This window comes from Engystomops pustulosus, chromosome 6 (assembly GCF_040894005.1).
Source record: "Engystomops pustulosus chromosome 6, aEngPut4.maternal, whole genome shotgun sequence".
NCBI classification, from domain to species: Eukaryota; Metazoa; Chordata; class Amphibia; order Anura; family Leptodactylidae; genus Engystomops; species Engystomops pustulosus.
In genome coordinates, this window is record NC_092416.1 from 139817727 (window position 1) to 139961905 (window position 144179).

The 144179-nt window shown below is 43.6% G+C and overlaps 4 protein-coding genes and 1 long non-coding RNA gene across 11 annotated transcripts; 3 read left to right on the forward strand and 2 right to left on the reverse strand.

Annotated features, from left to right (window-relative positions):
- The first annotated feature begins 6235 nt into the window (after positions 1-6235).
- HAP1 (huntingtin associated protein 1) lies at positions 6236-51894 on the forward strand. 5 transcript variants are annotated; one of them, XM_072111375.1, is made up of 18 exons: positions 6237-6383; positions 14102-14379; positions 21113-21307; positions 41186-41262; positions 42513-42629; positions 42874-42971; positions 43103-43211; positions 43468-43546; positions 44803-44933; positions 45285-45359; positions 45694-45831; positions 45911-45975; positions 46153-46386; positions 46471-46769; positions 46864-47082; positions 47534-47636; positions 48623-48714; positions 50543-50679. In XM_072111375.1, exons 1-17 carry the CDS (start codon positions 6364-6366, stop codon positions 48669-48671), a joined length of 2286 nt encoding a protein of 761 aa, XP_071967476.1. In that variant the 5' UTR covers positions 6237-6363; the 3' UTR covers positions 48672-48714; positions 50543-50679. The 5 variants fall into 5 exon arrangements, 4 of the variants coding, with proteins under 4 accessions (XP_071967477.1, XP_071967476.1, XP_071967474.1 ...); XR_011847764.1 differs by lacking the exon at positions 47534-47636 and having other exon boundaries at positions 6236-6383; XM_072111373.1 differs by lacking the exon at positions 48623-48714 and having other exon boundaries at positions 50543-51894.
- Positions 51895-52764: 870 nt separating this feature from the next.
- GAST (gastrin) lies at positions 52765-65639 on the reverse strand. Of its 2 annotated transcripts, XM_072111378.1 has the most exons (4): positions 64565-65639; positions 57013-64488; positions 54208-54417; positions 52765-53035 (listed from the first exon to the last, which is right to left on the reverse strand). In XM_072111378.1, exons 2-4 carry the CDS (start codon positions 57119-57121, stop codon positions 52929-52931), a joined length of 426 nt encoding a protein of 141 aa, XP_071967479.1. In that variant the 5' UTR covers positions 57122-64488; positions 64565-65639; the 3' UTR covers positions 52765-52928. The 2 variants fall into 2 exon arrangements, with proteins under 2 accessions (XP_071967479.1, XP_071967478.1); XM_072111377.1 differs by having other exon boundaries at positions 57013-65639.
- A 20325-nt stretch (positions 65640-85964) lies between these two features.
- On the reverse strand, positions 85965-100184 carry LOC140066095 (gastrin/cholecystokinin-like peptide). 2 transcript variants are annotated; one of them, XM_072113642.1, is made up of 3 exons: positions 100055-100184; positions 86579-86788; positions 85965-86242 (listed from the first exon to the last, which is right to left on the reverse strand). In XM_072113642.1, exons 1-3 carry the CDS (start codon positions 100179-100181, stop codon positions 86136-86138), a joined length of 444 nt encoding a protein of 147 aa, XP_071969743.1. In that variant the 5' UTR covers positions 100182-100184; the 3' UTR covers positions 85965-86135. The 2 variants fall into 2 exon arrangements, with proteins under 2 accessions (XP_071969743.1, XP_071969744.1); XM_072113643.1 differs by lacking the exon at positions 100055-100184 and adding an exon at positions 89537-89674.
- A 1245-nt stretch (positions 100185-101429) lies between these two features.
- On the forward strand, positions 101430-103720 carry LOC140066093 (uncharacterized). Its single transcript, XM_072113641.1, has 4 exons — positions 101430-101492; positions 101579-101629; positions 101731-102491; positions 103433-103720. The coding sequence occupies exons 3-4, from the start codon at positions 101759-101761 to the stop codon at positions 103624-103626; spliced, it is 927 nt and encodes a 308-aa protein (XP_071969742.1). The 5' UTR covers positions 101430-101492; positions 101579-101629; positions 101731-101758; the 3' UTR covers positions 103627-103720.
- Positions 103721-104182: 462 nt separating this feature from the next.
- On the forward strand, positions 104183-105582 carry LOC140066094 (uncharacterized). Its single transcript, XR_011848111.1, has 3 exons — positions 104183-104776; positions 104858-104995; positions 105367-105582. It is a non-coding gene; the product is annotated as an uncharacterized lncRNA (long non-coding RNA).
- The last annotated feature ends 38597 nt before the right edge of the window (positions 105583-144179 follow it).

A 144179-nucleotide genomic window follows, 5' to 3' on the forward strand; every position in this document is an offset into this window, starting at 1 on the left:
GCTGAATGGAGCAGATGGCCGCGCGTGTCTGCTCTGCTCCATTCATCTCGTGGAGCGACGAGGGGTCTGACGGAGGTACCTCGGACCCCTCCCCCTTCTTGTCATCTGTGGGGGTCTCATCACTGAGACCCCCACCGAGCAGTAAAATAGGTAGCTTGTTTGATGGGAAAACCCCTTTAATTTGCTTCTCTGCCAATGGAGACTTCTGTCTAGACTAGATACCCCTATACACATGGGATAGTTACTCTGGGTTTATGTAAGTCTTTCGTACTCCAGTGCAAATGTAAGACTGTATAAAACTTTTCTCTTTTCCCCAGATTGGGAATGGTCACTTGTGATGAAATGTAATTTATGTTGCAAAAGTGACCCCAATACCCTGCAAAATCTGGTGATCACCTGTCTGTGTAGACACATAATACTACAGATTGGATTTTCGGAGGGTAAAGTCCTTTTTGAAGCCGAGCCAGGGGTTGTAAGCCTCTCAGAGCTGTGGTACAAAGGGGCTCATTCTTCTTCCCTAATCCCTCCTTTGTTTCCCGGTTTGCCGGGGACTCTCTTTCCTCCATAACTACGGCTGAGTCTTTCACTTGCTCTTCAATGATTCTTTATGCTCTGATGAGCCAATGATAGGACGGAGAATCTTATTTTTAAAAAAAAGAGATGCCTCAACTAAGGAACTAAAGGTAGACTAATAAGGAGGGAGGAGGGGGAAGCAATACTTTTCCAAAAGTGCTGGGATACACCTATCACCCAAGTACTAACTTTTGGAGTACAACTTCACCCAGGGAATTGGGATAATTTGATTGTGAGTCAGTTTTCACTGTAGACCTACTATTGTATTTATGAACCAGGAATGTCAGTGCATACAGTAATGTAGGTCCTTCTTTGGTATAAAAGACTTGCTGCAGGGTCTCTTGTATGGGAAGACTGATAAAATGCTGGAAAATGACTAGATACAGAATGACATAGACATGCAGTGACATGACCATGGTGTCCACAGTATATAGGGCAGAGCCGTGAGTGTTGGTTGATAGGCTTACTGGTTACTAGCAGGTATCCGGCAAACCCTTTCCCATTATACAGTCGTGTTCAGGGATGAGTAGTGGTGATAGAAACCCCCAGTGTACATCAGGATTTTGCAGGGTCTTGTGTCTGCTGTTTGCTAATAAATCTGGGAACCATTGATCTTAGAAAAGGGCCGGGTGACAAAAGAGCAGTTCATGGTGCAAATTAGTTGGGTACTTGTCTGTTTTTTTTTTTTCTATTAAGAAGTTTTTCTAAGTTTTATATACACCATAGAAGTGCACTATACTTGTAGGATCATAGTCCTTCAAGCCCTTCATACTATGTGCTCCAGTGCTAGCTTAGCTACCCTTAACATATCATGACCTGCAATGTTGCTTCTGCCAAAATCCAATACCTTCTGGGATCACCTCTTGTATCATGTTCTGGACAGTGCAGTGCGGGTGCAATACAACTGTAGACACACACTGTCTGAACCTGCTAGGCCTAGGGTGGTTTGTCCAAAAATAGGGTCCTCTTTGTTTCTAGAACTTATGGAGAGCGACCACCTCATGTTAGGTCATCAATATCAGATTGGTGGTGTCTGTGATCAAAGACTCCATAGTAAAAAGAAGAAAAGGGAGGATGATAAAAGTGAGTAAAGAAGGAACTTGTGCTGGTATGCCCATGTAATATTCACTTATGCAAAGTTTAAAAAGTTACTGCCCATTGATGTCATTAGTGCATTATTGTAATTCCCTCCACAGCCTCTTTTACATAGATAATGACAATGTAAATATGGAAAGAGGATGGAAAAAAAGAGATAAAACTTGCTGCAAGTTTTGTGTATTAAAGAAAATCTACCAATAGGAGAAGCGCTAGAGCTGCCACAGGACAGAGACTCATTATCATAAATTTATAATTCTTATTTTTTTTTTAATTTTTTTTTTAGCAAAACCACTCAGATCAGGGATTAATCAAGATATATTTCTACATCAGTGTAGCTACAGCATTCTCCATGTATGTTTAGTTTACAATGCATAAAAACAAATGGTAGATTTCCTTTAAGCCACGTACCCTTTACACCTCCATAGTGCCCCCATACACTAAGATGCTTCATTTAATGTACGGAGACCCATGAGGCCCTTTCATATTATAGTGTTCGCTTAGAGCCCCTCACATATGTATAACATTGTATAATGCCTCCTCCTTGTTGTTTTCATGCTGTATTATTCCACTAGGTATGTGGAAACTTACTCTTCTTGGTGGACAATCCATTGATAAATCAACTAAAACAAGTATGAATGAAGTGCACTCTATGGGCAATGACAATTTCTGGGCTTCCACTTTAATTTAAAGAACAAAATGTGACCACTAGAGGGAGCTCTCTGCATGAGCTCTACAAACCTAATATATATACTGTGGGATAGAAACCTACAGAAATGGCCTATCCCTGGGATATAAGCGGTCTGCCTTTGGCTACAATGTCCAGACACTACTGGTATGAGGATTGCTTTCTAGTGATGCAAGTTACTGTAGGCGTTACCTAATAGATCTACTTGGATTTTTCCAGCCTGTTCCCAAGGTCTTCTCCTATGGAGTCCTTACAATGAGAGTGGCGGGCCTGGCTTATTTATAGCTTTGGCACAACATTACCCAGAATATAACAATGCTGTATAAATTAATGTTTTTTTTTCAGCCTGACTTGTGCACATAACATACGTGTGGAGCCGCACGGAGACAACTTGCTCTGGGCAACCAGAGGCCCTTCAGAAAGGAGAAGAAAGGGGAGGGCAGCGCTTGCACTCGCTGGCTTCATAGCAACACAAAAGCCACAGAGGCAGAGTTTCCATCCATGTGTTTACTAGTCAAATATCACATGAAGATGGACGTTATATCTACCAGTTGCGGCAGCACATTGTCAATGTTTGTGGGAGGCAATGATGTGGCATTGTACGCTGTATAGCATCACCTGATGCATGTTCTCTATGGCATTAGTATAAATGACTTACTACAGTGTTAGTGACCTAATCACCTAGCTATAGGGGTCACAGTTGTGACCGAGCCCCACAGTTACATCCGTGTCGCTGAATGCTGCACAGCACTGGGTCACTAAGGCAAAGTTCACACATTGACGAATATACATTGATTTTGGCGTGGATCCTGTGTTCAGTCTTAGACCTTGTATACACATAAGATGGCAGCTGAACTAATATACGAGTATGTGTGACTGACAGCTACCTCTTCCGACTCCCATGAACACATACAAGATTGGCTCCGGCAGAAGAACATGTTTGTTCAATGGCGAAATGGCTTATTTCCTAAAACCTTTGATAACCGTGGTCAAACTTCTAGTTTGGGCGGTCGTCAGTGTAGCACGTCAGCGCCAGGGGGAGGGGTTGAACGCTGCTCACCCCGCCCCTCTCCATAGAGGAACATAGAGCATGGTGCTGTATTCCAGGAAAATATAGGACATGTCCTATCTTTTCACGGGGTTACGGTGCGGTAATGCACTTGTGTTGCACCGTACCGCTCCTGTAGAGCGCCGTGCGCCCATTGCTGGCTATGGGGAACGTATATACGCCCCCCATACGTGTGTGTGAATGCAGCCTAAGACTGTTCATATGTAACGTTCTCCATTCAACCATTCGTAAACTATCCTTTATTACCAACATCTTACACCCAACCAACGCCTGGCTAACATGTAGGGACAGGGCATTAGCATCATGTGCTGGGACCATTGCTGGGTCTGGAACAAGAGCTTGTAAAACGTTGTTTTATGTTGTTGTTATTGGTCGTGGGTGGAAGACAAAGCTTTATACTAGGTCCCTCCTCATAGATTGTAAGCTCTTGTAAGCAGGGCCCCCATTGCTGTTGGTGCATCTGACCATGTTATTGCTCTGTGATCTTTTCATTTGTATATATTCCACATGGTCTATAAAGTGCTGCAGAATATCATAATGCTTTGTAAATAAAGATTTATTATTATTCATATTATAATTAGGAACCATGAGCTATTAAAACCTGGGCAGATCTTTGTTGTATCTTATTGTGTAAAGCGTTGGCAGAACTGCTTGTCGGTGGATGACTTCTTGGTGGATCTTACTTCAGCCTTCATGAATTTCTCTTTCTGGCTTTAGTGAATCACATTCTCTGAGCTGTACATAGATCAAATTTTACCATGTAATAATAATACAATAATAATATCTATATATTTGGAGGATATCTTCCCAAGTGGTTCTTCCTTTAGTGTCATTGGATCAGTCTGTGATATCACCGGATGCCCACGTTTTTGATGTTCACAGACCACAGGTAGATCCCATACTGTACAATGTTAGGAAATATTTGGTGAATGTCACCCTCTGTAGTATTGGTGTATCTCATGATTCAGCATTGCTGTCTCAGGGTCTGGAGTTGGTCACGTACTGTGAATAGACGTTCTCCTGGGTCACACGCACCTGATCCTTTTTCCCACTGTCATTTCTCAATGACGGTGTAGTAGGAGCACACAATGGAAAGTCCTGGGCAGAGTGTCCGGATTGTGTTCTTCTACCTATCACATCTTAAGGAATATCATTCTTGAGGCTGAGGAGGCCTGTGTGCTTTGGATGCCGGTATATTACAAGAAGATGAGTAAAATGTGAGGAGCATAACCTTCATTGCTCCACTAGGTCATTATTTAGAAAGTTTTCTGGTGTAAAAGCACTAAAATAATCGCAAAGCAAGAAATTGCAATTAATTGACTATTCCACGGCTTTGTGAGCTAGGAGGGGGCTTGAAGGGGCGCAACTGCTGGCGGAGTGGACCGACACAGTGGGTTCCTATCACAGGCCTGTGCTTTTTTATTTTTATTTTTTTTACCACATTCTGTAGTGAATGTTCACAGATTTTTATACAAAGCTATGCCAGGTCGGGCCTGGCATAGTTATGTTCGCCAGCGCAGCACGGCCGGCAAATACATGATGCCTCAGGATGCATCTGTTATGGCAGCAGAGGATGGGGCTTTATCATATTCCGACGCACGGAGCTCCAGCATATCATAGATCTCCCCTATGTGTCAGTGTGACATCCGCAAAAAAACATGGATGGCACACGGACAAAACAATGTTCATGTGCTTGTATCCTAAATATTTTTTCATACTGCAGTCATCCCTTCCTGGGGTTTCAATCTCTTACTGTTCACTTTATACTAATAGGTCACCATCTTATACGGTTTACTTAATATACTTGATATATACACTCGTAATATACACCTTCGATACATTTGTTGAAAATGGTTTAAAGGGCTTGCCCACTTTACGCAAATAATTGATATTGTTTGTGTAATTTAAAGTTATACAATTTTCCAATACACTTTCTGTATCCATTCCTTGTGGTTTTCTGGATCTCTGCTTGCTGCCATTCATCTGGAAGCTTCATTGTTTGCTTCCTGTGGATAAACACCAATCCATGGTCATGTGATGTCACACAGGTGCAAGGCTCGTTATATGACAGTTCTGATTACTCTGTGATAAGAAGCCATGCACCTGTGTGACATCACATGACCAGGGATTTGTGTTTATCCTCAGGGAGTCAACAATGAATCTTCCTATAGAATGAAAGCAAGCAGAGATCTAGAAAACTGTGAGGAATTAGTACAGAAAGTATATTGGAATATTGTATAACGTTATATGCTGAATGTGGACAACCCCTTTAAACAAACTTCAGAACAAACTTCCCTTCTGATTCTTTTAAACTTTCCTATGGGACAGAATAACATTGTGGACTTTATTAACCTGTCGGGTTGGATGGATGAAGTAGGGGGGTCTTGGTGATATGTATTAAGTAGCTGTGTGATAAAAGGAAGTGACATGGGCAAGGGTCCTAGTCCCTGCATCTTAAATGATAAAAACTTGTATAACCAGTGGAGAAGTCGTAGAACCTTTCTATTAGTTGGGATGTTAGAATATAATCCTGTCACCTGTGTATTAGTAATAAGTGAGTAGGGTTCCCGTGAAATCCAAGTACCCAACCTTTTTATTATAAGGAGGTAAAAGTAGGGGGTTTGGTAGTTGTTCATAAGTAATTATGGAATTACCAAACCTATTCCAGACCCGACATTAGACTTGGTGTCGGTGGGCAGTGTGACAGAGCCTTTTGGTTGTGGAGGATGAGTCATTGACTCCCATTGTGTGCTCAGTGTCCGCTCCTCCTCCTCACATTAGGTTGCTAGATAGCAGCCGGCTCTTTCCTCTTCAGTCTCTGTGGCTCGGCTTGCACTCTCTAGGTGCAGGTTGTAGCTGCTCCAAAGCCAAGATGTAAAGGGCTAATGAAGTCGCCTCCTTGGGGTATCTGCAGCAGAAGCCATCTCCTCGTACAAACATGCACTACAAGCCTGCGAGGTGAGTGGAAGTTCTCTAAAATTACCTTATATACTCGAGTATAAGCCTAGTTTTTCAGCACAAAAAATGTGTTGAAAACCCAAACTCCGCTTATACTCGAGTAAAAAAAATATAGGTTTTACCAGGTTTTTCTGGTAAAATTAGAGGCCTCGGCTTATACTTGGGTTGGCTTATACTCGAGTATATACGGTAATATCCACAGCAGTGTGACTTTATAGCTACCATTCCCATAGGAGATGCTAGGAGTTGTGCTATTGCTGTAGAGTAGCATCTCTAAAAAGACTTTTACCAATACAGTTCTGTATTACATACTTAGCACTCTCGCTTCTATTTGCATAACAATTTAATTAGATTGTATTAATCTTCATTTTCGTTACAATAATTTTGGGTTCTCTGGAATTTTTACCTCGATTTAAACGTATGACAGTAGATCATATAATAAACTGCCTTACCACCTGTAGGGGGTGCTCTTTTATATTTATTATTATTACTTATTATTTGGACAGTTGTGGTCCTGAAATTTCCAGATTTAGTTTTTTTTTGTGGGTTATTAAATATCTTTCTATGTATGTCAGGGTCATTAAACTTGTGAGGTAAGATGTCTGCATAGACAGACTAGTTGTGTGGTGGGGGTGGGGGACAGCCCCTCTATAGGGGACAAAGTCCATATTTGCTAACTAAGTTCTTTATCTGGAGTGGGGAGTCAGTCTGTAGATCCTGTTTTAAGTGATTCTTAATGAGTTAATGATTAGACCTCCTTTCATCATGTGGTGGACCTTAGAGACCCACAGGCCGCGTTCATACGTAGCATTTTGAGACGCAATCCAAGGGCTTCCCTTGTGAACACTTTTCCAGGTAACATTGTGTTTACATCACATTTAGCAAACACAAAGTTTCTATTAAAAGAGTCTCAATAGGTTCTTTCCATTATCCACAAAATGGGTTGTACAGATGAACACTGATGACAAAAAGCGCAACGGACTGTCATCCCCTATAAACATGCATGCTCGAAGGAACAGTTCATGTGTAATAAATATAAAGAAGAGATATTTGCTGCCAGAGAATCAAGAGATTGGTAGGCTGAAATGCATATAAGATGTTACCCCAATCCTGTTAAAATAGTAGGTTTAGCTAATTGACATATGTATTTAATTGCTTAAGTCCAAGAATGGGGACCCACAGTCACATGCACCGGGCATGCACACCCCCGCGTTACTTACATCAGTGGGCTTATAAGATCCAGTAGATGTCTGAGAAGTCTCACAGAAGTGAAAGGAGCGCTAGTTGGGCCCGTGCACTAGTCCGAGCACACAGTCACCTGGGGTCCCCTTTTGTTCATGATTGCAGGGGTTCCTTTACTCAATCTCCCAGTGATCTGACACTTAAACTTTTATCCTTACTGTTGCCCAGACTTCCATAGGGTTTTCCATGGTGTCCTTTCTATTATCGCAAATTCTACTTCTAATCAATGGAAGGTCCTCATCTACGTTGACCTTGCAGTTAGTTTATGGTCTATAGACTCCTACTTAGAAAGTTCTGCCCGTGTACAGGCTGGATATTTAACATGTTACTGAAGTCACTTGCTTAAACCAGTTTCTGGTACCAGTAGAAACTAGCAGTATTCTAGAAGTCTTGAGATTGCATCTTAGTTTTATGGGGATTGAGATCTGTGGGGAAAATATGAGTCCACTGATAATCCTATACAGCTCAGAAGAAGTGTGACTGACATGCATGCAAGTGCCATCTCTTCTGACGTCTAAGGGACTTTCTCCAAAACCCCCTTTAACTGCTACAGTACAGAGTTGGATGCTATATTGTAGGGTGCATCCTTCACTTACCACTAACCTTAGAGGGTTATAAAGGACTAAAAATATTGCTATCAGATTATCATTATCAGATTGGTGGGGTATAACACCATGGACCCCACGGATTAGCTATCCTTAGAGAATAGAACAAGAAACTGACAGTCCCAGTTTCTGTTGAGTAATTGTAATTTAGTTTCCAAGAATTGGAGCTGATTTGCAGTAACCTGTTCTGACCACTAGAAAGATGATGGAGCTTCCTGTTCCCTTCACTGTTTGTCAGCTGCTGTTAGAAGATGATTGTTACAGGTGCTGGGTGTTTGCCCCCATTTAATCTGATACTGAGACCCTATTCTAAAGGTGTATTATCTGTATGCATAACCCATAACACCCCTTTAGTCCGGGTATGTGTACTTATGTTAATCAATGATCCTTTATACCTGTACATCTATTGTGTGGTGCTAAGTCTACCACCTTTATAGGTAGCTATGATACCTTCAGGATAATGGAGACCCACCTATACAATAGCCCCATCATTACAACCTCCCAAGATTGTTCACCACTTGGTAAACAGTCACTTTCTGGTCCATAGCAGTCTGAGCACACCCTATGTAACGAGAGATCCTTAAAGAACCCTTAATGAAATCACCCTGCCCCTATCCTACGTTACTCAGGAGAGCAGCATAGGTGCTAGAGTACTAGGCTACTCGCCTTTACCCTCTCCCCAAAGCTACAGCAGTCTTCTTCTTTACTCCTGTTTATGTGGCACAGCCTCGGGGGAGCGGGGAACGGTGCCTAAATGTTTATTTCCTCACAGTTGGGCATCGACAGAGGGACAGGAGATTCTACACACAGGGTGGTATTTGACCATTGGCTGCCGGCGTGGGGGCGCCCTGACTATTGGCTGCCGGCGTGGGGGCGCCCTGACTATTGGCTGCCGGCGTGGGGGCGCCCTGACTATTGGCTGCCGGCTGGGGGCACATATTGGTTATGCCGGTGTCTCTGGATATTCAATAATATGTTCAGCTTTCAGTACAAAAATCTGATATTCATGTCATAGGTGGCCATGGACTTCATCTGTGGTGACTGGTAGATCCTTCCATCTACCCTAAAGACCCCTAAGAAGCTTGGCACTGCTTTTCTTGTGTATCATGTGTGCCTACAGTTCAGTGACAGCTTTTTTCATGGTCTGTATAAAGTAAATAGCTGCATATTACACAGTTGTGTGAATGACCTGACCTTTCCCCACTGGATTATGGCCCCGAGATAATTACTTCACCAGACACTAAAGTTTCCCATGTGTCTTCTCCATTATGTTAAAGCGATAAAAGGATTGTTCAGAATTAGTAAAACATAGCTGCTGTCCTGCAGAAACAGCGCCCCACCTGCCTGTGGGCTGTGTGTGGTATTACAGTCAGAGTTTTTTGAGATAAATTGCGGCTGAGCTGCGACACTGCAACCAACTTACAGCGTACACATATGTGGTAATATTTTAAAGATAAATATATTGTCTAAAATTTGATACACAAAATCTTTGTCAAATTTTTCAAAAGATCCTAATCAAATGGCTCCAGTTGTCCTGGAAAGGGGCTATAACCCCTCTAGTCCTGTAAAATACAGATTTTTCATAACAGGAATTTACATTTTTTTCCTCAATTCTCAATTACCCCCCAAGCTGTGGGTCTTAGCAGTGCTGGAGTTTCCTCCAGTGGGCCCTGGTTCAAGCCAATACTGAACCCCAAAGGTCCAGCAGAAAATAACCCAATTTGGAGGCTGATAAATTCTATTTCCTGGGGGATGATGAAGAGCGGGCCCACAGATTAATTTCCTCTGGTGGGCCTAAGGATCCCCAGTCCAGTACTGGGTATTAGTATTAGTTACTCGCCATTTTTGAAAGATTTGGATTTGATGCCTGAAAAATGACAGATACGTATTGAATCTACAAAGCAATGGATGGAGTCGCTCATCGCTGTCATTTTCCTTGTTCTTCTCCTATGAAAGTGAACAAAGCCTTAGGAGCAAATGTTCCCAAATGTTGGTTTTCCTCATGGGTCAGTGACGTTCTACACAAGGTGAAGCCATCAGGAAGCTTTGGGGGCTCCCAGTCTTTTATCTGAGGATTACTTGGGTAAACAGCTCAGTACATCCTTCTAAGACAATAGTTTGTGAAGTTCTGGAGCTGGAGGCTTTGTTCTTGTGTTTTCTCACTGGATAAACATTAACTTAAGCTCAGCAGTAAACCGACGGGGTGGGGGGGGGGGGGGGCGATTGTCCTCCCTTGTTTTGAAGGTTTCCACTGCCCTCTGACCCCACTCCTGCAAACCCACCCCCCAAATGTCTCCAAATTTGTAAGCAGGTTAATCGATTGATAATTCATCATTAGTTGTGGATAGAGTTTTTGGGAAAACATAATAAAAATTAAACTTACTATGTATAAGATGAGTAAAAATATTCGCTTTATTACCGAGACAGAAACTTAAGGCTACTATGATGTCATAGTACAGATATAATAGTACAATGATGTCACAGTATTATAATCAGGGATGTCACAGTACAGGGATATTGCACACAGTGATGTCACAGTACAGGGATGAACAAAATCAATAAAATGAATAATCTTTATTTGTAAACACTTGTTAAAAAATGTAGCAAACGTGCTATCAATCAGCATATATATATATATATATATATATATATATATATATATATATATATATATATATATATATATACACACAGCCCCATACCTAGTTGGCAGAGTGGCTGCTTTCATGATTTTCAACTGTAGCAATAGATAGTGAGTGTAGTGTATTGTTAGGTTGCCCGTAACAAGTGTTTACAAATAAAGATTATTCATTTTATTGACTTACCGGTAGTTCATATGAGTTTTTGTAGTCTAATCGAAGTAACCCATTCTGACATATAATATGGATGGGACCTATCCTTTCAACTAACAGTACAGGGATAATGCACGCAGTGATGTCACAGTACAGGGACGATGCACGCAGGGATGTCACAGTACAGGGACGATGCACGCAGGGATGTCACAGTACAGGGACGATGCACGCAGGGATGTCACAGTACAGGGACGATGCACGCAGGGATGTCACAGTACAGGGACGATGCACGCAGGGATGTCACAGTACAGGGACGATGCGCGCAGGGATGTCACAGTACAGGGACGATGCGCGCAGTGATGTCACAGTACAGGGACGATGCGCGCAGTGATGTCACAGTACAGGGACGATGCGCGCAGTGATGTCACAGTACAGGGACGATGCGCGCAGTGATGTCACAGTACAGGGACGATGCGCGCAGTGATGTCACAGTACAGGGACGATGCGCGCAGTGATGTCACAGTACAGGGACGATGCGCGCAGTGATGTCACAGTACAGGGACGATGCGCGCAGTGATGTCACAGTACAGGGACGATGCGCGCAGTGATGTCACAGTACAGGGACGATGCGCGCAGTGATGTCACAGTACAGGGACGATGCGCGCAGTGATGTCACAGTACAGGGACGATGCGCGCAGTGATGTCACAGTACAGGGACGATGCGCGCAGTGATGTCACAGTACAGGGACGATGCGCGCAGTGATGTCACAGTACAGGGACGATGCGCGCAGTGATGTCACAGTACAGGGACGATGCGCGCAGTGATGTCACAGTACAGGGACGATGCGCGCAGTGATGTCACAGTACAGGGACGATGCGCGCAGTGATGTCACAGTACAGGGACGATGCGCGCAGTGATGTCACAGTACAGGGACGATGCGCGCAGTGATGTCACAGTACAGGGACGATGCGCGCAGGGATGTCACAGTACAGGGACGATGCGCGCAGGGATGTCACAGTACAGGGACGATGCGCGCAGGGATGTCACAGTACAGGGACGATGCGCGCAGGGATGTCACAGTACAGGGACGATGCGCGCAGGGATGTCACAGTACAGGGACGATGCGCGCAGGGATGTCACAGTACAGGGACGATGCGCGCAGGGATGTCACAGTACAGGGACGATGCGCGCAGGGATGTCACAGTACAGGGACGATGCGCGCAGGGATGTCACAGTACAGGGACGATGCGCGCAGGGATGTCACAGTACAGGGACGATGCGCGCAGGGATGTCACAGTACAGGGACGATGCGCGCAGGGATGTCACAGTACAGGGACGATGCGCGCAGGGATGTCACAGTACAGGGACGATGCGCGCAGGGATGTCACAGTACAGGGACGATGCGCGCAGGGATGTCACAGTACAGGGACGATGCGCGCAGGGATGTCACAGTACAGGGACGATGCGCGCAGGGATGTCACAGTACAGGGACGATGCGCGCAGGGATGTCACAGTACAGGGACGATGCGCGCAGGGATGTCACAGTACAGGGACGATGCGCGCAGGGATGGCACAGTACAGGGACGATGCGCGCAGGGATGGCACAGTACAGGGACGATGCACGCAAGAATGGCAGGGATGGCACAGTACAGGGATGATGCACGCAGGGGTGGCACAGTACAGGGATGATGCACGCAGGGGTGTAACTGAGGTTTGAAAAGGTGTAATACAACAGTGCTCCCTATTATCTACATTCACGTTTTCATCTTGCAGCCTAATATGGTCACGTGATATTGCTGTGAGTCCAAGTGATTCCCAAATTATTGAATTTGTAATATCTGCAGTAGATAAGTTCTTAGAGTTTTTTGGCCTAGGCTCATGATGGAGTCTGGTACTGCCACAGAAACCTATTGGCCCACATTTACTAAAAAACGTGCACACTGTACTATGTACTGTGTAGTGTGCAGCGGTTCAGGAATTGTGGCGCACGTTGTCCATGAATCTGGCGCCCCTGCACAGCTTTGGCAGAGTGCACCACTTTGGAGCGCCTTTAACATGGGGCATGCAAGACATTTGTGTCAGACTTTGCATGTTAAAGGGGTTATCCGGGTTTTAAAAATAACTGAGGCCCGGGCTGGGGAGGGCTATTTAAAAATAATAAACATGTACTTACCTCGTCTGGCGCCACCGATGTCCCGCGCCGCGGCCGGTCTTCTCTGTGCGCCGGTTTCATTACAAGGGTGCACAGGGAGCTTCCGGACGGCCGGAAGCTCCCATCCGACACCATCTCCCAGCGCTTACAATGCTGAGAGATAGGGACGGATGGGAGGAGCCGGCCACATCCCGGACCGGAAGCTCCTTGGGCGCGGCTTCCGTGCAACAAACAGGGGAACGGATCGAAGGGACCTCGGCACGGGACATCGCCGGCGCCTGAGGAGGTAAGTACAAGTTTATTACTAGCCTGTTTAACTAGCCTGCCCCAGCCCGGCCCTCAGTAATTTTTAAAACCCGGATAACCCCTTTAAACCTCCGACTGAGCACCGGAACGCCCCCCTGCAGTGCAGAAATTTGTGTCGCATCGGGTATAGTGCAGCGTGCTTCACAAATGTGTTTCGGACACTTCTTACATACATGTGCAGGCAGTTTGCAGTGACAAGAACCTGCAAAGTCCCCCAGAAAACTGGCGCTCCACCCTTGATAAATGTGGCCCATTGTGTAGTGTGGACAAGTGTGGGGCTGCTCCCATTTTTTCTGGTGTATGCTGTCTGTGACTACGCAGTTTTGCTGCCCTCTGCTGGTGGCATGGCTTAATTGTAAGATTTGTAAGCTCTTATCTGTCATTCAGAGTAAAAAAGTTTGATACCTTTTTCAAACGTATAATTTTTTTTTGTTACACAGCTTTCCCAGGATAAGACAACTTGTTACATAGTGATGTACCTCCTTATTACTTTCTGATTGTGGGTTTTATGTTTTATAATATATTTTATATTACATAAAAGTTGTGAATGATGTGAAATGCTATTGCTCTCTGTAATCAGTTAATTTACTGACCTGTGTATGCGTTTTGTCTCCACACAGGGCTATCAGCGGTAGCCTGGCCCAGGACAGGCCTGGTTATCTATTTTGTCTACCAGACCAGGGGTTCTTCAAATCCTCAGTGCATGGCAGCTTGCATCTCCCGCTGACTCCTGCCAAGCTGGACGCCTCCGAAATCTGTGAGGAGGCTGCCAGATACCCCCCAGCATGCTCCGGTGATATCCAAGTGCCTGACACCAGAACCACAACCAAGGAAGATGCCAAACACACTACAAGAGTGGAGAACAGCTGCCATGTCAAAGATGCTTCTACAATCACAGGTGAGGGGTATACAGTCACCTACCACCACCAACCTCACTATGTCTATTTTTATCCATTTCTCCCTCTCCGAAATTTATATAACACTGACCTCCAAGTACTATCTACTATTGAGCCCCTGTTCCATAGACGGCTGATGTCGTGAACCGTCATATGGGGAACATGCGATCCTTTTTTTTTTTTTTTTTTTTTTTTTTATAAATATGAATGGTTCCTAGTAGGCTGCTTTCACACGTGGCTTTGAATTGTGTTTTGAAACGCAATTCGAACGCAACAGGGAGGACTTGGCCTGATCTCATATACATTTCCACTGAAATCTAAAACACGTGGTGCTCGTTCAGTGGAAACACATATGCGATTGTCCCTCCCTGTTGCGTTTAAAAGTTGACTTTAGAAGGAAAGATGGATAACAAATAGAAGGTAATTACTACAGTCACACTGCCTGTATCTATGAGCACGTGTCCCTGGCTTATCATTCATTTTATTGTAGATTTCATTTAAGGAAGAGTTGAAAAGTCGGCTTTGAATGTGCGTAAGGCTCCATGCAGAAAAACACTAGGGGGAATTTATCACGGCTTGTATGGCCTGCTGTAGAGTAAACATCCCATAACCTTTTAGTATATTTGGCACATTGTGCGCTGCTGGGGGAGTATCTGGACTGCCACTCAATGTGCCCAGTTGTGATGAATTCCACTCTTATGTTTGTCTTTGAACTACCCCTTAATTGAACAGATAACTGCATAAAATGTCACCTCTCCCTTTACTAATCCATCCAATGTCCTCCTCCCGTCTGTTATTTGGCAACCAGCAGATATTTACCAAGCTCCAGGCTTCTCTGCAGTCTTTTTCACCTAGGACCCTGGGTAAAATTATTAAATAAAATTTTTATTTAATAAATTATTTATTAAATTATTTTATATTGCTCCCTTATAAAGAATGGCTGGACCATTATACAACCTCTTGTGTCAACACCCTCATCCTCATAGACTGTAGGCTCTTGTGTCACCCCCTCACCTCATAGACTGTAAGCTCTTGTGTCACCCCTCATCCTCAAAGACTGTAAGCTCTTGTGAGCAGGGCCATCACTCCTATTGTTCCATATGACTGTTTGTTCTTTGTAATGTAATGTAGTTGTATATGTCCCCTATGATTTGTAAAGCGCTACGGAATTTGATGGCGCTATATAAATAAAGATTATTATTGTTATTATTAACAGATAGCCCAAGGACAATTAGATTTCTTTGGGCTCATACACACCTATGTGGTTTCAGCAACCCCATGTTTGTGCCGACTACCCGAGCCGCAAAAAAAGAAGCTGGTCCTATCCCTGCCTGTGTTTGCCACTTTCTTCATTGTGTTCATCGACACATCAGTGGACCTCACACACACACACACACACACATAACACACGGGCTGCAAACAATATTAACCTGTTGGTGCAGAGCAGCTAATGCTGTTTCAGATGTGTATACAGATATGGGATTTGCTGCATATTGCAGCAAACATCCACCGCTAACACCCGCTAGCACTGATCATGGGTGGTAACCCCTTTATTGCTGTCGGCAGCATTTAAAAGACAGCGGCGTGTGGGTGCCATCATCTTGGTAGTGACATCATCGGGGAGCGGCAATCGGTTGCCATTACAGCCTCGGGTCTTAAAAACACGTATGTTCTCTGCAGATTTGTTACAATGTGCAAGCAGCACCTTGTAATGAATCCTGTGTAAAAAGCCATATACTATTATACAGTAGTATTGCAGTATATGGTAGGAGTGATCAGACTATCTACGGATATAGTATCCTAGAGGGTCTAAAAAATTTTAAAAATTTTTAACAAAAGTAAAAAAAACTAAAAATTCTAATCTCCCCCCTTTATACCCAAACATGTTGGGTATAAAATAGACATATAATTTGTCGCTCACAGTGAAAGTCATAAAAACTGAGCTCATAAGAAAGTGACACAAGTGCTTTTTTGCCAGTTTTGCCACAATTCGATTGTACACGGCGTGGAAAAATAAATAATGTAATTGAGAAGTAAAATTTGTTACGCAGAAAATAAGCCCTCACACAGCTCTGTACACAGAAAAGTTAAAGTTCTAGATCTTTGAAGGCGGGGAGCACAAAACGAATAAAAAACACTGCAACATTAAGGGGTTAATTACAAGGCCCAAAGCCACGTTACATATAATGCTTACATATAAAATTAAAAAACCGAAAATCACCATAAAACCCTTCATAAATAATATCGCCACGTCCGTAATGACAATAAAACAAAATGTTGTTTAATGTGGAAAAAAACACCAAAAATTATGATTGTTATCGAGATTTTCAGCACAAAAAATGTGGTAAAAAAACACACCTCGGCTTGTACACTAGTCTTTAAAAAAATATACGTACATACTGGTGCTCTGGCGCCCCCGATGGGCGGGCAGCTCATACGCTGTGGGGGGCTGGCTGTATACTACCGGGGGTTGGCAGACTATATACTGGAAGGCTGTGACCAATGCACATCCTACCCTTGGCTTATACTCAAGTCAATAGGTTTTCACAGTTTTTGGTGGTAAAATTAGGGGCCTCGGCTTATACTCGAGTATATACTGTAAAAGTGATTAAAAATAGTATCCGTACAAAAATGGTACTGACCGGTAGAACAAGTTTTACCTGGGGTATATGTAAACACCAAAAAGAAAGTAAAAAATCGTTACCAAGCCACCCCAAAATCATACCACTGAAAAATGCATCTTACTACGCAACCCTCACATGGCCACATTAACATAAAAACCCTCACTCGTTTTGTTCCATATGACTGTTTGTACTCTGTAATGTAATATTATATTTGTATATGTCCCCTATGATTTGTAAAGCGCTATGGAATTTGATGGCGCTATATAAATAAAGGTTATTATTATTTTTATAAAAACAAATATTTTATAGATCACAAAAGTGTGTCCAGAAAAAAATTAAAAAACCACTAAGGTAAATGCACGGCCTCTCTGCGCCTCGCTGTGCGCCCATACAAGTGACGTCCGCATGTGAGGTGTCTCTATATTCGGGAGAAATTGCATAACAAAAGATGGGTTTTCTCATTTTATCCATTTTAGGGCTAAATGAACGTATTGCTGACAAAATCAAACCTTTCTAAATTTCACATCCACAGCAAGATCTCAAGCTGTACTATAGTGTGCATGTCCCTGTACATGGCTGTTCCAATTTCTTTTTCTCTGACAGTCTCATAGCTTGACATTAGAGGGCAGTATTTTCCCTTCTTATGTATGTTAGGCTTTGTTTACACCTGTGTTAGATGTTTTTGCTGAGGAATGGAAAAATGGAGAACCAGATGCCTAAAATATCTTGCACTAGCTGAACCCAAAAGTTCTCTTGGCTGTCATGTGGAGTGTCCTTCATTTTATCCGATGCAAATGTGGGACTTTTACATCCAGGATTTGGGTGAATTTGGGAAAATGCAACTTAGGTTTGTAATGAAGCATGATAATACCCTTATATTGTAGTTTGTTGTTTTTTTTTTTTTTTTTTTACAAACAATATTTTACACACAAATTTCCAACACTGAATACATATATTTGTGGGCCTACAAATAAATAGAAGTGCTGGTGATAACCCTTTGCTATGGCAGTATCAGGATGTGAACAGTAGAGGGCAGTGCTGTGTTTCAAATCTCTTGGCCCCCTAGTGGTCATAGTCTGTAACAGTCATTAGTTGTCATCCATTACTGCTCCCATAGGGGTAGTCAGCTTTTCCCCAATTGAAAAACCTTTCAGTTCTGTTCCAAATGTTCAGTTTTTTTTATAAGGCGCACAAAAAATCCTAAGATTTTCTCAGAAATCAAAAGTGCACCTTATATTCCGATGCGCCTTATATATGCACCAACAAATGGATTAAGCATTACGGACACTGTAGTCAGGAGCCTCACTGAGCGCAGTCATGTGCGTTGGAGCCCCATGGAATATCTGCGTTTTGGCATTAATATGAGTTCATTTAACAATTTTTTTTTTTAATACCCACTACCCTCAAAATCCCTCCTGTTTAGAGACAAAGAGACATGCTTATGATGCAGATTTTAAGCTTAAAGCTACAAGTCATGCATAGAGCATGTCAATAGGGCAGCTGCGAGAGAATTTAACATTAGTGGTGCATAAGTGGAGGAAACAAAACAAGATGGCCACATTCGGAGTACAAGATAGAACAGTGGGTTATGGAACAGAGAACTGCAGATAGAAGCATCTCCATTGTTTCTGTCCGACTCAAAACCACAACGTTGGCACGTGACGTGGAGATCAAAGCCTTTCGAGGAGGTCCTTTATGGTGCTTTCGTTTTATGAAAAGGTGTAATTTCTTCATCCGCACCGGTACTACTGTCCGGCACAACTGCCAAAGGATTATGAAGAGAAGCTGCCCATTTTCCACACCTACTGCATAATTAAAATAAATGAAAAGAATATCAAATCAGAATACCACACTAACAAGGTTGAGGTCGCCCTTACTTTTGACATCCCTGTAACATGTACTGTTGAGAAATGAGGGACCAGCACAGTATCTATACATACCACAGGAAACTAGAAGTCATCTTTCACTGTAGTTCTCGCGTGTCAGTCTAATGGCCAGAAATTGCCACCCATGGTCATTTTCAAGAGGAAGACTTTGCCAAAAGAAAAGTTTCCTGCTGGTGTCCTCATCAAGGATAACCCAAAGGGCTGGATGGACAAGGAGAAGGTGAGTGAGTGGCTGAGGGAGGTCTACATCTAGAGACCGGATGGCTTTTTTCACAGATATCCATCCCTATTGGTCTGTGACTCTATGCGTGCCCATGTGACCGACACTGTCAAAGCCCAAGTGAAGAAAACTAATTCGGAGCTTGCTGTCATTCTGGGTGGATTAACCAAAGAGCTCCAGCCACTAGATATCGGTGTCAAAAGGTCATTTAGAGTTAAATTGCGATCTGAATGGGAGCAATGGATGAGAGTGGTGACCACATATTCACCAACTATGTGCTAGTGGATCCTGGATGCCTGGAAGAAGGTATCAGTCTCCAGTGTCATCCCAGCTTTCAGAAAGGCTGAAATCATCACTGAAGAGCTAAGCATCAGCAACCAGACCGACTCGGATGATGATGGTGAGGGGGACCCGAGCATGCTTGATGCCGAAATCGTCCAATCGTGAACTGAAAAAGTAAATGTGTTGATTTACAATTACAACTGAACAAGTTGAGAGTAATTTTGAAAGTGTTAAATAAAGTTTGTCTTACGGTCTGAGTTTTCTTTCATTTAAGGCGCTGCACCCTACGATCCGGTGCGCCTTATATATGAACCTAGACAACTTGGCAGGCCTTTATTGATAATGCACCTTATAGTCTGAAAAATACGGTACATGTGAAGCCACCTTAAAGAGGCAAAAGGTTATAAAACATGAGAAAATCTCAAGTGGAATTGCTGTGATTGTACTTACCTATACAATTAAGGTAATATTTAATGTTTACTGAATTGTAAACTCTGTAAAAATGTTAGAAAAAACCCTGTTAGAAAAAACACAACCACATATATTTCCTTATTTACAATTCAAGGCTATTCTGAATTTTCCAGCTTCCCTCTACGTTGCTTGTAATATTCAGCGTTGCCATTAGGAAGTACAATTAGTCCCACAAAAAACAATCCCTCATGCTCTTGTTTTGGTTTTGTACTATGCTATGTAGGCTACATTCACATAACTTTTTTGCACACATTCAGCATAAATACCATGTAGCAATGTTTATGCTCAGCAGAGGTCATGGGAGCCGCTGGGGGATGGATGCCACTGTATAGCATCCATCCCCGGCCCTCTGTGTACACTCGTCACAATAAGGAAACGCCCTTAAACACCCTTACATCTGCAGCAGCCAATCACTGCTAGCTGCAGATGTTGACTTTTCCTACTTTCCTTCCTGTGGAAGGAGAGGAACAAGGAAATGTATTCCATTTTATGTACATATAGTGGGATACGTTCTAGGGACACATGGGTAATCTTCTTATTCTTACAACCAAGGGATAAAACTATATATGTCTGTAGCCAAAACACATTGACTGTTCCTTTGTGTACGCTTTGTTTTGTTTATCCAACTTTTATTAAAGGGGCATTCCCATTTCAGCAAATTAATGTTATTGTATGTATTATTAAAAGTTATACAACTTTCCAATATGCTTTCTGTATAAATTCTTAATGGCTTTCTAGATCTCTGCTTGCTGTCATTCTATAGAAAGCTTCTATGTTTACTTTGAGTGGACAGAAATTTGCCCATGGTCACACAGATGCAAGGCTTGTTATATCACACGACTCTGATTACTCTGTGATACTAATGATCTGTGCAGCTGTGTGACCATGGTCAGATTTCTGCTCAAAGTAAACATAGAAGCTTTCTATAGAATGACAGCAAGCAGAGATCTAGAGAGCCGTGAAGAATTGATACAGATAGTATATTGGAAAGTTGTATAACTTTTTATAATACATACAATAACTTTAATTTGCTGAAATGGGAATACCCCTTTAAAAGTTTAAAAGTGAAGTTGGAGTAAAAGAAAACCTAAAAGTGGTTGAAGATGTTGGAGCCATGGAGGTTAACTACAATCCCCATTATATAGTACATTAGAATATTGCAGAATATATAATGATAATATATATAGGTTTGTATAAAATGGGGGAAAACCTTGATAAAATCTTTTCTTAACCCATTTCTTTTGCCCTGCAGATGTGTGCACCAGTGGGGATGTCCCAGAGGTGGAGATCATCAGTCTGCTACAAGAGCAGCTCCCGCACTACACCCTACGGGCCGACTCCATGTTTGGATATGAGCATGACGACTGGCTGCACACCCCTCTGCTCCCTCCGGATTTGCCTCTGCGCCTCACCCCTGAACAGATAGAAGAAACATTAAAGTATTTCCGTAAGTTCATTGTGGAGATGTTACTTTTATTGCCTGATACATACAGTATAGTATGACCTATTTCCTTCAGGATTTGAATAGTTTGGGTATGATGAACGTGCAGACTCAAGATATGAGAGAATATACAACCAATTCCAGATTTCTCCTCTCAGGTATGAATTTATCAGTAGGGAAAACCTCCACCAGAACAGAAGCTGTGGCATAACACCCCATCATGTCCTGTACAGGCCTTAAAAGCATTAGGTAGGCATCAGTTCCCACCAAAGTTGTTGGGTTTGACTGACCTAGGTCTGATGTGTCTATCCTCCTCTCCTGGCTAACACTGGAGATGGATGGAAGTATTGTGTATGCTGCCAGCTGCCATTTTAGCTGACATATTGGAGATGTTTCCCAGTGATGGGAGCTGCAAATGTAACGCATTAAAGGCAACCTCCTATACCATATGGATTTTTACCTACTATTTCACACAACCATATTCCTGTCTTCCTCAGAGACTGCGCCTCTCCGAGTCTGGCATTACGTTTCACTACTATTACATTTTAATGAGGCTGTACCACTACACAAGACAAAAAGCATTAACAAGGATGAAATAAAGCAGACTATAATAAATATGCCTATAAATGTATTCTTGGCATTAGATAAGGTTCCCCCTATTATAACTTCCATATTTCCAAAATATCCAAATTTCTCACAAGTAAGCATGGGACATGTCGGCAGGTTGTGATCAGCTTTGCACAGTGTGTCCCACAACACGTAGAAAAAAAAAAATCACCAAATTAACAAATAATTCAAAACAACTAGTCAAGTGACTATCTTGGATCTGCTTCTTTTTCTTACACCATTCTTGTCAGTGGCTGTGTCTAGTATTACAATCATGTTAAAGGGAACCTGTCATGAGGATTTAGGCCCATAAAACTGCCAGAATGGTTAGAGAATTATAAACATATCATTCTATATTCTGGAAGATTTAGCATTGATTAGAAAAAGAACTTTGAGCACTGTATTCAAATGACCTAAAGTAGTCAAGGAGGTGGAGAAGAGTCACAAGGAGGTTCAGTTTTGACCTAATTGAGGTCTGATACAACATTAAAGGACAACTGCTAGCTGGCAGCTGCTGATGGTAGCCTATGATGATGTAAAGTGCTAGTCCTAATTCAAGCCGGAGTGGTAATGCCTGTGTGAGTCTACTCCACCCCCATGACTCCTTACAGGCCGTTTATGTACACAGTTTAATGAACTTCCCAGTATATAGTTGGACATCATTGTAATTGTGTGACTCTTCTGGAAAACCGGTTGGTAGCTGTTTATGTGTCTAAGACATCCTGAAAGTTTCACGGTGGCTCAGTGGTTAGCACTACAGCCTTGCGGTGCTGGAGTCCTGGGTTCAAGTCCCTTCCAAATCATACTGGTAGGTTGATTAGATTGTGAGCCCTATTGGGGACAGGGACTGATTTGGCAAGTTCTGTGCAGCGCCGCGAAATCGGTGTGCGCTATATAAATAATGGAATTATTATTATCCAGGTAAATACAGACACCTAAATGTGGCCTTTATGTGCAGCATATATCCTCCCTATTACTCACTCGGCCTGTGTATGCCATGTATGAGAAGTGCAGATAGTCAGCTCAGTTGTGATTTTGTGGCCATAGGTGAAGTCTTGTTATGTCCGAGTTAGATGAACAATTGTCGTGTGCCTCAGGTTCTGGGGGATTGGGTGTTCAGGTGTTTACAACCGCTGAAAGGTTATGACCGTATCATAGGAGCTCTACACTCCTTGCTCCTTATCTCAGTAAAGAGGGTGTAGGAAGTGTCTCTTCAGATGAGTGAACCTTGTACTTGTTGTTATCGGAGGCACAAAGGGAACATGAGTGCGGTGCAGGTGTGAATTCTGGGTAGATAAATAACAGATTAGATATGAAAGCACGTGTATACATAACATGGGAGTATCAGGCATGCAGGATTGTTTTCCACATCTGAAAATCTTAGGCTACTTTCACACTTGCGTTTTTCACGCGCGTGTTCTGCGCGTGCTTTTGACGTGCAAAACTTGCATTGCACTCTGACCCAGTGTAATCAATGGGCTTTTTCAGACTTGCATATTTTTTTCATTTAATGCATGTTTAAATCTCAGCATGCTCTACTTTTGCAAGTCACGCGTGTGAAAAACGCAACATACAAGTCTATGGAGACGCATCAAAAACGCATTGCACACATGCAAGTCCAATGCAAGTGCAATGCGTTTTTCACGCATCAATTGCCATAGAAAAGATAGAGCTCAGTTCTTCTGAGACACTGAACAAACTCTGACTGAAAACTGACTGAACTCAGATTAAAAATGTCAGTTTTTCACTGACCAAACCCTGATCGCACCCTGATCCGACGCTGACGTGATCTGAAAACGCAAGTGTGGAAGGGATCTTACTGATTCTATGGGAATCTCCCCATGATAAATAGACCCTCTTGGCAAGTGATCTACTCCGGAGTGTAAATTAGGTTGTGTTCTGCAGGACATTTGGGAAAGTAATGACAGACATAGATGAGGGCACAACAGATTAGATATGTTTATCGGTGCTGGTTAGTGCCATGATACCATGTTCTTTTTTCGGGGTGGTGGGTGAATGGGCTCTCTTCTCCTTCCATTTATAAGAAGACCAGAGAATTGGAGTAAACATCTCCTGCCCTGAAGTAATAAAAATTGAAAAATGTTGACATAAAGCAATTTATCACTATAAAGTGTCAGTCGTGTTCCTCCCTTATATTTACACACATATAATATGTTACTTACAGTACTTTACCCTGTGTGCACATATCAGACGGAGGAGTGGTCCGGGTAATGTTTATTTCCAAGACCAATAACTTTCCGAGCCATCCAGCAGCGCAGAATCCAGCAGCGTACTAAAGTTACCTGCCTCAAGGATTTAGTGCAGATGTCGTATTTATCTTTGTAATCCAGATGATTGTTCAACTTGTGAGCCTTTAAGGCTCGGAAATTGTCTCATTCTTGCGCCTAATAAGTCCCAAAGCAGAGCATGCTAGACCCACACTTACTTTTGGGGGCTGCTATTTGGGACCAAAAAGTCGCACACCACAAAAAGTCTCAAAACTGAGACTAAACAGGCAACTCATTACATGTATAACAAAGGGGAAAAAAACTAAAGATACGTTGCAATGATTAAATAGGCCAACTTCAGGAAATTTGAAAAAGTGGCAGCCGAAATACTATGATACGTGTGCCTCATTATGTTCCTTTCCTATGTACTGAAAAGGAGGCGGCCATAAAGGAACGGCCCTTTCTGCATTCATATTTCCTTTTACATGTTACGTGTACTGCTACATATATGCCGGTGCATGGAAGCGCTTGGAACTCCACCGTTCATATTCATAACATATCCTACAAAAATACCAATAATATCTAAGATTGGACAACTCCATTAACTTTTTTCCTGTATCTCGTATAAAAAGTGTTAAAAAAGGGGTGATACAAAGGGGTTGCTCAAATTATCATACATGTTTTTCTTTCTTCCAAAAAAAGCACCACATCCATCATGTCTTGTGTGAGGTATTGCAGCTCAATCACTTTTCACTTTGTGTCTTGTTTAGCAGTAAAAGTAATCTATGGATAAGTGCACTATAATAATCTTTATATATAGCGCCATTTTATGGAGAAAGCAGAACTGATTTTAACAACTTTGTATGTGGAGTGTGATCCTCACTCGGTCTGGGAATCTCAGACCATTTGGTGACCCAAACACTATGCCTCATAGTGATATATGATGCAAGGAGCCGCCACAAAACCTCCCAACGGAAAACACTGCTAAACTGAAATCATGATTACAATTCAGAGCTATTGTTCCACATGGGAAAAAGCAACTACATGCATCATATATCACTATAATGATCTGAAGCCCCTCCTCAGCCAGCCCACCGGCCATGATTCACAGACCACCAGCGGTTGCGCGTCTCAGGCCTTAGGGTATCTGCAGGAAGATCAGATGTAAATTTGCGCAAAATATGCACAATTTGTATGTGTGGATTTGCAAGCAGATTTTACACTTCCACTTTTTAGTTCTAATATTTGGCTATGATCCTTTTTTTTAAAAAAAAATATACATGAGATCTCATTAATTAAAATTTTTGTTTGCAGATTCTTAAACAACAACACATAAAAACATACGAAGCTATGACCCATGAATCTAAAACTGAATCAGTTTTTATAATACAAAAAAATATATATAAGTGAACTATGAAAAACTGCATGGAGGAAAAGGGGCTAAAACCTTAGCCAGATGTAATGATATTCAGGAAAAAATAACGTAAACATAAGCGTGACCACAATACTCATCCAATCACAGCATACACTATCATTCAACATATGACGGATAATACCAGTTATAACATATCCGTTGTTATGATTCTATGCACACCCTGAGAGAACCAAATGTCTCTCATATTAACAATATAGGACTAATGATGACGCCATATAATATGTAAAACTAATATAGCTAGTAGTCATGTCAAGATTAACATGACCAATATAATTAATTACCACTAGCCCTGAAAAGTGATGTGAGTGCAATAACATAAGTAGTAAGGTTTTATAACATCCAATACATTATATACCTTGTTTGCAGGTTCTCACTTGCCCATAGACTTCCATGTTAGCACGGTGGCTCGGTGGTTAGCATTACAGCCTTGCAGTGCTGGGGTCCTGGGTTCAAGTCCCAGGGTCAATATCTGCAAAAAGTTTGTATGTTCTCTCCGTGTTTGCGTGGGTTTCCTCAGGGTCCTCCAGTTTCCTCCCACACTCCAAAACTTACTGGTAGGTTGATTAGATTGTGAGCCCCATTGGGGACAGGGACCGATTTGGCAAACTCTGTGCAGCGCTGTGTAATCTGTGTGTGGTATATAAATAAAGGAAATATTATTATGATGATGTTAGAAACCCTGAATATTTTTCAGTTTGTGCCATTTACCTTAGACCTTGCACTTGATTTAACACTATTGGCCAGATTTATCAAGCTGTCTGAAAGTCGGAATATTTCTAGTTGTCCATGGCAACCAATCACAGCTCCTCTTTAAAATATTCATGAGCACTGTTAAAATGAAAGCTGAGCTGTGATTGGATGCCATGGGCAACTAGAAATATTCTGACTTTCAGACAACTTGATAAATCTGCCCCACCTTATCGGTCATGTCTAGAAATGGGTGGGGGGCTGACTTTTGAAAAAGGGGTCCCTTGAAAGGTCCTTGTAGCGTATGTATAGCTGTTCTTTTCGTTTCTAAAGGGTCACCAGAATTAGTGGTATGCTAGCAATGGATTCATTTGGGGGTGCGGGGGACCCCTGTAGCTTGTGCTCGGTGGTGGCCAGTATACAAGGGCTGTGCACGTGGCAGGGCTGTCCATGAGCTGCACTTTCGCCACCACCTGTTTACACGTCTCTGCACACTCTGCCTCCCATTGTACTGACAAGATGTTTGTCTGGATTCCTGAGTGACAGCTTGGCTTTCCCGTCCTACCTTTCATGCGGATGTGACAGGGAGCACATCACCAATGGAGGACAATAATCGTTGGAAGGAGAGGGGAGGGATCCAGGGCTCGTTCTCACATCATCCCTCACATTTTACATGACAAAAGTTTGTGTAGCCACGAGGCAGGGAACATATGCACCTCCTTACTCTGCCTGCACTTGTTTGAAGATGGTGTTATTCCTAGGGGGGATCTGAACCTAAATGAGTGTTAAATGATTAACTGCTCCAAGGCTAGAGCCGTGTTCAGACAAAGCCCTGGACAGATATGACATCCCTTTAAATATAAGTATTATAAAGTACTTAGTGTTTTATTGTTTTTGACCATTTTCTTCTGTAGGATGCCTGCACAGAGAAGTGTAATGCAGACATACAAGTCAATGAGACTGTATATGTATGTATGTATAATATAAGTCAATATAATTCTTTTAATTTCATATTCATTTTGTAATTTTTTTCTGCAAATAAATCAAAGCTGAATAATAAGATTTAGCATATTTGACCTCTTTCAATGTGAAAGGTGAACTAGGCACTAAATTAGTCACAGGTTGTCCAAACAGTGGGCTCTGACAGATGCGATATAAAAAGATATAAATGGATGTACAGTGCAGTCACATATGATCTGTAATGTGGTGAGGCCCTGGGTCATTAAGAAGATTATTAGTCTGGAAAAGAGCTTTTCAGATGCAACTATCTATGGAGATTAAGCAGCAGGCAACCCCAGAGATTATCTGTGAATTAGGACTCTATTATTGTTCCAAAGTCTCGTGTATCATGCTACATACTGTAGATCTAGAAATACAGTAAAGAGAACCCAATCCAGTAATTGTACTTTATTGTCCATTGAATAAATTCTTTACCAATCTCGGCAAATGCTTTGAGTTGTTGTATTGTTGTATGGTCCTCTTTATACACTAAAGTACTATGGGTATGAAGAAACTAATCTTGTAGGATATTCATAAATAGCTTAGCATTGAGACCACCATCGATCCTGGTCAACCATCCAACACCTTTGGCTGTGAAACAACCCCATATCATCAAGATTCCTCCACCGGACTTGAAAGTTTCTTCAGATTCCCGATCTTTAGCTCCCTTTTCCATTGATTCTTCCAGACCCTGGAAGTATGCACCCATCAGATTACAGTCTATTGACTTTCTATTCGCTCTGAATCGTCCCTTCCCAAACCTCTACTGTCCACTTTTCTTTAGTTTTTGCAAACTGGAACAAACGCTTCTAATGATATTGAAGTCGATATTTAGTCTTCATCTAATTTTGGCCCCCATTCCAGACTTGTATAATGTGTGTCACACGGTACTTGCATGGCGTCTGTGATCTCACTATTACAAAGCATACGAGCCGCATCCACTGCCGACTTGTTGATTCCTCATCTTGGCTGTGGAATGGATGGACAGACTTTATTTTGTATTCTTCCACCTGTCATGATGCTCAGATGATTCAATTTTATTTGCTGAGAGATCACTATTGATGGATGATGCTGTGTCTCTTTTCTGGGGGAATGACCTTTTTGCTTTGGGAATCAACCAAGCAACACATTATGCTTACCGTATATACTCGTGTATAAGCCGAGTTTTTCAGCACAAAAAATGTGCTGAAAAACGTCCCCTCGGCTTATACACGAGTCAATACTGACTAAAATTGACTAAAAAAAGAATAAACTTATATACTCACCCTCCGGTGGCCCCGATGCGCAGCGCTGCTCCCCCGATGTCATCGCGGCTCCTCTTCTGGCTTCCCGGCTGTTCTTCTTCCTTCAGCGTGCTGGGCGCCGCCATGCTCTTCTCGCGGGCGGCGCCTAGTATGACGTCAGCAGCGGCGCGTCATACTAGGCGCCGCCCGCGAGAACAACATGACGGCGCCCAGCAAGCCGAAGCAAGAATAGGAGCCGCGATGCCATCGGGGGAGCAGCGCTGCGCATCGGGGCGCACGGTGAGTATATAACTTTATTTTTTTATTCTGCTGGGGACACGGCTGTATACTACTGGGGGCACGGCTGTATACTACTGGGGGCACGGCTGTATACTACTGGGGGCAGGCTGTGCTGTATACTACTGGGGGCAGGCTGTGCTGTATACTACTGGGGGCAGGCTGTGCTGTATACTACTGGGGGCAGGCTGTGCTGTATACTACTGGGGGCAGGCTGTGCTGTATACTACTGGGGGCAGGCTGTGCTGTATACTACTGGGGGCAGGCTGTGCTGTATACTACTGGGGGCAGGCTGTGCTGTATACTACTGGGGGCAGGCTGTGCTGTATACTACTGGGGGCAGGCTGTGCTGTATACTACTGGGGGCAGGCTGGGCTGTATACTACTGGGGGCAGGCTGGGCTGTATACTACTGGGGGCAGGCTGGGCTGTATACTACTGGGGGCAGGCTGGGCTGTATACTACTGGGGGCAGGCTGGGCTGTATACTACTGGGGGCAGGCTGTGCTGTATACTACTGGGGGCAGGCTGTGCTGTATACTACTGGGGGCAGGCTGGGCTGTATACTACTGGGGGCAGGCTGGGCTGTATACTACTGGGGGCAGGCTGGGCTGTATACTACTGGGGGCAGGCTGGGCTGTATACTACTGGGGGGTCTGTGACCAATGCATTTCCCACCCTCGGCTTATACTCGAGTCAATAGGTTTTCCCAGTTTTTTTGTGGTAAAATTAGGGGTCTCGGCTTATACTCGGGTCAGCTTATACTCGAGTATATACGGTATATGGATTGTGAGAACAGATTTGTAATTTGTAATGCAAAGAATTAAAATAAATTGTTCCTCTACCAGAAGCAAGACAGTAACAATGTAGCTACAGGACAACAATCTGCAAAACTTACGGTACATAAGTAGCCAAGGTGATATCTCATACCCTGTTTCCCCTAAAATAAGACATCCCCCGAAAGTAAGACCTAGTACAATTTTGTTCAGGCTTAGAAATATAAGGCCTCCCCTGAAAATAAGACCTAGCGGCAGTCATTGCAATAGCTCCCCCCACGCCATACATTAGTATTAGGAAATCTTTTAGATGCTGCAGAAGATTGTGACATGGGGAAGAATTCATGGAATTAAATCACCGGCTCTTGTGCTGCAAATGTGATACCAGCAGCCACCAGGATAAGAAGGGTCATTTATGGAAGATTGGGCCCAATGATTCTAATAGAAATGGAGTCACAAGAAATACAGCATGAAATTCTGAGTTTGTAGAGTCATAAGGATGTTAGAGAAGTAGATTTTTTGTTCAATGATGAATGTAAATTTTTGTTGATGGAAAAATAAGACATCCCCTGAAAATAAGAACTAGTGCTTCTTTAGGAGCAAAAATTAATATAAGACACTGTCTTATTTTCGGGGAAACAGGGCATCAGCGCTGAAGTGGATGATAAGAAATAGAGGCTGAAAGTCAAAAGTTCAAAACACTCTTACCCATTTTCATGTATATAATAATGCTTTTTGTGATGTGTGTTTGTTTCCATTGGTCCCTAGTATTTGGCTCTTAATTACAGCCAAGTATAAGTACGTTAAGGAAAATATCGAGACACAATTTGCACAACATATAGAATGAGGTCAGGGATGAGCTACATGTGGAGATATTACTGCAGATGGAGGCTGAGGTTTGGGCCGTGCATCTGTCCATCAGCTCCGGCTCACATTGTTTATCTCAGCCTTGTAATTCACTTCTAGCCCTCGAGGTCTCACGTAGCCTGGTAAACACGGCCATCAGGATAATGACACATGGCAGATAGCAGCAGCTGTCCTCAGCTACCGGAGACAAGCCTGGACTCCTGTGCTTGTTGTGTATCACAATGTAGGACCATGAAAGCCATCATCCCAGCGACCTATAAATATAAGCGTGTATGTATGTGTATGTGTGTGTGCAGAGGCATTACTCCAAACCTGTTAAGAAAGAAGGAATAGAAAGGGTTTTTATATGTACCTGATACATTTGTATATATCAATTACAAATTATGAATACCATTACCATGAATACTATTATATATAACTCCCAACCGTGCATGTACAAAAAAAGTTGAAAAAAAACGGTGCCACAAAGTACGGTAGTCTATCATCTAAGAATATCATACACCAATACATCAAATGTGGACCACATATGGACAAATTTCTAATTTTCATCAGTTTTTTAACGCAGCATATTTTTAAAAACAAGTATTTATTACAGAAACTATACAATGGTGTGACTGCAGCCTGTACATGTTGATATATTGGGCTATTGAGGGTCACAGAGTGGTGGCTGACGGACGTGTTTTGATTTTTAGCGTTAATGCCATATTCTACTTGAATCAACCTCACCCTTGTGTCATTAACCCCCTTCTCTTCCCCTTAAAGGACCCCTCAAAGTTTTCCCACAGTGTTTTGGTCAGGAACACAAAAGAGCTGCCTGCTGGCCATTTGCATCATGGGAGAAATTTATATGGAGCTATTTGCATGTGAATAGAGGGAGTTGTATTGTCCACTTCTTGGATCTGATTATTTATGAGCCAGACACTTCTTATTTCTGGTAACTAATAAACATCTAACATGGTTTTTAGTACCTTGTTTTCTGCTTTTAAAATATATTACTGTTCTCTGTAGGGATTAACATAAATTCTGCAATTTTCCTTGCTGGATTAACAGCATTTTACTGTATTTGTTTACCGGATAATGTATTTCTGACCAAAATTCTTGGTCCATGGCAACTTCTTGGCTGTAGTGTCCATGTAGTTTGGAATCTTTTTTGCCTATGCAACTTCTATTGCTGTTGTGTGACAGCTTTTCATTATATATGTGAATGCTGGACTATCACTGGGAGAGAGTCAGAGGGTCCCTGTATATACTCGAGTATAAGCCGACCCGAGTGTAAGCCGCGGTACCCAATTTTAACACAAAAAAAACTGGGAAAACCTGTTCACCCGATTGTAAGCCGAAGGTGGAAAATGTATTGGTCACAGCCTCCCAGTATATAGCCTGCCAGCCCCTGTAGCATATAGCCTGCCAGCCCCTGAAGTATATAGCCTGCCAGCCCCCTGTAGCATATAGCCTGCCAGCCCCCTGTAGCATATAGCCTGCCAGCCCCCTGTAGCATATAGCCTGCCAGCCCCCTGTAGCATATAGCCTGCCAGCCCCCTGTAGCATATAGCCTGCCAGCCCCCTGTAGCATATAGCCTGCCAGCCCCCTGTAGCATATAGCCTGCCAGCCCACTGTAGCATATAGCCTGCCAGCCCACTGTAGCATATAGCCTGCCAGTCCCCTGTAGCATATAGCCTGCCAGTCCCCTGTAGCATATAGCCTGCCAGCCCCCTGTAGCATATAGCCTGCCAGCCCCCTGTAGCATATAGCCTGCCAGCCCCCTGTAGCATATAGCCTGCCAGCCCCCTGTAGCATATAGCCTGCCAGCCCACTGTAGCATATAGCCTGCCAGCCCCCTGTAGCATATAGCCTGCCAGCCCCCTGTAGCATATCTGTCATATCTTTTCACAGGGTACGGAACCGTATGGTGCCGAACTTGGGTTGTATCGTACTGCTCCCGTAGGGCGCCGTGCACCCATTGCTGTCTATGGGGACCGTATATCCGACGTATATACGGCTCCCATACAGCTGTGTGAATGCAGCCTAAGTAGTCAAATCACCTCAATATTCCCTGAATATAGAAAGAGTTAATCTTTAGCATCCTTTTTGTATCTCAATGCTGTTTATGGGACTCAGTGCAGGAGAAAGAAGAGAAAGACACAGAAAAGCTACTTTAATTAATGCGGTATATAGCAAAGTTTACTAAAATTATCTGCACTTTCTATTTCTACACTAAAAAAATGGCTTTAAGGGTTTAATTAAATGCTGGAGTAAATATGATTAATACATGTACATGACTCCTGATACAGTATAACATGGGCTATGCCCTAAGTCCAAATATCCAACTACAACAGGACTTTATCCATAATAAGAGAAAAGAATGCATACCTTTTGGTAGTCATCAGATACAAAGGGAACCTGTCAGTAGAAATGTATCCAACAAAGCACTGCCAACACCTTTCAGATCACATGTCTTTCATGGCCCAGTTTGGTGTCATCATCTATGAAATCTACTTTGAAGTGAGATGTAAATTTATGTAGGGGTGGAAAGTTTTGTACTGAAATCAAGCTCTCCCCACCTCCAAACACTCCCTTTACTATAAATGATGGCTCTGTGTCCAGGGACTTTACTAATCGGCTCTCTTGAAGCCTAGAACATGATATCAATCTCAGCAGAGGGGACATTAAGGTGAGGTGGGGAGAGCTTGACTTTAGTGCTAAACTTCTCCGCCTCCTTGACTTTATACATCCTATTTCCATATTCCATATCAAAGTTGATTTGAAGTTCCCTTTAAGATCTGCATTAAGCCTGCTGAAGGTGGGAACCTGCAGACATTTCTGAAGGCTACTAGTAATGCTAGTGAAACTCGCTGTGACCGGCCCCAACAACCGAACTGGACTGTTGCTTTGTTGTTATTCTGGCAAGCAGACACAGTGTATTTCACTGATCAAACTCACTTATGTGAAACCGACCTTAGATATATTGAGCACTTTATCAGTCACTTCCACAGAATTCAGGGCACTAATCCAACAGGCGTGTTCTTACAAACTCCTCCAAAATGCCCTGCCCTGTAGTTAGGAGCTACCTGATTTTAGTTAGTCTTTTCCTATTAGAGGCTATGGGGAGGATTATGAAATTGATCTGAATATGGACTTTCAGCCTTTTATAGGACTTCTTTAAATAACTATATCAGTTTTGAGGAAAACTTGGTGACAACCTATAGGATTGCCTAAAACATCCATTAAATGGGTGTAGCTATAATGGGTGCACCAATATCATAAGTCTCACGTGGCAGGTGGGGTCCTTATTACAGCATTTGCAGGCAGCCCAGGAGTTACAAGTTACACCTAAGACATGGCTTACATCTAGTTGTAAAAAAATGTATCATTATTTGGAGTTTCCTTGTTGGATGCAAGGAGTATAACATGTGGACACCAAACAACAGATGCAGGTCAGACAAGATGCACTTGACATGTAGTAACCCTATGATTCATTCCAGCCATGAATAAAACCAAAGCAATCCTTCACCGAGATGTCTCTATCATTTGGTCATGGACATGTGAAGCTGAGCAGAATAAATGTGAAATCCAATAACCTTAGTGTAAAACTGCTGAATGTTGTATGTATGACAGATTGATCTGGATCGTAAACAGGTTGTGGACCAGAATATGGAATTGTCTAATGATACATTTACACAACGTATACCGCACGGCTACGGCCGGGCAGGCGGGCATGCATCCGATGCCATGGAGAGGAGGAGGGGTGACCCCTCCCCTCTCCATAGCAATCCACTGTATCCCTCCGTGCGCCCAATGCAAGCTTGTGGACGTACATATGTCCCCCCTACGGTTGTGTGTATGTAGCATTACATTTCATCGTCTTACATGAGTTGGCTCTATACACTGAGATTTCAGTAGAGTGTCTGGACTTGTATCTTATGGGCTCTACAAAGGCTAATCAACATGAAAGGTTATGCGGTGAAACATTGAAGTATGAACATTGATGTCAATCTGTCTCCAAACTGGTTTGGATTTCAGGCTACTATTTAGACCAAGAGCTTTTGGATTGAGGTGTGGATGAGCTAGCTAAGCAAGAACACTTCATACTTATATGCTTAATATTAGATGTAAAGTATATTGTTCCTCATCACTCTTCATCTCCAGGAATTTTCTCTGCTGGAGTAATTACTGCCGTATTTGGCTGGAGATGACTTCATTACATCCTGAATGGCTCCTTATTTTTTTTAGAAATCTAGGACCTTACAGAGTACTGTAAGTCTTGACTTTGTGGAAGGCATACTCCTTCCCTCTATAGTGTGAAATGTATCATATTAAAATAAATCTTACACACTCCTAGATCCAGGGACTATGACTGTAGTAATCTTCTTACCACGCTCCATGTTTTACTGTACAGGGTGTGTGCATGTGACTTTTTTGTGTGCCTTGGTCCTATATTAGAGATCCCTACTCTCCAGCATTTATGAAGCTACAGTTTCCATAATCCTCTCATATAGTTTCCAGGAAAGATCCCATTGCTCAGTGGAGGGATGAGATGCCAAGTAGTTTAGCAGTGATTCATAATGTCATAAAAATTAGTAAATTTTAAAAAATTATGCTGATACATCCAGAAATGAATAGGTTATTAATTTTAGTATTTAGTTGCCATGGGCCTAACCTCATATCTACCCATTAGATTATGGGGTTCATTGGGATTGTTCTATTTGCCGTATTTGAATCCTTGAATACATAAAAACTCTTGTTCCTTCCCATCAGCAACAAGAAAACAATAACTGAGTAGTGTGTTTTCTGCGTGTCCTCATTTTAATAGCCCTACTTGTGGAATTAGGTATGACCCTTTACTTCTAGCCAGAACCTTCCTGTAGGCACCCGATGTTCATCTATCTCATGATATCTATGTGTTACCCCTAGTGGTGCGGCTGGAGCTACACACAGAATACTGACAAATTTGCAACAACAAAAACTGCTTGTTCCACATTTACCAAGGGTTTTAAAAGTTTCCATGCACTTTTATGTATGACATAAGGGTTGTGGCTTCTAAATCTCAGTTAAATCTGTGCACAAAAATGATGCTAATCTGCCAGAAATGTGGCACAGTTATCTGGTGGAAACTAAGCCAACTAATAGGAGGTGCAAAGTACGACCAGAGAGTCGCCAGAATTATCCAGCATCAGACACTGATAAATTTGTTGCAGCATAAGAATGTCTAGTCTAACTATGTCTTAAAGGGGTATTCCCATCCAGGGTTCACATTTAATTTAATTACTTTGCCATACAGGCGGTCCCCTACTTAAGAACACCTTACTTACACACGACCCCTAGTTACAAACGGACCTCTGGATTTTGGTAATTTACTGTACTTTAGCCTTAGGCTACAATAAGCAGCTATAACAGTTATTACAGGTGTCTGTAATTGAGCTTTATTGTTAATCCTGGTTCTTATGACAATCCAACATTTTTAAAATCCAATTGTCACAGAGACCAAAAAAATATGGCTTGGGGTTACAATGATAAAGTATACAGTTCCGACTTGCATACAAATTCAACTTAAGAACAAACCTACAGACCCTATCTTGTATTTAACCCTTGTATTTCTTCAATTGGGTGTTATTAAAAAAATGTTCCTGTGTGAAGATTAGAAACAAGATGGCTTCCTCGGATACGACCACCCCGCACTCTGGCAGCACTCGGGCCACTTGGATTTAGCAATCATTACCACAGGACAGCTGTGGTTCATACAGTAACTTCTGGACATTTCATATACAACTTTTTGTTTCTTTGGCAATCCCCCCCAGCACAGGTGGTCGTATTCAAGTACACAGTCTTGATTCTAAGGGGTCATATAGCTACATATATGAGAAATTATCTTCACACAGGTAAATTAATTAAATTAATAATAATAATAATAATTCTTTATTTATATAGCGCACACAGATTACGCAGCGCTGCACAAAGCATGTCAAATCGGTCCCTGTCCCCAATGGGGCTCACAATCTAAACAGCCTGACAGTATGTTTTTGGAGTGTGGGAAGAAACCAGAGTACCCGGTGGAAACCCACGCAAACACAGAGAGAACATACAAACTCTTTGCAAATGTTGACCTGGGTGGGATTCGAACCCAGGACTCCAGTGCTGCAAGGCAGAAGTGCTACTCACTCAGCCACCGTGCCGCCCAAATTGAATGTGAATGCCCAGATGAGAATACCCCTTTTAACTTACACCACTTTTGATATTTTTCATACGACCCAGTAATAATGGTGGATAGGACTTCTGCCTCTACAACTCCTGTAACTTCTGATGAATTCAAAGGGGCTAGTAAAATAATCGATGAGGACCCAACTGCTGGGACCTTCTTCATGAGAATAGGTCCCATTTTCCCTTTTGAGTGGAGCCAATGGGAGCAGGTGTAGACAGTTAAGCACAGAACTTGGTTATTTCCATTATTCTCATACAATTGAAATTGGAAACCCTACTATTCCAGCCATTAGTGACAACAGGTTCTCATTGTTGTGGGTCCCATTCCCATGGTAGTGGGGTTCCTGCAGTCAGACCCCCCATTGATCAGATTGCTATCTTCTGGATAACTTAAAGGGGTATTCTCGTCTGGACATTCACATTTAGTTTCATTAATCTTCCATGTATAAACATTTCTTCAATTCGATGTTATTAAAAAAAAAAAATGTTTCTGTGTGAAGATAGTTTCTCATAAATGTAGTCATGTTGTCCCTTAGAAACCAGATAGCTTCCTCGGTTACGACCACCTCACACTCTGGCAGCGGTGGCCAGACATGTGCTATAGAGTCCTTTCTGACCACCTGGATTAAGCGATCATTACCACAGGACGGCTGAGGGACATGTAGTAACTCCCGGACATTTCATATACAAAAACATTTTGTTTATTTGTGCACTCAATCCATCAGAGGTGGCCGTATCCGGCGAAGCTATCTCGTTTCTAAGGGACAACATGGTTATGTTTATGGGAAATTATCTTCACACAGGAGAATTTTTTTCTATCTCTTCTGCCAAACCCGACCCACACATACATGCTTAGCCCCCTGGGAAATGAGCACCGCAGACTATGCCTGGCAGCCACTTATCCTACTGGATTATTTGAGTGAAATAACAGAGGTCTTTAAGGGTGCTTTTACATGGCCCAGTTGAGGCTGCGTTCACACGTTCCATATGAAACAGTGGTAAACACCAGCGCTGGTTACTGATGGCATGTATTTTAATAATAATTCCTTTATTTATATAGCGCACATAGATTACGCAGCGTTGCACAGATTTTTCCAAATTGGTCCCTGTCCCTGATGGAGCTCACAATCTAATCATCCTACCAGTATATTTTGGAGTGTGGGAGGAAACCGAAGGACCCGGATTTAGACTCATGCAAACACAGAGAGAACATACAAACAATTTACAGATGTTGACCTAGATGGGACTTGAATCCAGGACCCCAGTGCTGCAAGGCTAAAGTGCTAACCACTAAACCACCAATTTCTATTGAATCAAGCCAAACGCCTCCTTGTTCCGTCTGGTTTGCATTTACGAATGGGAATGGGTCCAACAGCTGATCCATAGGTAAAACCTGACTGAAATCAGTGGTGAACCCCTATTCTCAGAGGATTATCTTCTCACCAATTGTGAGTCCGCTGGCAGATATTCTGCAGCTTGTAAAATCTGTGGATAGTGTCAGTATTCTTGAGGAATCTTTTTGCAATGTGTGCTCAGTTACTTTGTAATCTTATTGTGCTCGCAATTCCTAGGGTAAAATTTATTGCGTATCCTGACTGCTGTCATCTCCGCCGTATAGGGATGAGGAATAATATATTGCAATGCTGTACTTACACAGTGCAATGTGCTGCAGACAAGCAAACACCCTTTTTGCTACACAAAAGATGTAATTAAGGATGAACATTCTATATAAATGTTATAGTAATAATTATAATAATAATCTGTATATAGCGCCATCATATTCCATAGCACTTTACAAATCTCATTTCATTCTACTCATATGCAGTTTATTGTACTATCACTTACAAATGGGGAGAGATTTTTCTTAATTTTTTTTGAATGTTACCGTTCTATAAGGAAACATTGTTGCTATATTATTATTGTGTTTACTTGTCTTATTTGGCATCTTTGAGTTGTCATTTGATCTTATACAATTTGGATTTTTGGGTTAGTGTTTTTGTCTTGCTGCAGCTTCCATCTATCATACGTGTTATTTTGCGGACGTGTTTCCGCGCACTTTGTTATTGTGCTTTATGCCATGTTTATGGCTTAGAGATAAGAGCAGGTGGAGTGTGGTATTGTCAAAGCTCGGGACATACCATGTCTCATAAGTGAAAGGGAGATCTCTACATGATGAGTTTGTACACGGTCACAATGCAGAAGACCATGGAGATGTTTTTCTCCTTGGGAATGAAGGGGAGGGTCACTTATTATCATCTGAAAGGAGCCCTGGATTGTAATGCAGATTGGATGGAGTTCTGTTTTGCCACCCTGTCCCCACCCTCTTGTCATGGGTGTGGGACGGCCCAGCCAGGTGTATATACACAGAAGCGTGGGGTTGTGAATGAGTAGACCAGAACAAGCTTCACAAGTTGACATACTGGACATAGTACATGACAGCGTGCCCCTCACTGCCACCTCCTCTGATGCCTGAAGACTGCGGACATCAGGATATGACCAGGCACTGTGCTGGGGGCTGCCTGCTCTCCAAAACCCCCAGTAAAGTTCCTGGAGGGGTTCACGTCCCCCATTGAGAGACCTTTTTTTAGAAGGTTACTGGTACCTACCTTCCGGCAGCCATGGAGTACTGGGAAAACTCTTGTCATCTTACAAATGAGAACGAATGCAATGGAAATCTTATTTACGAAATCGAGGTGGACTTCATGGAAGATGACCTGGAAGGTAAGATCCAACTCTCACATCTTGACGAGGGTCTGAAAGAGAGGCCATTCAGTATAAGATGTTTAGGTCTGGAATTCGATTGTTAGCTCTTTGCTCTAGGTACAGTTTATTGGGGAATAAGCTTGGGCATTGCTGCTGTTGTTTTCATCAATTTCCGTTCTATGTCTGCTGGTGGTCTGTACTATATGCCCATCTTTGGTGTTTGGGTGGTCTGTAAAGTCTTCCTTGTCGAGATGATTTATGTCAGCCCCCCCTTCCCCTGGTGCTTTGCTTTCGTGGTGTGTTCAGACTTTGAATAGAACCACAAGCCTCAGCCTGAGCCACAAGTTGGTTAAAAATATGGTTCTCTAAAGATGTGGAGTGTCGCGGATTATCTCCAATTTCTGAAGTAGTCGCTTATTGATGAAAATGTCTTGTGACATGCACCCGGTGGGCACTAATTATAAATTGTAAGGTTGTCCGCAACACAATCTGTTCATGGATCACAGCTTATCCCTGGTCACAATCAAGTGAATTGTAAGAAATGTCCATATCTGGTGTGAAATCATTGCATCTAAAGTCACCTAAGGTTCTTTAATGTTTTATGTTAGAAAATCTGTCTAATCAATGACCATGATAGATTTCTGACACAAAGCAACAAATTTACCTTTGTTGAGATTAAATGTACTATGTCTACCGCCATTACTGTATACAGTAAACTCTATTTTAAACCAGTAAGCAGTGAACTCTAGAGCTCCCTCTACTGGTGGCTGAAAGTAGCTGGAATTTTATCTTTTACGTCGATATCTAGGGGATTTGGACCTCTGTGTCGTATATTGAGAAATTGGTCAGAACAGCTGGCAGGCCTGGAAGATGCCCTAGTGTTAAAATGTAGAGATTTCTGTTTATCACTGGTCATTAATTTAACATTTTATTAAATATACTGTATTGTTAGTTATATCTATGTCTAGTACGAATGTCTTTCATTGGTCTTTATTTGTAAATGCCACTTTATATTTCCATTTAATGGCCAAAGCAAGGAAACAATGCCTGCCAAATGCAAAGGAGAGGATTTTCTTGTCTGTAAGCTGTTTTATAGCTTCCTCGTAACCTATTATCAATGGCTCTTTCTCCTTACACCTCTTAAGATCGCCATCTAAACAGCTGCAATTATCCCCTATAACTAAATCTCCATAATAATGGCACCTACTTCCTGCTAAAACCATGTATTTCCACAGACCGGTTATACATGGCCCCAGGGGATGAATAGTCTCCAGGAATCTACACCTGAGCTTCACTATAAATCATTGCTCTGAAATCTGAAACTACTTCCAGGTGTGGTGTCACTACAACTCCCAGCATCTCCAATGGGAATCCCAGGAGTTTTTATGCCACAGCTACTAATGATGATCAAGATAACTGGTGGAAATTAACTCTATTCTTATGTTTTGGTAAATAGGATAATTTAGTTTTTAAGGGGTTAAGGAAGTGCTGACCCCATTACTGGCTCCTTACTGGAATGCAGCTAGTGTTTACCATCAGCAAAACCCAATTACTGCCAATTAGTGTCTCCACAAATGACATGACCCCCCCCCCTTCTCTGAAGTTATGGTTGTGCCTGGTAAACTAGAAACCTTTTCTAGGAATGGAATATTCCATTAATATGGGGGTGGTCGATTAGTATTCCTAGTTTGTAACTAGGGGTCGTCTATAAGTCGGGTGTTCTTAAGTGGTGGCCGCCTGTAGCTTGCCATGCTTCCTTTTCAAAAGTGTTATATCCATGTTGGCTCTTTATTATTTCTCATTATAATTGGCCTTGTTTTTTTGAATTTTTATTTTTGCTTTATCTTGGCTTTTATTACTATTTTACAGTCTTATGTGCTGAGCGTGTGGGTAGAGTGACCAAGACCTATCGGGACATAGACGCTGTGACTAGCCTGCTCGAGGAGGTAAGAACCTGATACTAAGGCAATAATGGAGGCTTGTGGGATTGTCATATAAGGGTCACGAACCAGATTACCAAAAGAGGTTAACTATAAACCCCCCCTTAGATAAAGATTGTATCTGGCAGTCACAGGTCTTTACATGTGCCAGATCATCAACCAGTCGGAAATACTTGAAATTGCAGTAACAGGGATGTACACAGCAATCCTGTAGCCCAAAACCTTGCAAAGAGTAAGGTACACAGATTGAGGGGCACTGCATCTCAACCCCCTTTACTTCACTAGATCTGGGCTACAGTACTAGACACAATCCATGGACTGCTGTGGTAATATTAGACAATCCCTTTAAAGGACATCTACTACCAGGATGAAGGACTCTATGCAAATGAGCCTGAGGGGCTCTAGGCTCCATAGGTGTTAATGGGGCCTGGAGACCCTCAGGCTCATTTGCATACAGTCTTATCCTGGTGGTAATATCCTTTAAAGGGCTTATCCTGGACATTTAAAAAAAAAACTATATATCCGGTAGGCGGGTGTTCAAACTATGAAAAACTTATCCTTATCTCCTCCAACGCTTACATTGCTTTGTACAAAATTATAATACACATTTCAGCTGTATTTTTCATGCAGCTTCAAATTGCCTTCTTCTTGATGAGATTCTGTCTGCTTGGTGCCACAGCTAGAGGGCGCTCTCTGCATACAATTCAAGTAGAACTCAGTATTTAGTAAGTTACCCAGTAGTGCTGGCTGCGGACAAATAACTGTTCAGTATATATGGACCAATTTGGCAACCTCTGTGTGCGCTATATAAAGAATTATTATTATTATATACCACTGTTAAGAAGCATCACTCCCATGATCAGAGATTCCTGTATTGGGCATTATTCATGTGCTTCCGGATAATCAGATCATTCTGGGTATAAGTTCTGCTGTTGGTTTCTAGATTCATTTTGATTCTATTTTCTGGTCGTTGGGAACAGTAACACAGTTATACAAGCAATATGGATGATACTCTGCTCACATCCTTCAGATTAGGGTGTTATTATGGAAGTTTAATGCAACAACAGATATAGGGGAGGGGGTTAGAAAGATAATATTCCATAACTGGCTCCATGATAATAAAGGTGCTGCGGTACCGATCCGGTAATCTTCACTTTAAAAGACACTATAAAAAATGCAGCATAACTGCGAGTATTTGTTAGATGTTTTTTTAGGCACAGAATGTTTTTAACTCTCCCTTTTCCCTGTGTCATTAGAAAGAGAGAGATCTGGAGTTGGCCGCCCGCATTGGCCAATCTCTTTTGAAGCAAAATCGGGAACTGACGGCAAGGAATGAATTTCTTGATGAACAACTGGAAGCTGCCAAAGAGGAGGTGAGGGAGATGATGGGTCATTATAAATCAATATGACACTCATGAAATTAGAAAAACATGGCTGCTTTCTAGCAGAAACATTGACTTGTATCTGCTATTGCAGGGACTGAGTTGCAATACCAGATCCATCCTATGAACAGGAGTGGCACTGTTGATCAAGTTTGCTTTTTATTTTTTGAGCAACTGCTCTCATCATGGTTACAATTTGGTATCCTATATGTACGTTTATATTTGTTATCTACAGGTCTTCCAACTGCGACATGACATCTCAATGCGGGATGATCTTCTCCATCTGTATACCAGCAACGTAGACAGTGAGCCAGTGTCTACAATCCCTACTCCGTAAGTACATATATATTAATGTTTTTGAGAAAACGGGAATCCTAGAATGGATATCTTTGTGTATAGTGTTTCAAGCAGCATCTACCTGTATATCAGAATATTTTCATGAGTTTCTTTGCTTCTGTTGATAGGTTACGTAGGAATCAGTCTTCCTTTTGTCTTCAACAAAGCATTCAGCTTGATACCCTGGAGGAGAAGCTGAAGAGCCTAGAAGATGAGAACCAGAAGATGCGCAGTCAGGTGAGAGGTCAGGGCTCCTTTTGGTGCTGTGTATGATATTTGCACCATATAGGTGAGGTATGGGCATCTCCGGCTATGCAATTTGTACATGTAATTTCTATACATGGCGCTTTTCACTTAGTCCTGGGCATGCCATGTATGATGTTGGCAAACCTGAGGATGATGTATTCTGTGTCGGCTGTATGAATGCGTTATGCATGAAATTGGCAGCCAGTAAGTGTTATATCTGACAATTGCTTTGTTTCCATCCGGTTAGGCTGATCATATGCTTGAAGCCACCAGTGAGTACGAGGACCAAGAGGGGTCTTTGATGCTGGACTGTGTCGAACAATTCTGTAAGTTTCCATAAAAAAACACATGTAAGGGCCAGCTCCCATCTGCATTAAGACAAATGGATGTCTGGACGGATCCGTCAATAGCAAAGTCTCACTTCTTTTAATGGTTGCTTTTAACAGAAATCTTGCTTGTCTTTATTTTATAACCTATGCTTTGGCCACTAGTGGTAGCCATAAAACTCTGGAATGTAAAATCAGAGCATGATCCATATAAACAGTGGATGGATTGACTGATTCAAATAAAGACCTTCCATCATCCATAGAAAACAATGTTAAAAATACAGTTCTCAGTTTTTCAGCGGTTCACGTCTAACTATCCACACAAATACCGGAAGGCCTAATGGGAGATGTAAAAATAGATAACTGTAACAAGTCCAATGAAATCGGGGGGGGGGGGGACTGATCTGTTGAAATACTGAAACTGCTAAATGGAAGCCTCAATGCAGTTGTAAACTGACCCTTATAATATCGCTTATATCTTGGGACACACCTGTGATCAGTTTGCCTTTAATGTAAGAATTTGGGCCCTTGCGAAATTACAATATGCTGTCCCAAAACAGACAGATTTAAGAAAGCGTTAGACAATGTGACATTCTTAAAGTGATTTGATTATGTCACCATATGCTACATTCACATGTGGGAAACTCATGATAGAAAGACACGGCAAGCTACATCTTTCCATCCTTCTGCAGAGCGAGGTATATGCTCAGCAAAGGCCATTGGAGGCTACGGGTGATGGATGCAATCATATGGCCTCCATTTCCACCCTCTGCTGAGAATGCGCTCTGGAACATCCCCAGTAATGTCGCTGTGTATGTAAGGTCAGTGACCTCACTGGGGAAACACCCTGAACATAAGCATCTGCCACAGATTTGAGGGGGCAGGGACAGGATCAAGTATCCCTCTGTATGAGCATTCAATGGTATACACCCTAGACCATCGTTGAATGGATACATGGAGAATCCTCCAGACGTATCTTTACAACAGAGGTGATAAACGTGATGTGATCCCCTCTGTGGCATAAGAAGTGGCATTTATTGAACATGAGCCACTGAGTAAGACTGTGTCCAGAACCCATATTACTGGGGACTTTTTGGTGTTTTTGGGAGCTGTTGACCCTTTGGACAATAATGCTCCAAAGGCTACAGAATTTCATATGTAAAGTATTTTACAATTGCATTGAAATGCTCTCCGACAGGAGTAAATTAATTGCTTTTCCATCCGGTAAATAACTCCATTGTTCACTTTATTTATAGCGGAGGCTAGCAGGCAAGTGGCAATGCTGGCAGAAGAGTTGGCACGAAGGGGAGAAGATGCAGCACGACAGCAGGAGGAGATCAGCCAACTCCTGGCACAGATAGTGAATCTACAGCAGAAGTGCCGCAGTGTAAGTGGGGTCCATGTGCTGGTCTGTTCCTCTCCAAGACGGAAGAGTCAGTATGTTCTAAGGAGCATAGGAAATATAATCCCTCCAAAAACCACTCAATAAATTGCTAGTGTGTTTATAATGCTTCTCTTTGTAATCTGTGGTTGTGTCGGCGCTTGGACCTTCACTTCGAATAGCTCAGAGACTTCACAGATTGCCATGTTCCCTGCATGTGCTGGTGAATCGGAGTTCCACTTTCTATTTCTTTGTCTGGATGAACATGATTTTAAAGCTATAGCATAGTCTATCAATATACCATCTATTCTGATAGTAGGAATACTTCTTTATCTATATTTTCTTACCATATTTTAGATCTCTGCTGAGAATGAGGAACTTCAGCAACATCTGGCCACTGTGAAGGAACGAGAACGTCAGCTGAAAACAGAGGTAAAGATGAATGCTGGAAAATTAGGTCAAATGTTTTAAGGAACAATGCAGGGAAGCATCAAATTGTGGCTTCTGCAGAAGAGAGAGCTTCAACGTGCTCCATGTAGAGCGCTGTGTCCCCACGCTCCCTTACACTGTCAGCCTAGCATGGTGTCTGTATATGGACACACCCTATAGACAAGAAATATAGACTTTCAGTTATCACAACATTCATATATTTTAAGGAAATGACACAGAAACTGGATAATGCAAATGTTTTAAATCGAAAAGTTCAAGAAGAGATGCCAAATAATCTTTAATAATGCGTAACATCACAATACTTCTTGTCTTCCAGCTTCATGATCTGCAGGAGAAACATAAAGAATGCCAGGACATGTTACAAGAGGCCCAGGAGGAGTTAAAGAACCAGCGGAACCGAAGTCTGCCCAACAGCACCATCAGCAGATACAGCACCTTGAACATCTTCCCCCTGGTAGGAAGTTAACCCCGTCTATATAACATCATATGTTTTAGGTGTTTCCAGTCTCTCACAATTTGTTTCATATCTACAGGATTCCTTGGCTGCGGAAATTGAAGGAACAATGAGGAAAGGAATAGATGCTTCCTCAGAGCTCAAGTACGTCCCTGACTCTTGCTGTCATATATGCCATGAATATACATCACTGTACAACTACTAGTAATAGTGATCCTGTTATTTTTTTACAATTACATTCATTGATAAGGTCCACAACGTGAAATATGTAGTTTAATGAAGCAAATCAATCATTGTCCTCTAATTTCTTTACTCACACAGGAGCTACAAGCGAGTGTTTGAGACGGTCAAAGCTGCAAACCAAGTAGTGAGGATCAGATCTCGGTGCCAGTCCCCTCAGAATGTACCAGGCTCTCGAGCTCCCTCTCAGAGACCATCTGCTGCCCCAAGTCGTGTTGGGACTCCACCAATGAGCTTCTGTGAATCAGAGGGTGCCAGCATAGTGCTAGAGGAGGAGGAGACCCTACAACATGTAGACAACAGTGAATCTTCTGTGTAAGTTAGAGATCTATATAGAAATCCCTAAGGAATCTGAGAGAGATTTTGTTCCATTCCTAACTCCTTTTCTACAATTTATAGTGCTGGAGGGAAGAAGTTGGGCACCCCTGGTACACCCGGCGGTCAGGACCTGGCAGCAGCTCTCCAGAGACTGAGCGCTCAGCAAGGCTCCAACTCTCCGGATGACCTTTTTGAACAAAGGGAACACAAATTTCAACAACCTGCTGAGACATCTAGCGGGTTCCTCACCCCTAATGAGAGTGTCTTGTCCACTGGCACCAATTACTCTGGCATCTCTGAGGCAAGTGGCAGCTCAAGTTTCTCTCTGGGTTCAAGATCCTACCTCCCGGAGAAGCTGCAGATAGTAAAGCCTATAGAAGGTGAGGAGACTCTTCTTAGATCATTACAATTTGCCTAAAATGATAATGTGATACAAGAAGTGTGTATGATATATGCCGTGTCACTGATGTCTAGGGTCAGCAACCCTCCTGCACTGGCAGCAGCTGGCTAAGCCCAACTTGGGTGGCATCCTGGATCCTCGGCCTGGCGTGTTAACCAAAGACTTCCAGGAACTGGACATTGACGTTGAAGACGTCTACAACCTCAATGACTTTGAGGAGGACGACCTGGAGCCTATAACTTTTGAAGCCATTGCTACATCAACTCCAACCAAAAACAGCCCAAATACCAATTGTGAGTATTTTTGGGGGGAATTTCTTTGTCCAAACTATGGATTCTGTTAGATATAGAAGTCTTTCTATGGGAGTTATTGTTTTTCCCTGCAGACTCTTTGAACCAGTTGTTTCATGTATATCCAGGCTGCTATGACTACTATTCCCATCATCTGTGGGGGGTCTCAGTGCTCACACATCCTTTAGTAAATGTGGCATATTTTGCTATTACTTTGCCCGGGCTCCCGAGCCACCGGTAGAGTCATTGATCAGGCAGCAGTCATTCTACACTAAGCTCTCTCTAGAGCGACTTCTACTCACTTGTTCAGGAATTCAATGTAATTCATTATCATTCATAGTCCGCATCAGTAGCCACCTCCTCTGGTTGACTCTCCTCTTGTAGAAGTAGTAGTTGTGTCTGTCCCATCAGATCTGTCATTGTCTGTAACACATAGATCACTTATATGTTTCAGTGTTCCGTTCCGCTAACAACCTTCCCCAGACTCCATCTACGTACACCATAACCACTTGTCGCATGTCGCACCCTCTGCAGGACATTACACAGGTCACATCCAGGTGGGTTTTTCATGGTTTACACTTGTCTGTTCACTTTTCTCGCACTACTTTATGCCCCCCCCCCCAACCAAATCTACTCACTGAAGATAATACATTTTCTTTGACCTTAGTATGGACCAATGTATGCAATGGGAATTGCTGTACAGTTCCACTTAATGTTGGTGCATATAAAGGCATAGAATAAATTAAAAGGAGACATACCTGCACATGAACAGGGCCATATGTTGCTCCAATTTCATGAACTGAACCCAATGCACAAGATGGGGAGTCCTTGTTTCATACAGAAATATGATGCAAGGGCTTCCAGTAGCAGCAGCACTGTAACAGTTAATACAGTACCGGCACTGCAGTCCGTCCAGCATAAAGGGGAATCCTTGCATCATATTTCTGTTTAAAGTAAGGACTCCTGTCCTGTGCTACAGATGTAATCTGGTGGATTGGACCAACATATAGGCCCGTTTTCACGTTTGTCTGCAGCAAGCCTAAAAAATGTGTCTGTGACTTTAGAAGTCTTGACTGTAGACTTTTTGTTTGGTATTGCAGGTCATCACTTTTTACTTCAATCATTATCTTTCAATCTTCTGCACATTCCAAAACAAAATCCTCATGTTAAAGGCAGAAATATTTTTGTTAAAATTTTCCTTCTCTACTGGGATGTCACTAGTCCTAGTCGGTGCTTGGTGTATTATCAGGCCTTAGTGACGCTGTGGTTCACAATGATGTAACATTATTGTGACAGTGTCTTCTGTGCAGTTCCTAAATATACACTGTGCTACTCAGAAAAGCCTGAATGACCTAAGCATCATCTGAGCACTTTTTGGTATACATCCCCATGTTGTGTGCATGTTTTGCATGGTTTACTTTTCCTTTGCAGCTGCTGGATTGTGGGTGCCACGTTGCCATCTCGCTGACATCCCTCCTATGCCACTTCCTGTCTCCCCCCTGCCCCTCACTTATGTGTCCATTTTCCATCCTCACGGTTCTAGGCACTTCGAGTCCTGGTGGAAGCGCCTTTTCCATTGCTTGACTTTCTGAGAGGCGTCTGAGTGCAGGGTCAAACACCACAGCAAGGCATCAGGTAGCCCAGATGGCAGTGACCTTCAGTTCCCTTTAGGGGGGCTCAGTGACCAATCAGAACTGGCACAGAGTTTGGTCCTTGTCCAGTATGGTACTAGCAGCGGTACATCTGTTATATAGTGACATCTAGTGGATTCTTTGCTAATTGCAGCTGATAGTATTTGTCACATATTCCTCATACATTGACGCTTGCTTGTCATACTTGTAGGACTGGCCTATACAGTAGATACAGGCATCAGAATATTTTCTCACTATATGAACTGGACACATAGTTGGTCACTGAGTTGTCCTGAACATGGTTACTGCAAACGCTATGACTTCTTCTCAGGGTTCAGTTTTTCTCCTTTGGATTTGCAGTAGATCTTTCCTCACTTTGTTGGAGAGTAGAAATCCTCTGTAAAATCCATTAGATAATCTTAAGTAAATTTGTTTGTATTACAAGCTGATTTACAGTGGAATACCGTCCAGATTTAACTGCATGTGCAGCAATATATAATGGGGCAGGTTTATCAAGCTGTCTGAAAGTCAGATTATTTCTAGTTGCCCATGGCAACCAATCACAGCTCAGCTTTCATTTTAACCAGTACTTATGAATATTTTAAAGGGGAGTTGTGATATATTCTGATTTTCAGACAGCTTGATACATCTGCCCCAATGTGTACATATGTATGGGAAAACAAATACGTCCGAAAGATTATACAGACCTATTGCAAAACTTGCTCCACATATACATATAAAGGTCTTTTCTATGACATATAATATTAATATACAATGATTCCCCTTTACATGATGCATTTTTATACCTGCCATTAGGGGCAGTTGATTTAATACACATATGCTGTATACCACAGCACTAAACGTTATGCCATGCACTGCCCTTGATGGGGGCCGCTATCATATGAGGATTAAAGGGGTTCAGTGCAGCTTTTTTATGAATTCGAGGTCCCTAGAATTTACATCAAACTTTCCATATAAAAAAATGAGTCTGTTCTACCGGCAGCTTGTTATAGAGCAAGGAGGAGCTGAGAGAATGAATATATCATTTCTTCATTAAAATCTCTGCTCATTTTGGGAATAGGAGTTGAGTGGGCGGTTGTGCACTCTCATACAAGGAAAGCTTTCAGTCACTGAGTAGGACCTCCTACCGGACTCCTGCTTTATAATATACAGCCTAAATTTTCAATTTTGGGTTTAGTTCTTAGTAACCCTTTATGAAATCCTGTTATGGCCATGCGAGGCAGGGGTGAGCAGGTACTTTTCTGGGTTCTGTCAATGCTGCAGCAGGTAGTATCAGTTTTTGTCTGGAGTGTTCCTTTAACAGAACCCTGAGTAGAAGTGGAAGAAGATCTTTCTCTGTTTAACCCTTAACCCTTCCTGGGATGCTTGCATGCGCTAACCTCTGCTCTTGTCCTCATTAACTGCTTCATCTCCTCTTGCTGGAACAAGAAGCCTTGTGTTTATTTACTGGTCTGGGATCACTTACTGATCATTCAGGACAAAGTTTTAGTGTGGAGGTAGGTTCACTGTATGTGGACCACTATTACAATAGAGACCTCCAGTTTAATTCATAGTGCATCTACCAAGACTTGGAGACCAGTGAATTTAAAGACAAGTGCTTGTCACGTGTGATATTGTGTCATGTAGTCGTCCACCAATGTGGCCATTGCCGTTCATTGTCATTACACTGATATTTTTAGGAGCCAAGATCTAAAACCCCTCTTTTATGGTATTATGTTAGGATTTCATGTATCAGAGGATAGAAATACAATGTTTGTGACACCTTGTGGAGCTTATGTTCCTTACGCTGGTTTTCTCTTGTGTTCCTTCAGTCTTCGTACAGTACTTTCCTCATGTGGAAGCTTTGAGAGCTTGAGTTCCTTCAACCTTGAACCCCACAAAGAGTCCACAGTAGGGACCTCTGTCCCACCAAGGAATAACAACCCCAACTCTGGACGCAACACTCCCTTGGGATTAGTTACCCTTCTAAAAGAACATGGTATATCGGCGACTGCAGACCCTAGCAGCAAAACCTCATCTGAGGCTGAAGGGAGGCCACCTGCACCCAGTGCTTACCCACCTATCTTCCAGTTAGTATGGGGTACGGCATTAAGAGGTCTGGGCTTTGGTAGATCCCTTATGGACAACACTTCAGCAAATGATACACCAGCTTCTGGTGCTACCCAAAAAAACATCTTTAGTCTCAACCTGGTGGAACAGTTACGGAGACTTGGCTTGAATCGGGTTGTGGAAAGGGGTGAAGTTTCCTTTCAAAAGACAACAGAATCCAAGGAGTCTCCAAGATGATTCCATATCATGTGACTGAGCAGAAAGGCAGCAAGACACTGAAGACATCACTTTGCACTGAATTGACTAATGGGGGACATTATATTGTGGCATCAGGAGACCACACAGCCTTCTTTATTCCGTTTTAGCTTGCATCTTCTACTGGAGGGGTCATGGTGGTGGGAGCAAATGATTTTAGTGATGGGCACTTGCTATGCAATCTACCTGCCTTCATATGTTCTCCATAGGTATTACAAGAGAAAAATCTTGTATCTGTCACAAGAACCTACAATTTGGTTGGCCGATTTGTACAATTCTAGAATAACAATCGTATAAGTTTGGCATATCTTATTTCCTTTTGTAGAACATCTCTGGTACCATCACTGGTACAGAAGTCAAGTTTTAATGTAACTCTTTTATTGCATAATGTGTATTAGGAATGCCTAGGGCTTGTCTGAGGTCTTTTTACTGTACTGTAAATACATTGCACATCTGGACTGATCCAAATCCTTTCTATATCCTGGTTCCACAGGACAAAGGTTCTATTTTTTGCATACAGAAAGAAATGTAGTTATTGCCTATAACACCCACCAATATAACCTACCACGCACTCTACCTCCATCTACAAGCGGACCTTGGTATTGTACATGTTCGAAGTCTGGAGCTCGAAAGGGGATCATTTGATCGTTGCAAACGATTTTCTTATATGTCTTAAGACTCATGATAAATGGTTGTAATGCAGTACACAAGGTCTGTGCCAGGTCTGCCCTGTTGTAATTGGGCTGATGATGACCCCAATGATTGACAATATTGTGTTGTACAGGCTGCAAGTTCATTGTTATGGATATTTTTCTGCACTGATTTTATGTGACTTTAATAAACTGAAGATGTAAATGTATGAGTTGTTTCTATAACCTCCATTTATCTGGAGACAATATCTGATTGTAAAATAGAGGAACAGAAGTCTTGCAGCACTCTATCTGCCACCATCCGACCTATTATGATTGTGGATCTATCAATGCTGATGTGTACAATGATGTAATTGTGTCACCGGTGCAGAAAACATAACTCTGCATGGGTGACACATTACCGCTCTAATAATCCATGGTATCGCCATTATAACAATTGCTTATTGCAGCCATTAACACATTTGTACTTGAGCGCCCTGTTGTGGCCACATCAAGTACTGCCAAAAGTAATGTCAGAAAGGGTGTCCCGGCCAGAGTAGTAACGGAGTCCGTATAGCTTATGGCTACTCCACAGTGCAGAGTTATAAGAAAATCTACTTTTAAAATTATAATCTTTATTAGTGAGTAGAGACTCTTGTCCTCTTTACTTAGAACCAGCGATTGATATTATATTGTTCTATGTTCTACCATGTGTCACCTCCTCCTGAGCACGTACCATAGAATTCACAGAAATAGCTGAGAATACAGAAATACTTTATCACTGGCAGCGATATGTACATGTAGCTTCCATTATTCCAGTCCGGTACAGGTTCTCTCGTGTCATGTTACTTGGTTCGGAGAGGGGCACAGTGGGACATGCAAGAAGTCTGGTTTTAACCCTTTGCCAGGTCATTCACACCTTACACGATGAACTCATTGTAAGTCACTACTAAATGTATAATTCAAACCTTCCAGAAGCTAAGACACCAGTGTGAATAATCTCCTGTTGTGAGGGACATTTGGTTAGAAACGCCTACGAATCTATTACAGAAGCTACGTCTTCTGGAAAAACTGGACACAAACACAGGAATTATTCCAACATCTGTTTATTTCCCATCTTATTGCCTCGCCACACATCCCTAGTGCAATTCTCATCAGAAACCAGAACAGAGTTTACGTCTCAGACCAATACGTCAGTGATAATAATAATATAGCTCATCTCCTGTGCTCTGCCCTTCATTGGGGCATTCCCAGCGCTGTAGTCTTAAGAATCTGAGATCTGATCTTCTGAACTCCTGCGGCCAAAGTCCATCCAGCCAGCGTAGTCCCGGTCATACATGGGGTGAAGGTGGCCCTCAGCATTGGACATTTCTAGGATGTAAAATGTATGAGATTAAGATCTAGAAGGATAAAGTCTGTTTGAGGTCAGACTGTGATCAAGAGGGTTATGGTGAAGACCTGGCACCCGACACCCAGACAAATGTCTCAGCAGCTTGTAATTGTCATGTACGGCCCCTAGTGACTTGTGTGTTGTACCGCCCTGTATGTGTATAAAATATAAACCTAAAGAACAATCAAAATCAAGCAGGATAAACCAGGGACACTTAGATCCAGCCACTGTGACTGTGGTTGTTTTCTTATATATGTTATGCTTCTAAAATCAACTTTTAAAATTATGCTAGGTGTGTTACCAGAGACCCTCGGATCTTCAGATTCACAGGCTGTTACACTCTCCCCCCCCCCCCCTTGCCCTCAGCACTTCCCCCTCCCTCTCCCTGATGAAATCGTACTGCTGCAGTAAGTTTTAACACACAGTGGGAGGGGAAATATTCCTGCACAGTATAACAGCCTGTAAATATGCAGTACATAAGAGCTTTGGTAATGCCACCCAGAGCCCATGCGACTCATTAGAAAATTTTTGTCAGCTTGTAGCTCTGAGCTCCAGGGATGGAGCGAGGTGAAGTAGCTCTCAACACGGAATCAACTCCAAGGGACAGTATTTAAAATTCAATACTGGTTTATTGCTACGCAGGTACCGGCCCGAAACGCGTAGCAATAAACCAGTATTGAATTTTAAATACTGTCCCTTGGAGTTGATTCCGTGTTGAGAGCTACTTCACCTCGCTCCATCCCTGGAGCTCAGAGCTACAAGCTGACTGCACACCACTACCTATCGGTCTACCCCTGGGCGGATAAAGGTAGAAAGAAGATCAGCGCCGGAAACCTCCCATCCTACATTATATGCACAGTCCCTTGTGCTACAAGGTGAGCACCCCTCAATTGGCTTTTAAGATCATTTTATAAGCTTTTACTATATCACACAAGGAGAGCGCTTCTGTCTCCTTTCTGGAGACCCGGGGGTGATACACTCGCTGCCAATTCAAACCTGGTCTCCCTCTCAGGTTTACCCTTATTAGAAAGTTTTTAAAACTGATTTCTAGATCTATGAGTAAGTTCCCCTAGTTTATCATACTTGATTTTGATGGTAGATTTCCTTTAAGGTGAATCCATGATGGTCTCCTAATCTTGTAAATACTGAATACCTGAAAGTATATGAGGCAGAAGTTGTGACATCACTTGCTTCTGTTCATGGGTCAAGGATGCCAGGAGGTCCCGTCTGCTGATGTCAGAAGATATTGGACTCTTCTTCTGTAGCCCAAGCCTTGGTGCTTGCAGTTCTGTCATTGGCCTGCAGAGGGCAGCCGTGGCCAGCATGGCTAACAGGATACTAACACCAACCTTTCTCTCCATCTCTGGAATGAAAGAACACAGGGGATTGTACAGTGGAGTCTGCTGCCACCTAGTGCCAACACAAAGGTTTGCATGTTTATTTCATTTATATTAGTTGCGTTTCTTTTATTATTGCAGACAGCAGAGTTTACTGTTGTAAGATGTATAGGTGGATTTCTGGATAAAGAGAGAATCATGATACCAGTAGCAGGTTATAACATATGCATTTTGGGTGCTATCTCAGGACCCAAGCCAGTGGCGTAACTAGGAGAGACAGGGCCCCCTAGCAGGCTAATGCATGGGGCCCCCCTTCCCACTTAGAAAATATACATATTAGTACACTCACACATATAAATACACTCATGTGCATATACACATACATTGCCATATATAACATACATACAGTGTATACAGACACCATATATTGTCTGAGGAAGGAGGCGTGACCTCCGAAACGTCACAGGAATCATGCGAGCGCCGTCTCTGCTAAGGAGTGACTAATGAAATGACCCGATGTTCTGCTAAAGAATACCTGTAAGATGTCTCTACAAGCCACGGTACAGTGAATCTCGAAAGTGGAATTGCATTTATGCAACCATCATAAAGAAATTTAAGGACTGCATTTGGAGGTATATCCTCAAGAAGTTGTTGACTATAGATTGTATCTTTTTGTAATCACGTTTTCAAGAATTATATAAAGCAAAGAAATTTTAAAGAAAACTATTACAAGTGGTTCGTGTTTTTGATTATATATCGATATTTCTGGACTGAATAGGGAGCCCAGTTTGTTCCACTATTTTTCTCAAAATTGGTTGCCAAGTAATATTTATATACAGACACCATATACACATCACAGATACTGCATATATACATCACAGTATACGTTATATACATATTATGCTGGACAATGTGCAGTACAATATAGATATAATGGTGCACATCCTCTATTCTTTATTGTGTCAGGTCGGATGACGGGGCCCTCTGACACTGCGGGCCCCATAGCGGCTGCTACTGCTGTAGTTACGCCCCTGACCCAAGCCTTCTAGTGGGACCATGGCCACCCAAACTACCCACCAAATTTTATACTGAGAAAGATTTTCCCCCATGAAATCCTTATAGATCTGTTCCTGCTCTCAATGCAGATGCATACAACAGCCATTTCAGGACCTTTTCATGGTAAATCCAGAGGTCCTGAAGCCACAGACTGAAAGCAGGCAGAAGGGATGTATCCTCCATTCTACAAGAAGCAGGTTTCTAGTACCATATGTAGGAAGTGAATTCCAGACCTGTAGGGGCTATAATATTCACACATCCCGTGGCCCATGGCAGTCTTTATCCATGATACGGTTTGTAATTTGTAGGACAAGGTAAATGCCAAGCACTAGTCAGAATAATTGTTACCCAATGTAAACAAATCTATTGATCAGTCACTGAATGAGAAAACACTCATCCAAGAAGCGGTGATTAGCAGCACATCTCCCTGTGTCACCTGAATCAAAAGCAATGTAACCCCTCACATCAATATACATCAATAAGTGACTGTCATTGCGTATTGTCCATAGAATTCACCCTCTGTATATGAAAATTATATTCTAAGTAAATAGAAGGGGTCTCCTATACTGCAATCACCACCTCTTGTTCTGGGCAATACAACATGTCTGTGCATTATGGGAGGATAGAGGCCATTGATTCTGCATGGAGTTGTGTAATACATCACTTCACCTGAAGGGGGAACTGAACACCTGCTGGTAGGTTACAACACAGATAGATGAACACTGGGGACCAGGCAACAAGCATAACCTAGTCTATGAAGCTCCTACTTTGAGGAATTTTTGGACAATTTTTACCACCACATCTGTAGGCTTATTCACACTGCAGTATTCAGGTCAATATTCGGCAATAGAATGTGTAAGCCAAAACCAGCCGTGGATCCAAGACACTCAAAAAGTGCAAAACTTGCCATTATGGGATTTTTTTCTGGCTTTGCCTCACATATTGTCATGCAAAGTACTTAACATAAAAATACTGTGTGATCTGGCGTTACACATATTACATCACACGTAGGTGACTTCCTCAAACTGATTATGAAGTGCACCCCTGCTAGGTACTCCGAGGTCTTATAGGGGTTCTGCCAACTTAGAATTTTCATCCCCTATACACAGGACAAGGGATAACAATCTGATAAGAGGGGCCAGCCTCTACATCCACAAGTGAGAACAGGACATGTTGTAGTGGACTGTGGGTGTCTATTCCTGAGATTGTGGGGTCCCAACGGTAGGACATCACTGATCAGATTGTTCTCCCACTCCTATGGTTATGGGATAACGATCAAATTTAGTACAATCCCTTTAACAATGAAAATGGACAGCTCTAATACATAAATGATCAAAAAGATAGATAGGATGAGTTCTCATCTCAGTTTTCTGCATAAGTTATTGTGAGCCAAATCTTCATAGATATAAAATACTGTACATATAAGGTAATACAGAAAGATTTCTGGCTTTTCACTCAAGGAAACTGTAGGAAAAACTGATATAAGAAGATAACTAATTGTATTAGATCTAAACTAGTCCTCACACATGAAATCGCTCTCCATCGCCCCCTCCCATATGGCTCACCTGTGGTGGTCTTGTCTCTGAGCGGACGGTTGTGCAGGAGATGTCTCTGGATTTTTGCAGGTTCTGGGCACCTATTTATTGAGGAGATCCTGGAACTCCTCCCATCCATATCACCCCCCACCACCCAACCACCTTACTCTGTGTCCCTTCTGCTCATGATGTCAGTGCATCCACTGCCCTAGGAGACATGAAGATTAACTATTTGTCAAGAGGATAACACAACAAAATGAAAGCTCCAGGTCATTACCCGACACTTATACAGATGGTCAAATTTGTGCAAATTTTCTATCCCAAATTCTTATTATTTTAACTCTTCCTTGTGATCAATGATGCATGTAATCGTACATCGGAAGCTGCTGTGTAGCTCAGATACAAGTTTGACAATCGACTATGGTTGTCTCTACTGCACAAATATACAACAGAGACAAGGAATTGTAGCATAGTGTAATAAAGTACACACCAGGCTGGGCGGGTGACTGTCCTGGGCGTCACCCAGTGGAGGGAACGGGGTGCTTCACACCGCACAATCCCTCCAACACAGAAAAAATAAACTTAGTCCTCACCTTACAGTGCTCCCCAGGGCTCCTCTTCTACCTGGGATTCTTCATCAGTATTGCGGACAGAGCCAGGTCCCGGTACTGTTCCCGCACACACACCAAACCGTGGCGTGTCACTGAAGTCGTACTGTATGCCTGGGCAGAGCCCACGGACCTCACTCTACCTGTGGTACTGATGAAGAATCCCTAAGAGAAGGAAGCCATGGGGTGTGTCCGAAGGTGAATACTGAGTTTATTTTCTTATGTGCTGGGAATATCTACATACTGGGGGCCAGTGTGCCAGGGCTACCTATATACTAGAGGCCAGTGTGCTGAGGCTACTTATATACTGGGGATCATTGTGCTGGGACTACCTATATACTGAGGGCTAATGTGCTGGTGTTAGGGTAGGATTCAAGACATCCTCTTTTAGTGTGCGTTGGCTGCGTGTTTCTAATCAATAAGCATGCGTGCACATCATAAGAAATTAATTCAGACACATTTGCTGATTTAAATCTCACTCATGCGATCATGGCCATGGCAAATCTGCACTGCTAGAACTTTATTTGGTTTCACAAAACTATATAGAAATTATGGAAGAAGGAGAAGGGGGCGGAGAATTCCCAGCTCGTGTGGTCTCTTGATTGGAGAACTTCCCTGCTGTTGCTTATTGACGTCAGGATTGAAGTCTTGTTGACATTCTTTAGCTTCAATTGTTTTCGTTATGATCACGAGGCCGGCGCCATCTTATAATGAAGTCTCTGTTACAATGATTTTAGGAAAATAGAACAAGTAGAAATGACAGGATTTGATCTATCATCTAGGTTTACCTTAACAGTCCCCCCTAAATCCTGGAATTTCTCTCGGCTACTCTTAGTCTAGAAGGACCTATAGATCTGCCCTTATGTGCTTCGTTCTCCTCTTCACCAGTTGGATGACAGCAGACCCCTGTTGGGTGTGCCCCCATTTAGTGGACTTTCACATATGGGAATCAAATCTCTACTCTACCTTTCCCTACTCCAGGGGCTGCTTGATATGTTTCAGGGGTGGTTGATCTTTGAGGGATCTCTTCATTATGCAAATTTAGGTAGCTTGAGTAAGGGGGTCTTTGGCTTGTCTAACTACTGATACCCATGATACTTGGTGGACTTGATGAGGGGGGCCACATAACACGCAATAAGTGACAAGAGCAAAATCACAATCCCCAATATCATCCGCACTTAAAGGAAACCCTTCCAATCCCCCAACTACAAAGTGAAGGATATAGCGTCCACTTCCGAGTTTCTCTTGGGTTCCCTGGACAGTCCTTCAATCTCTTCAAGTGCATGGGTAATCGATCCAACGGGGGCGATGTCATCTGGGATGTATCAAGCCACTCCCACCATCTTACAGACTCCTCCCTTCTCAGCAAGGGTCATGTCCAAAGCCGTGCGGTTCTGGGAAGCATCTCCGATATAATTCACAAATCTCTGTTGATTACAATAAAAACAGTTACCCAACCAACATCTTTGCTCATAGCTCTCTGGGGAATAATGGACTCTAGACCTGCCCATATCTGATTGTGGGCCTTGTACTCCTCATCTGGGACCCCCCTTGGTGCTCCCACTGTATCTATATAAACGTTGTCATATAGGTGCTTCTCTCAGACCTCCAGAATCCTTTGGGATTCTCTACCTTTTCTTATGTGTCCGATCAACCTTATCCCTGGGGATCACGAGGAAGGGATGCACAAATCTTATCACAGTACACTCACCTTCCCAGCCTCTAGACCTGACTCTCCTATCCCCACAAATCCAGTACACATCAGACACTGCTAATACAGGGCTACCTGTGCTGTCAATGTCAAAGAAGGTCATTGCCTGCACCGACCGTAGGTAAAGTCTCCTACCCTGGGGGCATCCTGGTCAGCCCTATAGATACAGTGATAGTCATGGTTGGGGTGTCCCTGAGCATACAGTCAGTCAGAAGAGACCGGCTAGCAAGAAGAATAGGTTAATCTGCAATAGAAAGCATGGAAGCGTGCTGACTTCCCTCTAGCTGCACAGACGTGGCACTGGTCAGCAGGACTTGGAAAGGACTGTCGTAGCAAGGCTCCAGACTCTCTCTCTGGTGTGTCTTTACCATCACGTAGTCTCCGGGCTTCAGGTTATGCATCCTGAGCTCTCTGTCTGCATCTGAAAAAGGAATCAGAAACACTTTTGCCGACCTTTTTCAAGGCCTGGCTCAACTGTGGCATGTTCCACCTGGTTTCCTGCCATCATCTCTAGGGTCTGTGGGAAGTAGGGGCCTAGTTGGGTGCACAGCCAAAAAGTACTTCAAAGGGGACAATCCCATCTTTCTGTTAAGGGTGGTCCTAACTGAATGATGGTCAGCAGGAAAGCACTCGCGCCATGGTTTCCCTGTTTCTTCCATGGCCTCCCGGATCTCTAACTTAAGAGTGACGTTTAAAGTATCTCAAACGCACCACCAACTTGGGAAGGGTATGGGGTGTGCAGGGCCTGTTCTACACCCAGGAGGGACAAGGTTTCAGGTCTTTACCTGTCCAGTGAAGTTGGTTCTGCGACCGGACTCTATGGTCTCTGGAAGTCCAAACCTGCAGAAAAATCTCACTCACCACCTTCTTGGCTGCAGCTCTGGCAGTAGCCTTGGTCATGGGAGAAGCTTCTGGCCACCCTGGAAAGAGATCAATGCATACAGGCACGTACTCCTACGTACCACTTTTTGATAGCTGGATAAAATCCATCTGCAGTCTTTGGAAGGGATACAGCAGCTTGGGTGTCACCTTCTGTGGGGTCTTTTCCACCTTACCCGGGTTGTGGCGGGCACAGACTTTACAGGCTTTCACTAGTCTAGTGACAGGGGTAGTAACGCCCGGGCAAACCACTTATGGTTTATGAGCACTAGCATGGCCATTTTGGATGTGTATGTGTCCGTGGGCTACTTGACTTACTGTCGGGTGCAGGGCTCCGGCCAGGCACACCCTCTCTCCCAGCATCCAGGTCCCATCGGCATCTGCGCTCCAGCTTTCCTCCACACTTCCTTCACTTCTGATGACACTCGGGCCACCAGGGACTGGAACACCTGTGGATCAAACTTTTAGCTCAGAACTCACCGCTGAGACTTCAGGACAGTCTCTGGGCTCCATCTGTGCAGCTGCCTTCGCCATCCCGTCAGTCACATCCTTGCCCTTGGCTTGTGGAGTTACCAAATTGTGTGTGCTTTTAGTTTTACTATCCCCACCTCTTATGGAAGTAGGAGAGCATCCATGAGCTCTATAACCAGCGTGCCATGCTTAAAGGGGTTCCCTGCAGAGGTGAGGAAATCTCTAGCCTTCCATATGGGTTCATAGTCGTGTTTAGACCCCAGAACTATACCTTGAGTATAGATGTTCGCCCTTTTACCTTCCACCAGCTGTAGCGCTTCCCTGAGTGCCGTCACTTCACCTCCTGCGCTGACCTGTTTGGAGGGAGTGGTTCTGCTTGTACTACCTCATGTGCGCCACTGACCACTGTATATCCAGTGTAGAACCGTCTGTCTTCTCCTGCAGACCTGGAGCCATCTATGAGAAAAAAACTCAACATCTGGGTTAATCACCCTTCTCTCCCCCCTCTCTGAATCCTGGAAGACTGGTGATAGAACGAAGGATTCAGAGCTGTGCACCTTATGAGTGTATCCTGAGGCATCAGGAGTGCACACTGGAGTCTGAGCTGTCTGGCCGTTGCTCAGATGCTTGGGCTGTACTTGGGTGAGGACACTGTGCAAGGTATGTGGGGTTTGCACAGTAACTGAGTGATCTAGGGTCTACGATCAGCTCACTGGCCTTGCTGAGCAGATTGTTGGCTGCAGCTACTGACACATGCGGGACTCCCCTCACAACTGAGTCTAACCGGGCCTAATAGTGGGCCACTGGGGAGGCCACCACGTTCCTGGGCTAAGACACCTGTGGCCTAGATACTCCGTGCAAAATAAAATAAAAGGTCTGGTTCAGTGGCATGTGCCAGGGTACAGGGCAGACTTGCCAGCTTAGGGCTATGGAATGCATCAATTGCCTCCTGACTAAGGGCAAATGGGGAAGAGGCAATGCAGTCAGAAAGGGGCAACATCAGGCTGGAGGCAGACTTTATCCCAGGCTACAGGAGCTGGCCAGTCCTAGAAACATGTAAAGAGGCTTAGGGCCTCGGGGGAGGGGCACATTCTGGACTGCCAGCTTTCTTCCCTCTGTCAGGTATCTCCTTGTGGCTGAGAAGCAGTGGCCTAGGAAGACCACCTTCTCCTGGCAGTACTGGAGTTTGTCTCAGGAAACTTTACAACCCTTCTGGAACAGAAAACACATAAGGTCAATAAATGCATCCTGGCAAACAACAACAGTAGGTCCTCCGCATACTGAAAAGGAGAACATACAGTAAGGGGCCAGTCTGCCAGTCTACTCCCTGTAGGGCCGTGGGGTATTGGCTGGGTGAGTTTTACCCCCCTTGTGGGAATCTACATCAGATATACTGGAATACTGAACTGGTAAAGGCAAATAGGTCCTGGCAATATTCATGTAGGGGCACAGAGAGTAAAACATTTACCAAATCAATAACAGTGAATAATATGTCACTCTCAGGGACTGCTGCCAGTTTGGGCTAGGGACCACTGGGCTTAAGTACACTCATTGGCAGCTTGGAGGTCATAGACCATCCTACATGTATCCAGCTGTTCTTTCCGGGCCTTTTCCAGAAAGAACGGGCTAAAATCATCATCGGACTAGCAGAGGAGAGTCACACATCAGTTTTACAATGAAAGGCACTAACTCTGTTTGGGGGGGCCGTTCAGAAGGGGGACTGTTCTCGCTGACATCCCTGTCCATTACCACCACCCCTTGTCCTGCCCTGTTGGGGGCGTCTCCGCCACTCACTATAGTAATGTCTCCTCCCCACCGCCGAAAACACGCCCACTTGGGTCGGTCGGTTGAGACTATTGGAAATGTTGTCAGTGTCACTTTGCCGTGGTCTGTGAAACTGGTCTCTGTTTCCCTCTGGCTTTCAGTCACAATCTTATCAATCCCTGTATACGCAAATCTGGTAGAGATGTCTCTAGTCCGTTAACACCTTTGGTAACAACCCACTACACTGTCAGGTCATTCCCCATGTGTCCCAAAGCTGCAAACCGTTCCCATGGGAATCTTCCATTACCGTGTGCGTCTCCGCTTTATCTCATCCAGACATTTAGGATTCTCTTAACTATCTATAAACTTTTGGCCAGACTCCAACATTTCAACAAAATCCAGGTACACTTATGTTGGTTTTTAATCAAAAAGGAACAAAAGTCAGTCATAGTCTCTGTAATACAGTCGGGGGGCTTGTTCTTGCTTAGATTGTTCATGGGGGTACACAGGAGGACATCACATCATACTGTATTCTTGTTCCACAACCAAATACATTCCTTCAAGTCTTTTTTAGATTGTCAGGGAGAAGTCTAAATGCAGCGATCTGCCCCCTTCTGTAAACAACTTCAGCTTACTGTAGCGTCAAGGTCAGAACAGAACACAAAGTGATAACACAGCTCAGACAGAGCCCTAGATTTTTGGAGAACTTCAGCGTCAAGGCCATGTACATGTCAGTTCTTCACAAAACAAAACGCAGCTCCAACAGCCCCCACCCTTTTGTTAACCCCTTAAATGCCAGAAAGCAGGTACCAGACACATTGCAACATTTTTTATAGTAATTTTTCTCTAATTGTCGGGGTCAATAAATTTTAATAATACTCAAACAAACAACATCCCTCACTTCAAGACCCCTAGCAGACGCCCCAAGCATGGTCAGCTGTTATCCTCCAAAGCCCCACAACAGCTTTTATGGCTTCCAACAGCAATCAACTTATTGGGACTTGGGAATATAACTTAAAATGGCCGCCACTGAAAAATAAACTGGCTTAAGATGGCCGCCACTGAAGAATGGTAGGGCGTGTCATCTTCTCTAACCACCAGATACAGGGGTGGAGTGTAGATTACAGGGGCCATTTTTCACTCCAAGGAAAATATAATAAAATCTCTTTTTCTCAAATTCTTTCCACATCAAAAACTTTGAAATGTCCCTTATCGCCTGTCTCTTTCTTAAACGGCACTCTGAAGGATCCCTGTCACTCTGTCCTGGTCCGTCAGTCAAAGTTAGAGGTTCTCAGAGTCTGTTTGCATGTTTACAAGTTGTACAATCATCAGATCCTCTAACACTGTGGTGGCTAACCTATGGCACTGGTGCCAGAGGTGGCACTCAGAGCCCTTTCTGTGGGCACTCAGGCCATCACCAGAGATGACTCCAGGTGTCTTCCTGCAGTCCCAGACAGCCCAGAACTTGCTGTGCACAGAGCTATTTTAAAGTGGGACTACTGGAGGAGTGGGAAGGTGTGGACAGATCAGGATTATCATTGTAGCTCCTGCTCCAGCCCTGACAATTCTTCCGGTTTATGGGACCCCGGAGGGAAGCTACAATGATCATCCAAATTTCTTCTATTTTCTGCTTTTTTGGTGTCAATGAAAACTGTGACAGAGAAGGGAGTATAAATCAAAAATTACATTTCTGTGTTGGCACTTCGCGATAAATAAGTGGGTCTTGGTTGTAGTTTGGGCCCTCGGTCTCTAAAAGGTTCGCCATCACTGCTCTAACACATCTCAAAACTCTCAAACCTTCATTATTACTTTTTATTTCACCGCAAACCTGTTCCATTAAATCAAATTGCACTTTTCCAGCAGTCCTACTTAATTCATCCTACTTGACTCAACAACCTTCTCTCTACTTACATCAAGCCAATCTTCTGTCTACCTCATTTTTCCCTTCTTTGCACTGAACTATCGCTAGCGCACCAGTGGTTCCCTCTGGGAGGACGTCCTTTCTATTCCGAAACCGCAGCATAATTTGTCCGAGACCCTTACCGTGCAGCTGCTCACGGCTTAAGGGTTGACCTTCAAGCTCCCCGATCACCAGTTATAGAGACTTAAGTCACTGCGTGTCGGTTAGAGGTTTATCAGAAGGTCTGACCTTCAAGCTCCCCGATCACCAGTTATAGAGACTTAGCTCACTGCGTGTCGGTTAGAGGTTTATCAGAAGGTCCCCGCTTAACGATCTCCCTTTTTCTCCTAATTCCTGTCAAATCCCCAGACACCCGTTCTTTACCCGTTCTCCTATTCTGGCGGCCTATGTTTGGCGGGCAAACATCCGTCCTTTTTCTCCTTATTCTGGCGGCCTATGTCTGGTGTGCAGACATCCGTCCTTTTTCTCCTAATTCTAACGGCCCATATGTCTGATCTTCACTGCGGCTTCGCTACACTCCTCTCTATATGAACTTCGAACGTCCTCCCCCTCCCTTTCTGTTCTGGCTCAGCAAAGCGCATACACACAGCAGCCAAGGCACTTCTCATACAGAGCTATATAACAATTCAGACCCCAATGCAGGACACCAGGTGGCTATACATATTTACCCTCCAATCCCAGCTGTCTACAGCCACAGGTATCACCACTCCCCGAGTCACAGGCAAGTAGCAGAATATATGTAATCTGAAACTTACCGTGATTGTGGGATGATCAGACCCAGTCGGGAAATGGTGACCCCAAGACTGCAAATAGTGCTGGAACGAGGGGGCGTCCTGGTCATCCTGATCGCAAAATCTCAGCAGTGCCTCCAATGTTAGGGTAGGATTCAAGACATCCTCTTTTAGTGTGCGTTGGCTGCGTGTTTCTAATCAATAAGCATGCGTGCACATCATAAGAAATTAATTCAGACACATTTGCTGATTTAAATCTCACTCATGCGATCATGGCCATGGCAAATCTGCACTGCTAGAACTTTATTTGGTTTCACAAAACTATATAGAAATTATGGAAGAAGGAGAAGGGGGCGGAGAATTCCCAGCTCGTGTGGTCTCTTGATTGGAGAACTTCCCTGCTGTTGCTTATTGACGTCAGGATTGAAGTCTTGTTGACATTCTTTAGCTTCAATTGTTTTCGTTATGATCACGAGGCCGGCGCCATCTTATAATGAAGTCTCTGTTACAATGATTTTAGGAAAATAGAACAAGTAGAAATGACAGGATTTGATCTATCATCTAGGTTTACCTTAACACTGGGGCTACCTATATACTAAGGGCATGTGTTGGGACTACCTATATACTAGGGGCTAGTGAGCTGATGTACCTATATAATGGGGATCATTGTGCTGGGGCTACCTATATACTAAGCACATGTGTTGGGACTACCTATATACTGGGGGCCAGTATGCTGGGGCTACCTAAATACTTAAGATCAATGTGCTGGGGCTACCTATGTAAGGGGGGCATGTGCTAAAACTACCTATATACTTGGGGGCTGTGTGCTAGGGCTACCTATATACTGAGAGGGCAGTGTGCTGGGACTGCCTATATACTGGGTGCATTGTGCTGGGCTACCTATTTGTTGGGGACCAATGTGCTGGAGCTGCCTTTAATACTGGGGCTAGTGTGCTGGGGCTACCTAAATACTAAGGGTCAGTTTGTTGGATACATATATACTCGGTCAGTGTACATGGGGCAATGTTATAGATTCATATATATACTGGGGGCAGTGTGTTAGATACATATATCAATATACTGGGGGTAGTGTGCTGGGCAACCCTGTATACTAGGTGAGGTATATATTTCATGAGCTTTGGAGGGGGGATTATTTGAGATTCGCCCTGTACAACAAATTATCTAGAAACTGCCCTCAGTAGACACTAAAAATACTTACACAAAACTGTATTATACTCACAAAAGAGTGTTTAAATGACTAAGATGATATATTGATGACCTGGTCTGATAGTGTAAGTGTTTTCTAGCGGATTTTGAGCTGTGCATACAGTGTGTGAACTCCTATGATATGCACTTGCTGTTCACTTTTTAGTTTGCTGGGAAAAAACTTCTCCTTTTTAGATGTTAGATTGGAAGGTGTAAACAATAAGAAAACAGCAGGTAACTGTATTCTGCTGGCCTCGTCTTTTCTTCATAAGCATCTGGTCGGTAATACATTTATAATAATATTCCTTTAGTTGATAATAGAAATGATGTGTCTGCATCGCCAAAAAAACTCAGCCACATGTCATTTCACTGTGTGACATATCCAAAGGCCATGTATATAGGATATGAGTAGTAGTACTTGGATGTGTTATACAGTATATGTGTGTTTATATGTTGTATATATACATGCAGTAGCATACCTCCCAACATTTGTGAAAGGGAAAGAGGGACAAAATGGCGGCACGTGTAGCGTAGCGATCCCCCTAAGCCACACCCCCAATCACTCCCTGGCCACGCCCCAAATTTTAGCCATATTATAATAATAAAAATCATCTCAATAAAAAAAAAAAAAAAATTATCCTCATTGGGATTTGAACTCAGAACCTGCAGTGTCCATGTACAATAATGACACAGCGCCTCAACCAACTGAGCAATAACCTCTGGGATTATCTAGGTGTAGAATTTTGGTAACTAAGAACTATGACTACTGTTACACTGTGACACAGATTTAATGCCTTGGTATATAGGGAGGTATCTTCTCAGAGATTATTGTAATTATTGAGACTATTATTATTATTATTATTATTGAGATGATTATTATTATTTTTACTATTATTAATAATCGTCTCCATAATAATAAAAATAATAAAATTTATAATAATAATAATAGTCTGAATAATTACAATAATAACCCCTGAGAAGATCCCTCTCTATATATCACTGCAGTAAGTCTGTGTCACAGTGTAACAGTGGCAGATAACACTTCTTAGTTACCAGAAATCCTCAGCTCTGTATCACTGGGCTTAATAAAGAGCTTGTGTCTGGGGAAGCCCTGGAGACCATATATGGACAGATGCTGATCTGACCTGATGACGTGGTCCCTGCTCTACGCTAAGCCGACACTTCTCTGAAAAGGATTCCCTGCCCGATGTCTGCTCTGGGGAAGCCTAGGAGATGCAGTGACCATATATGGACAGATGCTGATCTGAAGCTGATGACGTGGTCCCTGCTCTCCGCTAAGCCCGACACTTCTCTGAAAAGGATTCCCTGCCCGATGTCTGCTCTGGGGAACCCTAGGAGATGCAGTGACCATATATGGACAGATGCTGATCTGAAGCTGATGACGTGGTCCCTGCTCTCCGCTAAGCCCGACACTTCTCTGAAAAGGATTCCCTCCCGATGTCTGTAGAAGCCATTCTGTACTGTGAGTTCAGGCTTTCAAAGTATTTACTATGCGGACTAGCATAGCGAAGATAGCCCTGGGGTCCTTATCGGACCTCATGCCGATCGTTGCGGCGATTCAATATAGACGCTGCGGTCTATAGGGTTAAACAGGCGGCAGTTACTGCGGGATCCCGGCTATTGCATACCGCCGGGATCCCGAGGTGATAGCACAGGCTCAGCTTCTGAGTCTGGGTGATCGCCATGACGTGATACGACGTCAAGGTGCGGGAACGACCCTCATACTATGATGTAGTATCACGTCAAGGTGCGGAAAGGGGTTAAATGTGCATGCCCAGATGGGAATACCCCTTTAAGCCTTAAGCCTATGCAGGCAGAGGGAAGGAATGCCATGCGCTGGCCAAGCCCCTCCATGCCTACTTGGTGTAAAGTGGAAAATAATGACAATTACAGGCAGATAATAATAACAATTACAGGCGTTTTACAAGTAACTGTGATTATTTCAGTGTTTCTATGACAGTTTTCTGCTGTAGAAGCCCTAATAAATGTGCTTGTCACAGTTCAGAAGGGACGGACTGTCTGAGAGTCTCTTAGGGAAGAGTTTGTGGACTCCCTGGGCCACTACGGGAGACGAAGGAGCTAGCCGTGACCCGGGACCGGAGTCTAAGTGGCACCTGGTCTTTGCCAGAGCCCGCTGCAAAGCGGGATGGTCTTTCTGCTTCGGGGTGCCACCAGGTCATTCCACGGATGCGACTAGGCCCGCGGTGGCAGCCAAGGTAGTACGGCAGGAAATGCAGGCAACAATCCAAACCTGAGATGACAGCAGGAAACACAGAGGAACTGGTAACGCTGGCACTCAGAGGAACACTGGTAACGCTGGCACGGACTGAAGATTCTGCTGGCCAGGAACCCTGGAAGGCACATCAGGACACAGGAATGGTAGAAACACAGAGGAACACTGGTAACGCAGGAACACAGAGATACACTGGAAACACAGGGAATGCTGGAGGGCTTTTACTTAGCAGGAAATAATGCTGAAGATCCACTGGGGAGTGAAGGGAGGTGCAGGATTATAAGGGTAAGACAGATTAACTAGCTCCAATCAGGTGGACGCTGGCCCTTTAAATCTTGAAGAGTCGGCATGTGCACGCCCTAGGAGTGGGTGCGTACCGCCTAGTCGGGAAGCAGGTGCACAGCCAGGAGCGTGGAGAGGTGAGCAGGGAGCGGGGAATGCGGCACCGAGAGGGGCACAGGTGTGCAGGCGATCTGCGGCCTGGATCGTGGTGACATCCGTGACAGTGCTCCACAATGTTAACTCAGCATTTGATTGTGGGTGGGATTGTAAAGCACTGACGGAGACAATCTTTCTCGGTCTTTGTAGAAGCAAGGTCTGCATAAGCCATACGCAGTTCTTATAATTTTTTTCCAACCCAGTGTCACAGATACGCTGGAGATCAAATTTAGAGAACAATATATGATTCCTTTCCAGAAATAATGTAATCTCCATTGATCAACATTTTAAGATTTTTTTGTAAGGGGTACACCTTGCCACTAGAACCATGTGTTACAAAACTAGCAAAGTATAAAACCTCTATTTTACAAAAAACAAGATGATCATAATTAAAGAATGGAAATGACTGTAGCACAGAAAAAGATTATAATTACATTTTCTGTCATCAATCAGTAGGAAGTGCACAGGCCTTTGCTTCGGATGACTTCAGCACTTCTGTGGCCACAGGACATCACTATCTCTTACACTGCTCTGCTGGGATTTTGCTCCATTCTTCTTCCAGTCTCTTCCACAGTTCTGTGACTGCTGTGGGTTTCTTGACCATAAATTCATCATCAAGAATTATGCAGAGGTTTTCCATTGGGTTTAGATCAGGACTCTGCCATGTAGCGGTATGAGAGGTCCAGATCCAAACCATGACACTTCTTCCACAACCACGAATCTAAATTACCAGTGTGGTGGGAAAATAGTCCACATCAAGCAAATATGTTTGCAAAAAATACACAAAGTTTTATTTTTACACCAATTAAAACCACTTACGGTAAACTACCCTGTACAAATCACTTGTAGTATCAGGGAATGGTTATGATATAACCGACAGTACACCCATCCACACTACCCCCATCCCTTTAGTGTTCAGGTGACAATATAATAATAATTCTTTATTTATATAGTGCACACAGATTATGCAGCGCTGCACAGAGCATGTCAAATCGGTCCCTGTCCCCATGGGGCTCACAATCTAATCAACCAACCAGTATGTTTTGGAGGGTGGGAGGAAGCCGGAGTACCCAGAGGACACCCACGCAAACATGGAGAGAACACACAAAATCTTTGCAGATGTTTACCTGGGTGGGAACCGAACCCAGCGCCGCAAGGCAGACTGGTTAGATAAAACATCCAAATCACATTGTAATCATGACATATTCCAATGGTGGCTAATAGCCATATAGTATAAAGGAAATGTAGTGCAACCACCAGTCCCGGCATAAATCAATAAAGTCAAAGCTGTAGTAAGGGGGAGTGTGGGAAAAAAACCCCACGGGTATCGCCACTTCTTCCACTGACTTCACTATGTGCAGTTTGATTTTCGAGTGTGCAGGGTGCGCCAGATTATTGAATACTGGCGGAATTAGTAGGTGCTCTGGAAGTTGGCACTATCTTTTTTTAGGTGCTCCCTTAACATAAAGCATGCAACACAATTCAGTGGAGTCGCTGTATTAAATGTGTCGCAAACTCCGACTAAGCACTAACAGACCTTTTTGGTGCACATTTTTTCTGTCGTCACACGAAACTGGCGCAAACACTTCATAAATACATGTGCAAGCTCCAAAGACGTTCTTTCTAGTGAAAAGTATGACAGAAAACTGCCCAGTTTAATAGATCTGGGCCGATGTTTTCCATGAGAAATAAACTTGCTTTCATCACTAAAACAACTGTTGTCTCCTCTATCCACATACCATGCTCCTCAGGTAAGGGGAGTCTCGCCTTTTTATTCTTTCTGCTAATTAAATATTTGGTCACTGAATGAGCTTTCTGTCCAAATGCTCTTAAACGTGGAGACACTGTATGATGAGACAGATCCTTACCCTGTTCGGTGCTGAACTGGTGAGCAATTCCAGCTGCAGTGTGGAACCAATTACCCATGGAGATTCGCTGCATTATCCTGTCCTCTTGCATTTGTTTTTTGAGGTATTGGGGACACTTTTTTAATATTTTTATTAATGACATTGTAGTGGGTTTACACAGTCAAGTTTCAATATTTGCAGATGATAATAAGCTGAGTAAAGTAATAAATACTGAGGTTGATAGTGTAGATAAATGTAAAGTTATGCACTTGGGTCATGGAAACAAAAAGTATAATTATGTTCTAAACAGTCAATTACTTGGTAAAACTGGATCTGAAAAAGACCTGGGGGTATTGGTGGGTGGTAAACTTAGTTTTAGTGACCAAAGCCAGGCGGCTGCTGCTAAAGCAAATTAAATTATGGGATGTATGTAGGAGAGGAATAGATTCTCATGATAAAGACATGGGGGCACATTTACTAAGGGTCCGAATCATGTTTTTCCGCCGGGTTTCCCGATTTTTTTCCAATTTGCCCTGAATTGCCCGGGAATTTGGTGCACGCGATCGGATTGTGCCGCATCGGCGCCGGCTTTCACGCGACAGAAATCGGGAGGCATGGCCGTTGGAAAACCCAATGGATTCGGAAAAACCGCTGAATTTAAGGAAAAATTTGTGTCTCAAAAATATCACTCACATACATCGAGACAGAGGAGGTGAATTCCCGACGGACTTCAGCGCAGCAGCGACACCTAGTGGACATGAGGCGAACAACCTTAGTGAATCCCGGCAGAACCCAAATCAGCGTCGGAGAACGCGCCGCTGGATCTCGACTAGACCGGGTAAGTAAATCTGTCCAATAGTTTTGCCGTAATACAAATCACTGGTCAGACCATACATGGAATATTGTGTACAGTTTTGGGCACCAGTGTATAAAAAGGATATAGTAGAGCTGGAGCAGGTGCAGAGGAGAGCAACCAGGATTATTAGGGGAATGGGGGAAACTAGAATACAATGACAGATTAAAAAATTTGGGATTATTCAGTTTAGAAAAAAGACGACAATGTACAAATACCTGAATGGACAGTACAAGGATCTCTCCAAAGATCTTTTTATACCTCGGCCTGTGACCAGGACAAGGGGGCATTCTCTACACCTAGAGGAGAGGCGATTCTTCCATCAACATAGACAAAGGTTCTTTACTGTAAGAGCAGTGAGACTATGGAACTCTCTGCCGCAGGAGGTTGTTATGGCGGACTCTATGTACATGTTCAAGAGAGGCCTGGGTGACTTTCTGGAGAGAAAAAATATCACGGGTTATGGGGATAAAACATTTATTTAATTCTTAAAGGTTGGACTTGATGGACTTGCGTCTTTTTCCAGCCTTATATACTATGATACTATGAGGGTGACCAGCCTTCTGGGGAACTTGAATGAGTTTGTGATGTTATAAAGATGCAATATTCTAGAAATTACAGACTTGGAACGAACAACTATTCTTACTACAGCTGATAGTCACTTCTTTGGCTTTCATCTGGATAACTTGCTACCAGAGGGTTTCTTTGGGTTACTTTGAAATGGCACAAAATTTTTGCAAAGTCAGTGAAAACTCGAAAGTTAGGCTGCCAGTTATAAAGGGTTTGTCAGGTCATTATGGAAATTGGCACCAGGTGCCAGATTATGACCAATAACTTGCAGGTATCTAAAAGTGTTAGCTAATTTTGATCAGTGTTCTTTTACAATTATCTCATTTATATTTTTATTATATGCTTTATATACAATTATGAAATAATATATATACAATTTATAGCATTTACAGCAAAAGGATGTGCTGTACTAAAAACATAACTGCTTCCTTATAAAAACCTTGGAATGTCTGTCCATTCTAACTATCCCTCTTTACACATATTGCGCCTTGCCCTATAGATACCCTACGGCCGTTTCGCTGCCATAACGCGGCTACACCCTCAGGCTTGATGTAACCCCAGTCCTGACCATGGCAGCAGCTTATACATCAAGAGGCTCCACCCACCTGATGTATTTGGCTCTACCGGTGGCCAATTCTGCACCAGGACACTGATGAGACCATCTACAGATATCTCATATATCTTTATGAGAGCCTAAACCTACCTAAATCCTGCATATATTCCATGACAATGCAAAATATAAAAGGGTTAAATCTGGGGTATAATGATGATCAGGCAAGGACTGGATGTTTGTCAGTGAGAGGAGATGAGAAGTAGCTGGTGCTCAGGAGCAAGGTCACAAGTGATGGAATGGTTTAATGGACGGAACGTAATGAGGTTTTTGGTGAACTACATACCAAATATAATGGGATCTGCTGAGCTCCGGAGAGGAGATCATTGTCCTATTTACTGCTAACTAGGAATAACGTCATCCATCCTTCTGCTCTTCATACACAGTGTGGAGTTATGCTGCTTCCTACAGGAGCATAGTATGAGATTACAATGACTAGATAATTACCCTGCCTGCAATAGCCTCAACTCAAGGGGTAGGATCACATCTTGTGCCCCAAATATGAGATGCCGGGAACATGAGCTCAGTGATTTCTGACATGTTGGAAATCAAGTGTCATCGACATCCTAATATTGATAGCGAAGGAGAATTCATTGAGCGCTTATATGACTCTGCCTCATTTATTTGAAGCAGATGACACATCAAATCTTGGAACATTCGTGTGTCAGAGAATCATAGGGATTTTCAGGTTTTGGAAATTATGGTTTATCATCTTGTGCCATTTCAACTACAATAGGGCCTCTTAAACGGTATTTATGTTATGACTGGCCCATTCCTCTAACAGGAATAAACCTAACATACAGAGCTTTTTAAAGAGAAAGATTTAGGATGGAGACCCAAGTATAAGGCGAGACCCCTAATTTTAACACAAAAAAATGGAAAAACCTATCGACTCCAGTATAAGCCGAGGGTGGGAAATGCATTGGTCACAGCCTCCCCAGTAAATAGCCAGCAAGCCCCTGTACTATATAGCCAGCCAGCCTCCAGTAGTATACAGCCAGCCAGCCCCTAGTAGTATATAGCCAGTCAGCCCCCAGTAGTATACAGCCTGCCAGCCCGTAGTAGTATACAGCCAGTCAGCCCCCAGTAGTATATAGCCAGCCAGCCCCCAGTAGTATATAGCCTGCCAGCCCCCAGTAGTATACAGCCTGCCAGCCCCCTGTGCAGCATTTAGGGCCTGGCACTGAAATAAACAAGGCCAGTAAAAATTTGCCGGCTGCCGGCACTCTCACCAATGGCCATGCCCAACCCCCAGCTGGCCGCATCATCCTCCACGCACTCCCCTGACGTGGAGGAGGCTGAAAGGGGGAAATAATCACAAGTGCTAGCAATAAGCTAGCATTTGCAATTATCTCAGGGCTTTTACGCCACTGGTGTGGTGCAGAAGCCCTGATAAATATCCCCCAATTAATCAATCAGGAAAGTTTTGTGTCTTGTTTTGAGTTGAAGTAGCTGGACCCAGCTGTATGAGAATGAGCCCTATAATGGAAAAAACCCCCATCCAAATGTCTGAATTGCCACTTTTTCGCCATTTCACCACCCACATAACATTTTTTATAAAAAGTGATCAAAATATCATACAGTCCTCAAAATGATAGCAATGAAAATGTCAGCATGTTCCAAAATGACGCATTATTGTTGTCAGAATACGCCAAAATAAAGAATTTTTTGTACAGAAGATTTACATTTAAAATGTATTAAAAGATAATAAAATATAAATTTGTCATTTCAGCGATTGTACCAACTCAAAGAATAAAAGGGTTGTGTAAGCTATAAAAACAGAGGGAGACATGGCAGAGGAGGGGAAAGGATGTCCCTGAGGGTCCCTGGAGGCTGAAGCTTCTGCTGAGCCCATACTAGCAGATGTTTAAAGGGCTGTACTGCATAATACATCAACCCTGCTGAAACTTACAGGCCGGGTGGCTAGTCTGAAAGAGGACATTTTGCTGATATACATAAAGTGACCAAAAGAACCACTGGAGAATACAAGTGAAGTGAAAGAGGAGTTCCCTCTTCTGGGGCAAGAGGTCTGTGACCAGTCACAAGCGGTCTTAGTTCTCCAGGCAAAAGCTGATCTAGAAAACTGGCTGCACCAAAAAAGCCTACGAATTGTTGGTATTTTGTAGAAGGTGAAGGGGCAGAACCCGCACGATTATTTTGAGAAATGGCTCCTGGAAATTTTTGGGTGATAGAATCTTACTCCCTTGTTCGCGGTAGAGCGGGCTCACTGCATGCCCACCAATCCGGGGCCGCCAGGCAGATCACCGCGCCAGGTACTCATCAAGCTGCTGCATTATAACAACCATGAGAGCATTCTTTGCATGGATCGGGATCGGAATGATATCAATGTCAATGGAGTGAGTATTGCCTATTTCTCAGGACTTTTTTGCTGAGGTCCAAAAGAAATGGATGCCGTTTTTTGATATTACCCCCTTCATGCTCACTGATTAATATATCCATCAGGCCTGGGGGTCTAGACTGCTGGCTGTCATAGTAACTGATCGCCACCCCCTGATGACCTCACATGGGGCGGTGATCAAATACACTATGTCGGCGCACATGTGCCGGTGGGATTTAAAGGCCTCCGGTAGCTTTGATGTGTATGGTTTGAAAGACTCTGGGGAAGATTGATTATAGATACTACAGGTGTTTGGGACTTTTTGTAGACAGCTACACTCCACTAGAGCGGACTATTCCACAGCACAGTTGCAATCTTTTCTTGGGGAAATAACTATGCCCAGATTTGGAACTGAGGTCGAGAAAATTTTTGGAATCCCCGATTTCTTTGGAGGAGTTAAAGCAGGTGGTAAAGTAGGCAGCATGACTAATGATAAAGCAACTGGAATGGTTGGCCTGCCATGTCAGGTCTTTAAAGAATTTGGAGAGATATTATTGCCACAGTGGTGGGCAATAATAAAGGAAATTTTAAAGGAGAGTTTTGATCAGGGCAACTTTCCAGCCTTCTGTTATGACGCTTTAATTTTGGTACTTTTTAAAGAAGGGAAAAGACTTACCTGCCAGACTCTTATGGACCGATGTCCCTCCTCACATCGGACATAAAAATATATATTGAAGTTTTGGACGGTGGTACATAGAAATCAGTCTGGTTTTATACCCTCTAAGTCTACGGCAATTATCTTCGCTGACTCCTAAATTTACAGTCAAGGCTGCGATGGTTTCTTTGGATGCCGCCAGAGCATTTAATAGCATTGAATGGGATTATTTGTGGGCAGTACTACGCAAAGTGGAGTTTGGTCCCAATTTCATTAGGTGGGTCCGCATACTCTATAGGGCGCCGGTGGCTAGTGTGAGGGCGAATGGGGCCATATAAGAACTGTTCCATCATTAGCGGGGCACAAGGAAGGGATGCCCTCTGTCGCCCCTGCTGTTTGCATTGGACATAGAGTCTTTGGCTTGCATGGTCAGACAAATACTGGTATTGGTGGATTTAAGCACAAGGTGGTGGTGGGGAACAATCATGTTGTACGCAGATGATATGTTGTTTCTTTCAGACATCCAGGGGTCATTACATGTGGTAATTTAATTGCTAGGTTTGTGGATTTTTTTGGGCTTACAAATTAACTGGACAAAGCCATCTCTGCTGCCACTGTTCCGAAATTATCCCTGCCAACTTCAGGACTGGGGGATTCCATTTGTGGAGCAGTTTAAATAATTTGGGATATGTATTACTTGGTTTATTTTGGACTATGTTCATTTGAACTTAGCCCCCATGATGACAGGGATGCGTTCTAGGACTCAGATGTGGAAAAAGCTCTTTATCTTCCTTGGGTATGGATGTCTTCTTTGCTGGATGTGTGGGCATATTATAACGCCACGCAATGTCAGCATTTTGGTGGTTGTTCTTTGGAAGGGGAGAAGGGGTGCCCATTGGTGGCTAGACACTTCGGGATGCATTAGCCTTATTGGAAGGCTGGGCCGTAGGGGGAAATGTTATCCAACATTGTACCTGCTGCAGAAGGTGTGGAGGATTTATAATCAAGTAATGGAGGTGGGTCTCTGGACCAATGCATTAATAAAAGTTACCTCATTAAAAGAAAATAAGAATTTTTTACTATCACCGAGTTGACCATAAACACATCTGTATACCAAAGTATTCCACAATCAAATGTTAGGCCATTTATCCAAAAGCTACGGTGGAACTTAATCATGCATGAGGACAATGATCCCAGCAAATGTACAACTGAACGGTTGAAAAAACAAAGAATCAAGATGTTGCAATGAGCCAGTCAAAGATGAGGTGATCAAAGGTTATTGAGCCCCACTTCACGCCTACGTCATCATCTGAGTTCTAGACTAGGAAATGCGCCTTGTGAACAAGTCAATGTTCTCACTGACACAACATCCACAATTGATCCATCAAGTTCATTAGAACAAACACATTGTTATCAGATTGTAGGTGACTAATGAGTCAGAAGCAAATGTCAGGATGACACAGCTGACACATAGGATCTACATGAGGCTATTAGGGGCTATTATTTTGCTATCAGTGATGGGTCTTAGACATGATCATGAAGATAAAACAGTAAGTTCTTCCTGTGAAAGGTGATTGGTCACAGATAACAAATAGTTACCTAATCAAACCTGCGTTGGTAAGCATCAGTAGTAAGGAAGGAGTGTGGAGGAAGAAGGAACTTGTAATAAAGGGGCATTCCCACAAAGACAAGTTTCTTAAATGTACAAAATAACACATTCTCTAATTCACTGTTATTCACAAAAATACAGCATTCCACAGATATATTTCCAACCTGTCTCTATCAGTCCTGCTCTACATAATTTCAGTTGCCCCTGGTTTCCGACCCTGGATCTTCTGACTTTAGGGTCGGCAGCTGCAAGCTACAGGCAGATAAGTTCTTATCCGGGGAGGCACATCAGATCTGATGTGTGCGTAGCTGACATGTAGCAAGAGCTGGAGAGTGTTATTGTGTTTTATATGCATCTCACGCATCTCATCATCTCTGATTTGTCCCATTTCTCTCTTTCTATGTGTCAGATACAAGTGAATGTTCAGAAGGTAAATGAAAGTGTAAATAAACATAGTACCCTGGTAATCTAAGATTGTGCGCACGATATCATGAATGTGTCGCTTCTTAGTGGTGCATGTAAGTGCTTGGGCTTGCGACACAATTTAAAAGTTAAATCCGCGCTCAGTCGGATTGTCTGACCACACGCCCCCTAATTTGTGTCGCATGGAGCCAGTGCAGCTGCACCACATAAGGATCATGTGCGACACAATCCCAGCGCAAACACTTTTTAAATACCTGAACAAGCCGTGTAATCCACAAGAAAGGTGAACAGTCCGATAAAAGTGAGCAGCGCGACCCTTAGTAAATGAGCCCCAATGTGTCTGCTTAGAGAGTCTCCGCCCACACCCGGAAATTTTACACTGACCATCACAGCAGTAAAAGGGTTAAAAATGATGTTTATTGTGCTAACATTACTAGGGGATGGAAATTTGAGAATTTTCTTTCATGGGCAAACCCTTTTAAGTCAAAATGTAAAACTTATAATATAACTACAATATGTGTAGTGGATAATGTATATATCCCCTACGTGGGGCATAATTCTCTGATTTATTTCTATAAAAGAACATGGTTAAGTTGAATGCCCTATTTGTGTTTACTGGACTTGGTTGTGGCTAGGCTTTATTCGACACTTGAGTCTACAACTGTTTTGGGGACCAATACACGTTACTGTTATGGTGGCATTGTGGCTGGCACATGTGATAATTATCAGTCATATAGCAGATAATAGCAGTTAGCGGAAGCCATTCATTTCCAAAATTCCTAGCACAATATTGAGTGACGTCTAGTGTGAGTAGAGCATACATCTGCTCACTTTGATTATTTTTACATCCATATTTGTGCATAAAATTTTACACTTTGAATCAACATTGCAGGAAGGCGCCTATGTCTACTGTATAAACTCCTTCATGCAATTTTGAAAATAGGCCAAGAGTCTGCTTTTGGAAAATACATGGTTTGTTGGGGTTTAGTATTATTATTTATGCTGTAATTTCGGTTTTATGTGTACATGTCAAAATTGTTTGGCTAATAATGTGAACATTTCCAGGAACGCCCATAAAGAGTTAACATTACATGTTTATTTGTTATTTTTAATAACACAGTCCCTTTGGCTGGACCATTATACAAGCTCTTGTGTCACCTCCTCATCCCCATAGACTGTAAGCTCTTGTGTCACCCCTCATCCTCATAGTCTGTAAGCTCTTGTGTCACCCCCTCATCCTCATAGACTGTAAGCTCTTGTGTCACCCCCTCATCCTCATAGTCTGTAAGCTCTTGTGTCACCCCCTCATCCTCATAGACTGTAAGCTCTTGTGTCACCTCCTCATCCCCATAGACTGTAAGCTCTTGTGTCACCTCCTCATCCCCATAGACTGTAAGTTCTTGTGTCACCCCTCATCCTCAGACTGTAAGCTCTTGTGTCACCCCCTCATCCCCATAGACTGTAAGCTCTTGTGTCATCCCCTCATCCCCACAGACTGTAAGCTCTTGTGTCACCCCCTCATCCTCATAGACTGTAAGCTCTTGTGTCACCCCCTAATCCTCATAGATTGTAAGCTCTTGTGTTACCCCCTCATCCTCATAGACAGTAAGCTCTTGTGTTACCCCCTCATCCCCATAGACTGTAAGCTCTTGTGTCACCTCCTCATCCCCATAGACTGTAAGCTCTTGTGTCACCCCCTCATCCCCATAGACTGTAAGCTCTTGTGTCACCCCCTCTTCCCCATAGACTGTAAGCCCTTGTGTCACCCCCTCATCCCCATAGACTGTAAGCTCTTGTGTCACCCCCTCATCCCCATAGACTGTAACCTCTTGTGTCACCCCCTCTTCCCCATAGACTGTAAGCCCTTGTGTCACCCCCTCATCCCCATAGACTGTAAGCTCTTGTGTCACCCCCTCATCCTCATAGACTGTAAGCTCTTGTGTCACCCCTCATCCCCATAGACTGTAACCTCTTGTGTCACCCCCTCATCCTCATAGACTGTAAGCTCTTGTGTCACCCCCTCATCCTCATAGACTGTACGCTCTTGTGTCACCCCTCATCCTCATAGACTGTAAGCTCTTGTGTCACCCCTCATCCTCATAGACTGTTAGCTCTTGTGTCACCCCTCATCCTCAAAGACTGTAAGCTCCTGTGTCACCCCTCATCCTCATAGACTGTAAGCTCTTGTGTCACCCCCTCATCCTCATAGACTGTAAGCTCTTGTGTCACCCCCTCATCCTCATAGACTGTAAGCTCTTGTGTTATCCCCTCATCCTCATAGACAGTAAGCTCTTGTGTCCCCCCTCATCCTCATAGACTGTAAGCTCTTGTGTCACCCCCCTCATCCTCATAGACTGTAAGCTCTTGTGTCACCCCCTCATCCTCATAGACTGTAAGCTCTTGTGTCACCCCCTCATCCTCATAGTCTGTAAGCTCTTGTGTCACCCCCTCATCCTCATAGACTGTAAGCTCTTGTGTCACCTCCTCATCCCTATAGACTGTAAGCTCTTGTGTCACCTCCTCATCCCCATAGACTGTAAGCTCTTGTGTCACCCCTCATCCTCAGACTGTAAGCTCTTGTGTCACCCCCTCATCCCCATAGACTGTAAGCTCTTGTGTCATCCCCTCATCCCCACAGACTGTAAGCTCTTGTGTCACCCCCTCATCCTCATAGACTGTAAGCTCTTGTGTCACCCCCTAATCCTCATAGATTGTAAGCTCTTGTGTTACCCCCTCATCCTCATAGACAGTAAGCTCTTGTGTTACCCCCTCATCCCCATAGACTGTAAGCTCTTGTGTCACCTCCTCATCCCCATAGACTGTAAGCTCTTGTGTCACCCCCTCATCCCCATAGACTGTAAGCTCTTGTGTCACCCCCTCTTCCCCATAAACTGTAAGCCCTTGTGTCACCCCCTCATCCCCATAGACTGTAAGCTCTTGTGTCACCCCCTCATCCTCATAGACTGTAAGCTCTTGTGTTACCCCCTCATCCTCATAGACAGTAAGCTCTTGTGTCACCCCTCATCCCCATAGACTGTAACCTCTTGTGTCACCCCCTCATCCTCATAGACTGTAAGCTCTTGTGTCACCCCCTCATCCTCATAGACTGTACGCTCTTGTGTCACCCCTCATCCTCATAGACTGTAAGCTCTTGTGTCACCCCTCATCCTCATAGACTGTTAGCTCTTGTGTCACCCCTCATCCTCAAAGACTGTAAGCTCCTGTGTCACCCCTCATCCTCATAGACTGTAAGCTCTTGTGTCACCCCCTCATCCTCATAGACTGTAAGCTCTTGTGTCACCCCCTCATCCTCAAAGACTGTAAGCTCTTGTGTTATCCCCTCATCCTCATAGACAGTAAGCTCTTGTGTCCCCCCTCATCCTCATAGACTGGAAGCTCTTGTGTCACCCCCCTCATCCTCATAGACTATAAGCTCTTGTATCACCCCCTCATCCTCATAGACTCTAAGCTCCTGTGTCACCCCTCATCCTCATAGACTGTAAGCTCTTGTGTCACCCCTCATCCCCATAGACTGTAAGCTCTTGTGTCACCCCCTCATCCTCATAGATGGTAAGCTCTTGTGTCACCCCTACATCCTCATGGACTGTAAGCTCTTGTGTCCCGCCTCATCCTCATAGACTGTAAGCTCTAGTGTCACCCCATCATCCTCATAGACTGTAGGCTCTAGTGTCACCCCATCATCCTCATAGACTGTAGGCTCTTGTGTCACCCCCTCATCCTCATGGAGTGTAAGCTCTTGTGTCCCACCCCCTCATCCTCATAGACCGTAAGCTCTTGTGTCACCTCCTTATCCTCATAGACTGTAAGCTCTTGTGTCACCCCCTCATCCTCATAGACTGTAAGCTCTTGTGTCACCCCCTCATCCTCATAGACTGTAAGCCCTTGTGTCACCCCCTCATCCTCATAGACTATAAGCTCTTGTGTCACCCCTCATCCTCATAGACTGTAAGCTCTTGTGTCACCCCCTTACCCTCATAGACTGTAAGCTGTTGTGTCACCCCCACATCCTCATAGACTGTAAGCTCTTGTGTCACCCCCTTACCCTCATAGACTGTAAGCTCTTGTGTCACCCCCTCATCCTCATAGACTGTAAGCTCTTGTGTCACCCCTCATCCTCATAGACTATAAGCTCTTGTGTCCCCCCTTCATCCTCATAGACTGTAAGCTCTTGCATCACCTCCTTTTTCTCATAGACTGTGAGATCTTGTGTCCCCCCTCATCCTCATAGACTGTAAGCTCTTGTGTCACCCCTCATCCTCATAGACTATAAGCTCTTGTGTCACCCCCTCATCCTCATAGACTATAAGCTCTTGTGTCCCCCCTTCATCCTCATAGACTGTAAGCTCTTGCATCACCCCTTATTCTCATAGACTGTAAGCTCTTGTGTCACCCCCTCATCCTCATAGACTGTAAGCCCTAGTGTCACCCTCTCATCCTCATAGACTATAAGCTCTTGTGTCACCCCTCATCCTCATAGACTGTAAGCTCTTGTGTCACCCCCTTATCCTCATAGACTGTAAGCTCTTGTGTCACCCCCTCATCCTCATAGACTGTAAGCTCTTGTGTCACCCCCTCATCCTCATAGACTGTAAGCTCTTGTGTCACCCCTCATCCTCATAGACTGTAAGCGCTTGTGTCACCCCTCATCCTCATAGACTATAAGCTCGTGTCACCCCTTCATCCTCATAGACTGTAAACTCTTGCATCACCCCCTTATTCTCATAGACTGTAAGCTCTTGTGTCACCCCTCATCCTCATAGACTGTAAGCTCTTGTGTTACCCCCTTATCCTCATAGACTGTAAGCTCTTGTGTCACCCCCTCATCCTCATAGACTGTAAGCTCTTGTGTCACCCCCTCATCCTCATAGACTGTAAGCTCTTGTGTCACCCCTCATCCTCATAGACTGTAAGCTCTTGTGTCACCCCTCATCCTCATAGACTATAAGCTCTTGTGCCCCCCCCCCCCTTCATCCTCATAGACTGTAAGCTCTTGTGTCACCCCTCATCCTCATAGACTGTAAGCGCTTGTGTCACCCCTCATCCTCATAGACTATAAGCTCGTGTCACCCCTTCATCCTCATAGACTGTAAACTCTTGCATCACCCCCTTATTCTCATAGACTGTAAGCTCTTGTGTCACCCCTCATCCTCATAGACTGTAAGCTCTTGTGTCACTCCCTCATCCTCATAGACTGTAAGCCCTTGTGTCACCCCCTCATCCTCATAGACTATAAGCTCTTGTGCCACCCCTCATCCTCATAGACTGTAAGCTCTTGTGTCACCCCCTTATCCTCATAGACTGTAAGCTATTGTGTCACCCCCTCCTCATCATAGACTGTAAGCTCTTGTGTCACCCCTCATCCTCATAGACTGTAAGCTCTTGTGTCACCCCTCATCCTCATAGACTGTAAGCTCTTGTGCCCCCCCTTCATCCTCATAGACAGTATGCTCTTGTGTCACCCCCTCATCCTCATAGACTGTAAGCTCTTGTGTCACCCCTCATCCTCATAGACTGTAAGCTCTTGTGTCACCCCTCATCCTCATAGACTGTAAGCTCTTGTGCCCCCCCTTCATCCTCATAGACAGTATGCTCTTGTGCTCCCCCTTCATCCTCATAGACAGTATGCTCTTGTGTCACCCCTCATCCTCATAGACTGTAAGCTCTTGTGTCACCCCCTTATCCTCATAGACAGTAAGCTCTTGTGTCACCCCCTCATCCTCATAGACTGTAAGCTCTTGCATCACCCCTTATTCTCATAGACTGTAAGCTCTTGTGTCACCCCTCATCCTCATAGACTGTAAGCTCTTGTGTCACCCCCTCATCCTCATAGACTGTAAGCTCTTGTGTCACCCCCTCATCCTCATAGACTGTAAGCTCTTGTGTCCCCCCTTCATCCTCATATACTGTAAGCTCTTGCATCACCCCTTATTCTCATAGACTGTAAGCTCTTGTGAGCAGGGCCCTCACTCCTATTGTTCTATTCTTATATTATATTATTCTATATATAAATAAAGATTATTATTATTATGTATAATTATGTGACAGTGTCCTCTGTGCAGTTCCTAAATATACAATGTGCTGTATTGTCTACCTCCGCCATACTTCCTACTGAGAAAAGCCTGAATGACATCATCTGAGCACTTTTATAATTATAAATCCCCATGTCGTGTGCCTGTTCTCCACACTGCTGCAGCTGCTGGATTCTGGGTGCCACCTTGCTATCTCTCTCACATTCCTCCTGTGCCACTTACCAATCAGAATTGGCACAGAGTTTGGTCCTTGTCCAGTATGTTATTAGAACTGGTATATTTGTATTATGGCTCCATCTAGTGGATTCTAGCTAATTGCAGCTGATAGTATCAGTCACATATTTCTCATACATTGACACTTGCCTGTCATACTTTTAGGCAGGGCCACCACTGGGATTATAGCAGACTAAAGATTATAGATTATCTGACATTTAGTGGATAAAATTAGTAATGTAACAAAACTTGTTACATAGAAAGTGCAACATTTTTTCAAAACCAATCTTACTGTATTGATCAGGAGGGCACAAGCACAGAGCCCACAGACCGCATGCGCTCATGAGGTGTTTTTTTTGCAAACATGTGTCTTGCACTGAGGAAGGGCTTCTGTTGGCTCTGCTATAATGCCCCGACTGGTGGAGGCTGCAGTGTTAGTTGACTTTGTGGAATTTTCTCCCTACTCTCTGGAGCTCAGCTGCAGTGATCTTGAGGTTCTACTTTACCTCTCTCACTAAGGCTTTTTTCCCATGGTTAATTTGGTTGGATGGCCAAGTTGAGGAAGAGTTGTGATCATCCAAAACTTCTTCCATATAAGGATAATGGCGGCAACTGTGCTCTTAGGATCTTGAGCGCTGTACAAATTCTTTTGTAACTTTGGCCAGATCTGTGCCTTGGGCACTTGAGTCTCTGAGCTCCTTGGGCAGTTCGTTAGACTTCATGATTCTCATGTGCTCTAACATTCACTCTGAGCTGTGAGGTCTTATATAGAAAGGTGTGTGCCTCAATTCCAATCAGTTTAATTAAACACAGCTGAACTCTAATGAAGGAGTAGAATCATCTCAAGGAAGACAGCAAGTTACACATGAATATCACGGCAAAGAGTGATGCCACACATTACGTTTTTGGACCGTTTTAAAGCATGCGTTTTCAGTCCGTTTAAAAACGCATGCATTTTTGAATGTTTACCATGCATTTGGCTGCTTTTAACCTGTTTTTCTGCATTTCTAGAAGTGTACGCAGTTGTGAAACAGATTCAAACCAGCCAAACATATGGTACACATTCAAAAACGTGTGCGTTTTTAAACGGACTGTAAATGCATGCTTTAAAACGGTCCAAAAACGCGACATGTGGCATCACCCAAAGGGTCTGAACACTTATGACCATGTGATATTTCAGTTTTTCTTGTTTAATAAATTAGCAAAAATATCTACATTTGTTTTTTTCTGGCAAGATGGGGGAGTGCACATTAATGAGCGAAAAAAACATTTTTTATCTTACCAATTGGCTGCAATGAAACAAAGAGTGAAAAATTTAAAGGGGTCTGAATATTTTCCGTACCCACTGTAATGTCAGAAAGGGTGTCCTGGCCAGGGTGTCAGTTGTGATGGAGTCATTACAGCTGCTCCACAGTGCAGAGTTATAAGAAAATCTACTTTTAAAATTATAATCTTTATTAGTGAGTAGAGACTCTTGTCCTCTTTACTTAGAACCAGCGATTGATATTATATTGTTCTATGTTCTACCATGTGTCACCTCCTCCTGAGCACGTACCATAGAATTCACAGAAATAGCTGAGAATACAGAAATACTTTATCACTGGCAGATGCAAGACGTCTGGTTTTAACCCTTTGCCATAACCTTGCAGGTCATTCACACCTTACACAATGAACTCATTGTAAGTCACTACTAAACATATAATTCAAACCTTCCAGAAGCTAAGACACCAGTGTGAATAATCTCCTGTCGTGAGGGACATTTGGTTAGAAATGCCTACGAATCTATTACGGAAGCTACGTCTTCTGGAAAAACTGGACTCAAACGCAGGAATTATTCCAACATCTGTTTATTTCCCATCTTATTGCCTCGCCACACATCCCTAGTGCAATTCTCATCAGAAACCAGAACAGAGTTTACGTCTCAGACCAATACGTCAGTGATAATAATATAGCTCATCTCCTGTGCTCTGCCCTTCATTGGGGCATTCCCAGCGCTGTAGTCTTAAGAATCTGAGATCTGATCTTCCGAGCTCCTTCGGCCAAAGTCCATCCAGCCAGCGTAGTCGCGGTCATACATGGGGTGAAGGTGGCGCTCACCATTGGACATTTCTAGGATGTAAAATGTATGAGATTAAGATCTAGAAGGATAAAGTCTGTTTGAGGTCAGACTGTGATCAAGAGGGTTATGGTGAAGACCTGGCACCCGACACCCAGGCAAATGTCTCAGCAGCTTGTAATTGTCATGTACGGCACCTAGTGACTTGTGTGTTGTACCGCCCTGTATATGTGTAAGATACACATTTAAAAACTTTTTGATTTTGATGGTAGGTGTCCTTTAAAGTGAATGATTTGTAAAGCGCTATGGAATATGATGGCGCTATATAAATAAAGATTATTATTGAAGTGAATCCATGATGGTCACTTAATCTTGTGAATACTGAATACCTGAAAGTATCTGAGGCAGAAGTTGTGACATCACTTGCTTATGTTCATGGGTCAAGGATGCCAGGAGGTCCCGTTTGCTGATGTCAGAAGATATTGGACTCTTCTTCTGTGGCCCAAGCCTTGCTGCTTGCAGTTCTGTCATTGGCCTGCAGAGGGCAGCCGTGGCCAGCATGGCTAACAGGATACTAACACCAACCTTTCTCTCCATCTCTGGAATGAAAGAACACAGGGGATCGTACAGTGGAGTCTGCTGCCACCTAGTGCCAACACAAAGGTTTGCATGTTTATTTCATTTATATTAGTGCAGGCAGTCCCAGGGTTACATACAAGATAGGGTCTGTAGGTTTGTTCTTAAGTTGAATTTGTATGTAAGTTGGAACTGTATATTTTAAAATTGTAACCCTAACCAATTTTTTTTTTGTCTCTGTGACAACTGGATTTTAAAAATGTTGGGTTGTCATAAGAACCAGGATTAACAATAAATCTTAACTGCAGACATATTTAATAACAGTTATCGCTGTTTATTGTAGCCTGGGACTAAAGTACGGTAAATTACCAACTTCCAGAGGTCCGTTTGTAACTAGGGGTCCTCTGTAAGTCGGGTGTTCTTAAGTAGGGGACCGCCTGTACTGTTTCGTTTATTATTGCAGACAGCAGAGTTTACTGTTGGCTCACACTGTATTGTAAGATGTATAGGTGGATTTTTGGATCCATAAAAGGATATTCTAGTTAACAGTTTTTCAATACTTGACATTTTATAATACTGACAATATGGCTACCAAGAAAACATGATACGGTTTGCCATTGGTTTGACAAGGTAATCTGTTGAAGTCACTTTTGCATCAGCAAATCCTGTGCGCTTGTCTGACCATTTGTCACCCAATGTAAACAAGTCTACTGATCAGTCACTTCATGAGAAAACACTCATTTTCTTTTATCCAAAAGTAGTAACCAGAATAAAAAAGCAATGTAACCCTTCACATAAATATACATTAATTGACTGGGCATATTGTTGGTGCCCATACCAGGATCATTAGAATTCACAATATAAAAATTGTATTCTAAGTAAATAGAAGGGGTCTCCTATACTGCAATCACCATCTCTTGTTCTTGGCAATACAACATGTCTGTGCATTATGAGACACAGATAGCTGAATGCTGGGGTCCAGACAATAAGCACAACCTACTGTATAAAGCACCTACTTCCAGGAATTTGTTGAGAATTTTTATCACTTCATCTATAGACCTAGGTCATATTCACACTGCAGTATTCAGGTGAATATTTGGCAATAGTATGTGTAAGCAAAAACCAGGGCAGTTTCTAAGCTATCAGGTTAACAGAGCAGGTTTTAGAAAAGCCCCTCCCCCCCCCCAACACATTATTTTACTATATTAAAATTCCACATAACCTACAGTAGAAAACAAAAGGCACACCTCAGCTGCTGCAGAACCTCTTGCTACACACATGAGCTACTGCTAAACATAATAATACAAATGGCAGCTGTTGCAGAACTGCATATTACACACCTCTGCTCCTGCTATAAAAAAACTGAATTTTTTCGCACAAAATGCAACCCATCTCCTTGGCACGGATTGCATTCACACATAGGGGCAGATTTACTTACCAGGTCCATTCGCGATCCAGCGGCGCGTTCTCTGCGCTAGATTCGGGTCCGGTCGGGATTTATTAAGGCAGTTCCTCCGCTGTCCACCAGGTGGTGCTGCTGCGCTGAAAAGCATCGGAACGCGCTGGAGTTCACCGAGCCGGGCTGAGTGAAGGTAAGTGCAAGCTCCGCGACAGATTATTATTTTTTTTTTAATGCGTCGGTTTTTCCGAATCCGTTGGGTTTTTGTTCGGCCACGGCCCCGATTTCCCTTGCGTGCATGCCAGCGCCGATGCGCCACAATCCGATCGCGTGCGCCAAAATCCCGGGGCAATTCAGGGGAAATCGGCGCAAATCGGAAATATTCGGGTAACACGTCGGGAAAACGCGAATCGGGTCCTTAGTAAATGACCCCCGTAGTGTTTGAATTGTGCTTTAAAAAGCAATTTAAAGTCTGTCAGAAGTAGCCTGGCCCAATCACATATGCGCCTACACATAAGGCCGCATTCACATGACCGCAGGGGGGCATATGTGTGGCCGCAAGCTTGAGGCCGCATATACGTCCCCCATAGACTAGCAATGGCCACACGGGGCTATACGGTGATGCACACTTGTGGCACATACCGCTCTGTACACAAGAAAAAGATAGGACATGTCCTTTCCCCATGTTACGGGCCGTACGTAATGCCTTGCAATGGAGAGGGATCAGCACTGGACCATGCTCCTGTTCAACACGGAAATTTGTCTGGCTGCCTGAAAACATTTCCCTTTGCTATTATGTCAAGAGCCAGAAGAGCCGGCTCTTTATAGTGTGTGGAGCCTAATGATCCAGCTCACTATAAGGAGCCGGACTTCCCATCACTAGTACACACCTGCTAAATACCCCAAAATCTTAAAAGGGTTGTACCAACTTTTATTCCCTATCCATTCAGAGAGTGCCGACTACAATTTTCTGGCCTGTCTCTACATCCACAAGTGAGAACAGGACATGTTGTAGTGGACTGTGGGTGTCTATTCCTGAGATTGTGGGGTCCCAGCGGTAGGACATCACTGATCAGATTGTTCTCCCACTCCTATGGTTATGGGATAACAATCAAATTTAGTACAATCCCTTTAAGAAAGAAAATGGACAGCTCTAATACATAAATGAGTGAAAAGAGAAGCAACCAGACCACTTCTCATCTCAGATTTCTGCATTAGTTATTGAGAGCTAAATCTAAATTCGCAGACTTCATAGATATAAAATACTTATAAGGTTTAATGGAAAGAATTTCCACTTTTGATTGATATCTGATTTGTAAACTAGTCCTCACACATGAAATCGCTCTCCATCGCCCCCTCCCATATAGCTCACCTGTGGTGGTCTTGTCTCTGAGCGGACGGTTGTGCAGGAGATGTCTCTGGATTTTTGCAGGTTCTGGGCACCTATTTATTGAGGAGATCCTGGAACTCCTCCCATCCATATCACCCCCCACCACCCAACCACCTTACTCCGTGTCCCTTCTGCTCATGATGTCAGTGCATCCACTGCCCAAGGAGACATGAAGATTAACTATTTGTCAAGAGGATAACACAACACAATGAAAGCTGCGCTGGTTCAGCCAAGCAAATCGGCTCAATGTCATTACCTGACAATTATACAGATGGTCACATTTGTGGAAATTTTCTCTCCTATATGAGGTCTAATAAAATTCTAATAATTTTAACTCTTCCTGGTGATTAATGTGCATGTAATCATACATCGGAAGCTGCTGTGTAGCTCAGATACAGGTTTGAGAATTGTGTATGGTTGTTGGTAGCTTCATAGTCTGACTTAAATATGGGCATGAAGAAAATACAGGTAATAAATGTCTATGGGTTTACCTGACCTGTCACAGTAGTGGAGGGTTTTCTAGAGGGCCCATAGCAACATGATAAGGATCTACAGAAGATAGTATCATTTGGAAGCTTTCTCCAACATCCATGAATTGTTACTAAGGTTGGTAAAACAATACTTTGGCATCAATTACATAGTAAGGGTACATTCATACCGGTCCCATGAGCCACAAGACAGGAGGAGAGGTTAGTGTTGCCCACCCCTTACCTCTCCATGGAGAGCTGAGTGGCTGCACCACAAAAATGCAAAGCGACCGCATGGCTTCGACACATTGTCATTGTCCGACAATACCCCTGAGGAAGCCACTCACCTTCCCCTTGTGGGGACTATATTAGGTTTATATTTTGCACTACACAGGCTTATGACAGGTTTTGGATTCCCTGATTGTACATTTAAGTGTTTATATGTGCTGTCTGGCCTATAACACATTGCTATTTGTGGTTCAGTGTTTTGTGCCCGTGATAAGCTGCCACAAGCTGCTTTGGCATCATATTCATTCCATATTGTATGTCTGCACAGGACAGTGTTCAGAACAGGGTCGTACAGGGTGACATTGTCATGGCATTATCATGTGCTGTTGTCTCCCCTATGTCCTTGTAATAGGGAAACAGTTATTCTGTGATTCCCTTTTTAATTGTTTTTATTGTTGTTTGTCCGAGTAGGGTAGTTTTTCACGTACAGTCATTAACCCCTTCACGCTGTGCGCAGTGATTTAGCGCTCAGTGGCAGATATATCCGCCACGGCGCTTATGCCGGCTCGGCTCTGGATCAGAGCCGAACCGGCATCGGGAAACACGGGGTGCCGGCTGTAACTAATAGCCGGCAGCCCAGTGTAACACCCGCGATCGGAGTTGTCTCCGATCGCGGGTGCTTAACCCGTTAAATGCCGCGGTCAGCGCGACCGCGGCATCTAACATGTATCTGGGGGGTCTTTCCCCCACGATCGGCCCCCACGAACCGTTTTCGGGGGGCGCCGATCGTTGCTATAGCAACTCTGGGGGTCCGATCTGGACCCCAGAGTTACTTGCAAGAATTGCCGGTAAGATGGCGTCTGTGACGTCATCTTACTGGCACAGTGCCAGCCTATGCAAGTGTATAGGCTGACACTGCTAATACTCTGCAATACATCAGTATTGCAGAATATTATCATGAAGAAGCAATCAGAGGATTGCTTGTTCATGTCCCATGGTATAAAAGTGAAAAAGTAAAAAAAAAAAGTTATTCAATAAAAAAATAAAGTCATAAATCACTAAAAATGCCCCAAACCCCCAAAACATATAAAGAGACATATAACTCAAAAAAAAGTCTAAATCATAACACAAACCCCACATATATAGTATCACCGCGTCCGTAACAACCCGTAGAATAAAAGTAAATCATTATTGAACCCCCACGATAAACGCCGTAAAAAAAAACTGTTATAAACCCTCCAAAAATTATGATTTTTACCTTTTCAATCCCACAAAAAATGCTATAAAATGCGATCAAAAAACCATATGTACTCAGACATGATACTGGTGCAAAGTACAACATGTCCCGCAAAAAATAAGCCATCAACCAGCTCCGTAGCCAAAAAAGTAACAATGTTATGCCACTTGGAAGACGGCAATACATAAATGATAGATTTTTCCCCAAATTAGGGTTTTGTTTGACAAATTTAGTAAAACGTAAGAAAATATATTCATGTCTGGTATCCCCGTAATCGTATCAACCCATAGAATAAAGATAACAGGATTATTAGTCTATACGGTGAACACCAAAAAAAAAAAAAAAGTAAAAAATCCAGTACAGAATTGATGCTTTTCTACTCCTGCCCTCAAAAAAAGTTCCTAAATTTTCAACAATAGGTGATACCAACCCCAAAATGGTAACAATGGAAAAAGCATCTCATCCCGCAAAAAAAATGCCAGCACATGGCCCCAATAACGAAAAAGCGAAAATTTTATAGCCTTCAAAGGGGGCCAATGAGGAAACTAAAATCCTGGCAGCTGCAACGCCCTCCTTCCCTTCTGCGCCTCGCCGTGTGCCCATAAAACAAGTCACAGCTACATGTGGGGGGTCTTTGTACTCAGGAGAAATTGCAGAACAAATTGTATGGTGGGTTTTCTCTTTTTATATTTTGGAAATGTGTAAATTTTAGTGCTAAATGAACGTATAAGGGAACAATATGACCATTCTAAATTTCACCTCCATTTTGATTCAATTACTATGAAGATCTCAAGGGGTTAACAATCTTCGTAAAAGCTGTTTCTGATAGCTTGAGGGGTGCAGATTTGAAAATGGGTAGATTATATAGGGGGTTTTGATGCTAAATATGTAAAATTTCATTCAAAATTGTATTTATCCCCAAATTAGTCAATTCTGAAAATCCGGAAAAGCGATATTCTATTTGTAAGCCGCGTGACATCAAAATAAATTATCCAGACATTTCAGAAATTATGAAAATGTAAAGTAGACAAATGGGAAATGTTATTCAGCAACTTATTTAGGTGGTAAATCTATCTGCCTGAAAACGCAATGATTTAGAATTTCTAAAATGGCAAATTTTTCAAAAAATTTTGCATATTTTCTTTTTTTTTGTAAATAAACGCAAAACTTATCAGCCAAAATATACCACTAAAATGAAGTACAACATGTGGGGAAAAAACTATCTCAGAATCGTTTTGATAAGTAACAGTGTTCAAAAGTTATAACCATATAAAGCGAAGCAAGTCAGAATCCAAAAAATCGGGCTGAGCCTTAAGCTACAAAATGGCTGCGTCCTTAAGGGGTTAATAAAGATTGTTTTTTCTTGGCTACTTGACACATGGTTTTGTGAATTTCTTCATCGTCCATCGATAACGCACTGTGCCGCGATTCACTAAGATTGTGCACCCGATATCCTGCATGTGTCGCTCCACCACTCAGGTCCGCCGTAGTTCATCATCTTCTTCCTGGTGCATGTAATTGCATTGTCTTGCGACACCATTTTAAAGTTAAATCCCGCGCTCAGACCGAATCAGTCGGATCGTCCGCGCCCTCCCCCCCGATTTCTGTTACATGAAAGCCAGCACAGCTGCGCCAAAATCTGATTGCGTGCAACACAATCCCAGCACAAACCCTTGTTAAATACCTGTTTAAGCTGTGCGAATCCTGAAAACGGTGAACAGTCCAACGAAAGTGGGCATGTGGACCCTTAGTAAATAAGCCCCAATATACACACCAACACGTCTATGGCGGCCATGAGCTAGCTGCCATCTTTGTGGCTAACTAACGGGCAATCCCTCGTTTTCTTTTTCCTACGCCAGCAGGGGAGTGAGTTTTTTTTGCAAAATTTTTGCAGCTAATTGCACAATAATTGCGTACATATGTCGCCCATAGACGGAAATGGCCGCATGGAGCACCGTACCACTCCGTGTCCTACCTTTCCCCGTGTTACGGCCCGTACAATGTGGATCTCCATAGCAGCGGACGTATGCCCACCCAGCCATATCCGTGCAGGCATAAATTCGTGTGCATGCAGCCTAAGTGTTCTCTAGCAGATTTTGAGCACATACAGTGTATGAACTCCAATCATATGAACTTACAGTTCACTTTTCAGTTTGGTGGGGAAAACTTCTCCTTTTAAGATGTTAGATTGACAGGTGTAAACAATAGCATGTACATGTGCAACACCCCTGCCGCTACAAGGCAGAGGGGTTGTTGCGAATACGTCCCAATATGTAGCTTGCAACCTGTGTGGAGTCTGATCAACCCCACAGCAGGTCACTACACAACACGGGGAACACTGCAGTGGTAGATCCTGCCTGGTAAGGCAAGAGTTAAGTGTTTAATGTGATGTCATTCCATCAGTCACACCTGTTATCATATTGTATTGTAAGCTGGGATGTAATTGGAGGAGTAACCACCACTTAACCCTTTCAGGACCTGGCCCTTTTTTGTTTTTTCATTTTCATTTTTTACTCCCCATGATCAAAAATCCATAACTTTTTTATTTTTCCATGTACAGAGCTGTGTGACGGCTTATTTTCTGCGTAACAAATTGCACTTCATAGAGATGGTATTGAATATTCCATGCCGTGTACTAGGAAGCGGGAAAAAAATTCCAAATGCAGTGAAATTGGTAAAAAAACGCATTTGTGCCGCCTTCTTGTGGGCTTGGATCTTATGGATTTCACTGTGCGCCCCAAATGACATGTCTACTTTATTCTTTGGGTCGGTACGATTACAGGGATACCAAATTTGTATAGGTTTTATAATGTTTTCATACATTTAAAAAAATTAAAACCTCCTGTACAAAAATTTTTTTGGGGATTTTGCCATCTTCTGGCGCTAATAACTTTTTTATACTTTGGTGTACTGAGCTGTGGGTGGTGTCGTTTTTTGCGGATTTTGATGACGTTTACAATGTTATCAATTTTAGGACTGTACGACCTTGTGATCACTTTTTATAGAATTTTTTAATTTTTTTAAATGACAAAAAAAGTGCCATTTTCGAATTTGGGCGCGATTTTCCGTTACGGGATTAAACGCAGTGAAAAACCGTTATCATATTTTGATAGATCGGGCATTTTCGGACGCGGCGATACCTAATGTGTTTATGATTTTGACTGTTTATTTATATTTATATCAGTTCTAGGGAAAGGGGGGTGATTTGAGTTTTTAGGGTTTTTTATTATAATTTTTTTTTTTTTAACTTTTTTTTATTTTTATTTTTAGTACTTTTCAGACTCCCTAGGGTACTTTAACCCTAGGGGGTCTGCACGATCCTATCATATACTGCCATACTACAGTATGGCAGTATATGGGGATTTTACTCCTCATACATTACAATGTGCTGATAGCACATTGTAATGCATGGGTTAACCAAATGTAGCCTCGGGTCTTCGCGAGACCCGAGGTTACCATAGCGACGGATCGCCGCTCCCTGATGACGTCACGGGGAGCGGCGATCCTCGAAAAGATGGCGGCGCCCACGCGCCGCCATGCTTTTGAAGCCGCCGGCAATGCTAGCCGCCGGCAATGCTAGCACCGATCACGGGTGTTACCGGTAAGCCTTTGCTGCAATATGCAGCAAAGACTTACCGGCTATGGAGAGGGCTCAGCGCGTGAGCCCTCTCCATGCACCCGCGGCCGACCCGTGACGTGCTATTACGTCACGGGTCGTGAGAGGGTTAACCAGTGGGAATATTAAAACCTCTGGTCAGGAAAGTTCTAGAGACTAGTCTCTGAGAGAAAGCAGAGAGAGCAGTAGAGCAGAAGACTGGAGTTAATCCAGTCAGGTTAGTCTGACAGGAGTCAGTCAGACACAATTGTTCATTTAGTCTCTGAGGGAGACCAGTACAGTGCAGCCAGTAAACCAGATCAGACCAGTCTAGTCAGACAGAGGAGAGCCAGCTGATTGCCTGAGCAGCTCTGAGGAGTTAGTGAGAGAAAAGGGATATCATCCTACCTTCAAGGGTGATATCTGAAGTAACCCAGGACAAGCTGAAGCATCCTACTAGGACACAGCTATCTCCCAGCCTGCCCCTGCATCCAGGCTGGTGATCAATCCCTGTGGTTCGCTCTCCAAGTGCATCCCCAGCATTTTCCTATTTTGTCAAGATTCATTTGGGCACGTTATCCACTGTTCCTGTTGGTTCCAATAAAGAACTGTAAGTTGCTTTTAGACAACGTCTGCCTCTGTCTGGTCCCTGCTACTACGGCTGTCACCATCACGGGCACCCTATCCGCTACACAGGGACTCATACTCCAGACCCCAAATGGTTGCCCCAGGGAGAACCACTATAACAGACTCTCCCTCATCATTTCTCGCCAACACCACCTGCTGGAGACCTGCCAGGCTGTAGGACAGCCCTCTGGACCCCATACCAAGCACCGTGACACTAGCGTGCCTAGGCCACAACCGCCAGCCACTCCAGTATTCCGGGCCCCGGCTGTCTCCAGGCCCAAAGAGAAAAAGGCTAGGCCCTGGTGGGGGATGTTGCACATGTGTCCCCTGTATTCTGCTGGCCTCGTCGTGCCATCATGTGGTCAGTAATATTGCTTTAGGGGATCTCATAAGAATATGTAGAAATTGTTCAAAAGATGTTACATTTGAGGAAGATTTCATTACTCTATATAATTGTCTCAAAGAGGGGATTTGTCAGGGTGAACAAGCCCTGAAGTAGTCACCTTTTCACCTCTTATGCCACCTTTATGCCAAGTGGGCTTGGATGGGAATGAAGGGGGCTGTGCCCAGCAGCGGAGTGTGTCCACGCAGGGTGTTCCTGCCCCACTCCAGTGCACCGGCTATAGTGTAGTTTCTACGCAAGGGAGGACCTGGCATAGAACTTCCCCGCGGCACACAGGCTGCCGGATTTATAAGAAGGCTGGAGCCTCTCCCTGGGTACATGTACTGTATGTATGAGTGTATATAAGTATAAAACTTTATGTGTGTATATATTAGTATAGAAATGTGAGTAGTTTTATATGTGTGTGTACAAAAATGTGGTGAGGTCTGAGTGAGGTCTATTATGGGTCCCAACCTCTCCTAGTTACGCCTCTGATAATATTTACCTTAGTGATCCTGCCCCCCCTCCCCCCCCCCCCAATAGTATAATGACTGCTTCCTGTGGCCAAATGTGCTGAAAAAAACAAACTCGGCTTATACTTAAGCCTATAAAAAATAAACTCAGTACTCACCTTTCCGATGCCCCTCGCAGGCCATCTTCTTGCTTCCTGTGCACTGCTGGCGCACACACTCTGATGTCAGAAAGCGAAGTGGAGGAAGCTGTCACTGCTGACACACAGGAAGAAAGAAGAGGATCTGTGGGGGGATACTGGGGACAAGAGCCATGCTATTTACTGGGGGCAGGAGGCAGGCTATATACTGGGGTAAGGAAGCATGCTATTTACTAGGAGCAGCAGAAAGGCTACATATTGGGGCAGGAGGCTACCTATAAACTGGGGGCAGGAGGAAGGCTACATACTGGAGGCAGGATATATATAGGGGGCAGAATGTATACGGGGGCAGGAGGCAGGCTGGCTATATACTGGGGCAGGAGGCAGACTATATACTGGGGATAGGCTATATATTGGGGGCTGACTTTTGCGTTTAAATTAGGATCCTGGGCTTACATTCGAGTCAGCTTATACTCGTAATATGAAGGAGTCCTGCAGGGGCTAGAGGAGGCTCATCTCCTGCCTGCACTGCTGTATCTTTTATACAGGACAGGGACCAGAACCAGAGGCAGTGCAGGACATATATGGCCCCAAGTATATGACCCCTGATCAGTATGAGAAAACCACTATATAAACACACTCATAATGTATATGCACATATTATAAAAAACCTCACCTCCAATGTCTTTAGTACTTACCACCTAAGTTGTCATATATGACTTATAATAATGCCAAATTAGCCCCACTTGTTATGCCCCCATTTGGCCCCCTCTTTCTGCTGTCATATGCAAAGTTTCCCTTTTTGTGGTCTCCTTACTGATATTACAATGCCCACTTTGAGCTCTGCTACCAATACAATGTACACCTTTGGGGGCCCCTCGCTCATTATGTTCCCTCTTATACTTTTATTTCCCTGTTCCCCCACAGCAGCTCTGCTTCCCGCACACACATATGAACCATCATATTATCTTTGTTATTTCCACTGACTGTTCTCCAATCTGAAGAAATTATGGGTAAAAACCATTGAAATCAGTGTATAACTTACAAACCGGCAGTGTATAATGACTAGAGGTCATGTGACTGGCAGGTGCTGGAATGTGATTGGTCACTACCTGGCACCTGCTCACCAACTGACCAACTGCCAATCAGTGGAGAACGAGCATCGACAGTATCCGGGATTCTGCTAGGAGAATTTTGGACACTCCTGAGCCGCACAGGAGATTTATCTTTGTGTTTTATTGTTACCTGTTGTTCTATGTTGGTTGTATTTGTCTGTGTGTACATTTGTCTTTGTGTGTATTTGTGTGTTACTTTGTGTTCTGCGTTACTTGTCCTTCATCCTCTGCTGGTAAGTCCTAGTCACACATTATATACACTACACACAGGACAATATATACAATGTATACATCGGGGGTGTAATGCTCAGGGAATTCTATAAAGTAGTTATTGCTTTAGAGTAATGTAACCAGCCCTGTCCATCAGACGCCTCCATTGAATATGGCAGAGGTAAGTGGCACATTGGCAGCTCTGTGTGGCAGGATTTTAACGGAGGCCACTGATGGACACATCTAGTTACATGTCCCTCCATCAGCAGATATTTTGGTACCTGACCATTGGGAAAACAGAGCAGCTGTATAACACATAGGGCAGATGCTGCAGTTATCTTCTGTCTATAGTATATTAAAGTTTGGGATTGTAGTTTGTAAAATCACTTTCCAGCACTTATTATACTTTTATGTCAGATAGTATTGTATAAATTATAGTGATAATATCATTAATTAGTAATAACTTATTATTTGACATTTCTCTTTGATACCTGCCAGTTATTAAATGTGTCTGTGATACTGACTGACTATGGGGCAGAGGTCATGTGACTGTATATGACATCATCTGCTGATGACTACCTGGCACATTGTTGGTATTACTACATTGAACTGGTTCCTGGGATGATGGAAATCAAGCTGATTAATCCATGGTTATAAGATTCATACAATATTTTTCCTCCCCTATGGAGTAACAGAAAATTATACAATGTAAAATCATTTCAATATTTGAAAAAAATTTATCAAATTGATTTCAACTTCAGATTTCTTTTAGATATTGTGTAGTCAATGCAATGTGCAGATGGGCCAACAACGGATTACTATCCACGAGATGTTCCACTGAAACTTTCCCAGCGGGCACTTATAGCCCGGCATGGCGACTGAAGTACCACTGTACTGTCTTTGCGTGCAACCTTATTCTATGAACAGGTCCATACTGTTTATCACCGTCTCTAACCCACATTCGGGATATACATACCATCACACGGTGCACCTTTTTTCATGATTGCTGACACTTAGTATCGGTATTTCTGAGCATGACACTTTAAGGATAGATAGACCACCATACGGTTATATCCATATGTTTGCTGACACCCAGTATTTGAACTTCTAAGCATGAAATTTTAAGGGTCGTAATTTTCCCCTGATGAGCCCTTAGGCATGGGTGAAACATGGCATGTAGGGAACTTCTGACCCAGACCAAAACTTTGTATATTTGACTTAGGGATTAGCACTTTATAATCTTATACACCTTTTCATATACTTCGCACTTCTTTATCTCTGTGGGGACGTGACTAGGACTTCCACAGCAATATCTGTTCCGCATCTAGGACATCTACTGTAATCTCAAATTTCCAGTTGGGGTGGCAGTCGCTTAGGGCTGCTGCTGCTCCGAGTTGAGGCTCAAAAGGGCATTATTAGGTCCTTGACACAGCCCACATAGGGCCCGATAGGGACTCCGGTACTCTACACCCTACAGAGCACTATACCTTCCTCCCTCTCCATCCCGTGCAGTCCATTTCTTCCCTCACCCATGACATTTCACATGGAGGACCACATATGTCCTGGTACACGTGTGACAAGGCTAGGTATGTGATTCCCTTCTTAGTAATCCTACTGTCAGTGTCTGCACATTGACATGATTGATGATTTTGCAATTGTTCACATTGCTTCTATTAGCATTTTTATATTTGATCTTTATGGATGGGGAAGGAGACTCGTGTTACCCGCCCTTTGTATTTTGGGTCCAAGAACGGGCCTAAACTTAGCACCAGTTCACATCTTAGCAATTTTATCATCCGCTTTTTGCATCAGTTTTTGTGTGGTTGAAGAAAATCAATACATGGAAATCAGATGTATAAAATCTGAGATGTGAATTGGCCCTGATCTGTTAGTCCTCTAGTTTTCATCATAATATTATTAATTTGCATAGACACTGAAAACATGATAACTTAAATTGGTTGTCCAGGGCTTACAAAAATGTATAGAAGGCCTGAGGGGACTATAAAAACAATAAAAATGTTATCCTTACCGCTTCTGACGTTCCTGTTGTCCCGCAGTGCTGCCCGTTGTTGCTGTGTCTCTGTTTGTTTACATAGGCCAGCGCTCCCATCCATCCACTGCCACTCTCCTAATACAGCATCACTTTCAATGTGCATCAACGGTGCGGAAGGAGTTGGATCGGAGCACATGCCCTGTAACAAACAGGGGCCGGACAGAGATGGATGGTGCCGTGGGACAAAAGGAGCACCAGAGGGGGTAGGGATAACATTTTTATCTTTTTTTGTAGCCCACCCATGCCTGCTATACACTTGTTGTAAACACAGACTATCCCTTACTAAAGTGAGAAGCTCCTAGTGCTTGAACAAACGCCGCAGTGTTAGAGTGATAGCGTTAACGGAAATGTCCGGCGGGGTACAGTGTAATCATCGGACAGCTCGCAAAGCGGTCCGATGTATTCATGAGGGTGCTGTCCGAGGCGCTGCCTCTTCCCCTAGCCACGCCCCAACCCCGCTCCCTCATGACTACGTCGAACAGCTTTGCGAGCTGTCCGATGATTACACTGTACCCCGCCACAGCGTTTGTTCAAGCACTAGGAGCTGCTTACTTTAAAAATTTGGGTGACAGGTCCTCTTTAAATATAACATGTTCTTTTGCAGTCCCTACTTGGGGTCATAGCTGAAATTGTACAAGTTTCCCTGTATTAAACATCTTGTCTCATGAAGGAGTTCACCGTGAAGAAGATGAGAACCTCATTCACAGTATGAAGAAAGTGACACAAATTTTATGTTTTTTTTTGCAAGACCTCAGGGACTCTGGATCACCGAGAGATATGTAAGTGATACCAGACCATAATACTATAGGACAGTGATGGCGAACCTTTTAGAGACCGAGTGCCCAAACTTCAACCAAAACACACTTATTCACCCTGATGTGCCAACGTGCCATTTTAAACAGTAACTTATAGCTACCTGTTCTTCCACTTCTTTAATTGTATCGGCCACTTGAGGCCAACAATACAGTTGAAAGAAGGAGGGCAACTTCAAACTATCGTTGTAGCTTCTCTCCAGGGTCTCTCTGTTTAGGAAGAATGATGGGTCCAGCAGGAGGACCTCCAAAGATAATGCAGTTCTATCAAAACCTTCTCACTTTTCAAGCAGTTCCAAACAGTCAATGAAGTGTCGCCTCAAAATAGTGTTTAGCGCAGCATCTCATAAGTTGCCTGGGACTGCAGGAAGATTTAATGGATTTGGTCCTGTTTGGTGAACTCTGTCCTGGGCTGGTGGCCTGAGTGCCCACAGAAAGGGCTCTGACTGCCACCTCTGGCACCAGTGCCATAGGTTCGCCATCACTGCTATAGGACTTCACTGCCCAAATATGTAATAGGATTGTACTATTGTATGTAATGTCATGTTTTATCTCTCTCCTCTTCTTAGGACACCCAAGACGATGAAGACTCTGAGAACGCGGTAAGTGACTCATAAGACACAGACCTCACACATAATCTAATAATACTCAATGACACAAAAACTAACCATCACCTGATCTATTTCAGCCAATCTTCATGAACCTGGACTGTGACCTCATCATCCTGGAGGAGCACGATGTAAGTGCTGTTTGTGAGGGAGCACATATGGAACTACAGTTTTGGTGCAGGACAATATTGAGCATTGTTTAGTTTTTCAAGTGACTTCATTCCATCCACAGGAGCCATCGATGGACACATTGACAGAAGATGAAAGATCATCAGAGATGGCAGAAGAGCCTGCAGGAGAGACTGCAGAGGTGCCTGCCGAAGAGAAAGCAGAAGAGCCTGCAGGAGGGACTGCAGAGGTGCCTGCCGAAGAGAGAGCAGAAGAGCCTGCAGGAGAGACTGCAGAGGTGCCTGAAGAAGAGAGAGCAGAAGAGCCTGCAGGAGAGACTGCAGAGGTGTCTGCCGAAGAGAGAGCAGAAGAGCCTGCAGGAGGGACTGCAGAGGTGCCTGCCGAAGAGAGAGCAGAAGAGCCTGCAGGAGAGACTGCAGAGGTGTCTACCGAAGAGAGAGAAGAAGAGCCTGCAGAGGTGCCTGCCTAAGAGAGAGCAGAAGAGCCTGCAGGAGGGACTGCAGAGGTGCCTGCCGAAGAGAGAGCAGAAGAGCCTGCAGGAGAGACTGCAGAGGTGCCTGCCGAAGAGAGAGCAGAAGAGCCTGCAGGAGAGACTGCAGAGGTGCCTGCCTAAGAGAGAGCAGAAGAGCCTGCAGGAGAGACTGCAGAGGTGTCTGCCGAAGAGAGAGCAGAAGAGCCTGCAGGAAAGACTGCAGAGGTGCCTGCCTAAGAGAGAGCAGAAGAGCCTGCAGGAGGATCTGCAGAGGTGCCTGCCGAAGAAGAAATGGAGGAGATGTCTTGTTTCACCTGGTCCTGCATTCCTGCAAGAAGAGTCTTCAGCAGATTTAATGCCAGGGTCGCCTCCTTCATTGATAGAGTATTTAGGTAAGTTAGGTAAGTAAAGGTCATAAGTAGTCAAAATAGTACATAGCATAATAGTCACAATTTTTTTTCTTGTTTCTTGGCTCTAAAAATATCTACAATTTATGACTACTCCAGTATAGTAAGTGATCGCCTAAGCGAAGACACACCTGTACTGGACTAGTCATCGATATAGAAATGCAGAAAACATGCAATTTTAATAAAGTAATTTTTGGGCTTTAAAACTCCAGAAATATTAGAATATAGATTAGGTTATAGATAAGTATTAGCCGGGTATATGCTAGCGATAAGACATAGATTGTAGAGTTTTATAAAAAAGGTATTAAAGGGGTTTTCCATTATAAAGGTATTGATGACCTATCCATATGATACAAAGTGTATAAGTCATCAATATGGGATGCATGAAGATCTGCTGACTCCTGGCCTACATCACCCTATTAACACCAGAGAATGGAAGCAGAGGTCCAGTTGTGTCTCTGTGTAGTGGGTGGCACCAGGAACTGCGGCTCCTATACAAGTCTATGAGAACTCAGCTGCAGTTCTTAGTTCTGGCCACTACACAGAGAACATAGCTGGACTTCTGGCTCCATTATCTTTGTAACAGGATTTGCTCATTGGTGAGAATAAATCATTAGTTATGGAAGGGAAAACTACTTCAGGCATTATATGATTGCCTTGGGAAATATACAATCTGTGTCTTGCCATTAACATCTTTTTTCATAGCACCTATAGAGACATCCTAGCATTACCAACTGATAGATGCCGATACAATAATCTAAATAAACAGGAAACACAAGCTATACATTCATTACAGAACAATCAGTCCTTCTTGATAAAAGAAGCAGACAAAGGAGGTAACATCATCCTTTGGCCTACAGAAATGTATTTAGAGGAGGCACAGAGACAACTTGGTAACCAACGTTTTTACTCTTTCTTACCTGCAGACCCAACAGACATCTTTAAGAGGAAACTGGATCGATTAATCGATCAACCATTAAAACAGAACATAATCACTAAACAAGAAGCAAAATATTTATCTGTTGATCACCCTGTAATACCACCGTTCTACCTCGTTCCACAAGTCCCTTGCCACACCACCTGGGAGACCTATAGTGGCGGGGATAGGCAGCATGAGTGAAAAGGCATGTACTTATTTGGACTATTTCTTGCATCCCCTGGTCTTGAAACTGGACTCCTACCTACGCGATTCGATGCACCTGATGGAACGCTTGGATACCGCCAGGTACATTAATTGTCACGATGGACGTAGAGTCCCTCTACACCAACATGGCCCATGATGTTGGTTTAGGGACAGTCACATATTTCCTTGATAAGCAAATTGATTTGGATTGGAGGTCATGACTCCTTTTTACTCAAACTGCTGGACTTGGTGTTAAAGCATAATTACTTTACTTTCGATCGGGCCTACTACCGGCAGGTCTCGGGGACTACGATGGGCGCGCGCTGTGCTCCTTCCTTTGCCAACCTATTTTTAGGTTGGTGGGAGGAGACCAGGGTGCGCCCATCGCACTCCTTTCAGACCAAGGTATTTTACTGGTATCGTTACATAGACGACATTGTCCTATTCTGGCAAGGGACACACCAAGAATGTCTTGATTTAGTGACAGAACTCAACACTAATCCGTACAACATTTATTTGGTCCCACAGATCTCTGAAACCACGGTCGATTTTTTGGATCTTAAACTATCAATCCGGAATTCTCGTGTCGATACGACTCTGTATAGAAAAGAGACGGCTACCAATAATCTGTTGCATTATACAAGCTTTCATCCTAGACATCAAAAAAATGGCATCCCAATGGGACAATTTTTAAGACTACGCAGAAACTGCAGTAATGACGATGAATTCAAACAAAATGCCCTGGAACTTACAGCTCGACTGAAAGCAAGGGGTTATCCGAAGAAGATCATTTCGAAAGCATACATGAGGGCAAAAAATTCGAAGAGAGAAGACATCTTGAAACCAAAAACCAAAACATTGGAGAATAAGGTTAGGTTTGTGACAACATACAACAACCAGTGGCAAGGTACTAGGAAAAATTGGAACATCCTTTTGAGCGAGTCCAAATTGGAACTTATATTGATACTCGACCATTGATCACATCCAGAAGGGTACGAAACCTCAAGGATATTTTGGTAAATAGCCACTTCAAACGTCCCACAATTACAACAGGAGGGACTAGATTAAGAGGTACATATGCCTGCGGAAACTGCAATATTTGTCCATACATGGCATCAACAGAATATTTCCAGGATCCGGGTCGATGGTAAGAAATACCCACTCAAACATTACATTAACTGTCGCACAAAGGATGTGGTGTATGCTATTATCTGTTCTTGTCCCAAAGTATACATAGGACAGACTTCACAGGAACTCCGTAAGAGAATACAAAAACATCTATCCACGATTTCCATGGCAAAACAAGATTTTAACAAGGATAGAAGCCTCAACTCAGTGGCCTCGCACTTCCACTGTCATCATGGAGGTAAGTGCAGAGGAATTAAGATTGTGGGCTTGGAAAAAATCTTCTCCAATATCAGAGGAGGGGGGACAGAACCCCATTACTACTACAAAAAGAAACAAAGTGGATTTTCCAAGCACAATCCATGGCACCCAGAGGACTCAATGAGGAGTTTCTTTTTACTGGGTTTTACAAAAAATAAATGGATATCTTGGAGCCACACTAGGACGTGCGACATACAATCGTGCATTTCTTACTGAATGCATTAGTGTGTCAATATGAACACATACAATTGGGAAGTAATAGCATACACTTTTACACCAATAAATGTTCATTTGCACGTTTGCTTTATGGGAATTCATTTTTGCTTCTTATCACTGTTTTTCTACTTCTAGGCATCGTAACACTTTAGCAGGGGTTTACAGCACATCAGCACGGTCAAATTTATGGAGTGCGCAAAGAATATTTCACCGCAATCGCATCACTATGAAGGATTCAAGAAGTTATTATGCACTTTATATTAGGCTAGCACAAGTCACTGTATGCATTTCAATATCACTATTATCAATTTTCCCCCTTGTATAAAAACCATATGCACATTTTTATAATGACAAGCCACTTATAAGTAAATATAATATTTTTCTGTTTTATATGCTGCACATAATGTCTTAGTATGCTCCATTAATGATTTGCTGCTTTACCCAGTACTCCATCGTCACCTTACCCTGGCTCTGCTTTAGTTGTATATATTGTACTTACCATTCTTTATGCAATTTAATTCTCTCATCTGCTATTTACTTGGGCATCGATGCCAGCCTCATTTGCTGGTTTGCCCACGTGTGCGCAGTTCGCCTGAAGTGGAGGTTCGGGGTGACTGCGCATGCACGTGGCCGCGCGGGCGACGCGGGAGGTTCGCGGCAGCAGCATTGGCGAATACAGGTGCAGACTCATATCCCATTGCCATAGGCTGATTAGTTGAACACGTGTATATATACCCTTACAATAGCAATACCTCATTACCCCTGAGGAAGCCACATACGTGGCGATACGCGTGGGGCTTTTGCCCACTCTACCCCCTGTTGCAAGCTAGCAATTAGGTAATAGCAGTACACCGAGGTGCTTCAATGATTTGTCTGATTTCAGGCTATTATCAGCCTCCATGCTTTGTCTGAATGCATAATATCTTATCAGCACTGGTGTTTGCATACGACTCATGTGTATTTTCTGCTTTTGCAACATTATTGTGATGGGGGTATTGTGGAGGGGTGTAATCTTTGTTGTATTGTAACCAAACCATGATATTTAGTGTACATGCTTTTTAAGTGTTTTTATGGTGTTTTGTTTAACCTGTTAACGCTCAGCGTCCGATATATCGGACGCTGAGCTCAATGACTTAGCGCTCAGCGTCCGATATATCGGACGCTGAGCTCAATGACTTAGCGCTCAGCGTCCGATATATCGGACGCTGAGCCCATGCCGGTTCAGCTCAAGATCTGAGCCGAACCGGCATCGGGAAACACGGGGTGCCGGCTGTGACTGATAGCCGGCACCCCAGTGTAACACCCGCGATAGGAGTTGACTCCGATCGCGGGTGCTTAACCCGTTAAATGCCGCGGTCAGCGCGACCGCGGCATCTAACATGCATCTGGGGGGTCTTTCCCCCACGATCGCCCCCCCCCCCGAACCGTTTTCGGGGGGCGCCGATCGTTGCTATAGCAACTCTGGGGTCCGATCTGGACCCCAGAGTTACCTGCAAGAAATGCTGGTAAGATGGCGTCTGTGACGTCATCTTACTGGCACAGTGCCAGCCTATGCAAGTGTATAGGCCGACACTGATAATACTCTGCAATACATGAGTATTGCAGAATATTATCATGAACAAGCAATCAGATGATTGCTTCTTCATGTCCCATGGTATAAAAGTGAAAAAGTAAAAAACAAATGTTATTCAATAAAAAAATAAAGTAATAAATCACTAAAAATGCCCAAAACCCCCAAAACATATAAAGAGACATATAACTAAAAAAAAAGTCTAAATCATAACACAAACCCCACATATATAGTATCACTGCGTCCGTAACAACCCGTAGAATAAAAGTAAATCATTATTGAACCCCCACGATAAACGCCGTAAAAAAAAACTGCTATAAACCTTCCAAAAATTATGATTTTTAGCTATTCAATCCCACAAAAAATGCTATAAAATGTGATAAAAAAACCATGTGTACTCCGACATGATACTGGTGCAAAGTACAACATGTCCCGGAAAAAATAAGCCATCAACCAGCTCCGTAGCCAAAAAAGTAACAATGTTATGCCACTTGGAAGACGGCAATACATAAATGATCGATTTTTCCCCACATTAGGGTTTTGTTTGACAAATTTAGTAAAACGTAAGAAAATATATTCAAGTCTGGTATCCCCGTAATCGTATCGACCCATAGAATAAAGATAACATGATTATTAGTCTATACGGTGAACACCAAAAAAAAAAAAAGTAAAAAATCCAGTACAGAATTGATGCTTTTCTACTCCTGCCCTCAAAAAAAGTTCCTAAATTTTCAACAATAGGTGATACCAACCCCAAAATGGTAACAATGGAAAAAGCATCTCATCGCGCAAAAAAAATGGCATCACATGGCCCAAATAACGGAAAAGCGAAAATTTTATAGCCTTCAAAAGGGGCCAATGAGGAAACTAAAATCCTGGCAGCTGCAGGGCTCTCCTTCCCTTCTGCGTCTCGCTGTGCGCCCATAAAACAAGTAATGGCCACATGTGGGGGGTCTTTGTACTCAGGAGAAATTGTAGAACAAATTGTATGGTGGGTTTTCTCTTTTTATATTTTGGAAATGTGTAAATTTTAGTGCTAAATGAACGTATAAGGGAACAATTTGACCATTCTAAATTTCACCATTTTGATTCAATTACTATGAAGATCTCAAGGGGTTAACAATCTTCGTAATAGCGGTTTCTGATAGCTTGAGGGGTGCAGATTTGAAAATGGGTTGGTTATATAGGGGGTTTTGATGCTAAATATGTAAAATTTCATTCAAAACTGTATTTATCCCCAAAATAGTCAATTCTGAAAATCCGGAAAAGCGATATTCTTTTTGTAAGCCGCGTGACATCAAAATAAATTATCCAGACATTTCAAAAATTATGAAAATGTAAAGTAGACAAATGGGAAATGTTATTCAGCAACTTATTTAGGTGGTAAATCTATCTGCCTGAAAACGCAATGATTTTGAATTTCGAAAATGGCAAATTTTTCAAAAAATGTATCATATTTTCTTTTTTTTTGTAAATAAACGCAAAACTTATCAGCCAAAATTTACCACTAAAATGAAGTACAACATGTGGGGAAAAAACAATCTCAGAATTGTTTTGATAAGTAACAGTGTTCAAAAGTTATAACCATATAAAGCGACGCAGGTCAGAATCCAAAAAATCGGGCTGAGCCTTAAGCTACAAAATGGCTGCGTTCTTAAAGGACACCTGTCATCAGGTCTCTGCCACTAGTCAGGTCTCTGCCACTAGTCCTGTCCTGTCATCGATCTTTATGACCAACCGGCAGATAGAGAAGAGATTGGTGCATCATCTCTGGCGACTAAAAATCCAACATTCTATCCGAAACAAGCCAGAGTACCAACTATGGACGCTTTCCAAGAAGCCGTAGAAAAAGATTTGAAAAAATTATTTGACATCTCCAAAAAAGGAAAACCAGGTAACTTTAACTATAATCAACACAAAGCTCTGAACAAATTGAAGAATAACCATGAACTTACCGTCAAAATGGCGGATAAAGGTGGTTGCATTGTAGTTATGGACACCTGTTCGTATGTTCAATGGACACAAGAACTTCTTACCGACACAGAGACTTATAGGGTTTTACCTACCAATCCTACTAATAAATTCCAACAGATTTTTCTTAACATTATCACTGATGGTTACACCCAGGGGATATTTAGTAAAAAACAATTTGATTATATCAATGTTAATGAACCACAAGTACCGTTCCTACATGCATTACCGAAGGTACATAAGGGCCAACACCCGCCACCCATGCGCCCCATAGTGTCTGGCATTGGCTCCCTTACTGAACATCTCAGCGAATGGCTCGACTCCCTATTACAACCTCTAGCAATTAGAACTCCCGGTTATCTTAAAGATACCGGAGATGTTCTAAGAGCTTTACAAACTGTCATATGGGATGATTCTTACAGCTGGCTAAGCTGTGATGTGATCTCCTTGTACACATGTATACCCCACAATGTTGCATTGTCAGCAATCGAGTACCACATGAACAAATACAGTACATACAGTGATAATTTAAAGAATTTCATAAAAGAAACATTATGGTACTTGTTAAAACACAATTTTTTTCTTTTTAATGATGTATTTTATTTACAACTCAAAGGAGTCCCTATGGGAGCCAAATATTCCCCTTCCCTCGCCAACCTTGTCATGGCGTGGTGGGAAGAAATCCATCTCTACAGTGACACCAATCCATTCGTGCAGTCGATCCTCTGGTATGGCAGATACATCGACGACCTGCTCTTTATTTGGTCGGGCGATGTGTCTGCCATACCTAATTTTATCGACTGCATGAATACCAATTCCTTCAATTTGCGCTTCACTCATCACATCAGTAATACACAAGTAACGTTTTTGGATCTAAATATTTTTGTGTACAACCAACAAATTCATACCAACACTCATCGCAAAGACATCTCAGGAAACACCATTCTACATGCTCACAGTTCACACCCCAAACATACCATTACGTCCATCCCGGTTGGAGAACTCACAAGAGCCAAAAGAAACTGTAGTAAAGCATCAGACTGCCATTACGAAGTCACCAACATTAAAAACAGATTGAAACATAGAGGTTATTCCCAGTGGCAATTACAAAGGGCAGAAAAAATAGTGTCATGTAAAGACAGAAATTCACTCTTGAAAACCTCTATTTCAAATAAGAAACCAAATGTTAGGAACAAACCCACAGTGGTGGTTCGATACAGCCCTCAATTTAACACAATTAAACATATTATTCAGAAAAATTTACCTATATTGACACAAGATGACACACTGGCGCAAATTTTGTCAGAGGGCTGTGATGTAGTGTCTCGTCGAGCCACCACAATAGGTAATATCATTTCACCCAGTTTTCCTACTCGAGATAACAAGAGACAAAATTGGTTGAGGCACAAAGGTTTTTTCAATTGCGGCTCACATCCCTGCAAAACTTGCAAATATGTCTCACCCACTAAAAATTTCTTCAATTATGACAACACACAAGAACATCGTATCGCATCTTACATCAATTGTAACAGTGATAATGTCATATACATTATAGAATGCACACAGTGCAATAAAAAATATGTGGGGGCCACTAAAAGAAAGTTTAAAGTTAGATTCCTGGAACACCTGGGAGACATCAGCAGGAAAACAGCTCCCTTTGAACACAAAAGGGCAATATCAGGAGCATCCAGACATTTTATAGATACCCATGGGGGCAAAACTGATTTTCTGAGAGGCTATGCCATTGAGAAAATTCATCCAAATAGAAGAGGAGGTAGCATCCAAAAACGCCTCGTAGATCGTGAGGCGTATTGGATTTTCCACCTGAATTCCAGATTTCCGTCTGGCTTCAACTATAGAAATGAATTCATGTTTCACTACAGAGACTAATCAATTCGGTCCCATCATTTCCTTCATGCTGTTTATCGAGTACACAGAGACATCTTCCATCTTAGCATTACCAGGCAGCAAGTATAGACAATAGCTATTTTGCACACGACAAAACATGAACAGTCATTTATTTTTCTACACGGGTATTCTTGTCATTATTGACACCGCAACACTAGTCAATGAATTCTTTCTTTTTAAATCGTTTTTATTCATTATGACAGACTTAGGATTTAAATGTCTCATTATGACATCATATCATATTTAAATAACGCAAGCCAATTGTTTTTCAATGACCATCGCTGTAACGACACAACTAACAATCATGCTAATTCAGCATTGAAATGCCAAAGTGGGGTGTTATTCTTCTTATTGTTTTAAACGTGCTTACCTGTTTATTATAAGTCTGCCAATGTTTACAATCTGACATTTTGATTCCATTACTCCATGTCTTTGAACGCTACGTGAATCTATCCCGTTTTTTCCATTTTGCCCGAAGCAGTTCTCGGCTTCCGGTCACTTCTACATTTAATATTCACTCAGCGTTCAAAGCCTTTGCCATGACTAAGAGTGTCGGATGACACTGGAAACGCGTTGGCCGGAGTAGGCTAACCCATACCATCTGCATTGTTGCTGTGCTGTGACTACGGCGGTAGTCATTTTTTATTACTCAGTTTTCATTCGGACTACGAGTCCATAATAAAGCAATCAAGATTTTTTCACCACCTGGATGCAGCACGCTGGATTATTTTCTCTCCTTCTCAAGCACTAGTCCTGTCACCTCTTCCTGTTGGAGCAGCTCACAAGGATCCCATCCCAGCCTTTATCTAGTCAATTCATACATTGTTCATTGTAAAATCATCTATTTTTAATCATGTAAATGAGGCTGGTCACATGGTCAGAGGCAGTGATGTCACTCCTGTTCCCCCTCCCCTCTCCCCCCCTGCTCATGTCTGTGTGTAATGTATAGTAAAGCATGGCTAGAGTGTGCTGCATCTGCTGACATGCTGCATCCTCCTAATATACAGGTGAGAGACACAAACATCAGCTACACATGAATCTGACATGTTCTGCTGTAACATGGCTGCCTGGAGCTGCTGTATCTCTCCTAAACACACACACACACACACACACAGGCTGCAGGGGGCGTGGCCACCAGCACCAGGAAGCACATCATTATACAGACTGTCAGTCATGCACTGGGGGTGTGGCTGTGCCTCCCACTCATGAATAAGGTGGACAGCTTGAATATGCTAATGACTCATTGGACATTTCACAGGTCATTCGCATACAGCTTTAGGACCTCATTGCTTAGGTTTACAGGCATGTAGAGGGACAATGAAGGGATAGAGGCAATGCTCTCTAATGGCAGTTTATGAAAATATATTTAGTTTAGGGGAGTTATTTTGCATGACGGGTTCTCTTTAAGGGGTTAATAAAAGTGATTATTGTTTGCTATACATTGGACAGTATGTGGACATTTGTTACACACCACCCTGGTCTTTTGTAAATGAATAAGCGTTTATGGTGTGGGTTCCATCATATATGGACCTGATGGCAGTTCTTGCCACAATTTGATATATTCATAAATATACAATCTGTATCCACTAGAGACAGGTCTTAGTGTGTATGTTTATATTGGTATATACAGTATATACATATGTATTATATATATATTACACACATAATACACATATATATATATATATAATAGATAGATTTCTGTTATATGAGAAAACTCTATTTCTATTCCCAGATATCTTAATCCTCATATCACATGTTATACTGCACTCATTACCCTTATATCTTGATACTACACCACACTCACTATACCATAAACTCATATCCTGACTGTAGAAATTCACAAGTAGGCGATTCCAGCACAATCACGGAGGATGCAGTAGAAATTCAATAAAAATTTTCTTTATTCCATCATTAAAATCTGGTCACAAAACGTATGCAGCAAATGGACAAAGGTAGACAGACCTACATGTTTCGTCTATTCAGACTTAATCATGGTCCCACCCGGTGGAGATACGCTCAGGGTGTTTAAACCCGACTTCATGCACCTGTTGGATGACGTGTGGATCACATGATTCAATTTAAAGGGGATGTGAAACAATAAGAAAAACGCCTTTACAGCGTAAATTCATGATAAGTGATACACATTCATGCAACAGTGAAAAATACTATTAAAAACATATTGTTAAAAGCATTCAGGAGAAACCTGCTTGCAAACAAATGCGGAACCTGAGGGCGCGTTCACACGCTGCGCCCCGACCCGCGCTTCCATCGCGCCTGAAACGCACACACAACAGCCGAGGAGAGGCGACCCGCCCAACCACATCACCGCCAACGTTTCCGCCTACAAAACGCATCGTAAACGCGATGTTAACGTATGCGTCAACAAAGCGTTAACGCATGCGTCCTGCCAACGCATGCGCAAACACTGCGCCCACAAACGTAAACGGTAATGCAACTAGGCAAATCGCCTCACATCAGCCGCTGCACACGCGTCCCAAACACAACGAAAAGGCAACCAAAACGCAACGTGCGAACGCGCCCTTAATGCTGGAAAATGCATATTCCATGTACATTATACCATATATGATACATTTATTGCTATTAATTATCATTTTACATTTTACTCAGAAAGGATTTCAAATGGCATAGAACAATACACTTGTATATAGCATGTAATATAACAATGTCTTCATATAATGGGAATCCCAGAACTCATAGGCATAAAGCAACACACATGTATACAACATATAATATTGCAATATCATCATAGAATGAGAGAGTCAAAAAATCATGTGTTTTAAAAATGCTCCCTATTGTTTAGTTCATTGCCATAGCATAATAATCAATACAGGCATAAAGACAGAATAAGACTACTGTACTCTAGTTATAGCAGAGAATAACATCCCTCCTTGAATTGAGACCCAGAGGTGACCTGCAGTCCAAGGAGAATATCCAGAAGGTCTCCCTATTCAAAAGTTTCCTCCTATGATCCCCCCCTCTCATGGGACGATGCACCTTTTCAATGCCTTTACAAGCAAATGCGGTTGTAGCCTTATCGTGTATATCTCTAAAATGTTTGGAAGCTGCCGAAATGTTATTATTAGTGCTAAGAATGTCCGATAGATGACGTCTAATACGGACTTTTAGAGGGCAAGTAGTACAACCCACGTACTGGATTTTGCAAATACTGCAAGAAATAACGTAAACCACAACTGATGTATTGCAATTAATAAACGTGTTAATATTGTATTTTTTATCGTTAACAAACGGAATGACGTAATTATCCATTTGAAGATATGGACAAACTTTACATACACGATGTCCACACCTATGGTTACCTGGGTGATATAGCCATGAATGATCACTACTAGGATTGGAACTACTGAACTTGCTAGGACTTATTTTATTCCCAATGGTAGGGGCACGCTTGGAGCTAAATTTTATGCCTCCCTGTAAACACATCGCTAAATCATTATCCTGTTCCAGTATTGGCACATATTTTTTAATAATATTTTTAATTTTGGAAAATTGGTTACTATATGTGGTAACGAAAACAACAGGAGAATGTGAATGTTCCTTATCATCATGTATGTCAGTCCTTCTTTTTTTGGGTTCTAGTAAGGTTTGCCTTTGCATCCCACTAACCCTAGCCTTGGCTTTTTCTAAGACTTTGTGGTTATACCCTCTATCTTTTAAAGGGGTATTCCAGGAATCAGCATAATTCATATACAAATGGGCACTCAAAATATAAGCTAATATGTAATTAGTTGTTATTTAAAATTTTGCTCCCCTTAGCAGAAAATGCTCATGACATAGACTGTAATGAAGAATTAAAATGCTACTGGCCCTTTAATCAGTCCGTTAATTTCCCTCGTGCGGTCCGTTGCAGGACAGAAGATGGCTGCTGGTCACATGTCCACATCACATGTTCTGTAGCTGCCTGGGCAGGTCATATGATCACCACTAAGTTTGGCTGTAGTCGGGTGGTTGCAGTGCATCCAGTATGGCCGGTGTTGTGGTGATGGCAGTTACACATCATTACTATGGTAACAGAGCAAGAAAGTCTGTTACATCATCACTGTTAGCAGAGCATAAGAGGGAGGAGGAGTTACTGAGAACTAAAGGATCTTGGGACTTGAAGTTTCCAGTGGCGGCCATCTTAATGATAACTCCACCTACTTTAGAGAGGCCATAAACTTTGTAAATCATAAAATCAAACTATTTAAGCTCAGTTTTGTGACTAATGACATTGAGTATTGTTATATTTATTTAGTTATATCATCATGGGTTTTTGTGTCAGACGTTCATATTCCCGGAATACCCTTTTAATCTTCCGCACACCTTGTCAGCTTCAGAATTGAATTTCTGTATATCCGAACAATTCCGTTTTGTTCGTATTAATTCACCCAAAGGTATGTTATTAACAACGTGACGTGGATGGCAGGATGTGGCTAACAGGATGGAATTTCCTGCTACCTCTTTTCTATACAGTATGGTTTCAATTCCATCTGAATTTCCCCTTAGGATAATTTCTAAAAAAGGGATTTGTGAACCACTGTACGTGCCTGTGAATTTCAAATTCATATTATTAGAATTGATGTAAACCTTGAATTGATCGAATTGATCCTCAGTACCCTTCCAGACGAACACAAGGTCGTCTATAAAACGACCTGTCCAATGTATGAAATTCCTGAAAGGGTTACTATCAGCAAAAAGATAAAAAGTTTCCCATTGGGTCATGTAAATATTTGCAAGTGAGGGGGAAAAACGGGCTCCCATAGGGTCCCCCCCACTTGCAAATAAAACTGGCCATCAAAAATGAAAAAATTGTGTGATAAAAGGAACTCTGTGACTAAAATAAGAAATTCCTTAAGTTCGTCTGAATAGGCACTGAATTCATTAAGGTGTACGGTCAGATAATGAATGGCACGATCGTGGGGTATGGAGGGATATAGGGCCACTACATCACATGTGGCCCACCCGTACTTATTGTCCCATTCCATTCCGTTCACTACATTCAATACATGTTGTGTATCCTTAAGGTAAGTGGGTGAGATGCTGGCAAAGGCTGCAGGTAGAAGTCAAGCCAGTTCCCCAGTCTCTCCCCAAGGCTCCCAATCCCCGCCACAATGGGTCTCATGGGGGGAGGGAAAATCCCTTTGTGAACCTTGGGGAGGGAGTGGAAAACCGGCGTGACTGGATGTTCCACCAAGAGATATTTAGCTGTTTTATCATCTATCACTCCCAAGGAGACTCCCTCCAGCAATAATTTAGTAAGGGACCTCTTGAAATCGGCGGTAGGATCAAAGGAAAGTTTTCGATACGTGGATAAATCATCTAAAATAGCTACATCATGACGTCACGGGGAGCGGTGATCCGTTGCCATGACAGCATCGGGTCTGACGAAGGCCTGATGCTGTCTCGTTTTAACCCATTCATTACGATGTGCTATCAGCACATTGTAATGAATGAGGAGTAAAATCCCCATATACTGCCATATTGCAGTATGGCAGTATATGGTAGGATCGATCAGACAACCCAGGGTTAAAGTACCCTAGGGAGTCTGAAAAATAGTTATAGTAAAAGTAAAAAAAAGTTAAAAAAAAAAAAATTATATTAAAAAAACCAAAAAATTCAAATCACCCCCCTTTCCCTAGAACTGATATTAATATTATTAAACAGTAAAAATCATAAACACCGGCGGTACCGCCGCGTCCGAAAATGTCCAATCTATCAAAATATAATAACGGTTTTTCACTGCGTTTAACCCCGTAACGGAAAATAGCATCCAAAGTCAAAAATGACATTATTTTGCCATTTTGGAAAATATAAAAAAATTAATAAAAAGTGATCAAAAGGTCGTACAGTCCTAACAATGATAGCAATGAAAACGCCATCAAAAGTCGCAAAAAATGACACCACCCACAGCTCTGTACACCAAAGTATGAAAAAGTTATTAGCGCCAGAAGAAGGCAAAATCAAAAAAAAAATTTTTGTACAGGAGGTTTTAATTTTTTTAAATGTATGAAAACATTATAAAACCTGTACAAATGTGGTATCCCTGTGATCGTAGCATTCCAAAGAATAAAATAGATCTGTCATTTGGGGCACACAGTGAAAGCTGTAAAATCCAAGCCCACAAGAAAACGTCGCAAATGTGTTTTTTCACCATTTTCACTGCATTTGGAATTTTTTTCCTGCTTCCCAGTACGCGCCATGGAATATTAAATACCGCCACTACGAAGTGCAATTTGTTACGCAGCAAATAAGCCATAACAGAGCTCTTTATGTGGAAAAATAAAAAAGTTATAGATTTTTGAAGGTGGGGAGTGAAAAATGGAAGTGAAAAAACTAAAAAAGGCCAAGTCGTTAAGGGGTTAAAAGATAGAGGGTATAACCACAAAGTCTTAGGCCCCTTCCACACTAGCGTTGCATTTCACGTCAGGGTGCAATGCGTGAAAAACTGACGTTTTTGCCTGCGTTTTTGTTCCATTTTTCCTTGGAGTAATTAGCGTTTTTGCGTTTTTCACGCGCGTGTTGTTAGCGTTTTTTTGCGTTTTCGCCGCATTTTTCACGCGCGATTCAATGGGAGACTCGAGCATTTTTCCAAGGGACCATGGTTTGGGATTAAAATGTGTTATTTAATTGAAAAATAATGTCTTCTGATAAGTTGCAAACATCTGCGATTAGAGATGAGCGAACATGCTCGTCCGAGCTTGATGCTCGGTCGAGCATTAGCGTACTCGAAACTGCTCGTTGCTCGGACGAATACTTCGCCCGCTCGAGAAAATGGCAGCTCCCGCCGTGTTTCTTTTTGGCGGCCAGAAACAGAGCCAATCACAAGCCAGTAGACTCTGCACTCCACCCAGCATGACGTGGTACCCTTACACGTCGATAGCAGTGGTTGGCTGGCCAGATCAGGTGACCCTGGGATAGACTAGCCGCTGCCCGCGCTGCTCGGATCATTCTGTGTCTGGATGCCGCTAGGGAGAGAGCTGCTGCTGGTCAGGGAAAGCGTTAGGGTGTTCTATTAGCTTACTGTTAGGCAGGAGTGATTCTCCAAGAACCCAACAGCCCTTCTTAGGGCTACAATAACGTTATACTTTTTTTTTTTTATTTGCAGCTAGTACCATATTGTGAGGAATTTGCAGGGGGACTTGCTACCGTTGTGTTTAGCTCTTAGTGACACACATATCCACCTCAAACACCAAAGTGGGAAAATTTATTAGGGGTTTGATTTCAATTAGGCACAGTCTGCCATTTACTTTTTATTTTACGTTTATTTTTTTAATAACTCAGTGTCATCTCATCTTGCATAGTAGTGTGCTTTCATACTTGGCTAGAAAATAGCCATAGGAGAATCCAAACGGCTTACTTACGCCTACAGTAGCGTTATATATATTTGATTTCTGGTTGATCTGCTGGTGGCTGTACTTGCTGCAGTGCATCTACTAGCAAATTGTGAGCAATTTGTAGTGAGACTTGCGACCGCTGTGTTTTGCGCTTAGTGACGCACATATCCATTGCAAAGACCGAAGTGGGAAAATTTATTAGGGGTTGGATTTCAATTAGGCACAGTCTGCCATTTCCTTTTTTATTTTACGTTTATTTTTTTAATAACTCAGTGTCATCTCATCTTGCATAGTAGTGTGCTTTCATACTTGGCTAGAAAATAGCCATAGGAGAATCCAAACGGCTTACTTACGCCTACAGTAGCATTATATATATTTGATTTCTGGTTGATCTGCTGGTGGCTGTACTTGCTGCAGTGCATCTACTAGCAAATTGTGATCAATTTGTAGTGAGATTTGCGACCGCTGTGTTTTGCGCTTAGTGACGCACATATCCATTGCAAAGACCGAAGTGGGAAAATTTATTAGGGGTTGGATTTCAATTAGGCACAGTCTGCCATTTCCTTTTTTATTTTACGTTTATTTTGTTTAATAACTCAGCGTCATCTCATCTGGCATAGTAGTGTGCTTTCATACTTGGCTAGAAAATAGCCATAGGAGAATCCAAACGGCTTACTTACGCCTACAGTAGCGTTATATATATTTGATTTCTGGTTGATCTGCTGGTGGCTGTACTTGCTGCAGTGCATCTACTAGCAAATTGTGAGCAATTTGTAGTGAGACTTGCGACCGCTGTGTTTTGCGCTTAGTGACGCACATATCCATTGCAAAGACCAAAGTGGGAAAATTTATTAGGGGTTGGATTTCAATTAGGCACAGTCTGCCATTTCCTTTTTTATTTTACGTTTATTTTGTTTAATAACTCAGCGTCATCTCATCTGGCATAGTAGTGTGCTTTCATACTTGGCTAGAAAATAGCCATAGCAATAGGATAGCATCGTTTGGTTTTAAAAACTAAAAAACACAAAAAAAAACAAAAAAACACAAAAAAAAGTTAAAAAAAAATTAAAGTTATAACTAGAGATGAGCGAACACTAAAATGCTCGGGTACTCGTTATTCGAGACGAACTTTTCCCGATGCTCGAGTGCTCGTCTCGAATAACGAACCCCATTGAAGTCAATGGGAGACTCGAGCATTTTTCAAGGGGACCAAGGCTCTGCACAGGGAAGCTTGGCCAAACACCTGGGAACCTCAGAAAAGGATGGAAACACCACGGAAATGGACAGGAAACAGCAGGGGCAGCATGCATGGATGCCTCTGAGGCTGCTTAATCGCACCATTATGCCAAAATTATGGGCAACAGCATGGCCATGACAGAGTGACAGAATGAAGCTAGATAGCATGTAAAACATCCAATAATTGACCCTGACACTATAGGGGACGGCATGCAGAGGCAGCGGCAGCAGGCTAGAGAGTGGCATGGCGACATACCCTAATTGGACTCAGGCTTCAAACCAATGGGTGTCAGAGAGGAACCAAAGGAGGTGAGCAAGAAGCGCTCAAATAATATCGGTACATGATAAAAGTTTGCCAGTATATTTTGTGGATTACACAGCAGGGTGGCGACAAAGTTAACATGGAAGCCATGAAAACAACCCAAAATTCTGCCTGACACAGCTCGTTTGATAAGGGGACCATGTATGCTTACAGTTCATGCCAGTCACTGCACTGGCTGCCAGTCTCCTTTCGAATACAGTTTAAAATAATAATAACCCTCATCCATAAAGCTCTGTATAATGCTGCACCCCCCTACCTCTCCTCTCTTATCTCAGTCTATCGCCCAACCCGTGCTCTTAGATCCGCCAGTGATCTTAGATTAACCTCTACCCTAGTGCGGACCTCCCACTCGCGTCTCCAAGACTTCTCTAGAGCTGCACCAATTCTATGGAATGCTCTGCTCCGGACTATCAGACTAATACCTAACCTCCAAAGTTTCAAACGTGCTCTTAAAACCCATTTCTTTAGGCAAGCCTATAACACTCATTAACTGCATGAAGTTTTAACTCTTCTACTAACCCGTCCTGTGTCGTCCTCCCATCTGTTATCCAGCAACCAACAGGCACCAGACTTCTCTGCAGTCCCATTCACCCTGGACCTGGTATATAAGATGACGGCTGAGTGGTTCAAGCGACAGCAATTCCATTTATTATATTTTTTTCTATTCCCTAAGAAGAATGGCTTGACCATTAAATATTCTTTTACCTCGTGTTACCCCATCATCTTCATAAACCGTAAGCTCTGGCGAGCAGGGACCTCACTCCTGTTGTTCCATACAAATGTTGTGCTCTGTTACATTACATTTGTATTTGTTTCCTATGATTTGTAAAGCGCTACAGAATATGATGACGCTATATAAATAAAGATTATTATTATTATTATTATGGAGGCAGTGAACTAGTAGTAGATTAAAGGTGCTGCAACTATGTTAGTTGGATCTTGGGATGGAGCTGGCGCTCTGCAGCCAGGCGAGCTTTTGCCAATCCAAGCCCCTGTCTCTAGGCTACTCCCCAAACAGCACTTCTAAGAACCTTTTGTATAAGATCAAGTGTAGTAGCGTTCTTATAAGTTTAGGATATGGCGGGTGAGGGGAATGTAAACAGATGCGCAAGAAGCGCTGAAATAATATCCCTAAATGGTAAAAGTTTGCAAGTATATTTTGTGGATTACACAGCAGGGTGGCGACAAAGTTAACAACTTTGATGTGGAATGCCCTGTAATAGCTCTTGGGCGGTGTGCCTTTTATCGCCAAGCTCAGCAGTTTCAGCACCGCCTGCTGTCGCTTAGCGACGGCACTGCTGCTGTGCCTAGAGCTACCGACTGATGGCGCCATGCCCACGGATGGTAATTCGGAGGAGGAGGAGGTGGAGGAGGGGTGGGAGGAGGTATAGTAGGCCTTTGAGACCTGGACCGAGGTAGGCCCCGCAATTCTCTGCGTCGGCAGTATATGACCAGCCCCAGGGTCAGACTCGGTCCCAGCCTGCACCAAGTTAAGTGTAGTAGCGTTCTTATAAGTTTGGGATATGGCGGGTGAGGGGAATGTAAACAGATGCGCAAGAAGCGCATGATGCGCATGGAGCTGGCGCTCCGCTGCCAGGCGAGCTTTCGCCAATTCAAGCCCCTGTCTCTAGGCTACTCCCCAAACAGCACTTCTAAGAACCTTTTGTATAAGATCAAGTGTAGTAGCGTTCTTATAAGTTTAGGATATGCCGGGTGAGGGGAATGTAAACAGATGCGCAAGAAGCGCTGAAATAATATCCCTAAATGGTAAAAGTTTGCCAGTATATTTTGTGGATAACACAGCAGGGTGGCGACAAAGTTAACAACTTTGATGTGGAATCCATGAAAACAACCCAAATTTCTGCCTGACACACCTCGTTTGATAAAGGGACGATGTATGGAGGCAGCTATATGGACGACTTTTGGAGGTAGCAATGGAGACAACGTGTGGAGGCTGCTATGGAGACAATTTAATTTGGATAGTGCCTGTATGTGGCAGTCCCAAACATTTTTCAAACCAGAGGAGCAGGTAGGTGGCCCTGCAGTAAAATGGAATAGATTGAGTGCCTGTATGTGGCAGTCCCAAAAATGTTTCAAACCAGAGGAGCAGGTAGGTGGCCCTCCAGTAAAATGGAATAGATTGAGTGCCTGTATGTGGCAGTCCCAAAAATGTTTCAAACCAGAGGAGCAGGTAGGTGGCCCTGCAGTAAAATGGAATAGATTGAGTGCCTGTATGTGGCAGTCCCAAAAATGTTTCAAACCAGAGGAGCAGGTAGGTGGCCCTCCAGTAAAATGGAATAGATTGAGTGCCTGTATGTGGCAGTCCCAAAAATGTTTCAAACCAGAGGAGCAGGTAGGTGGCCCTGCAGTAAAATGGAATAGATTGAGTGCCTGTATGTGGCAGTCCCAAAAATTTTTCAAACCAGAGGAGCAGGTAGGTGGCCCTCCAGTAAAATGGAATAGATTGAGTGCCTGTATGTGGCAGTCCCAAAAATGTTTCAAACCAGAGGAGCAGGTAGGTGGCCCTGCAGTAAAATGGAATAGATTGAGTGCCTGTATGTGGCAGTCCCAAACATTTTTCAAACCAGAGGAGCAGGTAGGTGGCCCTCCAGTAAAATGGAATAGATTGAGTGCCTGTATGTGGCAGTCCCAAAAATGTTTCAAACCAGAGGAGCAGGTAGGTGGCCCTGCAGTAAAATGGAATAGATTGAGTGCCTGTATGTGGCACTCACAAAAATTGTTTCAAACAGAGGACCGGGTAGGTGGCCCTCCAGAAAAATTAAATGCATGAAGTACTATAGCAAGAGCCAGTGGGCCCTGTCAAAAAATAGCCATTTTCCTCTGCTTTACTGTACAAAGAGGAGGAGAAGGAGGAAAATGAGGAGGAGGAGGAGTGGATCAATTATTCAGGTTGAGCTTCCTTCACCTGGTGGAGATTGGAAATTCTGAGAAATCCAGCCTTTATTCATTTTAATAAGCGTCAGCCTGTCAGCGCTGTCAGTCGACAGGCGTGTACGCTTATCGGTGATGATGCCACCAGCTGCACTGAAAACCCGCTCGGACAAGACGCTAGCGGCAGGGCAGGCAAGAACCTCCAAGGCGTACAGCGCCAGTTCGTGCCACATGTCCAGCTTTGAAACCCAGTAGTTGTAGGGAGCTGTGTGATCATTTAGGACGATGGTATGGTCAGCTACGTACTCCCTCACCATCTTTCTGTAAAGATAAGCCCTACTCTGCCGAGACTGGGGACAGGTGACAGTGTCTTGCTGGGGTGACATAAAGCTGGCAAAAGCCTTGTAAAGCGTACCCTTGCCAGTGCTGGACAAGCTGCCTGCTCGCCTACTCTCCCTCGCTACTTGTCCCGCAGAACTACGCACTCTGCCGCTAGCGCTGTCAGAAGGGAAATACTGTTTCAGCTTGTGCACCAGGGCCTGCTGGTATTCATGCATTCTCACACTCCTTTCCTCTGCAGGGATGAGAGTGGAAAGATTTTGCTTGTACCGTGGGTCCAGGAGAGTGAACACCCAGTAATCGGTGCTGGAATAAATTCTTTGAACGCGAGGGTCACGGGATAGGCAGCCTAGCATGAAATCTGCCATATGCGCCAGAGTACCAACGCGTAAGAATTCACTCCCCTCACTGGCCTGACTGTCCATTTCCTCCTCCTCCAACTCCTCCAACTCCTCTTCTTCTGCCCATACACGCTGAACAGTAAAGGACTCAACAATGGTCCCCTCTTGTGTCTCGCCAACATTCTCCTCCTCTTCCTCCTCATCCTCCTCCACCTCCACCTCCTCCGATATGCGCTGAGAAACAGACCTGAGGGTGCTTTGGCTATCAACAAGGGAATATTCTTCCCCTGTCTCTTGTGACGAGCGCAAAGCTTCCGACTTCATGCTGACCAGAGAGTTTTTCAACAGGCCAAGCAGCGGGATGGTGAGGCTGATGATGGCGGCATCGCCACTGACCATCTGTGTTGACTCCTCAAAGTTACTCAGCACCTGACAGATATCAGACATCCACGTCCACTCCTCATTGTAGACTTGAGGAAGCTGACTGACCTGACTACCAGTTCTGGTGGAAGTTGACATCTGGCAGTCTACAATCGCTCTGCGCTGCTGGTAAACTCTGGATAACATGGTCAGTGTTGAATTCCACCTCGTGGGCACGTCGCACAACAGTCGGTGAGCGGGCAGTTGGAGGCGGCGCTGCGCTGCCCTGAGAGTGGCAGCATCTGGGCTGGACTTCCTGAAATGCGCACAGATGCGGCGCACCTTCGTGAGCAAATCAGACAGATTGGGGTATGTCTTGAGGAAACGCTGAACTATCAGATTTAACACATGGGCCAGGCATGGCACATGTGTCAGTCTGCCGAGTTGCAGAGCCGCCACCAGGTTACGGCCGTTGTCACACACAACCATTCCCGGCTTGAGGTTCAGCGGTGCCAGCCACAGATCAGTCTGCGCCGTGATGCCCTGTAATAGCTCTTGGGCGGTGTGCCTTTTGTCGCCTAGGCTCAGCAGTTTGAGCACCGCCTGCTGTCGCTTAGCGACGGCACTGCTGCTGTGCCTAGAGCTACCGACTGATGGCGCCGTGCCCACGGATGGTAGTTCGGAGGAGGAGGTGGAGGAGGGGTGGGAGGAGGAGGAGGCATAGTAGGCCTGAAACACCTGGACCGAGGTAGGCCCCGCAATCCTCGGCGTCGGCAGTATATGAGCAGCCCCAGGGTCAGACTCGGTCCCAGCCTCCACCAAGTTAACCCAATGTGCCGTCAGAGATATATAGTGGCCCTGCCCGGCAGCACTCGTCCACGTGTCCGTGGTCAGGTGGACCTTGTCAGAAACGGCGTTGGTCAGGGCACGGATTATGTTGTCTGACACGTGCTGGTGCAGGGCTGGGACGGCACATCGGGAAAAGTAGTGGCGGCTGGGGACCGAATACCGAGGGGCGGCCGCCGCCATGAGGCTGCGAAAGGCCTCGGTCTCTACTAGCCTATAGGGCAGCATCTCCAGGCTTAGCAATCTGGAAATGTGCACATTAAGGGCTTGGGCGTGCGGGTGGGTTGCACTATATTTGCGTTTCCGCTCCAGCGTCTGGGGTATGGAGAGCTGAACGCTGGTGGATGCTGTGGAGGATCGTGGAGGCGACGATGGGGTTTTTGTGGCAGGGTCCTGGGCAGGGGGCTGACTAGCAGCTGACACAGGGGAAGGAGCAGTGGTGTGCACGGCCGGAGGTGAACGGGCTTGTTGCCACTGAGTGGGGTGTTTAGCATTCATATGCCTGCGCATACTGGTGGTAGTTAAGCTAGTAGTGGTGGAACCCCTGCTGAGCCTGGTTTGGCAAATGTTGCACACCACAGTCCGTCGGTCATCCGGTGTTTCCTTAAAGAACCTCCAGACTTCTGAAGATCTAGCCCTCGCCGCAAGAGCCCTCGCCACGGGAGCTTCACTAGTTGACACATTTGGCGCTGATGCACCAGCTCTGGCCCTGCCTCTCCGTCTGGCCCCACCACTGCCTCTTCCAACCTGTTCTGGTCGAGGACTCTCCTCCGTCTCAGAAGCACTGTGTTCACCCGGCCTCTCAACCCAGCTTGGGTCTGTCACCTCATCATCCTCCGATCCCTCAGTCTGCTCCCCCCTCGGACTTCCTGCCCTGACAACAACTTCCCCACTGTCTGACAACCGTGTCTCCTCATCGTCGGACACCTCTTTACACACTTCCACTACGTCAAGAAGGTCATCATCACCCACAGACTGTGACTGGTGGAAAACCTGGGCATCGGAAAATAGCTCAGCAGCAACCGGACAAGTGGTTTGTGACTGTGGGAAGGGTCCAGAAAACAGTTCCTCAGAGTATGCCGGTTCAAATGCCAAATTTTCCTGGGAGGGGGCAGACTGGGGGGGAGGAGGCTGAGGTGCAGGAGCTGGAGGAGTGGCGATTTCGGTGACATGGGTGGACTGCGTGGAAGACTGACTGGCGGTGGACAAATTGCTCGAAGCATTGTCAGCAATCCACGACATCACCTGTTCGTACTGTTCTGGCCTCAACAGTGCTCTACCACGAGTCCCAGTAACTTCAGACATGAACCTAGGGAGTGTAGCTCTGCGGCGTTCCCCTGCTCCCTCATCAGCGGGTGGTGTCTCACCCCGCCCAGGACCACGGCCTCTGACCCCTGCAGTAGTTGGACGCCCACGTCCCCGCCCTCGTCCTCTACCCCTAGCCCTCGGGTTAAACATTTTTAAAATGAGAGTTATAACTTTATTTTTTTTTTAACTTTTTTTTGTTTTTTTTTGTGTTTTTTGTTTTTTTTTGAGTTTTTAAAACCAAACAATGCTATCCTATTGCTATGGCTATTTTCTAGCCAAGTATCAAAGCACACTACTATGCCAGATGAGATGACACTGAGTTAGTGCCTAATTGAAATCCAACCCCTACTAAATTTTCCCACTTCGGTCTATGCTATGGATATGTGCGTCACTAAGCGCAGAACACAGCGGTCGCAAGTCTCACTACAAATTGCTCAGAATTGGCTAGTACATGCACTGCAGAAAGTACAGCCACCAGCAGATCAACCAGAAATCAAATATATAGAACGCTACTGTATGCGTAAGTAAGCTCTTTGTATTCTCCTATGGCTATTTTCTAGCCAAGTATCAAAGCACACTACTATGCCAGATGAGATGACACTGAGTTAGTGCCTAATTGAAATCCAACCCCTACTAAATTTTCCCACTTCGGTCTTTGCTATGGATATGTGCGTCACTAAGCGCAGAACACAGCGGTCGCAAGTCTCACTACAAATTGCTCAGAATTGGCTAGTACATGCACTGCAGAAAGTACAGCCACCAGCAGATCAACCAGAAATCAAATATATAGAACGCTACTGTATGCGTAAGTAAGCTCTTTGTATTCTCCTATGGCTATTTTCTAGCCAAGTATCAAAGCACACTACTATGCCAGATGAGATGACACTGAGTTAGTGCCTAATTGAAATCCAACCCCTACTAAATTTTCCCACTTCGGTCTTTGCTATGGATATGTGCGTCACTAAGCGCAGAACACAGCGGTCGCAAGTCTCACTACAAATTGCTCAGAATTGGCTAGTACATGCACTGCAGAAAGTACAGCCACCAGCAGATCAACCAGAAATCAAATATATAGAACGCTACTGTATGCGTAAGTAAGCTCTTTGTATTCTCCTATGGCTATTTTCTAGCCAAGTATCAAAGCACACTACTATGCCAGATGAGATGACACTGAGTTAGTGCCTAATTGAAATCCAACCCCTACTAAATTTTCCCACTTCGGTCTTTGCTATGGATATGTGCGTCACTAAGCGCAGAACACAGCGGTCGCAAGTCTCACTACAAATTGCTCAGAATTGGCTAGTACATGCACTGCAGAAAGTACAGCCACCAGCAGATCAACCAGAAATCAAATATATAGAACGCTACTGTATGCGTAAGTAAGCTCTTTGTATTCTCCTATGGCTATTTTCTAGCCAAGTATCAAAGCACACTACTATGCCAGATGAGATGACACTGAGTTAGTGCCTAATTGAAATCCAACCCCTACTAAATTTTCCCACTTCGGTCTTTGCTATGGATATGTGCGTCACTAAGCGCAGAACACAGCGGTCGCAAGTCTCACTACAAATTGCTCAGAATTGGCTAGTACATGCACTGCAGAAAGTACAGCCACCAGCAGATCAACCAGAAATCAAATATATAGAACGCTACTGTATGCGTAAGTAAGCTCTTTGTATTCTCCTATGGCTATTTTCTAGCCAAGTATCAAAGCACACTACTATGCCAGATGAGATGACACTGAGTTAGTGCCTAATTGAAATCCAACCCCTACTAAATTTTCCCACTTCGGTCTTTGCTATGGATATGTGCGTCACTAAGCGCAGAACACAGCGGTCGCAAGTCTCACTACAAATTGCTCAGAATTGGCTAGTACATGCACTGCAGAAAGTACAGCCACCAGCAGATCAACCAGAAATCAAATATATAGAACGCTACTGTATGCGTAAGTAAGCTCTTTGTTTTCTCCTATGGCTATTTTCTAGCCAAGTATCAAAGCACACTACTATGCCAGATGAGATGACACTGAGTTAGTGCCTAATTGAAATCCAACCCCTACTAAATTTTCCCACTTCGGTCTTTGCTATGGATATGTGCGTCACTAAGCGCAGAACACAGCGGTCGCAAGTCTCACTACAAATTGCTCAGAATTGGCTAGTACATGCACTGCAGAAAGTACAGCCACCAGCAGATCAACCAGAAATCAAATATATAGAACGCTACTGTATGCGTAAGTAAGCTCTTTGTATTCTCCTATGGCTATTTTCTAGCCAAGTATCAAAGCACACTACTATGCCAGATGAGATGACACTGAGTTAGTGCCTAATTGAAATCCAACCCCTACTAAATTTTCCCACTTCGGTCTTTGCTATGGATATGTGTGCCACTAAGAGCTAAACACAACGGTAGCAAGTCCCCCTGCTAATTCCTCACAAAATGGTACTAGATGCAAATTAAAATAAAAAAAGTAGAACGTTATTGTAGCCCTAAGAAGGGCTGTTGGGTTCTTTGAGAATCACTCCTGCCTAACAGTAAGCTAATAGAACACCCTAACGCTTTCCCTGACCAGCAGCAGCTCTCTCCCTAGCGGCATCCAGACACAGAATGATCCGAGCAGCGCGGGCAGCGGCTAGTCTATCCCAGGGTCACCTGATCTGGCCAGCCAACCACTGCTATCGACGTGTAAGGGTACCACGTCATGCTGGGTGGAGTGCAGAGTCTCCTGGCTTGTGATTGGCTCTGTTTCTGGCCGCCAAAAAGCAAAACGGCGGGAGCTGCCATTTTCTCGAGCGGGCGAAGTATTCGTCCGAGCAACGAGCAGTTTCGAGTACCCTAATGCTCGACCGAGCATCAAGCTCGGACGAGCATGTTCGCTCATCTCTAGTTATAACTCTAATTTTAAAAATGTTTAACCCGAGGGCTAGGGGTAGAGGACGAGGGCGGGGACGTGGGCGTCCAACTACTGCAGCGGTCAGAGGCCGTGGTCCTGGCCGGGGTGAGACACCACCTGCTTATGAGGGAGCAGGGGAACGCCGCAGAGCTACACTCCCTAGGTTCATGTCTGAAGTTACTGGGACTCGTGGTAGAGCACTGTTGAGGCCAGAACAGTGCGAACAGGTGATGTCGTGGATTGCCGACAATGCTTCGAGCAATTTGTCCACCAGTCAGTCTTCCACGCAGTCCACCCATGTCACCGAAATCGGCACTCCTCCAGCTCCTGCACCTCAGCCTCCTCCCCCCCAGTCTGCCCCCTCCCAGGAAAATTTGCCATTTGAACCGGCATACTCTGAGGAACTGTTTTCTGGACCCTTCCCACACTCACAAACCACTTGTCCGGTTGCTGCTGAGCAATTTTCCGATGCCCAGGTTTTCAACCAGTCGCAGTCTGTGGGTGATGATCACCTTCTTGACGTAGTAAGTTAAGTATGGGTAACTCAACATGTCACACATCCCTAGCGATTGTATATAGTATAGAAAAACAGATAGGATGTGTAGAAGGACAACTATATTCAATAGTATGTATCAAGAATTGTCAGTTTTATTAATACAAAAAACACTAAACACTTACATTTAAAAACATTTAAAATGAGCACTTCAGGAATAAAGTGCTATCTACAGTGCATGAAGATAACATGTCCTGTTCTCCCCCTTCTAGAGATTTATGTTGTATCTAAGCTTGGTGTAGGTATGAAGAATGATGTAATAAGTGGTAGACTGTACATGGATTAGAAGTATGGTCACAATATAGAAAGTTTCCCACAATCAATGTGTGAAGTGATACCTGGAATAGGACCAGACAATACCATAAAAGTCTAAATATACATGAAAAGAGGTTGATATCACCAAGTTGTGGAATGGGGGAGATCACGCGCCCCACGCGTTCCGCCTACGTTGTGGCTTCCTCAGGGGTCTAGAGTCTAGTGCTCTGGGGTCATGTATATATATTGTAGTGGTAATTGGAGAGTTAGCTCACCTGTATGGGGAGACGCTGTCTGGCTGGCCATGTGTGTGTGTGTTGGCGGCCGTATGGCGGAGACTCCGCGCATGCGCCGTCCCGGGTCTCGCGCGACTGACACAATCCTCCACCTCCAGCTTGCGTCAGCCGCGCGTCACCAGGAGGGCACACCCCCGTAGTCTCGTAATTGCGATGCAAGGGATTTTGTGAGGTATTTAAGATAGTGACCTCAAATATTGGAGGACTAAAACAAACAGGTTAAGCTTATATAGCTATATGATTTGATTTTAGAGTATAATCCTATATCTTTGGTTAGATATGTATATTGTCCTCTAGGAGCACATATGCATTACATAAGGGCTGATGGTGAAAAACAGTCCATGCAACAATCTATAGAGTCGTGAATAGATCAGGTATATATATTGAATGCAGGTGCATGTTTCTATAGGGCTACTCTTAGTTTAGAATACAACAATAAATATATTAGTTGGAGACCATTGTGGATAAATGGATACACGGTGGCTGTGATTATGTTTAAAGTAAGAAATCTAAATTAAATAGTGATTTTGTGACAAACATTGTTATAGGTGTCCCCATAGTGTACATATTATTCTTTTACTTTTTCTTGTTCTTTTTTTCTTTTCAAAGGAAGAAAAGTCATCCGTGATTTCCTCCATATTACGTGGGTAAGTGATTTTTCTTTTTTTCTTCCCTTTCTTTTATTCTTTTCTAGTGATTTTCGGAACTTCTCCCCTTATGTTGATGTCATATCTCTGGAGAGAAGATTTCATTCCGTGCTGAATATAGCCGTGCCTTCTGCTTCCTGTGCCATGATAGTATCCTCATCGGATAGTGCTGTGTAGAGAAAAAAATATATAGTGAGAAAATATACAGGGAAAAAGAAAAAAACCTTTTTTTGGGAAATTATTATTGAAGTGCATATATCATGTATTTCATACGTGTTTTTGGCCACAGCCAACAGTGAATGTCCATGATCCTGGTCCTGTAAAATATATACCCTTAATCTATTAAGAACCATATCCTTGTGTTATTTTATGAAGGATAGTATGTGAGCCCAATAAGTTAGCATATGTGTTCCTGTCCCCTTATATGTCAAGTCGGATGACTAGGTGTCATTGTAGTATAAGCAATGTAGCAATTATGCAAGGTGTAGTTTTCAGGGGTCAGAGGGTTATACCTTTTTATAGAATCCTGTGAATTGTAGTTCTTCGTTCATCCCTTTCGGTGTCATGGAATTTAAATTGTATATCCACCTGGATTCTTTTTGAAGTAGCATTGGAGTGACATCGCCTCCTCTGATGTTGGTGGTGACCTTCTCTAGTCCATATATTTTCACCCCTGTGCATTGGCTGTTATGGTGGTTCATGAAGTGACTTGCCACTGAAGTGAGGTTTTTGTCTTGCTTGAAGTGTTTTTTAGCCATGTTGATGGAGGAAAAATGTTGTTGCATTCTCTTCTTTAATGGTTGTGTTGTTTGACCAACAAAGATCCTAGGGCATGTACATTCAATTGCATAGATGACAGTTCTTGTCTTACAATTAATGTAGTCTTTTAGTTTGTAGTGCTTCCCATTGGTGGGGTCCATGAATGTGTCTGTGTTTGCCATGTATTGGCAGATGTTACATTCTCCACATGCATATGTTCCTTTTATTTGGTGTCCTCCTGTAGTACTGTAGGAGGGTTGTATAAAATGGCTTTTTGTAAGGTGATCCTTTAAGTTTCTGGCTCTTCTGGCCGTGATGGTAGGTCTCATGCTGATGTGTTCCCGTAATTTGGGTTCACTTGTCAGTATGTTCCAATTCTTGCCAAGAATCCGGTACAGGTCCTGCCATTGATTGTTAAATGTTGTGATTAGTCTCACTTCTTTGTCATTTCTTGTTCTTTTCGATTTTGGTGTTAGAAGTGTTTCTCTGTTAATTTTGCTGGCTCGCATATAGGCTTGAGAAATGACCTTCTTTGGATACCCTCTTGCTTTTAGTCTCTCTGTTAGTTCTTTTGCATGTATTTTAAATTCCTGTGGGTCACCACAGTTTCTTTTTAATCTTAGCATCTGGCCATATGGTATTCCCTTCTTTAGGTGCCATGGGTGGAAGCTTTCAAAATGCAGTATATTGTTGGTCGCAGTTTTTTTACGGAATAGTGAGGTGGTTATTTTCTCCTGCTGCCTTAATACTTTCAGATCCAAGAATTCCACCGATGTGCTGGAAATATATGGAGCTAGCTTTACATTGATCGTGTTGGTGTTCAATTCGCCTATGAATTCCAGACATTCTTGTTCGGAGCCCTGCCATAGAAAGATGATGTCATCTATAAAACGATACCATTTAAGTATCTTGGATTGGTAGCTTGGCAATGGGTGCACGAGTGTCTCCTCCCACCATCCCAAAAAGAGATTTGCGTAGGAGGGGGCACAACGTGCACCCATTGCCGTTCCAGAGATCTGTCTGTAATATGTTTTATCAAAAACAAAATAGTTATGATTCAATATGAAGTGCAGTAAATCCAGGATGAATGAATCATGCTTACGGTCGGGGTTTTCTCTTTTGTTGTTTAGATGGTAGGCCACTGCTGCAACTCCCAGATCATGTGCAATGTTTGTATACAGTGATTCCACGTCCATTGTCACCAATAAGATTTCTGAGTGTACTTCAACCTGTTGCAGTTGTTCTATCAATTGCATTGAATCCCGTATATATGAATCCAATTTCAAGACAAGTGGCTGCAAAAAGAAGTCGAGATAGGTACAGGCTCGTTCACATAACCCTCCTATCCCTGCGACTATTGGCCTACCTGGCGGTTTGGTTAAAGATTTGTGAATTTTTGGCAAATTTTTGGCAAATTTTGGGGGTTACTGGTGCTTCCACTCTTAGGTATTTGGCTTCTTTTTGGTTGATTATGTTTTGGTGCAACGCCTCAGTAATCAAACGGTCAAGTTTGTTCTTTAATATATCCGTAGGGTTTGAAGGGAGCCTAAAATAGAAATTTTTATTATTCAGTTGGTTTTTTACTTCCATCACATAATCCTCCACTGCCCATAATACAACATTACCTCCTTTATCTGCCTCTCGTATTATAAAGGACTTATTGCGGCTCAATCCTTTCAGTGCTTCTTGTTCTGGCTTGGATATGTTATTACCCCTATTTTGATCGATTCGTAGGTCTTTGATGTCTTGTAGGACTGTTTGAAAAAATATGTTTATGGCCGGACATAATCCCAAGGAGGGGATAGATTGAGAAGGTAAATGGGTAGGAAAGTTGTTACCTTCTTTTTGTGATGATGTTTCTTCATTTTCTTTTAATAGGTCCAGCAGGTCAATGAATACTTGTCTCTCCATTTCGGTGAGGTTGTCTGCCATGGTTGGCTGTTGATAAAGGATTTTAAAGGTAAGTTGTCTGCAATACATATATAGGTCTTTTACAAAGATAAATTTATCTAGTTTTTGCATTGGGGAGAATGTCAAACCCTTTTGCAAAACCGTAATTTCTGTCTCCGTAAGTTGATGGGAAGATAGGTTGATAACTTGTAAGGTATCTTTTGTCTGTTTATTCAATACCTGTGTTTCTACCGGCGATGGTATCGTTTTGTTTGCTTGTGGCCCGGTGATGTATCTCTGTGACGTAGTGGAAGAAGTGTCTAAAGAGGCGTCCGACGATGAGGAGACACGGTTGTCAGACAGTGGGGAAGTTGTTGTCAGGGCAGGAAGTCCGAGGGGGGAGCAGACTGAGGGATCGGAGGATGATGAGGTGACAGACCCAAGCTGGGTTGATAGGCCGGGTGAACACAGTGCTTCTGAGACAGAGGAGAGTCCTCGACCAGAACAGGTTGGAAGAGGCAGTGGTGGGGCCAGACGGAGAGGCAGGGCCAGAGCTGGTGCATCAGCGCCAAATGTGTCAACTAGTGAAGCTCCCGTGGCGAGGGCTCCTGCGGCGAGGGCTAGATTTTCCGAAGTCTGGAGGTTCTTTAAGGAAACACCGGATGACCGACGGACTGTGGTGTGCAACATTTGCCAAACCAGGATCAGCAGGGGTTCCACCACTACTAGCTTAACTACCACCAGTATGCGCAGGCATATGAATGCTAAACACCCCACTCAGTGGCAACAAGCCCGTTCACCTCCGGCCGTGCACAGCACTGCTCCTTCCCCTGTGTCAGCTGATAGTCAGCCCCCTGCCCAGGACCCTGCCACAAAAACCCCATCGTCGCCTCCACGATCCTCCACAGCATCCACCAGCGTTCAGCTCTCCATACCCCAGACGCTGGAGCGGAAACGCAAATATAGTGCAACCCACCCGCACGCCCAAGCCCTTAATGTCCACATCTCCAGATTGCTTAGTCTGGAGATGCTGCCCTATAGGCTAGTAGAGACCGAGGCCTTTCGCAACCTCATGGCGGCGGCCGCCCCTCGGTATTCGGTCCCCAGCCGCCACTACTTTTCCCGATGTGCCGTCCCAGCCCTGCACCAGCACGTGTCAGACAACATCATCCGTGCCCTGACCAACGCCGTTTCTGACAAGGTCCACCTGACCACGGACACGTGGACGAGTGCTGCCGGGCAGGGCCACTATATATCGCTGACGGCACATTGGGTTAACTTGGTGGAGGCTGGGACCGAGTCTGACCCTGCGGCTGGTCATATACTGCCGACGCCGAGGATTGCGGGGCCTACCTCGGTCCAGGTGTTTCAGGCCTACTATGCCTCCTCCTCCTCCCACCCCTCCTCCACCTCCTCCTCCGAACTACCATCCGTGGGCATGGCGCCATCAGTCGGTAGCTCTAGGCACAGCAGCAGTGCCGTCGCTAAGCGACAGCAGGCGGTGCTCAAACTGCTGAGCCTAGGCGATAAAAGGCACACCGCCCAAGAACTATTACAGGGCATCACGGCGCAGACTGATCTGTGGCTGGCACCGCTGAACCTGAAGCCAGGCATGGTTGTGTGTGACAACGGCCGTAACCTGGTGGCGGCTCTGCAATTCGGCAGACTGACACATGTGCCATGCCTGGCCCATGTGTTAAATCTGATAGTTCAGCGTTTCCTCAAGACATACCCCAATCTGTCTGATTTGCTCACGAAGGTGCGCCGCATCTGTGCGCATTTCAGGAAGTCCAGCACAGATGCTGCCACTCTCAGGGCAGCGCAGCGCCGCCTCCAACTGCCCGCTCACCGACTGTTGTGCGACGTGCCTACGAGGTGGAATTCAACTCTGACCATGTTATCCAGAGTTTACCTGCAGCGCCGAGCGATTGTAGACTGCCAGATGTCAACTTCCACCAGAACTGGTAGTCAGGTCAGTCAGCTTCCTCAAGTCTACAATGAGGAGTGGACGTGGATGTCTGATATCTGTCAGGTGCTGAGTAACTTTGAGGAGTCAACACAGATGGTCAGTGGCGATGCCGCCATCATCAGCCTCACCATCCCGCTGCTTGGCCTGTTGAAAAACTGTCTGATCAGCATGAAGTCGGAAGCTTTGCGCTCGTCACAAGAGACGGGGGAAGAAGATTCCCTTGTTGATAGCCAAAGCACCCTTAGGTGGTGGAGGTGGAGGAGGATGAGGAGGAAGAGGAGGAGAATGTTGGCGAGACACAAGAGGGGACCATTGTTGAGTCCTTCACTGTTCAGCGTGTATGGGCAGAAGAAGAGGAGTTGGAGGAGGAGGAAATGGACAGTCAGGCCAGTGAGGGGAGTGAATTCTTACGCGTTGGTACTCTGGCGCATATGGCAGATTTCATGCTAGGCTGCCTATCCCGTGACCCTCGCGTTCAAAGAATTTATTCCAGCACCGATTACTGGGTGTTCACTCTCCTGGACCCACGGTACAAGCAAAATCTTTCCACTCTCATCCCTGGAGAGGAAAGGAGTGTGAGAATGGATGAATACCAGCAGGCCCTGGTTCACAAGCTGAAACAGTATTCCCCTTCTGACAGCGCTAGCGGCAGAGTGCGTAGTTCTGCGGGACAAGTAGCGAGGGAGAGTAGGCGAGCAGGCAGCTTGTCCAGCACTGGCAAGGGTACGCTTTACAAGGCTTTTGCCAGCTTTGTGTCACCCCAGCAAGACACTGTCACCTGTCCCCAGTCTCGGCAGAGTAGGGCTGATCTTTACAGAAAGATGGTGAGGGAGTACGTAGCTGACCATACCATCGTCCTAAATGATCACACAGCTCCCTACAACTACTGGGTTTCAAAGCTGGACATGTGGCACGAACTGGCGCTGTATGCCTTGGAGGTTCTTGCCTGCCCTGCCGCTAGCGTCTTGTCCGAGCGGGTTTTCAGTGCAGCTGGTGGCATCATCACCGATAAGCGTACACGCCTGTCGACTGACAGCGCTGACAGGCTGACGCTTATTAAGATGAATAAAGCCTGGATTTCTCATAATTTCCAATCTCCACCAGGTGAAGGAAGCTCAACCTGAATAATTTATCCACTCCTCCTCCTCCTCATTTTCCTCCTTCTCCTCCTCTTTGTACAGTAAAGCAGAGGAAACTGGCTATTTTTTGACAGGGCCCACTGGCTCTAGCTATAGTACTTTATGCATTTAATTTTTCTGGAGGGCCACCTACCCGGTCCTCTGTTTTAAACAATTTTTGGGAGTGCCACATACAGGCACTCAATCTATTCAATTTTTCTGGAGGGCCACCTACCTGCTCCTCTGGTTTGAAAACTTTTTTGGACTGCCACATACAGGCACTCAATCTATTCCATTTTACTGGAGGGCCACCTACCTGCTCCTCTGGTTTGAAAAGTTTTTTGGACTGCCACATACAGGCACTCAATCTATTCAATTTTTCTGGAGGGCCACCTACCCGCTCCTCTGGTTTGAAAACTTTTTTGGACTGCCGTCTGCCACATACAGGCACTCAATCTATTCCATTTTACTGGAGGGCCACCTACCTGCTCCTCTGGTTTGAAAACTTTTTTGGACTGCCACATACAGGCACTCAATCTATTTCATTTTTCTGGAGGGCCACCTACCTGCTCCTCTGGTTTGAAAAATGTTTGGGACTGCCACATACAGGCACTCAATCTATTCCATTTTACTGCAGGGCCACCTACCTGCTCCTCTGGTTTGAAAAGTTTTTTGGACTGCCACATACAGGCACTCAATCTATTCAATTTTTCTGGAGGGCCACCTACCCGCTCCTCTGGTTTGAAAACTTTTTTGGACTGCCGTCTGCCACATACAGGCACTCAATCTATTCCATTTTACTGGAGGGCCACCTACCTGCTCCTCTGGTTTGAAAACTTTTTTGGACTGCCACATACAGGCACTCAATCTATTTCATTTTTCTGGAGGGCCACCTACCTGCTCCTCTGGTTTGAAAACTTTTTTGGACTGCCACATACAGGCACTATCCAAATTAAATTGTCTCCATAGCAGCCTCCACACGTTGTCTCCATTGCTACCTCCAAAAGTCGTCCATATAGCTGCCTCCATACATCGTCCCCTTATCAAACGAGGTGTGTCAGGGAGAAATTTGGGTTGTTTTCATGGATTCCACATCAAAGTTGTTAACTTTGTCGCCACCCTGCTGTGTTATCCACAAAATATACTGGCAAACTTTTATCATTTACCAATATTATTTCAGCGCTTCTTGCGCATCTGTTTACATTCCCCTCACCCGGCATATCCTAAACTTATAAGAACGCTACTACACTTGATCTTATACAAAAGGTTCTTAGAAGTGCTGTTTGGGGAGTAGCCTAGAGACAGGGGCTTGGATTGGCGAAAGCTCGCCTGGCAGCGGAGCGCCAGCTCCATGCGCATCATGCGCTTCTTGCGCATCTGTTTACATTCCCCTCACCCGCCATATCCCAAACTTATAAGAACGCTACTACACTTAACTTGGTGCTGGCTGGGACCGAGTCTGACCCTGGGGCTGGTCATATACTGCCAACGCAGAGAATTGCGGGGCCTACCTCGGTCCAGGTCTCAAAGGTCTAGTATACCTCCACCTCCTCCCACCCCTCCTCCACCTCCTCCTCCTCCGAATTACCATCCGTGGCCATGGCGCCATCAGTCGGTAGCTCTAGGCACAGCAGCAGTGCCGTCGCTAAGCGACAGCAGGCGGTGCTCAAACTGCTGAGCCTAGGCGATAAAAGGCACACCGCCCAAGAGCTATTACAGGGCATTCCACATCAAACTTGTTAACTTTGTCGCCACCCTGCTGTGTAATCCACAAAATATACTTGCAAACTTTTATCATTTACCGATATTATTTCAGCGCTTCTTGCGCATCTGTTTACATTCCCCTCACCCGCCATATCCTAAACTTATAAGAACGCTACTACACTTGATCTTATACAAAAGGTTCTTAGAAGTGCTGTTTGAGGAGTAGCCTAGAGACAGGGGCTTGGATTGGCGAAAGCTCACCTGGCAGCGGAGCGCCAGCTCCATGCGCATCATGCGCTTCTTGCGCATCTGTTTACATTCCCCTCACCCGCCATATCCCAAACTTATAAGAACGCTACTACACTTGATCTTATACAAAAGGTTCTTAGAAGTGCTGTTTGGGGAGTAGCCTAGAGACAGGGGCTTGGATTGGCGAAAGCTCGCCTGGCAGCGGAGCGCCAGCTCCATGCCAAGATCCAACTAACATAGTTTTAACTGCAGCACCTTTAATCTACTACTAGTTCACTGCCTCCATACATGGTCCCCTTATCAAACGAGCTGTGTCAGGCAGAATTTTGGGTTGTTTTCATGGCTTCCATGTTAACTTTGTCGCCACCCTGCTGTGTAATCCACAAAATATACTGGCAAACTTTTATCATGTACCGATATTATTTGAGCGCTTCTTGCTCACCTCCTTTGGTTCCTCTCTGCCACCCATTGGTTTGAAGCCTGAGTCCATTTAGAGTATGTCGCCATGCCACTCTCTAGCCTGCCGCTGCTGCCGCTGCCTCTGCATGCCGTCCCCTATAGTGTCAGGGTCAATTATTGGATGTTTTACATGCTATCTAGCTTCATTCTGTCACTCTGTCATGGCCATGCTGTTGCCCATAATTTTGGCATAATGGTGCGATTAAGCAGCCTCAGAGGCATCCATGCATGCTGCCCCTGCTGTTTCCTGTCCATTTCCGTGGTGTTTCCATCCTTTTCTGAGGTTCCCAGGTGTTTGGCCAAGCTTCCCTGTGCAGAGCCTTGGTCCCCTTGAAAAATGCTCGAGTCTCCCATTGACTTCAATGGGGCTCGTTATTCGAGACGAGCACTCGAGCATCGGGAGAAGTTCGTCTCGAATAACGAGTACCCGAGCATTTTAGTGCTCGCTCATCTCTATCTGCGATCTATTCTTCACTGTTCCGCGCGTATATTATCTCCCGACAAGTTAGCAGATGTGAAGAACAGTGAAGAATAGAATAAAAACATTGAACACAGTGAACACAGTGAACACAGGATCATTTAAGAGAAAAACACAGTGCAGAACACAGTGCAGAATAGATTACAGATGTTCGGCACATCTGCTTACTTGTCGGGAGATACGCGCGGAACGGCGCAAACAAAATAGCATGTGAAGAACAATATATATGTGTGTGAAGAACACATTGCAGATGTTTAAACACATCTGCAATGTGTTCTTCACACATATATATTGTTCTTCACATGCTATTTTGGGCGCACCGTTCCGCGCGTATCTCCCGACAAGTAAGCAGATGTGCCGAACATCTGTAATCTATTCTGCACTGTGTTCTGCACTGTGTTTTTCTCTTAAATGATCCTGTGTTCACTGTGTTCACTGTGTTCAATGTTTTTATTCTATTCTTCACTGTTCTTCATTGTGTTTTTTTAATTAAATGCTCGATCGCGAGCAGGGGAAATAATGTTATTCTGGTCACCTAGCAACCCTTACGTTTAAAACGCATTGCACTCGCATTGCACTTGCAATGATTGCGAGTGCAATGCGTTCTTGATGCATCTCCATAGACTTGAATGGGGCGTGAAAAACGCGCGATTTTGACGCGCGCGAAAACGAACGCAAGCACGCGCGTGAAAACCAACGCTAATGAAGAAAGACCCATTGAATACAATGGGACAGAGTGCAATGCAAGTTCTGCGTGTCAAATGCACGCGCAGAACTCGCGCGTGAAAAACGCCAGTGTGGAAGGGGCTTTAGAAAAAGCCAAGGCTAGGGTTAGTGGGATGCAAAGGCAAACCTTACTAGAACCCAAAAAAAGAAGGACTGACATACATGATGATAAGGAACGTTCACATTCTCCTGTTGTTTTCGTTACCACATATAGTAACCAATTTTCCAAAATTAAAAATATTATTAAAAAATATGTGCCAATACTGGAACAGGATAATGATTTAGCGATGTGTTTACAGGGAGGCATAAAATTTAGCTCCAAGCGTGCCCCTACCATTGGGAATAAAATAAGTCCTAGCAAGTTCAGTAGTTCCAATCCTAGTAGTGATCATTCATGGCTACATCACCCAGGTAACCATAGGTGTGGACATCGTGTATGTAAAGTTTGTCCATATCTTCAAATGGATACATCATTCCGTTTGTTAACGATAAAAAATACAATACTAACACGTTTATTAATTGCAATACATCAGTTGTGGTTTACGTTATTTCTTGCAGTATTTGCAAACTCCAGTACGTGGGTTGTACTACTTGCCCTCTAAAAGTCCGTATTAGACGTCATCTATCGGACATTCTTAGCACTAATAATAACATTTCGGCAGCTTCCAAACATTTTAGAGATATACACGATAAGGCTACAACCGCATTTGCTTGTAAAGGCATTGAAAAGGTGCATCGTCCCATGAGAGGGGGGGATCATAGGAGGAAACTTTTGAATAGGGAGACCTTCTGGATATTCTCCTTGGACTGCAGGTCACCTCTGGGTCTCAATTCAAGGAGGGATGTTATTCTCTGCTATAACTAGAGTACAGTAGTCTTATTCTGTCTTTATGCCTGTATTGATTATTATGCTATGGCAATGAACTAAACAATAGGGAGCATTTTTAAAACACATGATTTTTTGACTCTCTCATTCTATGATGATATTGCAATATTATATGTTGTATACATGTGTGTTGCTTTATGCCTATGAGTTCTGGGATTCCCATTATATGAAGACATTGTTATATTACATGCTATATACAAGTGTATTGTTCTATGCCATTTGAAATCCTTTCTGAGTAAAATGTAAAATGATAATTAATAGCAATAAATGTATCATATATGGCAGTGATGGCTAACCTATGGCACTGGTGCCAGAGGTGGCACTCGGAGCCCTTTCTGTGGGCACTCAGGCCATCACCAGAGATGACTCCAGGTATCTTCCTGCAGTCCCAGACAGCCCAGGACTTGCTGTGCACAGAGCTATTTTAAAGTGACAGCTCTACCTGGGAATATTTTCTGCTATATTGGTGCCTCAGGGGGCTGGTATCAATGAAAACTGTGACAGAGCAGGGAGTATAAATCACAAATAAATTTCTGTGTTGGCACTTTGCGAGAAATAAGCTGGTCTTTGTTGAAGTTTGGGCACTCGGTCTCTAAAAGGTTTGCCATCACTGATATATGGTATAATGTACATGGAATATGCATTTTCCAGCATTAAGGGCGCGTTCACACGTTGCGTTTTGGTTGCGTTTTCGTTGTGTTTGGGACGCGTGTGCAGCGGCTGATGTGAGGCGATTTGCCTAGTTGCATTACCGTTTACGTTTGTGGGCGCAGTGTTTGCGCATGCGTTGGCAGGACGCATGCGTTAACGCTTTGTTGACGCATGCGTTAACATCGCGTTTACGATGCGTTTTGTAGGCGGAAACGTTGGCAGTGATGTGGTTGGGCGGGTCGCCTCTCTTCGGCTCTTGTGTGTGCGTTTCAGGCGCGATGGAAGCGCGGGTCGGGGCGCAGCGTGTGAACGCGCCCTCAGGTTCCGCATTTGTTTGTAAGCAGGTTTCTCCTGAATGCTTTTAACAATATGTTTTTAATAGTATTTTTCACTGTTGCATGAATGTGTATCACTTATCATGAATTTACGCTGTAAAGGCGTTTTTCTTATTGTTTCACATCCCCTTTAAATTGAATCATGTGATCCACACGTCATCCAACAGGTGCATGAAGTCGGGTTTAAATACCCTGAGCGTATCTCCACCGGGTGGGACCATGATTAAGTCTAAATAGACGAAACATGTAGGTCTGTCTACCTTTGTCCATTTGCTGCATACGTTTTGTGACCAGATTTTAATGATGGAATAAAGAAAATTTTTATTGAATTTCTACTGCATCCTCCATGATTGTGCTGGAATCGCCTACTTGTGAATTTCTAGCTTGTACGTGTATGGCTTACACGTTGAATCCGTGCACCTGGAGGATTGCTATAGTAGCCTGAACGGTGAGCTGGCGTTTTCTTGTTCATATCCTGACTGTAAACCACACATTACCCCCTAACCCTGTATCACATTCACTATACCCTAAACCTATATCCTGACCTATTACACACTCACTGTGCACAAAAATAAAAATAATTAAGACTTCATACTCACCCTCTCCAGAGCTCCAGTTCAGCTATACAATGGTCAGCGCTTTGGTGCAGCACCGCAGCTGAAAGCGAGTATGAACTCTTCATTATTTTTATACCCCCAGGAGCCAAATATCTAAACTTTTCTAAGAAGAACAATATAAATAAGATAATAGTTTACTTATAGCTTCATAGAAAAAAAATATGTTAGATACAATATATGATAGATGTAACCCCCTGTAAGTAGAATAATATAAATAAGATATAAATAAGATAATAGTTTAGTTATAGATTGATAGAAGAAAAAAAGTTAGATTCGGTATATGATATATTAAATATATATGGTAAGTATGACAAGGCCCCATCCGATGCCAGCAGAAGAGGGTGAGTGTGAACTCCTCATTATAATTATACCCTCCAGGAGCCATATATCTAACATTTTCTAAATCTGGACATCCCCTGTAAGTATCTGGGGTCAGGAAGGAAGTTTTCCCCCTCCCATGGGGGTTATTATCGCCTTCCTCTGGTTCACACCTTTTCATGCAGTAAATCCTATAAATTACACTGGATGGATAATAAAATTGTATTGAATCCATTCACTGCGACTGAGTCTTCTTTACTGTGTGGTGTCATTCATTATATACTCCAGTGATATGTTACCTATTACTGCCAGCAGTCCACACTGACAAGGCCACTGGTTCCCACACATCTGATGGCTGACAATCAACTGCACCTGCACCTCCCACAGGTTCTGGCTACTGTACATATATATACGACAGCATCCGGTGCACAGCTGTATGCAGCACGTATTTAGGCTACATTGCCGTATGGGGGACTTACGTCTGATATACGTCCCCCATAGATGGCACCGTACCACTCTGTACCCCGTAGAAAGACAGGACATGTCCTATTTTCTCCGGAATACAGCAGCACGCGCCATATATTCCTATGGAGAGGGGCGCGGGTGTGCGGTGCCATGGTACGGCGGGCAACGGCAGTGTAAATGTAGCCTTAGCCTGTATTTTATTTGTTCCCATTGACTTCTATGGGCCATATGGAATGGAAATACTGTCCGGTGAAAAATAAGACATGGTCATTTTTTTTATACAGCTTGCTTACGGTATGGTATGGTACAGTGGACAATTCGGCCATGAACATGGATGGCTGTATTGCCCATTTGAATGCACGGGGCAGTATTCCAGCTGTATATACAGCCGTTTTTATACAGTAGTGTGCGTGGGGCCTTAAGCTGTTTCTAATTAAATCAGCACTGCATGTAGTTACACCACATTCCCAATGTATCTTTTTTTAATAAAGGTTTGATATGGTATGGTGCAACCTTTGGGTAGTATAGTATTCCATGCAGACATTTGACCATCTACGAATGATGGTGCCATTTTACCAAATGACCAATTTCCTTTTTTAGGCAATATATATCCACAATATAGAGAGAGGGAGCACTATAAGAGGGGAGTCTACAATGAGAGGAGGAGAAAAGGGGAATTTTATACAAGGTGGGGGCATTTTAAAGTATGGGTGGGCCACTGCCTTATGTTGTGTACAAGGTTTTATACTGTGTGGGAATACTAGTCAGTGAAAACTGTAGTTCAGCTGCCAGTTACATAAGGTATGTCAGATAATTGACAAAATAACACCAGGTGGCAGATTAACTTGCAGGTATCCGAGGCTGCGTTCACAAGTGGCATTTACAAGTGGAGATTTTACAATGCTGTTAACATTTACTTTTACAAAACACAATGGGGCACATTTACTAAGGGCCGTGCACCAGTTTTCTGGTGGTCTTTGCACGTTCTTTTAGGTAGAAACTGCTTGCACAGGTATCTAAGGAGTGCCTACGCCACATGTGTTTCACACATGGCCGTTTAGTGGGGCTGCTACACTAGACATCATGTGACACAAATTTCTGCACAGAAGGGGGCTTTCCAGTCCTCAGTCGGACCCTGAGCCAGATTTAAAATGCACAGTCCAACAGAAGTGTGTCTCACAGCCCATGCTAAAGGTGCACACTTTCAAAGAAGTGCAGAGGGTGCCAGATTCATG

Bases quoted from the DNA above. Each gene is read 5' to 3' on its own strand.
- HAP1 (XM_072111373.1), top strand. From the start codon at position 6,364: ATGCACTACAAGCCTGCGAG. The intron at 14,380-21,112 runs GTGAGGGGTATA...TTTGCCCTGCAG, and splicing joins AGATGCTTCTACAATCACAG to ATGTGTGCACCAGTGGGGAT. The intron at 44,934-45,284 runs GTAAGTGGGGTC...ACCATATTTTAG, and splicing joins TACAGCAGAAGTGCCGCAGT to ATCTCTGCTGAGAATGAGGA.
- GAST (XM_072111378.1), bottom strand. From the start codon at position 57,121: ATGGATGGGAGGAGTTCCAGGATCTCCTCAATAAATAGGTGCCCAGAA. The intron at 54,418-57,012 runs GTGAGCCATATG...CTTTCATTCCAG, and splicing joins CAGAGACAAGACCACCACAG to AGATGGAGAGAAAGGTTGGT. The intron at 53,036-54,207 runs GTATTCAGTATT...TTTACATCCTAG, and splicing joins TCTGCCTCATATACTTTCAG to AAATGTCCAATGCTGAGGGC.
- LOC140066095 (XM_072113642.1), bottom strand. From the start codon at position 100,181: ATGCACATTGAAAGTGATGCTGTATTAGGAGAGTGGCAGTGGATGGAT. The intron at 86,789-100,054 runs GTAAGGATAACA...CTTTCATTCCAG, and splicing joins CAACAGGAACGTCAGAAGCG to AGATGGAGAGAAAGGTTGGT. The intron at 86,243-86,578 runs GTATTCAGTATT...TTTACATCCTAG, and splicing joins TCTGCCTCAGATACTTTCAG to AAATGTCCAATGGTGAGCGC.
- LOC140066093 (XM_072113641.1), top strand. From the start codon at position 101,759: ATGAAAGATCATCAGAGATGGCAGAAGAGCCTGCAGGAGAGACTGCAG. The intron at 102,492-103,432 runs GTAAGTTAGGTA...TCTTACCTGCAG, and splicing joins TTCATTGATAGAGTATTTAG to ACCCAACAGACATCTTTAAG.